Source organism: Bubalus kerabau, chromosome 22 (assembly GCF_029407905.1).
Source record: "Bubalus kerabau isolate K-KA32 ecotype Philippines breed swamp buffalo chromosome 22, PCC_UOA_SB_1v2, whole genome shotgun sequence".
In the NCBI taxonomy this organism is placed as follows: domain Eukaryota; kingdom Metazoa; phylum Chordata; class Mammalia; order Artiodactyla; family Bovidae; genus Bubalus; species Bubalus kerabau.
Window position 1 is genome coordinate 53,739,490 of NC_073645.1, and position 133,982 is coordinate 53,873,471.

The 133,982-nt window shown below is 60.0% G+C and overlaps 4 protein-coding genes and 1 long non-coding RNA gene across 5 annotated transcripts; 4 read left to right on the forward strand and 1 right to left on the reverse strand.

The window, feature by feature from the left end:
• The first annotated feature begins 398 nt into the window (after positions 1-398).
• Positions 399-31,922, forward strand: ADGRA1 (adhesion G protein-coupled receptor A1). Its single transcript, XM_055560337.1, has 9 exons — positions 399-707; positions 2,436-2,536; positions 3,561-3,837; positions 3,900-3,938; positions 5,719-5,846; positions 6,846-6,969; positions 11,212-11,357; positions 29,912-30,010; positions 30,713-31,922. The coding sequence occupies exons 1-9, from the start codon at positions 399-401 to the stop codon at positions 31,920-31,922; spliced, it is 2,433 nt and encodes an 810-aa protein (XP_055416312.1).
• Positions 31,923-49,848: 17,926 nt separating this feature from the next.
• Positions 49,849-101,720, forward strand: KNDC1 (kinase non-catalytic C-lobe domain containing 1). The gene is made up of 30 exons (XM_055560338.1): positions 49,849-49,950; positions 55,108-55,306; positions 55,597-55,655; positions 65,343-65,489; positions 65,799-65,916; positions 67,026-67,693; positions 70,487-70,601; positions 71,214-71,285; positions 71,368-71,429; positions 79,386-79,544; positions 80,032-80,109; positions 80,622-80,715; positions 81,249-81,411; positions 81,480-82,141; positions 82,357-82,501; positions 83,271-83,386; positions 83,948-84,291; positions 88,980-89,073; positions 89,157-89,254; positions 89,393-89,613; positions 91,992-92,105; positions 92,634-92,781; positions 92,850-93,029; positions 93,481-93,684; positions 93,947-94,029; positions 94,243-94,393; positions 98,666-98,788; positions 98,859-98,918; positions 99,585-99,742; positions 101,397-101,720. Exons 1-30 carry the CDS (start codon positions 49,849-49,851, stop codon positions 101,626-101,628), a joined length of 5,169 nt encoding a protein of 1,722 aa, XP_055416313.1. The 3' UTR covers positions 101,629-101,720.
• Positions 101,721-107,760: 6,040 nt separating this feature from the next.
• On the reverse strand, positions 107,761-108,866 carry LOC129636801 (FAU ubiquitin-like and ribosomal protein S30). The gene has a single exon (XM_055560491.1). It carries the CDS (start codon positions 108,185-108,187, stop codon positions 107,771-107,773), a length of 417 nt encoding a protein of 138 aa, XP_055416466.1. The 5' UTR covers positions 108,188-108,866; the 3' UTR covers positions 107,761-107,770.
• A 1,494-nt stretch (positions 108,867-110,360) lies between these two features.
• Positions 110,361-111,699, forward strand: UTF1 (undifferentiated embryonic cell transcription factor 1). The gene is made up of 2 exons (XM_055560492.1): positions 110,361-110,955; positions 111,093-111,699. The coding sequence occupies exons 1-2, from the start codon at positions 110,391-110,393 to the stop codon at positions 111,575-111,577; spliced, it is 1,050 nt and encodes a 349-aa protein (XP_055416467.1). The 5' UTR covers positions 110,361-110,390; the 3' UTR covers positions 111,578-111,699.
• A 735-nt stretch (positions 111,700-112,434) lies between these two features.
• On the forward strand, positions 112,435-114,282 carry LOC129636685 (uncharacterized). Its single transcript, XR_008707075.1, has 3 exons — positions 112,435-112,847; positions 113,623-113,756; positions 113,993-114,282. It is a non-coding gene; the product is annotated as an uncharacterized LOC129636685 (long non-coding RNA).
• The last annotated feature ends 19,700 nt before the right edge of the window (positions 114,283-133,982 follow it).

Genomic DNA, 133,982 nt, shown 5'->3' on the forward strand with positions numbered 1-133,982 from the left:
TCCAGCCACCTGCTCGGCCCTGGCCCCGGCAGTCGGCTGCCCCGACTCCAGGCCCTGAGTGAGGCCATGGCCACGTCTGAACCTTGCTGAGCCCTGAGCATCTTCGGGCAGGCCTGCTGGAGCCGGTGACGCCTCTGAGCAAGCTTCCTGTGCGCCCTCGGGGCTGACACCCTGGGGGCGGGGGTCTGCACCCAACAGCCCGGCCTCCTCGGGCCAAGCCGGGTCCCATCGACCGCCCTCGGGGCCCTGACCCCCGTCCCGAGGCTAACAGCGTCCACCTGCACCGCTGCTGCTGCGATGGCCCCGTCCACACTCCCCTTCGAGCAGCCCCATGATTCTCACCGAAACCACAGAGAACGAGGTCTCCCAGGGAACACAGTGACAGGTCTGGAAGGAGAATGAAAGCTGTCCTGGCCGGGTGCTCTGTCCTTCCTGCGCACGGCGTCCGGCAGTCCCGCAGGCGTGGCTCGCTGGCCACACCTGTCGCCAGGGACTGGCTAGGCGGCAGGACTAGAACGTGTGCTTTCCACAGCCTCGTGGCCTCGAGCGTGGCCCGGAGGGTGAGCTCACTGACCCTGGGGCCCGAGCACCTCGGGGACCCGCTCAGCGGCGGCACCTGGCCTGGCCTGGCCCAAGGAGAGCCCAGTGGAGCCCCACTGGCTCTGAGCAGGGTTGACCTTTGCTGGGTCCCGCGGGGCCGGGACAGGGTGAGAGGCCCCCCAAGGCCAGACCCTGCGCGGGGGCCCCGGTCCACACAGGAGCACCGACGTTCCCCCGAGAAGGATGGAAGTAAAACCCCAGAAAGACCAGCAGGGCAGGGGCCAAGAAGCCGGAGCCGAGGGGCAGCGGGAGATAGGGGGCCCGCAGGGCATCCAGGGGCTCCACCCGGGCCGGGGGGACCCGGCCAGACCTGAGGGGCTCGGGCCCTGGCTCAGCTGACCCGCCCGCCACGCCTGCAGCTCCCTGGAGCACCAGCGGGCCCCTCCCACCTGCCACGTCCCCTTCGGGCCAGTATTTCACCTTGCAACAGCCTAGGCACTTGCCTGCATCTCTCAGAGTGTGTCCCCCTGCTGCTTCCCCTTGGTGGGGACCGTTTCACGCACGTGACCCTTGGTCCGGAAGGAAGCCCGTGGTAGTTCTCAGTGTATTTTCTTCCGAGTTCCTCGTCGTGCAGCCAGCCCGCATACCCTCAAAAGCTGACGCCGCACACCCCTCAGCATCCCCCCGTCAAGATGGCACGTGCCCCGAATGGGCAGACTCCTGCCCTTATGCGCCTGCCCTCCCGGACTCCTTGGGGAGGAGGGACAGGTCGGCAGACGAGGGGCCCCAGGGCCCACGGGAGTGTCTGGGTCGGGACGACCCCGGGCGGAAGGGCCTGTCCTGTCTGCCTCCAGCTGCCCACGGGCCCAGCCTAGATGTCTGAGTGCACAGGATGGACGCCCAGAGACAGTCCGACCCACAGCCTGGAGAGGCCACTTCGCCTCATGTGATCAGACAGGCGACGCCTGACCTGACGGCTTCCTCCTGTGTTTTTGTCTTTCTCCACATCCTGATGTGTGTGATCACAGAACGTAACAGAGAGGACACATCCAAGAAAATCACAATAAGACGTAAATGAAAGGGAAATGCAAGCCAGACCGCAGGCACAGCTGCCCCGGGACCACCGCTCAGAGCCTGTGGGTGCCACGGGGCAGCGGAGCCCAGGTGCTCAGGACAAGACACACCCCGCGTGGCCTTGACACACCCGCTGAGGCCTGTACACACCCCGCCGTGGCCTCAACACACCCCGCTGTGGCCTCGACACACCCCGCCGTGGCCTCGACACACCCCCGTGGCCTCTACACACCCCTGTAGCCTCAACACACCCCGCCGTGGCCTCTACACACCCCACTGAGGCCTCTACACACCCCGCCGTGGCCTCGACACACCCCACCAAGGCCTGTACATACCCTCCCGTTGCCTCAACACACCCCACCGTGGCCTCGACACACCCCACCGTGGCCTCGACACGCCCCCATGGCCTCTACACACCCTGACGAGGCCTGTACACACCCCCATGGCCTTCACACACCCCGCCTTTGCCTCAACACACCCCACTGTGACCTCAACACACCCCACCAAGGCCTGTACATACCCCGCCGTGGCCTCTACACACCCTTCTGTGGCCTCGACACACCCCTCTGTGGCCTCGACACACCCCACCGTGGCCTCTACACACCCCCGTGTCCTCTACACACTCTGCCGTGGCCTCTATACATCCCGCCGTGGCCTCTACACACACCACTGTGGTCTCGACTGGCCATCCTGTGGGTGAAGACGTGAGCGGGATCATTAGCCCTGGTCCTGGAGCTGGGGTAGGCCCACGGCTCTCAGCAGTTGGTGGGCTGCCTCATCCGCGAGAAGGCCAGGGTTGCTTCACCTCCCTTCCTCCCTAGGTTCTCCGGATGCCTCTCGGCCCAGAGGCCCACACTCCATCTGCGGTCACTGGTCCCAGCACATGGCTGGCCCCACAGCCTCCACGGGCCTTACCCATCGGGTACCATCTGACCAGATACTGGACTGTCATAAGGGTTTTGCTGGTGGAATGCTTGCAGAGTGGATTCTTCCGAGAGGCACTTGTACATGTGTGAACTTTAAAATATAAAATGCATCGCCGTTTGCATTACCTAGTTTGAATTTTAAATGTCACCTCTAAAAATGTAGAAAGCGCTGTTGACAAGTCTGATTTGGAGAAGGAAACGGAAACAGGAGGCTGAGCGGAATCCAATCTCTGTCTCTCCCGAAGCATATACTGTGGGTGCTGCTGCTGGCGGTCAAAGACCCCACACCACCACACGAAGCCTCAAAACTGGGCCCACGGATGGAAAGGAGGGGGTGCAAAGGTGGGTGACCCCACGCGCTCCAAGGCCGCGTGGGCATTGTGCCCAGGAAACGCCTTTGTGTCCAGAACCGACACTCTCAGCTGGGTTCCTGCTGCAGGAGACACACTCCTGGCTCTTCCTACGCGCAGCAGAAAGGGGTCTCCCCGTGTGGACAGAACCTGGCAGCTCACGCGCGCTGGAGGGGAGCTCTCCACCACGGGTCCAAGCCCTGCACAGGCTCCCCTGTCACAGCCCAACTAGGCCAGCGTTCCACAGACGCAGTCATCAGGCCGCCCCGCGGACGCTGCACCCGGAAGCACACACTTGCTTTGCTCAACCGCCCCCGCCCCCACGTCCCTGCCTCCCCAGACAAGAGTTGGAGGTCTGACCTGTCTTGAGGGGTAGTGACGGTGCCCGGAGAAGGTGGGGAATGGACTGTGAGCCCCCGGGGAGGCTGGCCCCACCTGGGCCCTTCAGCTCCGGGCGAGACGTGAGGGTGTGGGTCCCGACTGGGTCCCTGGGAGAACGGGCTGGGCCGGACCTGCGGCAGCTCTCACGTGCGGATGTGAAACCAGAAACAGAGGCCCCAGCGTGCCTCCGTGGTGAGGCAGGCAGCCTCAGCCTGTGAGAATGTCATGGAGGGGCAAACTGTCGTCTCCCGTGAGAGGAGCCTCATGCACAGGCCCGGGATGCCCCCAGAGCCCCATCAGACCTGAGTCCAGACCATCACAGCCAAGGACTCCGGGAAGAAAAGGCCCTTTGGTACCAGGACTCGACCGAGAAGACCTGTCTCTTCTCGACGTTCGCGGTGAGCTGTGTCTGGCAGGAAGCCAGTGCCCGTGGAGCCTGGCAGGTGCAGAAACGCCGCAGGACTCCTGGGCACCAGGCCCCTTCCCACCCTGGCCCGGCGGAGACACTCAGAGTTCGGGATGCACAGGGCCCCGAGGGTGGGCTATGGGAGCCCAACACCCTGAAAGTGAGACCCCAGCGCTGGCATCTGCCCCGCCACCCCCTCATGAGACATCCGCTCTCCACCAGGAGCCCGTCCTGCCCTTGTCGGGAGGCCCCGTCACTGGGGTACAGACTCCTAGGCGCAGGACAGGCCCAATGGCCTCCATGCATGCAGAAGCGGCTCCTCGGGGTGCGACACGAGTCCTGCCGGGGTCTAACCGCAGTCCCTCGGGGCACCACCTTCCCGGTGCTGGAGTGGGTCCCCGGAACACACAGCCAGCTCCCCCGTCATCCTGAGGCCCGTGTCCCCTGCCTGACTCTCTCCCGAGCCTGGCCCACGTCCTGCTGAGACCGTGCACGTCAGACAGGGGCCTTCGGGGCCTGTGGATGGTCAGGACTGGGGCTGGTGGACAGCGCATGTCCAGCCTGGGGTCTGCAAGCAGCATGGTGCCTTCCTTGGCCGCCCACTCACTCTGGGATGGGCACTGTTCCTGCCTCACTCGTCCACTGGGCCCCTGGGCAGCCAGACGCCGAGGTCCCCTTGGTGTCCAGGTCATGCAGTGCCTATTCCCAGGGGACTGAATTCCATCCACTGTTGCCACGGCGACAGACACCTTCTCACCCAAGTCTGCATCAGAGCAAAGTCAGGGAGCAGGGGCCAGGCTGGGCCTGGAGTGGCATCTCTGAGCTCGCCCTTGGCAGGCCAGGCCTCGTGTCCTCTGGGCTGAGAAACGTCCATCAGGAGACAAGCAGCCTGAGCCCGAGGACAGCAGTTTCCTGCCTCCCGCTGTGGACAGGCCCAGGCCTTCTCGGGGTGCCCCTCCATCCCCCACCACTGCAGCCTGGAGACACCATCAGCTGCCTCTGCTGCCGCTCGGCCAGGGGCAGGCGCCTCAGCACGGACTCTCTGTGGTCTGGGGAGCAGAGCAGAGCCCAACCCTGAGCACCAGCCTTGCGGGCACAGCCAGGGCAACTCAGGCGGTCTCACGGGGCCACTGGGCCGCACTCCACAGGCCCAGCCTGGCCCCCAGCATGCCCTCCAGAGCCCAGCGCATCCCCTGGGGCTGCGCCAGCAGAACAGCGGGTTCAGAGCATGGAGCACAGATCCCGCCCTTGACCTGGGTAGTGGGCACCAGAGCGCCCGCTCCACAGGCAGAGGCTATCCCCGGGCGGCTGTGGCAAAGCCCCAAGAGCAGGAGGCTCAAACCACAGCCCAGGAGGCTGGCGTCCCGGGGCCGGTCCCTGCCGTGTAGACGCCCCCCACATGCTGCTGTGGCCTATCCTGCTGTCCTCCTTCTCACAAAGGCTCTGGCCCCTTCGGGTCAGGGCCGCCCCGGGACAGTGTCTGACCTGAGCCGGGTCTCTGAAGCCCAGAGCCCCTGGACTGTGGGGACGCCGCCTGCAGCAGGGCTCTCGTGTGATGTGCAGTGGAGGCGGGACGCCGCAGGGGTCTGGGGTGGCTTCACACCCGGCAGGACCACCGAGACTGGGCACAGACTCTCCTGGGAGACCTTCCCAGCAGCGCGTCACTGGGTGTGCGGCCACAGAGGGACCTGGGGGCAACCCGACAGGAGCCTCCCGGGGCACACAGGCGCCTCTGACGGCAGTGGGCTCCGGGCGACCCACGCCCCCGGGATGGAGGGAGGCTGGCAGGCCGACCCCCAGCCCAGCAGGGCGCTGCCCCTGGGGAGGCGGCCGTCAGAGCCCACAGGGACACCCGCGGCTGGGCCGAGTGCTGGGCACCTCTGCCTTGAGCGCTCCCCGCGTTGGGGGCCCTGCCCCTGCCCCAGGCGTTCCCAGCAAGTCTCCTGGTGCAGGAATGGCCTCCGGGAGCTTGCGGGGTGGACGCTGGTCCTGGGAGAGCCCGGCCACGCTGGTCATGCGGTGCGCTCCATGTCCTTTCCAGGATCTGAGGACTGTCCTCTCCCTGCCCCCGCCCCCAGGGGAGCTCCTGCACCCCGTGGTGTACGCCTGCACGGCCGTGATGCTGCTGTGTCTGCTGGCCTCCGCCGCCACCTACATTGTCCACCAGAGGTGAGCCCCTCCCTGTGCTCGTGTAGAAAGGAGTCCCTGGCAGGCGCCTCGCAGGCCTGGGTGGCCCTGGCGGCCGCGGGTGGCTGAGTGCTGGGGGACAGACATCCCAGGCCCTCAAGTTCTCATCCTGTCGGTGACACGTGCTCTTCCTCCAAGGGCCCCCACAGCCCACGCCCCAAAGAGGTCAGAGTAGCCGCACAAGCCTCAGAGCAGCCCTGCCCTGGGCCGGCCAGCCACAGGGGAGTCCAGTGGGTTCTCTACGTCCCTCAAAGATGACCCGGGAAAAGTGAGGAGGGGTCCTGGCCACCATCAGGGTCCAGACCATGGGCAGAGCCATGGGCAGAGCCTAGACCACGGTCATAGCTGTGGTCAGGGGAGAAGCTTGGGCACATCGCGGGCCGGGGCCCAGGCAGAGGCCTGAGTGTGGCGAGGCCGCAGGGAAGCTGTGCCCGCAGTCACAGCTGCAGGCACGGGCTGAGGGGCCTAGCGTGAGCACTGCCGGGCTGGCCCTGGCGTGGGCCCCACCCCAAGCAGCGTCCCCTGCGGCAGGCATGGCTGTGCGGTCGTCAGTCAGCCACAGCCTTCTCCCAAGGTACAGACTCGATCAGATGCGAAGAACCCTGCCTGGGGAATGAGGAAGCCAGACCGGCTTCCCCCTCGACCTTCCCCCGTGACCTTGGACAAGTCGTGAGGTCCCAGGGCCCCTAGGTTCTCGTTTGCCTGACGACCGGAGATGTCCAGGCCCAGCATCCCAGGGTGACTTTACACCAAGCACCTGAGGCCACAAGCTACAGTGGACGGCAAGTCCGTCCATCCACCCCCGGCCTGGTCTCCCTGGTGTGCTGTTCCCAGCCTGTCCCCGTCCACCCGAGGCCTCCAGCCCAGTCCTGGCAGGACAGAGCGCAGCCTCTGCAGCTGAGGCCGCCCCGCGCCCCGCGCCCCGCCTCGCGCGCGCCCTGGCCGGGGAGACGGCTGCTAACCGTGGTCTCAACCCCACAGCGCCATCCGGATCAGCCGCCCGGGCCGGCACACCCTCCTGAACTTCTGTCTCCACGCGGCCCTGACCTTCTCTGCCTTCGCGGGTGGCATCAACCGCACCAGGTCCCCGACCCTGTGCCAGGCGGTGAGTGCTGTCTTCATTTGCTGCCAGGTCTGAAGTGTTTATCGACTCTCCGGCCAAGGGGGAGATTTGTGATGATCGTCCCGAGTGTGAAATAACACGCGAGCATCTGTGCAGGGGTTTCTCATGACAGGGACTCTTTAGCACCCAGTACATTTGTATCACAGTTTCTCCCCTGTGTGAGTCTGACCGATCTGCTCAGCGCCTGATTACGTTATTTAGTTTATTTTCCAGTTGGACCAGTTTTTTCCAAGCCCCTGGTGACATGTTAATGAGACAATTTCCAACAAACTGGCTGATCACAGTAGGGACTCGACCTGCCTCTCCTGCAAATAGGTGGGCAGGAGTTCAGGGGCGGGGCCTGCTCCCTCGGCCCAGGTAGGAGTCCCGGCCTCATCAGGGAGACAGCGCCCTCACCGTTGGGTCACCAGGGGTTGGGGGCGCCCACCCCCACGTGGCACCCAGTGCTCTCACACGGACTGGAAGGTCTGGCCCTCTTGGGTGAGCAGGGGCCTTTGGGAGAAGTCTTGGGGGGGTCTTCTTCCCACCCCATGGCCCCGCCTGGCCTTTCTTAGAAGGAGGGGAAAGGGGTTTCCTTGGTGGTCCAGTGGGTGAGACTCCAAAGCTTCCACTGCAGAGGTTGTGCGTTTGATCCCTGGTTGGGAAATGATCCCACAAACCTTGCAGCGAAGCCAAAAAAGAAAGGGGGGGCGTATGAAGTACCCCCTGGTCCTGACAGAGCCAGAGAGGCCCCTCCGTCAGCCACGAGTCAAGGACAAAGGCCCAGGGTCCATGCAGCTGGACACTGAGGGCCCTCTGCTCTCTCCCCCCAGCCTCTCAACAGCCCACCTACATGTGGCCTCGGCTCAGCCTGGCGGACAGTCCCCTCCTGGTGGGCAGATACCTCCAGGGGCACAGTCCCCTCTAGGTGGACATTCACCTCCAAGTGGACAGTCCCCTCTAGGTGGACAGTCCCCTCCCAGTGGGCAGACACCTCCAGGGGGACAGTCCCCTCCTGGCGGGCAGACCCTCTAGGTGGACAGTCCCCTCTAGGTGGACAGTACCTGCCAGGTGGACAGTCCCCTCCTGGCGGGCAGACACCTCCAGCACTGATCAGGGGCCAGGTGGGGGCTTCCCCATGGACCACAGGCATCTCACCAAGGACTCATTTGGTGGGTGTCCATCTGTCGGGACCACATGGAGAAAGTGTCCTGGCCAGCACCCACCACGACCTCACAGGCTCCCCTTGTGGCCCTGGTTGTGTGAATTCAACAAGAGTATGTTGACAGCCAGGGGGGCTGCTTCAGCCCAATTCCCTGGCTCCCGTGTGTGCCCGCTGACCTCAGCTCCTCTGTCCACACGAACTGACCTGTCCTTCTGCACCAACGGCAGCTGCTGGCAACTCCTGGGCGTCAGAGGGCAAGAGTCTGCTCCCACTGGGCAGGGGTGCCTCGGAGAACTGGCTGTGAGCTCCTGCCCCCACCCGCTCCCCCTGCAAACAAGGTGCCAGGCCTGTGTGGCAGGATGTTAAGGGCTCGGTTTCCAGTGCCCCCAGGCTTCTAAGCACAGAAGAGAGGTCAGCTTTCCACAAAAGCGTGTGGATGCCAACGGTCCCACCGGGAGGCCGACTCTGGCAGAAAAGTCACCAGCACATCCCTGCACCACACGCGGGGCAGACACGCTCCTGGAGGTCTCTCGATAGCGCAGAAACACCCCCGGGGGAGCCCCGGGAAATCCAATTTGCCATCCGCCTCTGAACACCTGCTGAGACGCAGAGCCGTCTGGAAGCAGTAAAATGGACTGTTACCTTTATGTCCACATTTGCACTGGCGCCCCGTGTGTGGGGACCCTGCGCGGGGAGCCCTGGGACCTGGGGCCGTGGCCCCTCAGCACCTCCGGTCATCACGACCCCTACAGCCCCGGGAGCCCGGCCAGGAGCCCCCAACCCGGGAACTGTCCCCAAGCCTCCTGCCCAGACAGAGGCTCAGGGGCCAGGCGTCCCTGTGGCAGCCAAGACCAGGCCAGGCCAGCAGGCTGGACCCCTGAGTGTGTCATGGGCGGGGGCAGACAAGCCTGGAGGGCCTCAGAAGTCCTGCTGGTCACCTCGTGGTGACAACGTCCCCTCAGCTCTGAGTCCACCCTTCCAGAAGGAGCTGCAGCTTCACTCGCTCACTTGAAGACAAGCATCGGCCCGGGCGTGGGGCAGAGAGGACAAGATTCCAGCAGAGGGCCCCTGGCACACAGGCCAGGCTCACCGGGAGGAACAGTCAGGAGAGAGAGCAGGTGCGGGGCCAGGAGGCCATGACCATGGACCCCACACTTGCTGGAGGAGAGGGACCCCAGGGCACAGCTCAAAGCCGGGTTGGTTGGAAGGTGTGAAGCTCACTGTCCAGTGTCAAGCTGACCGGCCCTGGTGCCCAGACATTGTCATACATCCTTCTAGGGCATCTGTTAGGGTGCTTCTGAGTGATATGAATGTTCAAGCGGTGGCCCAAGGAGAGCGGACTGTCCTCCCAATGTCGGCCTTGTCCATCCCCGAGAGCCTGCACCGGACGGACAGACGTCTGGTCTGCACAGGGAGAGCCCTGAGTGTCCTGGGCGGGGACTTCCTGCCTCTGGACCCGCTCAGACTGAACCCGCACAGCTGGCCGTCCTGCCGGCTGCAGACTCCGGGCACCCCACCGCCCCCATCACAGGGGACGATTCGTCAGCGCCAGTACGGTTTTGCCCTGGCCAGCAGCCAGACTGGCCCACTGTGCCCAACCCCTGCGCCCCACCACCTGGGCTCAACAGCGGTGCCCACAGCCAGCAGCTCCCCCATCCCGGTGGGCGTCACAGGGAAACGCGCCCTAGGGCCGTGATGGGCGCTCGGGTCCAGAGCTGGGGGCTGGAGAGGAGAGGTGGTCGTTATGGGACCAGAGCCTGGCGCTGCGCGGAGCCTGCGGCACCACGCACACCAGCGGCCCCACGGCCCCGCGGAAGCCCGGCTCGGCAGGGGCGGCTCAAGGGCCGTGTGGACGCCAGCGTGACGGCCCTGCGGCGACCTCTGCACGTGTCCACCTGAGGCTGGCGTCGGGGGGTCCTGCTTCCCGTCACCCACAGGCTAGCACGGTCCGGCGCTCGGGGAAGACGGGCGGGGGCGGGGCCAGGGCCGGCCAAGGCCCCACCCCGAGGACGCGTCTCCCGTCCACCCCCTTCTCTCGGCCAGGCCGCGGGGGTCACAGGCTCCAGGCTCCCAGGCACGAGGCCCAGACCGGGCACAGAGAAGGCCTGGACGCTCCCCTCCGCGCAGGCAGCGACTGAAACAGCCCAGCGTTCTCACAACAGTCCCACCTGTCCTTACGGGGCTTTCTCACAAGTTGAAGCTGAACTCTGCATGTGATAAATCCTTACAATGGTGCGATGTTACCTTTGTTTAGGGAATCTCTGTATTCCTTAAACACTGGCGTCCTTACAATCACAACCATATTTTACCTGTCATCGCAAAACGTCAGGTCATTACTTCAAAGGTAGCCTCATTCTACAGAATTGGATGGCGATGATGGGGTGTGGAATGAACGCTCAATTAGCTAAAGCGGAGCCGCCACGGGCATGGGGCTGTTTCCATAGTAACGAGAGACTCGGCCAGGCAAGGAGTGACAGGCAAGGAGTGAACTTCAGCTTATGATCCCCGAGGCACAGCATCCCGGAGACCCCCGCGCCTCCGCGCCTCCCTTCTGGCTGGCTCCGCGGGAGCTGAGCCAAGCTGACCACACCGCGCGCCCCGGTGCAAGAGGAGTCTCCCGGCTAGGACGGGGTGGGGCGGGGCCAGGAGGAGGGGGCGTGCCCACAGCTCCCTGCAGGAGGCCGAGCTGGCTCAGGGTCCCGGCCACCCACGCATCTTCCCTGAGCTCTGAGTCCCTGTGAAGGGTGGTGTCTGCCCCGAGGACCCCAGGGCCCCTGCCAGGCCCACTTCCTGTCGCTGTTGAGCTGTTTCCTGAGGATGTGGGAGGGGGTAGCAGGACGAGGTGCAGGGCTCAGACTCGGGGAAGGGGCTCTGGAGGGACGGGGAGGGGCGCTGGGGAGACGGGGAGGGGCGCTGGGGGACGAGGAGGGGCTCAGACCAGGGGCAGGGGTTCTGGCAGGGGAGACGGGAGGGGGCTCAGACTCGGGGAAGGGGCGCTGGGGGAGAGGGTGAAGGTCAGGGCTCAGACTCAGGGCGGGGGCGCTGGCAGGCGGGCGGGCTCTCACTGGCTCTTCCCCCAGGTGGGCATCGTGCTGCACTACTCCACACTCTCTACTTTGCTGTGGATCGGGGTGACCGCCAGGAACATCTACAAGCAGGTGACCAAGAAGGCCCCTCTGTGCCCAGGGGCAGGCCAGCCGCCGTACCCCAAGCAGCCCCTGCTCAGGTACCGAGCGCGTCTGACCCCCAGCCCTGGGCTTCCTGGGGGTTCTCAGCAAGCTGGCCATGGGGAAGCCTGGGCCCAGGGGTGATCGAAGGCCCAGGTGGCCGGGGCTGGGGGGCCGGGGCAGGGCGGGGCTGGGACAGGGTCGACGCCCAGGTGTGGGGTTCGTGCCCTCTGGTGCCGCTGAGTCAGTGCGGGGAGGCCCCCGGTGCCCGCCGTGGGTGGGCAGGCGTGGACATGGCTCTGTGCTGGGCCAGGGTCCTGGTCTCGGCTTTGGTTTATTCACGGGTCTCAGTGAGCAGAGAGGGAACCTAACCTCAAGGTGACCATGCGGCCTGGAAGTGGATTTGAATGGGGCTCCTTCTCCAGCTGGTCGTCCCCGTTTCCTCCTCAGACCGGGAGGGTTCGGGGTGGACGTGGTGGGACCAGGCCTGGGGCCAGTGGGACCCCCAGACATCCTCCCAGAATGCGGCTGGGACACCCTGGAAGCATCTGTCTGGGCTGCAGCAGGAGTGCCTCTCAGGAGACGCCATGGCATGGTCTCAGCTCTTTAAGGAAAGGATGGGCCCACCCGCCCCTAGGTAGCTGTCCACGGCAATCCGTGTTTTGCTGGCCTATGCCCTCCGATTTCCCGAACCAAGACTGAATCCAAATCGGCTGTTGGCACGAGCCAGGCCCAGATCGGCCTGCGTGGCCGGAGCCTGGGTGCCTGCTGCCCAGCGCCGTCACCTGGCCGGTCTCCAGGCCATCGCCTGAGCTCAGAGAGCCTTGGAAGCCCTGGTGACCACCGTGAGGCACTCAGCCACCAGGGGCTGCCTGAGCTCCTGAGCAGGACGGTGCTGGGTGTCTGGGGCCCTGGCCTGGGATCCCGGGCACAGCCATGCCCAAGTGGTCCCGTAAGGGGCAGCAGCTCCTGGGGTCGTGGCCCGGGCGGGGCAGGGGCGGCGGGTGCTTGGGGCCCACCCCCCCTGGAGCGGGCTCCGCACCTGAGGGGCCGCTGGCCTATCCTCGTGAGTGCCTGCCCCACAGAGGCGTCCAGTGAAGCGGATAAAAATGCTGTTGTTTAAGTGAGTATCGTGACCCAGCCCCCACCCCCGTTCCCAACACTGTCTGGTTTTCACGTGGAGCAGACACGTTGCCACGTGGCAACCAGGGCTGGTGGCTTCTGCTGCAGCTTGGGCCAGGGAGGCGAGATTTCTTCCTCTTATCTCCTGCCAGGGAAGCCGCCGGGTTTAAAAATCACTCTCAAAATGTGTTTCCGTTTCCGGAGCTGAAACTGATTGCAGAACTGCCTGGTGGCTGCCTGGTGATGGAGCAAGCTGTGGTTTTACACGGTGGCTTCTGAATGCACATAACCCAGCTGGCCCTGTGGGTCTGTGTCCTGGGGGCAGGGCCCCAGCCCAGCTGCACGGTCATACCCACAGCTCACTCCCCCTAGTGCCTCCTGGGGGACCACTGCCACCCACCCGCCTGCGTCTGCTGCCCCTGGGACAAGAAGCCTGGGGCTGAAGGCCACCCACCCAGTGCAGTGGCCCCAAGGGTCCCTTGGTCACCGGCACACACCCCCACGGGTGTGGCTGTCAGAGAGGGGGCGTCTGCTTCTGACTTGCCTCCCCCCTGCCCAGCTGCTCTCTCTGGCCCAGCCTGGCCTGGGGCTGGCAGCAGGTGCGATGGGCCTGGACCTTCTCCAGAGAACAGAGGCTGATGACGGGGACCCCAGAGACCAGGAGGAACTGGAGACGTTCCCTCCAGGGCCGCTGGGGCTTGAACTCTGCCCTGGAGCCTCCACCCTCCTCTCCTCCACCCAGAAGCATCCTTGTCAGGGGGCTTTCCCGCCGGGCCGCCAGGGGCATTGCTTCACTACATCCTGAGCCCCCAGGATGGGAAAGTCACCTGTGTTTCACCAACTGCAGCAAGGCTTTAGCTCCTGGGACCTCCCAGGAGGAGCATGCTGCGAGGCCCCTTGCAGACAGAGCACACCACATCCTGCTGGGCCTCAGGGAAGGCCCCGTGGCTGGGCAGAGCCCCGAGTCCTCCCAACTCAGTTCCGCGGCTTTCTGATGAGAACTAAAAACATTTGTGAAATCCCACACTAACCTTATGCTTCCCTGGTGGCTCAGACGGTAAAGCGTCTGCCTGCAGTGCGGGAGACCTGGGTTCGATTCCTAGGTTAGGAAGACCCCCTGGAGAAGGAAATAGCTACCCACTTCAGTATTCTGGCCTGGAAAATTCCATGGACAGAGGAGCCTGGGGGGCTACAGTCCATGGGATCGCAAAGAGTCAGACACGACTGAGCAACTTCACTGGTTCACACTAACATTAAAATAGTTTTCTCCATTTTTGCATGAACGGCCATTGGACTTTGGGTAGAGATTGCGCTGAATCTGGAGAGCACGTTAAGAAGCGTTAGCATTTTAACATTATTCAGTTCAGTTTAGTCACTCAGTTGTATCCAACTCTTTGTGACCCCATGGACTGCAGCACACCAGGCCTCCCTGTCCATCACCAGCTCCCAGAGTTTACTCAAATTCATGGCCATCGAGTCGCTGATGCCATCCAACCATCTCATCCTCTGTCATCCCCTTCCCCTCCCACCTTCAATCTTTCCCAGCATCAGGGTCTTTTCCAATGAGTCAGTTCTTCACATCAGGTAGACAAAGGATTAGAGCTTCAGCTTCAGCATCAATCCTTCCAATGAATATTCAGGACTAGTTTCCTTTAGGATGGACTGGTTGGATCTCCTCACAGTCCAAGGGACTCTCAAGAGTCTTCTTCAACACCACAGTTCAAAAGCATCAATTCTTTGGCACTCAGCTTTCTTTATAGTCTAACTCTCACATCCATACATGACTACTGGAAAAACCATAGCCTTGACTAGATGGACCTTTGTTGGCAAAGTACTGTTTCTGCTTTTGAATGTGCTGTGTAGGTTGGTCATAGATTTTCTTCCAAGGAGCAAGCATCTTTGAATTTCATGGCTGCAATCACCATCTGCAGTGCTTTTGGAGCCCCCCAAAATAAAGTCTGTCACTGTTTCCATTGTTTCCCCATCTATTTGCCATGAAGTGATGGGACCAGATGCCATGATCTTAGTTTTCTGAATGTTGAGCTTTAAGTCAGATTTTTTCACTCTCTTCTTTCACTTTCATCAACAGGCTCTTTAGTTCTTCTTCACTTTCTGCCCTTAGGGTGGTATCATCTGCGTATCTGAGGTTATTGATATTTCTTCCAGCAATCTTAATTCCAGATTGTGCTTCATTCAACCCAACATTTCGCATGATGTACTCTGCATATAAGTTAAATAAGCAGGTAACAATATACAGTCTTGAGATAGTCCTTTCCCTATTTGGAACCAGTCTGTTGTTCCATGTCCAGTTCTAACTGTTGCTTCTTGACCTGCATACAGATTTCTCGGGAGGCAGGTCAGGTGGTCTGGTATTCCCATCTCTGGAAGAATTTTCCACAGTTTGTTGTGATCTACACAGTCCAAAGCTTTGGCATAGTCAATAAAGCAGAAGTGGATTTTTTCTGGAATTCTTTAGCTTTTTCTGTGACCCAGCGGAATTTAACGTTACTGATGGTCTTCAGTCCATGAGCGCAGGGTGTGGCTGCGCTCGCGACGGCCTTTCGCTCCTCCTGGGAGAGTTTACAGCTGTCAGTGCGCACATCTCGTGCTTCGTGGTTAAACTATTTCCTTAGTATTCTTATGCTGTTGTAAACGGGATTGTTTCTTTAATCTTGCATTCAGGCTGTTCATTGCTTATGTATGTGCACCAGCCACTCAGTCGTGTCCGACTCTTCACGACCCCATGGACTGCAGTCCAGCAGGCTCCTCTGTCCATGGGATTCTCCAGGCAAGAACAGTGGAGTGGGTTGCCATGCCCTCCTCCAGGGGATCTTCCTGACCAGGGATTGAACCTGGGTCTCCTGCACTACAGAAAGATTGTTTTACCATCTGAGCCCCCAGGGAAGCCCCCTTGTGTACAGAAACACAGCTGAGCTTGTTTGCTGGTGTGTGTCCTGCGAGGCGGCTCACGTTGCTTGCTAGCCCCAGGGACTCTCAGCAGGCCCTTTGGGATCACACGCACGGTTTCGTCTCCACGTTGGGAGTTTTACTGCTTCGTGTTCAGTCTGGACGTTCTTCTTTCTCTTCTTGCCTCGATGCCCTGGCGAGGGTTTGCAGGACTGCGTTAGCCCTTCTCTTTTTCTCTTAGTCTGGCCAACAGTTGCCCAATTGTGTTAAGCTTTGTAAAGGACTAACTTTGATTTCATTGACTTTCTCTGTTTTTTTTTTCTTCTTTGAAATCAGGGACTTGATTGAGCACATACTCTGTCAGGCTCTCTGCCCAGGGGCCGGTATGGGCTTTACAGTTATTTGGCAGTTTGTTTAGAACAGAAAATGTGTCTGACGTAAAGTAAGTTTAATAAGATCTCATAGTTTACAAAGTGCTTTCACACACTTCAGAGGGAAGATGACTTTCCGTTTTACAAAATAAGGACACGGGGGCACAAAGAGATTTCAGGGCTGTCCCGGTGCGTCGTCAGCTGCTAACTAATGATCGCCTCGTTGCATTTATCTCTGCCATAGTCTCTATTAGTCCCTTCCTTCTGCTGATCTGAATTCAGTCCGCTCTTTTTTCCCCCGGTTCTTTACAGAATCAAGTCAGATTCCCAACTGGAGATCTGTCTGTTCTGACTGTAGAGCCCACGGCGTGACTTTCCCCCGGGCGCTGCTGCTGCTGACCCAGAGGTCTGCGTGCTGAGGGCTTGCTTCATTCATCGCGAGGCCTTTTCTTCCACCCGCTTATCATTTATGATCATGCTGTTTCCCCCAGATCATCAGGCTTTCGGCAGGAGGCGGTGGAGGGAGGGGATGTCTGCTCTAGAGCCGTGCTGAGAACCGTAGAGACGGGGAAGCTCCGCCTGAGTGGAGGGCCACGTGGCTGAGGGTGAGACCCTGATCCCAGGGGTGGGAATGAGCCACTTCATCCCTCCCATGTTTAGAAAGCTCCGAGGGCAAGGCCGGGGCTCGGCAAGGGTCCGGGCCGGGGCAGGCGGCCCCGCAGGCTCTGCTGTGGGCGCAGGACCGAGTCAGCATCTGCTTTCTCTGTGGCGGACAGGGCAGCAGAGTGGGTGGGCATGGCCCCGGGGGGCCTCCAGGAAGCATCTCAATTCGGGCCCCAGGCCTCCCAGGGGTCACCAGGCAGAGTCGAGGCCTTCGTGGGTCCCAGACGGCTGTGAACTGAGTCTGAGTTGGGTTCCTGGCCCGTCAGTCCCAGCCCAGGGCTTTCTTTTGGGGCATCACTACCTGGGATGAAGAGGTGCCGCCCCTCAGCCTTCCCTCTGGGAAGTTGGGCCTTCCCTCTGCTCCTGCAGGAGGGGCTCCCTGCTCTCCCACCCGGGGGACACTGTCAGCAGCCTCCGCAGCTCATCCAAGGAAGGCTTCGCTGCGTCCTCCCGTGGGACCTGGGGGGCTGCCCTGCCCGTGTCCTCAGACCTGGGCTCACAGCTCCTTCTCATTAAATGTGGAAACCACGATCGAGAGGTGATGGCAAGTCAGTAAATAGTTTAATTGGGCCTGGAGTGCACAACGTCCACGCTGATCTGAGCTGCTGTTGGCGGAAAGCAGGCTGACTCTGTGTTCTGACGTGAGGCCCAGAGGCTGAGCCGTCATCTCGGGCCCCCCGGGCCACCCCATCCGCCCCACTGCTCAGCATAGAGGCGGTAGTTGTATGGCTGTGGACCCCAGGCTCAGCTGTTGTCACAGGACCCCAGGGTCCCCCCCATCCCAGTGCTCAGCGCGGAGGTGGTGGCTGGCTCTGCAGGAGGACCTCTGGGGGCCGCAGGGGGAGGAGACCCTCAGGCTGAGTCTGGGACAGTCTGTGCAGGCTCGCAAGGAGGGGAAGGGGTCCCAGGAGTGCAGATGCTGCCGGGTGAGTGGTCGGCACAGCCCGGGAGGAAATGCAGACGCACTCACAAGGGGGCCGTGCGGGCCGCACGTGGGGGGCCTGGCAGGGCAGGGGCGCACTCAAGGGCATCGCACAGGGACCTTTGGAAACTAGATCTGAGAGCAACCGAGCAGTGGGAACCAGCTGCAGACGAGGCGGGACCGGCCTCCTGGGCCTCAAGGCCCATCTCTGGCTGTGTTCTCACACAGCACAGGGGCGAGGAGGCTCTCCGCGATCTCTGGAAAAGCGCTTCCGGAGGGCTCCACCCTACAACCAAGACCTCCTCCCGAGACCGCCATCTCGGCGGGGGGAGCGTTTGACAGGGGATCCCGGGCCCAGGGCCTCCACCGAAACCTCAGCATCAGATACCTTCTGGCTGGGGCCGCTGGCGTTCTGGACTGATTCAGCTGCGTGCAGCCACGTCCTGACTCTGCAGCCTGCCCTGCCTCCCGATACAGCGCCCCCAAGTAGTTTTCTGTCTCAAGGTCTGAAAAGCCCACTTGGTGGTGCCCACAGCCTGGTTCATCCATGGTCCGCAGGCAGTCGGCCCAGACTCTGGATGGCCCTGCCCAGGGGAGGGAGGGGTCCCTGGGGCTCCCGCTGCCCGGGACCCCTTCTCAGGGCAGAGGCTGAAGCCGGCTGGGAGCTTGGGACGTGCTTGACCCAGCGCCGGGCCAGGTGGAGCCACACAGCCCCGTGTGCGGCCTTGGGAGCAGAGGACTCTGGGCTCAGAGCCGAGCAGGACCCTGTGAGGCCGCACCTGGGACCCCGGCCCGGCTCACAGGCCTGGCCCAGGAACACGGGGGCTTTTGTCAGCTAAACGCGAGCGGACAGCCTTGCGTGCTGGGACCTACCCCCAAGAATCAGGACACGCCAGGCTGCTGGGTTTCCGTGCCTCCTGGTCTCCATAGGAGACCACTCTGGTGTTCACACTGCAGTGTTCACACTCCGGTGTTCTTGCCTGGGAAGTCCCACGGACAGAGGAGCCTGGCAGACTGCGCTCCCAAGAGTCATTCGGACACAACTGAGCGACTAAGTCAGTACCACGTTCTGAACAGGAGCCTGTCCTGGAGCACCTTCACGGCATGGTCGGGGCTCGGGCAGGCGTCCTCCGCGCCTCACATGGCCCCAGGCCTTCATCCACCAGCTCTTCTCCAGGCGTCAAGTTCCTGAGGGTTTCACCCTCCTCTGCCCACCGCCGGTCAATGCGAGCTGGACGTGAGGATCTGCATCTCAGAGGCAACGTCGGTGGCTCTCAAAGCCGCACCCTCGGGCGCTGTACATGGGTGGCTCTTTCATCCGCGCTGAAATCACTGACTTGATCTCTCGGGTTTCGAAGTCCTGACCGACACCAGGAGCGCTAACTGGACCTGGAGGGGGGTGCCCCTCCGACAGACTCTGGGCTGAAGGCCTGCGCCCGGGCGCTCATCCTCATCTGGACTCCAGCTGCTGCCCACTGCCCTGGGCTGCTCCAGGTCTCCAGCCCACCCCTCCTCTAAGTGCACCCCCCTTCCTCGAGGATATGGGGGGCCCAGGAGCAGTGACCCCTCTGTTCATGTCAGCGGATCTCATCCACAGAGACCCAGGACCCACAAGGGCATGGGCCAGCCGGTGCCTCAGCTGGTGGCAGCTCCTCGGGGGGCCTGGGGGCGGCCTGCCCCTGTACAGTGCACGGAGCGGCCGGCAGGCCCTCGGGCCTTCCTCACGGCCTGACGCGGCTGCTCCTCCCTCGTCCTTGCTGCGGGCCTCTTCCCCTGCTGGTCCCTTCCGGTCGCTGGGCCGTGGCGGGAGAATCTGGCCTCTGCAGTCCTCTGTCCTCTCCAGTCTTCTGTCCTCTCCTGCGGCCCCTCGGACACTCAGGGAAGCGTGGGCCCCGTGACCTGGAAAGAGGGCCTGCCTGGCTCAGCTGACGGAAGATAAGCACCGGGGGCGGTTGCTGGGATTTACAAGTCAGGTTTCCCAGGGCCCCTAAACTCAGGACGCGGGGTCGGTAAACAGACGCCCCACTTGAACACTGAAGCTGGAGCAGAAGGGGTCCGTGGGTCAGAGTCAGAAAACTCCAGCACGCTGAGGTCACTGTCTGCCAAACAGTCGCTGGAGCCCCTCTGCAAGGCCTCCAGGGCAGCTGGGGCTCGTGGAGCCAGCCAGACTCCCCAGCGGGCACCACGCGTGCCCACACAGGGCCCATGGGCCTCAGCAGGGACAACACCCTTCACCTGGGCCTTGCGCCCACCAACCAGGGCTCCCTGTCCTGGGAATGGTGTACTCTGACTGCACGTGGGCTCCAGTCAGCAGCCAGGGGAGTGTGCAAAACAGGTCCCAGGCCCTGAAGACAGGACAGAGGACGGGCAAGTGCCTGGGTGGGTGGGCAGGCAGCAGGGTCAGCCGGGGTCAGAGCTGCCGGAACCTTCACCCTCCAGCTCGGAGGCACCCCAGGCTCTGGGGGGAGGGCTGGTCCTTCCTCTTTTTTAAAAAACTTTTTTTTTTTTTTAAGAAATAGAACATTTATACCCCCAAAAAGCCTAAAACATCAATGCAGGTTTATGAAACAGTCCTGTGCCCTTCAAAGGAAGAAACAGGAGCCTCCTCTGCAGGAAACTCGGCCATGCCCCACCCCCATCCTGACTCATGACTTTTATCGCCTTTTTTTATAGTTTTACCACCCAAATTTGTCTGCACTGATTTTGAGCTGTATACACATGGACTCGCTCATTTTATATTTTTACCAGGTTTATTTCACTGCCCAGCGTGCTTTCCAGACCCGTGTCTGAAACTGTGTCACCATCTGGCCGCGAGATGCGGATGAGTGGCCAGCCTCTGTAGTCACGCTGCTCCTGGTGGAGGGGGGGTGTCTGTGAGCCCACCATCCCCCCAGGTTTTGCTCATCTTTCCTGGGAGCGGGGGCTCTGGGGTCCCATCTGCACTCCCTGCTGAGCACCCAGCCTCCTCCCGTCCCCCTCTGGGCCGTCTGTCCATCCGTCCATCCTTCCGCTGCTGTAGGACTAGGTAGGCACGTCCCCCGCATCTGTCACCGGTGTCTTTCCGACTCCCCCAGCCGGAAGCAGGAGCCTGGGCACCAACGCTGCACCCCCTTACAAACCCACCCTTCTCGGTGACAGGCCTCGCAGGTTCAGCTCTGCGATTCACTTACAGTTCTGTGCTTTCTGCTGGGATGTGACTTTCTGGGTAGTGTGAGCTTGGGGACCAGGTTAGTTTCCTGCTCCTATTGGAATAAATTAAAACTACATGAATTTATCGTCGGGGCTTCCCAGGTGGTGCTGGTGGTTAAGAACTCCCCCTACCAACACAGGAGAAGAGACTCGGGTTTGACCCCTGCTCAGGAAGATGCCCTGGAGGAGGGCATGGCAGTATTCTTGCCTGGAGAATCCCGTGGACAGAGGAGCCTGGCGGGCTGCTGTCGGTGGGCTCGCAAAGAGTCAGACACGACGGAGCAACTTAGCAGCAAGCAAATTTATCATACACAGTCCTGGCGCTGGAATCCGAAACCAGGCCGCGGGCTAACCCAGGCGCGCGGGGCGGGCCCTTCCGGAGCCCCCAGGGTTGACCGGGGCTTCCACGCTCCCGCTTCTTGCAGCGGCCGCCTCGGCACTGGGGTCACGACCTCACTGGAGCGGCCGTGGCGGGGGTCCGCTGCGGGTGGGAGCTGACGCTGAGCAGGAGGGTCCACGGGGGCGGCGGGGGCCGGGCAGGGCTCTGGACGGCCTCGCACGGGCCCGGTCGCCCTGCGGCTGCCGCGCAGACAGCGCCCCGGGCCTCCAGCGCCCTCTGCCGGCCGCGGTCCCGCAGGTGCTGGACGCGGAGCCGAACGGCCGGAGGAGGGCGAGGCTCCCCGCAGAGGGGGAGGCGGCGGGCTGCAGGGGCCCGACCAGGCGCGGCGGAGAGGCCGTCAGAGCCCACCTACAGGACTCCAGGGCGAGGGCACAGTCTGGCCCAGGCGGCAGCCCCTCCCAGGGGGCTGGGGGGACTGTCCGCCTTGGGGGAAGCGGGGGCTGAGCCCACCCAGCGCTCCGGACCCCCGCTGGGTTGGGTCTCCTCCTGGGCGGGCTGGGGGACCCATCTGGACCCATGGGCAGTGCCGGGGAAAGAAAAGGAGGGGTCACCGACCTGCCCAGGGTGAGGCCGGCAGCAGGATCTCCTGGTGAGCTGTCCCTGGGTGGCTGGGTGCCTCTGAGGGGCTCTGGGTCCTGCGCCCGCCGCGGGTTGCAGACTTGAGCAGAGGCCCCTTGCCCGCTTGCCACGCCACCTCACCACGTGCTGAAGGAGCCTCTTGATCGAAGCCCAGGGCTTCTCTCTTTGGACCTGTCAGCGTGGTGGGCCCAGTGTGGCATCGGGGGGCGTAGCGGGGGGCATGGGAGGGGGTGGGGGTCCAGGACGCGGGTCCCCTTGCTGTGAGCCCAGAGCAGAACTGGCTCCCGAGGTCTCCCCATGCCCTGAGGCCGCCCACCCGTTGTCCCTGGAGCTCCGTCTGGCCTGGCGTGGCCTCTGTGGGTGCCGAGCTGGAGCCCTGGAGGCTGTTCGCTGTACCCGAGGGGTCTGCAGAGGCCCCTCCTTTGCGCAGCCCCACCCATTCGCCTGGGCCCTGGTGGCCTGCAGCAAATCCTGCGAATCCAGCCTGTTCAGGGCCCGTCGCTGCCTTTCCCTTCCCTCCAGGCTGGTCTCATGGCCCGTGCTCACACCCAGGGCCCCAGAGGAAGCCCTCGGAGCTCATGGCCGGAGGAGCTTGGGCCAGAGTGGGCCCTGCCCCACCGCGGCACCTTCACCTGCAGATGGCACACAGTCGTGCCAGGCAGGCAGCGGTTTGGGGGGCACCACGCGATGGTGAGGCAGGTACTGAGCTACAGCGGGAAGGGGTGAGGCTGAACCTGGAGCTGCAGGCAACAGAGCAACGGGAGGGCCCATGCTCGGGAGAGGAACAGGGGGACGTCCACGTGGGAGCAGGCCCGGAGGGGCTATAGGCAACAATGGGGGGCCCAGTCCAGGCCGGGGCTGGGGGGCTCATCTCCCGTCACTGCTTGTCACCAGGCCGAAAGTGCTGCCTCCACAGGCCCCTGCCAGGTGGTCTGTCTTCTCATAAGGAGCCCCAGCCTCGCCCCAGGAAGGGAGGCTCCCAGCAGAGGGGCTGCGCTCAACTGCTGTCTCCACGGGAGACCCCTCGCCAGCCTGATGGGGCGGAGCTGAGCAGCCCTGCCTGCTGTCAGCCTTCCCTCCCGGCCCGATGCTGGGCATCAGGGTCCGTCCCTGCAGTCGGGGGCGTGGTACACTGCCTGCTTTTCAGATAGCCCAGGCCCTTAATGTTTCCATATAAGTTATTTTTAAAATTTATTTATTTTTTATTTTATCGTATTTTTGGCTCCAGTGGGTCTTCACCACTGTGCACACAGCCTTTCCCTAGCTGTGGCGGGCGGGCAGGTGCAGTGACCTCTTGTTGCGGGGTGTGGGCTCCAGGCGGGCAGGCTCAGCCGCCGTGTGGGGGCTTCTTTGCTCTGCAGCACACGGGATCGTCCAGACCAGGTACTGAACACATGTCCCCTGCATTGACAGGCAGACTCTTACCCACTAGACCACCAGGGAAGCCCCCATATAAATTTTCAATTTAGAAAAAAGGGCCTCCAGGGTTTTGACCTGATGTCACTGCAAACAGCACTTTTGTCTCCGCGTGCTTTCCCCGTGCAGTGTATGAAGCGTGACTGTGATAAGCTAGTGACTGATCTCTGCGATAAGCTGGTGACTGATCTCTGTGATAAGCTGGTAGCTGATCTCTGCGATAAGCTGGTGACTGATCTCTGTGATAAGCTGGTGACTGATCTCTGTGATAAGCTGGTGACTGATCTCTGTGATAAGCTGGTGACTGATCTCTGTGATAAGCTGGTGACTGATCTCTGTGATAAGCTGGTGACTGATCTCTGTGATAAGCTGGTGACTGATCTCTGTGATAAGCTGGTGACTGATCTCTGCGATAAGCTGGTAGCTGATCTCTGTGATAAGCAGGTAGCTGATCTCTGCGATAAGCTGGTGACTGATCTCTGCGATAAGCTGGTGACTGATCTCTGCGATAAGCTGGTAGCTGATCTCTGCGATAAGCTGGTGACTGATCTCTGTGATAAGCTGGTGACTGATCTCTGCGATAAGCTGGTAGCTGATCTCTGCGATAAGCTGGTGACTGATCTCTGTGATAAGCTGGTAGCTGATCTCTGCGATAAGCTGGTGACTGATCTCTGTGATAAGCTGGTAGCTGATCTCTGTGCGATAAGCTGCCAGCCATCTAGACCCGCCCCTTATTCCCAGCAGAAGTCTTGGAGCCGCCACAGCGTTTTTCAGGGAACTGGTCGGGGCGCCTGCAGACGGAAGGGCATCGACTCCATTCTCACTGGTACCTTTGCTTCTCTGCTGCCTCGTCACGGTGCCGGCATCCAGGAGATGCTCAGAGGGACCAGAGGCACGGTCACCTTGCCCCTGCCTGAACCTGGGGGGCCTTCCCCACCTCACCATCCGGGGACACACGGGCTTCTTGTTGTTCAGTCACTCAGTCACGTCTGACTCTGCGACCCCATGGACTGTAGCCCGCCAGGCTCCTCTGTCCATGGGATTCTCCAGGCAAGAATACAGGAGTGGGTAGTCATGCCCTTCTCCAGGGGATCTTCCTGACCCAGGGATCGAAGCTGGGTCTCCCTCATTGCAGACAGATTCTTTACATCTGAGCCACCAGGAAAGCCCAGAGTTTGCTCAAACTCATGTCCATTGTCTGAGCAAACTCCAGGAGATAGTGAAGGACAGGTAAGCCTGGAATGCAGCAGTCCAAGAGGTTGCAAAGAGTCAGACAGGACTGAGTGACTGAACAGCAATGTGTCCATTGAGTCGGTGATGCCATCCAACCATCTCATCCTCTGTCGCCCTCTTCTCCTCCCGCCTTCAATCTTTCCCAGCATCAGGGTCTTTTCCAGTGAGTCAGTTCTTTGCATCAGGTAGACAAAGGATTAGAGCTTCTTCAGCATCAGTCCTTCCAATGAATATTCAGGACTGATTTCCTTTAGGATTGACTGGTTTGATCTCCGTGCAGTCCAAGGGATTCTCAAGAGTATTCTCCAACACCACAGTTGGGACCAGATGCCATGATCTTAGTTTTTTGTATTGAGTTTTAAGCCAACTTGTTCACCCTCTTCTTTCACCCTCATCAAGAGGCTCTTTAGTGCCTCTTCACTTTCTGCCATTAGAGTGGTGCCGTCCGCGTATCTCAGGCTGTCAATGTTTCTCCCTGCAGTACTGATTCCAGCTTGTGCTTCCTCCAGCCCAGCGTTTTGCATAGCATGTGCTGCATGTAATTAAATCAGCAGGTGATAATGTGGAGCTTTGACACCCTGTTTTCCAGATTTTGAACTAGTGCTTTGTTCCCTGTCCAGTTCTAACTGTTGTTTCTTGACCTGCATACAGGTTCATTTTCTAAATCCAGCTTGTACATCAGAAAGTTCTCAGTTCATATACTGTTGAAGCCTAGCTTGAAGGATTTTGAGCGTAATCTTGCTAACATATGGAATGAGTGCAATTGTACAGTAGTTTGAATGTCCTTTTGGAGAAGGAAATGACAACTCACTCCAGTACTCTTGCCTAGAAAATTTCATGGATGGAGGAGCCTCATAGGCTACAGTCCATGGGGTTGCAAAGAGTCAGACACGACTGAGCGACTTCACTTTCACTTTGAACATTTTTTGGCATTGCCTTTGTTTGGGACTGGGATGAAAACACCTTTTCCAGTCCTGTGGCCACTGCTGAGTTTTTCAAATTTGCTGGCATATTGAGTGCAGCACTTTAACTGCAGCATCTTTTAGGATTTGAAATAGCTCAACTGGAATTCCATCACTTCCACTAGCTTTGTTTATAGTGATGCTTCCTAAGGCCCACTTGACTTCACATTCCAGGATGTCTGGCTCTAGGTGAGTGGTCACACCATTGCAGTTATCCGGGTCATTAAGACCTTTCTTGAACAGTTCTTTGCTGTATTCTGGCCACCTCTTCTTAGTATTTTCTGCTTCTGTTAGGTCCACACCATTTCTGTCCTTTATTGAGCCCATCTTTGCATGAAATGTTCCCTTGGTATCTCTAATTTTCTTGAAGATATCTCTAGTCTTTCCCATTCTACTGTTTTCCTCTATTTCTTTGCATTGTTCACGTAAGAAGGCTTTCTTGTCTCTCCTTGCTATTCTCTGGAACTCTGCGTGCAGTTTCCCTTTCTCCCTTGCCTTTCGCTTCTCTTCTTTTCTCAGGCATGTGTAAGGTCTCCTCAGACAACCACTTACCTTCTTGAATTTCTTTTTCTTTGGGGTGGTCTTGGTCACCGTCTGCTACACAATTTCACAAACCTGTGTCCATAGTTCTTCAGGCACGTTGTCTACACAGATCTAATCCCTGAACCTATTTGTCACCTTCACTGTATAAGCATGTATAATCATAAGGGATTTGATTTAGGTCATACCTGAATGGTCTAGTGGTTTTCCCTACTTTCTTCAATATAAGTCTGACTTTGGCAATAAGGAATTCATGATCTCAGCCACAGTCAGCTCCCAGTCTTGTTTCTACTGTTTCTAATGACTGTATAGAGCTTTTCCATCTTCAGCTGCAAAGAATATAATCAATCTGATTTCGGTGTTGACCATCTGGTGATGTCCATGTGTAGAGTCTTCTCTTGTGTTGTTGGAAGAGGGTGTTTGCTATGACCAGTGCATTCTCTCGGCAAAACTCTCTTAGCCTTTGCCCTGCTTCATTCTGTACTCCAAGGCCAAACTTGCCTGTTACTTCCTACTTTTGCATTCCAACCTCCTATGATGAAAATTACATCTTTGTGGGTTTTTTTTTGGTGTTAGCTCTAGAAGGTCTTGTAGGTCTTCACAGAACCGTTCAACTGCAGCTTCTTCTGCGTTAGTGGTTGAGGCATAGACTTGGATCACTGTGATGCTGAATGGTTTGCCTTGGAAACGAACAGAGATCATTCTGTTGTTTTTGAGATTGCACTGAAGTATTGTATTTTGGACCCTTTTGTTGACTATGAGGGCTATTCCATTTCTTCTAAGGGATTCTTGCCCACAGAGAGTGCTAAGTCACTTCAGTGTGTCCGACTCTTTGTGACCCTATGGACTGTAGCCCCTAGGTTCCTCTGGCCATGAGATTCTGCAGGCAAGAATACTAGAGTGGGTTGCCATTTCCTACTCCAGAAGGTCTTCCCCACCCAGGGATCAAACCCACATCTCTTGCATCTCCTGCTTTGACAGGCAGGTTCCTTACCACTAGCGCCGCCTGGGAAGCCCCTCGAGAGTGGTCATCTGAATTAAATTCACCCATTCTCATCCATTTTAGTTCACTGATTCCTAAAAGGCCGATATTCACTCGTGCCATCTCCTGCTTGACCACGTCCAGCTGACCTTGATTTTTGACACTGTCTGCACACACACGTATCCATCCTCCCCCAAACTCCTCTCCCACCCAGGCTGCCACACCACACTGAGCAGCTTCCTGTGCTATGCAGGAGGTTCTTGTTGGACTTTTTTTTTTCTTTTTTCATTTATTTCTGCCCCTGTTTTTGTCATCTCCTTCCTCCTGGTTACTCTGAGTTCACTTTGCTGTTTTATTTTTCTGCCCTGTTGAGGTGGAATCTTTGGTCATTGAACTTTAAACCTTTCTTTTTTTCTCATGGAAGTACACAGCTACGAGTGTCCCTCTAAGCCCAGCTTTAGCTGCATCCCAGAAATATTATACTGAATTTTCTTTCTCACTTTGGTTAAAATATTTTCCAGATTTCCTTATAATTTCTTCTTTCATCCATGAATTATTTAGCAGTATATCATTTCATTTTTCAGATATGTGTGGTTTTCCTAATTATCTTATTGCTATTAATTTCTAATTTAGTCTCATTTTGATCTCAGAGAATATACTCTGTATGATTTAAATGCTTTTAAACTTATCAGCACTTGTTTTATGAAGCACTTGTTTTATCATCTGCAATGATTAATAGATCGTGTGCACTTGAAAAGAATTCGTGCTGTGCAATTATTGGGTGTGATTTTCTAGAAAGAACATTAGGGAAACATGACTAATGTTATTGTTCAGATCTTCTGTTTATTAACTTTTTGCCTGCTTATCCCATCAGTTGCTAAGAGAGGGGAGTTCAAAACACCAGCTGTGATTTTGGAATTATTTCTCCCTTTAATTATTTCTGTCCATTTTTGCTTCACGTATTTTGAATCTTCCCTCTGGCCCCCTCACATTTACAGTTTAAATGTCTTCCCACGAACTAACATGGATATCATTACGAAATGCCCTTCTTTCTCTCTTTTCTTAAAGTTTATTTTGTCCTGTATTAATGCAGCCACTCTGGCCTCTTAGACTCAGTTCATGTGGATAGCTTTATCCATCCATTAATTTTAAACCACTGTATATCTTTTTATTTAAAATGTTTTCTCCTATTGTATACAGCATAAAACAGGGTCTTGCTTTTTTGCTGTTATTGATGTATTCTGATGATCTCTGCCTTTGATCTGAAATGCTTAATCCATTAAAATTTAGTGGCATTTTGATTTTGTCTCCATTTCTCTGTTTTCTGTTTTTACTTTTTTCTCCTTGTTTTCTTCTATTCCTCCTTTCCTTTTTTATTTTCTTCTTTTGAGTTATTTTAATATTTCTTTTTAATTTATCTATTAGTTTTTTGCTTATTACTTTTCATGGCTGCTTTAGGGATTAAAATCCACAACCTTTTCACATCTCTTTAGTTTGAAAGTCACACTATTCCATGTAAAAACCATTAGAATTAGAAACGTTGCGACCCTGTGCCCCCTCTCTCTTTCCACTACAGACGTCAATGTTGCCCCATATATATTATAAATTCCACAAGTGAAAGTGAAGTTGCTCAGTCGTGACCAACTCTTTGCCATCCCATGGACTGTAGCTGCCAGGCTTCTCTGTTCATGGGATTTTCCAGGCAAGAATACTTGGGTTGCCATTTCCTCCTCCAAGGGATCTTCCCCACCTAGGGATTGAACCCTGGTCTCCAGCATTGTAGGCAGATGCTTTACCATCTGAGCCATCAGAGAAGTCCTGCAAACTCCATAGGGCAGTGTTAAATTCTTTCTTTAATCAGTAATATATATTGTAAAGAAACTAAGAGGAAACAGAATGTTTTCTCTTTACCCAAATATTCAGGGCTTCTTATGGTCTTCATTCCTCCGAGTTTCTATTTGTGCAGTACACCTTCAGCCTGAAAGCTTTCATCTGGCATTTCCTGAAGCGTAGGTCAGCTGACAAGGACCCTTCCGGGCTTCATCTTTGTCTGGGACGTGTTTTCCTTTGACCTTCCTTCTGGTAGACTTTTGGGGGCGCAGAGGCCCCGGCCGTCACTGGGGTAACTGCGTGCAGGTCTCCCGGCTCTTCCCCGTGGACCTGGAATCGTTCCTGTCACTGGGGGCCTGGCGCCGTCGAAGTGATGTGGTTGCTTGTGGCATCCTGAGAATGACATCTTCCTGTGGGGGTCGTCCCGTGCTGGCCCCCCGGAATCCCCCAAGGCTGCCGCCTCCGCATGTGTGACAGTCACGTGCTTGTGGCCAGGCGCCCACGCTCACACCCCCAGGATCCCACGTGGGGCAGCACCCTTGGGTGGAGCTGTTGGCCAAGGCCCGCAGACGGGAGAGTCAGCTCCGTCTGGGGGTCGAGCCGATCCCACCCGGATGAGTCCCTGCCTCCAGGAGGGTCACACGCCAGAACCTGCCCCAGGCCGCGGAAAACTCGGCTGCCAGGCTCAAGGAACTGCAGCTCCGAGCGCTTCCCCCACCCAGGCGTCCGGCCTGCGCAGGCACCGGTTGGTCACTGACACCGCCAACAGGTGTGGCCTGGGCCCCCTGAGGGCGACTCGGCGGGCACCTGCTGAGAGCCTCCAGCGCCGCCCAGCAACACCTGCGCCCGAGGCGGGGCGGCTGAGCAGGCACCCACCGCAGCGCCAGGCTGTCCCCTGGGGGTGCGCGGCCCCGCCCCGTCCACAGCGGGCCCCGCCCCACCCACCGCGGCCCACCCCCGCCCAGGGCCTTCACCTCCTTCTGTTATTGCTGAACCAAGGCGCCTCCCGCCCCCAGACACACGCGCTGGGCCCGGCCAGGGTCATCTCTGTGCAGGCAGAGAGGCGAGGGGAGGACACGTGGACGGGGTGTGTGGGAAAAGCGGGGGCACGGGGGAGGGGATATGGGGGACATGGGGGACATGGGGGAGGGGCGTGGGGTGGGGGAGGGGCGTGGGGGCATGGGGAACGTGGGGGGGGCGTGGGGAGGGGACATGGGGGACATGGGGAGGGGCATGGGGTGGGGGAGGGACATGGGGGAGGGGCGTGGGGGAGGGGGCATGGGGAACCTGGGGTGGGGATGTAGGGGCTGGGGCGCGGGGGAGGCCAGGTCCGGCAGGACACCGGCAGCGCTCTTCAGTCAGGTCGGGCTGCTGCGCATGGGCAGCGGACAGCAGGGCCTCCCCCTGCCTTGCCCGCGGGCGGAGCAGGGAGCGGGGCTACGGGGCTGCGCTGGGGTGCGGGGGCCCCGAGGGCAGTGAGCGCCCCCTCCCCTGCAGGTTCTACCTCGTCGGCGGCGGGGCCCCTCTGGTCATCTGCGGCGTCACGGCCGCCACGAACATCAGGAACTACGGGATGGAGGCCGAGGATGCGGCGTAGTGAGTACCGGGCGCCCCCAGTCCCCCGCGCGCCTCGCAGGGGCCCAGAGCCGCCTTCCCCAGCTCGGGCGCCCCCACAACCCCGCCCGCGCTACGGACTGGTTTGGCCGCACAGGGAGGGCCTGGAGGGGCGCAAAGGACGGCCCAGGACGGCTGAGCGGTCCCAGCCGCGTTCCGGGCCCAGACGGCCGACAGAGCTGCCCTCCGCGCCGGCTCTCTGCCCCTCCCCCACTCCCGCCCCCTCCAGCGCCCCCGGCCCGCCCGAGGCTCCTCTGGCCGGCGGGCGGGGTGGGGCCCTTCGCCTCGGTGGCCTTGCACTGTGGGGCCGCCTGTCAGCTCCACCCGGCGGTGACCTCTGTGGGTCGAAGGCTGTGGGGCTGGTCCCCTGGGCTGCCCCAGCAGTCCCTCCGCTCTCCTCAGCAGAGCCTCCTGGGGAGCCAGCACGCCCCAGACCCCCGACCCCCGTGCTCCTCCCACAGCTGCCCTGGGAGGCGAAGCCCCAAGTCCTGCTCTCGGGGCCCAGCGCCTCCTGGGACCTCCCTGGGGCCCCACTCTGTCCTGCCTGCGCCCCCCGCCCCAGCCCAGCCATGCTGTCTCAGGTCAGGCGTCTCCTTATCACGTGACCCCAGGGAGGCAGTGAGCCCTACTCAACCCAGCAGGCTGCCCGGAGCGACCCCTTGCTGATCCCCCTCTCCCCTGCAGCTGCTGGATGGCCTGGGAGCCCAGCCTGGGCGCCTTCTATGGGCCGGTGGCCTTCATCGCCCTGGTCACCTGCGTGTACTTCCTTGGCACCTACATCCAGCTCCGGCGCCACCCGGAGCGCAGGTACGAGCTCAGGGAGCGGACGGAGGAGCAGCAGCGGCTGGCGGGCCCAGAGGGCGGCCCTGGGACCCCGGGGGGCACACCACCCGCCCCCGACGGCCTGGCCGCCTCGCTGCTGCAGAACGAGCACTCGTTCAAGGCCCAGCTGCGGGCGGCTGCCTTCACGCTCCTCCTGTTCGTGGCCACGTGGGCCTTCGGGGCGCTGGCTGTGTCTCAGGGCCACGTCTTGGACATGGTCTTCAGCTGCCTGTACGGCGCCTTCTGCGTGACCCTGGGGCTGTTCGTGCTCATCCACCACTGTGCCAAGCGCGACGACGTGTGGCACTGCTGGTGGTCTTGCTGCCCTGCCCGCCGGGACCCCCACCCTGCGAAGCTCAGCGCCCGCCCCGCCCTCGATGCCAACGGGGACGCGCTGGGCCAGGTGGCCTGCCTGCAGGACTCACCATGTCCTGGTAAGGCGTTGGGCTTCGGCCACCCATCCGCCAGCCACTGCAAGATGACCAACCTGCAGGCCACCCAAGGCCACGTCAGCTGCCTGTCACCAGCCACGCCCTGCTGTGCCCAGATGCACTGCGAGCAGCTCATGGAGGATGCAGCCCACGTGCACGAGGGGGACGCCTTCGAGCACGACACACACCTGCACACGTGCGTCCAGGGCAGAACTAAGCCGCACTACTTCAGCCGGCACCGGGCAGCTGCGGCCGAGCAGGAGTACGCCTACCACATCCCGTCCAGCCTGGATGGCAGCCCACACAGCTCGCGCTCGGAAAGCCCGCCCAGCTCGCTCGAGGGCCCCGTGGGCCCTCACGCGCTGGCCTGCTGTGCCCAGGGCGACCCCTTCCCCCTGGTCAGCCAGCCCGAGGGCAGCGCCCCCAGCCCCGTGCTCTACAGCTGTCCGCCAAGGCCCAGCAGGGAGGCGGCCCGCGGCCCGGCGCGCCTGGAGATGCTCCGCCGGACACAGTCGCTGCCCTTTGGTGGCCCTGGCCAGAACGGGCTGCTCAAGGGCGACGTGCGGGATGCCGCCCCCTTCGGCTCAGACAGCACAGGCAACATCCGCACGGGACCCTGGAGGAACGAGACAACGGTGTAGTGGCCGGGACTACCCCAAAGCAGAGCCCTCTGCCCCTGGGGTGGGTGGGGGTCGCCTCTCAACCCAGCCTTGGCAGACACACCACTCACCCCTGCCCAGGAAGGACGTGAGAGGGAAGGTGCTCTGGGACACGGTTGCCTCCACGGAGCCCACGCTCAGGAGCAAGACCTGCCCACAGTCATCTGCTTCAAACCCACAGCGCCCCGTCCCCGGCAGCCAGGTGGAGGACCCGCCCTGCGTGCCCGCGTGCACCCATCTGATCCCTGCCGCCTCGATGGCCCTGGCTGCGGCAGGAGGCACCACCAACGTCTCCCAGTGGCTCACGTGTGCATTCTGTTAAGGTTTGTTCTTAGAGGCGGGCAGCCTGCCTGTCGGTCTGGAGCATCAGAGGACTCAGCCCACCCCTCGGCCCAGGTCGGCTCTCTGTTCACCCCGAGCCGGAGAGCATCACAGGCCCCCGGGCAGCTGCCTCATTCTGGGGACCCTCAGCCTCCCCCAGGGCCGGCAGGGTCTCTGAGGGGTCAGTGCCCTGGAAACTCCCACCACACATCCTCTAATGTCCACTCGGCTTCTGAGGCCGGGCACCGTTGGGACCGGGGCCTGCCCACCATGGCGTTTGGGAACAATAAAGTCCCTGCCACAAAGAGAGAGGGTCTGGCATTTCCATGAACATGTGGGCGCAAAGCCCCAACTCAGAGGACAGGCGTCAATGACCGAAGTCCTTCTGCGATGGCAGCTGCGTGTCCCACGGGAGGGGCTCTGGGTCCCTGCAGAGGCAGAAGCCCAGACAGCCCGAGGGGAGAGTGTGTGCGCCTCTGCAGCCTGGATCCCTCCCCCTGGGTCTGTGCATGTGTGAACCCACACCCACACCCACACGTGTGTGTTGGTGCACGTGCCATACATGTGTGCACTGCCACATGCACACGCCACACGTGTGCACAGTACACCATGGGCACACACATGCAGTGTGCATGTCACATGAACTGCACACAGCATATGTCACATACACCACCACCCATGTGCACATCTTCCTGCACAGCCACGCACACGTGTGTTTTCCAGCCCCCTGAGCGCCAGGCTTTCCTTGCCCTGCGCAGCCTCATCACCAGGCCTTGTCAGCTTCTGCATGGGGGCGGGGGGCTCCAAGAGGACCAGATCTTTCCAGATCTTTCCCCACACCTGCTGGGGTAGGGGGGCGGGCATGCCCAGGGTCCCAGGCACGTTGCCCAGTATCTCAGCACAGGATCCTCGATTCCCGGGGTTCTTGTAAACCTAACAGTGACCTTGTAATAGACCATGGTGTCCAGTACCTGCATCCTCACAAGATAACCAGACAAGCTACCAATGACCGCCGCGGGGTGGCTCTCGTCTCCACCCCCCAGCCTGCTGCCTGCCCGTGGCCCCCGTGACCAGCACCCTGGGGCAGCACTGAGCACTCACTGTGGACGCAGAGCTGTGGACGAAGCTCTGTGCCACCCTCAGTGCTTTGTGAGGCTGGTTCATAGATCTGCGAGCCTCTCTGTCCCTCGAGGGGCAGGCCCCTCGGTGCCCAGCTCAGGGCAGGCCAGGGAGCCATGAGGCTGCCCCCAGCCTCTCCAGAAGGCGTCCCCCACCTTCCTGCCCCGCCGCCCCTGGCAGAGCAGAGAGCAGCTCATCCCTGAGACCAAAGAGACTGGATGGGAGCCAGTGAACCTCGTGGGTCCCGGGGCTGCGCCAGCCTCCTGAGCCCACTGGGCAGTGTGGTGGCACAGTCCACAGTGATGTTCTCCAGGAATAAAAATCCATGACATGACCACATCCGGGGGAGGGTGCGAGGTCGGAGGTCAAAGCTGCAGACTGCTGTCTGAGGTCTAGCCCTGGGTTGCCACTTGGTGCTGTGTGAGGGCACAGGCAGGGGTGGAGCCGGAGCGTGCCTCCTGCATGCGTGTGAGAGCACGCAGGAGTGTGGCCGTGTGCTGAGTGCATCTGTGCATCATCTGTTCGAACTGGTGTGTGCACACGTGAGTCTGTACATGTCACATGTAAGTCTGTCACGTGTGTGTACACTGTGAGAATACATGCTTCTGAATGTGCTGTTGAGAGTTGGGTGGGTGTGTGCATGTCTGAGTGTGTAGTGTATGCGTGAGAGCACAATAGTGAATGTGTGCAGATATGCGTGAGTGAATGTGTGTGCATGTGTGTGCATGTGTGTGAATCATGTGACTATACATGGGGGGTGTCTGTGTTGTACATGTGAGTGCAGAAGAGTACACGTGTGTACGTGGGAGTGTGTGTGCAAGTACATGCCCGTCACACAGGGCGTGTGCAGCACCGTTGCCCTGGCCTGGCCGCTGTCTAACTGCCCCTCAGGGCAGCTCTGACAGCGTCAGCCAGCTGGGGCCTCAGGGTGCCTCAGCCGCCCTCTCCCCAGCGTCGCAGTCCACCCCCATCAAGGTCCATCCCCAGCGTGAAGGTCTGTCCCGAGTGTCCGCTGTTGGGGAACCTGCTGCCGGGGGCCTGGGAAGCATTCACCCTCAGGCATGGCCAGCCCTGCCATCTGCAGGGAGTGCTGGCGCTCAGTAAGAGATCCCTGCTGACCCTCCGACTTCTCCAGAAGCCCCTGAGCCACCTCTGAACGTTCCAGCCCCAGGAGCCCCTCGGGGTCTGCTGGCGTCGGCACAGCCAGGCCCGCAGGAGGGGCGGGGCCGGGATATGGGCTGCCAGGCTCTATGAGACAGACTGTCAAGGGGAGTCTTGGGCCCCAGGACCCCCAGCCTAGGACAGAGTCAGCTCAGAGGACAGAGTGCCAGCTGTTAGGTGGCAGGGGAACCCAGGAGTGGCCTCGGGGGTCGGGTCATGGGGCCTGGGTCGAGTCTGCAACGGCAGCCGTCAGGCTGGGCCATCGCACCAGGCTCCAGTGGGGCAGCGGGGGCAGCGGCAGGGACCGCAGCTTCGGGAGGCCTGTCCTCTGCCAGGCCAGGCGCCCCCAGTACCCGGGGCCCTGGGCAGGGGCACAGCCAGCTGCGGGAAGGGGACAATAGCACCTGGAGAGAACCCAGAGCCCCGGAGCCTCGCCACTGGCCCCAGACCTTCGGGGTTCCGGGCGAGGAGGGGACACTGGCCGGCCTCGGGGATCAGGGACTCCAGCAGCCGGACGCGGGCCAACCGGCCAAGACCCGCCTGAGTCTCGGCCAGGCGGTGCGGGTGCTCCCCGGCCTGCTGGCCACACCCGGCCTGCACGCCTGGTTCTTCTCTGGGCCGAGGCTTCAGCCCCCGGCCTGCTGGCCGCACCCAGCCTGCACGCCCGGTTCTTCTCTGGGCCGAGGCTTCAGCCCCCGGCCTGCTGGCCGCACCCAGCCTGCACGCCCGGTTCTTCTCTGGGCCGAGGCTTCAGCCCCCGGCCTGCTGGCCGCACCCAGCCTGCACGCCCGGTTCTTCTCTGGGCCGAGGCTTCAGCCCCCGGCCTGCTGGCCGCACCCAGCCTGCACGCCCGGTTCTTCTCTGGGCCGAGGCTTCAGCCCCCGGCCTGCTGGCCGCACCCAGCCTGCACGCCCGGTTCTTCTCTGGGCCGAGGCTTCAGCCCCCGGCCTGCTGGCCGCACCCAGCCTGCACGCCCGGTTCTTCTCTGGGCCGAGGCTTCAGCCCCCGGCCTGCTGGCCGCACCCAGCCTGCACGCCCGGTTCTTCTCTGGGCCGAGGCTTCAGCCCCCGGCCTGCTGGCCGCACCCAGCCTGCACGCCCGGTTCTTCTCTGGGCCGAGGCTTCAGCCGCCGGCCTGCTGGCCGCACCCAGCCTGCACGCCCGGTTCTTCTCTGGGCCGAGGCTTCAGCCCCCGGCCTGCTGGCCGCACCCAGCCTGCACGCCCGGTTCTTCTCTGGGCCGAGGCTTCAGCCCCCGGCCTGCTGGCCGCAACCAGCCTGCACGCCTGGTTCTTCTCTGGGCCGAGGCTTCAGCAGCAGCTTTCCCCACGAGTGATCATCAGGTGCCTGGGGATGTAAAGTGGCCTGTCGGATCCACCTGCTGAGAGTGATCTGGGGTCTGCTGGCTGGGGAAGGGCGCTTGCCAGAGGCCAGGTCTGTGGCCCCAGAAGCTGGGATAGGAGGTGGTGAGAGAACATGGACGCTCACGCCAGCGCGGGGAGGACGGCACGGCCCGGGGGCACAGGGAGGCCGGGGGTGCAGAAAGGCCACACGTGGGCGGCCACGTTGCTGAGAGGCAGCTGCACCCACAGCTGCTACACCAGACAGCCCGGGCCAAGGTCTGCACACACGGGCGTGGAGGTGCTGCTCACACCCCCAGGAGGCCCGGTGTGGCTGGGACTTGGCTGCGGAGCAGTGGGCTCCGTGTGGCCTGTCTACACGGTCACCGCTGGATCCTGGACGAGCACTGGGGGCCTGCAAAGGCAGGAGGACCCACACGGCTGGTCAGACGCCGAGACCTCCTCCGGGGAGCACGTGGGAACGTCAGTAGGGGGTGGGGAGGCCTGGGGACCAAAGCAGAGGGCACAGGGCTTGAGGGGCCAGTGGGGCCAGGAGCCCAGAGCCCCGGGGGCGAGATGGGGGGCTGAGAGGGTGGGGCCAGTGAGGAGCACAGGCCAGAGCAGCCAGCTCCTGGGGGGCTGGGTGAGCAGATGCTCAACGCAAGATTTCAGAGGCCCCCAAACTCAGTAATCAAGACGAGTAAGATTGTGATACAATGTTTCAAAAAAAAAAAGATGGAAAAATTCATGATGACTAGCATCAAAATCTTAAAGGGAGCCAGAATTGGTGTTGCTGGTGGGCCCCGGGGGCCCCATTGTGGGTGTCGGGGAAGCCTTGCTGACATGCAGCTCAAAGGACAGTCCACGCCGTCATCCACCAGGGCCTCCCCAGAGAGTGGCCGGAGCCGACAGAGACAGAACCACCCGGAACCGAGAGAGACAGAACCACTGGGAACCGACAGAGACAGAACCACCCAGAGCCGACAGAGAGACAGAACCACCCGGAGCCGACAGAGACAGAACCACCCGGAACCAAGAGAGACAGAACCACCCGGAACCAAGAGAGACAGAACCACCTGGAGTGGACAGAGACAGAACAACCCGGAACCAAGAGAGACAGAACCACCCGGAGCCGACAGAGACAGAACAACCCGGAACCGACAGAGAGACAGAATCACCCAGAGCCGACAGAGAGACAGAACCACCCGGAGCTGACAGAGACAGAACCACCCAGAACCGAGAGTGACAGAACCACCCAGAGCCGACAGAGACAGAACCACCTGGAACCAACAGAGAGACAGAACAACCCAGAGCTGACAGAGACAGAACCACCCGGAACCAAGAGAGACAGAACCACCCAGAGCCGACAGAGACAGAACCACCCGGAACCAACAGAGAGACAGAACCACCTGGAGCCGACAGAGACAGAACCACCCGGAGCCGACAGAGACAGAACCACCCGGAACCAACAGAGAGACAGAACCACCCAGAACCGACAGAGACAGAACCACCCGGAACCAACAGAGAGACAGAACCACTGGAGCCGACAGAGACAGAACCACCCGGAACTGACAGAGAGATGACCCAAGCCAGGCGCAGCGGACAGAGTATGGACGGACATGCCAGAATCAACCTGCAGAGCAGAGGCAGCCCATGGCTGGGCGAGGGGCCAGAGTGTGCACTGCACTCCACAGTTTACAAAGGGCAGGGGGCACCTTGGGGGAGGAAGGGGCCCACGCGGGTGTGCAGCCCCTTCCAGCCCCTCAGCTCGGGGCCCCAGCAACCCCTGTGCGTGCAGGAGGCATGGAGTTCACAGAGGACAATGGCCCTCCCACCCCGCCCTCAGGACAGATCAGGGACTCCCTTTCCTCCTTTCGTCCTCCCCTGCCTCCACTCAGGACCCACCGGAGGAAGTGCGCCCCCAGGGTTCACACGGGACCACTTCCCACCTCCTCCAGGGCCCACCCCGTCTCCACCCACAGACTCCACGCCCCGCCTGTCCACCCTGCTCTGCCAAACCCAACACGTGGGCCAGGAGCCCTTCACATGTCAGCTGTCAAATGCCCGCATCAAGCCCAGGGAACAGGCTCAGAGAAGTCAAGCGACTTCCTGCATCACACAGCATCTGCCACCCACTCTCCTGGAGGCCCCAGGGCATCAGCTCAGACATCATGCTTGCGCGACCCCACCTGCGGGGCCGGGGTGGTCGATCCACCAGAGACCCTCTGTCTTCACACGGCAAGCCCACGGCAGGCTTGGCTCACTGTCTGCAGCCCACAGTCCACGGCTCTTTCCTGCTTGGTCCATGTCCTCAGAGCTCCAGAGCGGGTGGGGGGCTCTGGGACCCCAGTGATCTCCGCATGGGCTGGGAACCAGGGGGGCAGGAGAGGGGCCTGGGGGCCACGTTCGCAGGAGGGTGTCACAGGGAGCCTCCTGGACCAGGGAAGTGGCATCGATGGATGGGTGGGGATTTCCAAGTGAGGACTTCTTCAAGGCCTCGGACGGAGCTCCTGGGATGAAGCCGACAGGCAGGAAGCAATCCTCTCGTTTCCTACAAAGGTTCCAGAAACTGAGGCAGTGAGTACAAATGCCTGGAAGGTGCACCTTCTGGAATGTTCACTAACATGTGGAATTCTCTCCACGAGCTGCAAGGAAACATCCTGCACAGAAAGTGTCGGGCCTCGGGTTCCGGGCGGTGGGGGGGGTGGCCACCCACCAGAGACGCATCACAAGAGGAGGGTCACAGCCAGCAGGCCGAGCGAGCCCCACCTGGGGAGGACCCGACCAGGGTTTGAGTGAAAATGATGGAACTGAACCCCCGGGAAAAAGGGAAAAGCCAGTCCATGAGCTGGATGGCGGGAAGCACTGACCAGTGGCAGGGACCCTGAGATGGCCCGGGAGCCCGGCCCAGGTCCCCGGGTGCGTGGGAGCCTCCACAGCCACGCCCTGCGGAGACACTGGGGAGGGGAAGCTGAGAGCAGACAGGGCAGCCCCGAAAGGCAGGAACTTGGGTGGAGTTTGGAGCGAAGGGGAGACAGACCCCAGGCGATTCCTGTGCCCTGCTTCCCACCATGCCTGAGGGCCGTTGGGTTCAGTATGTGCAGAAATAGACAAAAGAGGAAAAACATAACTGTGTATCAGAGTCTCAACTATTATTTTTTTTTTTTTTTGAGAAATGTACCACATTGAAGTGAATGAAATGGAGCCTCTGCTATTTTTCAAGAAACGTGAGACATCAGCATCCATCCAGGAAAGACGGTGGTATTCCAGCATCTTGCTCACGGGGACCCATGGCACAAAGTCAGTTCTGCGTCTCGCATGGGGAAAATAGCCAACAAGCTCCGTGTCTTGGCAGCGTCTTGTTTAAACTGGGTTTAACTGAGTAATTTTGTTTTTAATGATCAACATTTGCTTATGATGGATCAGTGTTAGTCTACGGGCGAAGAAAGTCTCAGCTGGACCTGCCCGTGGAGCCTGTGGGATGAAGGAACCCTCTTCCTGTTATTAATACAAAGGGGTTAGGCTTAGGTAAAGAAGCAGAAAGCCTGCAGAGAATCCAGAGCACTGCAGGGTGGGGATGGGGGGATGGGAGGGTGGAGTGGGAAGATGCCCCACCCACGGGTGGCAGGCTGACTCTTGAAGGGTCCCGGTTCCGGCCAGCGAGAGGCCCCGGGCCACTGGCCACTGGCCAGCAGGGAAGCAGCAGAACCCAACCCTGAGCGCCAGGCCTCTGCTGTCCTCGGCAGGAGCCACTCACGGACAGCCTGAAAGGAGGCACAGCAGGTCCCAGTCATTCAACCCTCAGTCAGGGCAGCAGGCGCCCAGCGTGGGGAGGGCTTGCAGGAAGGCAGGCTGGAGGCCCGCACACCCGGGCCTGTCCCGTGAACCAGCAGGAAGATCCACCTGGCCACCCGGTGAGGACACCATCTCTGTCTGGCAGTGGCACAATCAGGACCCTCGCGAGGCCCCAGCCTGGGAGCACAGATGTCCCTGGGGCCAGGCCCTGCAGCGGGTGGTCACAACAGGGGGAAGGCTGCTTTCCGCAGCAGCGCCAACCGAAACAGACACGCGGCCCGCTCAGCGGTCAAGAAGGCTGCACGTCAGGCAAGGCCTTGTCATTAGATCTTAAAAGTCCTCCCCAAAAGCTGTAACTATGTGAGGTGATAGACTTACTGTGGTGATCATTTTGCAACATTCAAATATAAAATAACCATGCTGCACGCCCGAAACTCACATGATGTTATAGGTAATTACCTCAGTTAAAATAGGTTGAACCTTGTCTTGCTAAAACTGTGTTTAGAAAAAACTTATAGCTTTAAATAAATTATAGAAGAGAAAAAAGCTGACTTCCTGGTGGCGCAGTGGGGAAGAATCCACCTGCCAGTGCAGGAGACACAGGTTTGCTCCCTGGTCCGGGAAGCTAGGCCCGGGCACCACAGCCACTGAGCCTGCGCTCTAGAGCCTGGAGCCCCAACTCCGGAAGCCCGTGTGCCCTAGAGCCCGTGCTCCGAAACAAGCCCATGCTCCCTCCCCGCAGGGAGAACCCCTGGCACAACCACAGAGCAGCCCCCACTCACCGCAATAGAGGAAGCCCAGGCGGCAACAAAGACCCCAACAGCCAAAATAAATACGATTTTTTAAAAAGCATAGGAAAAGGTTGAAAATCGGTGAGTTACACATCCATCGCAAGAATTTTGAAAAATAATAGTAATTAGAACTTTGCCCCAAGTAAATTAAATGAAATAATGAAGATAAAAAATGTTGATTAAATATACATTCTTTAATAAACTTAGTATGATCAGCACTGCCCTGGCAAATCTAATCAAGACAAAATGAAGCAACAAACGTCGGGAATTGAGGGAGGCATCATGACAGATGCCAGAGACACTAGAAAGATAAAGAGGAGACCACACAACGTGATGCCAGTGAGTGAGACACTGGATGAGACAGACAGAGCCCTAGGAAAGCACCGCTTAACAAGACTGACCTATGAAAGTGCAGACACAGCTTTAAGACTTGTATAACCATTAAAGAAAAAGAAATTCAAAGAAATGCAAAAAAGCAAAATGACTGTCAGAGGAGGCCTTACAAATAGCTGTGAAAAGAAGAGAAGCGAAAAGCAAAGGACAAAAGGAAAGATATACTCATCTGAATGCAGAGTTCCAAAGAATAGTTCCAAAGTACAGATAAGAAAGCCATCCTCAGCGATCAGTGCAAAGAAATAGAAGAAAACATAGAATGGGAAAGACTAGAGATCTCTTCAAGAAAATTAGAGTACCAAGGGAACATTTCATGCCAAGATGGGCACAATAACGGACAGTAATGGTATGGACCTAATGAAGCAGAAGATATTAAGAAGCAGTGGCAAAAAATACACAGAAGAACTATACAAAAAAGATCTTAAAGACCCAGATAACCACGATGGTGTGATCACTCACCTAGAGCCGGATATCTTGGAATGCGAAGTCAAGTGGTCCTTAGGAAGCATCACTATGAACAAAGCTAGTGGAGGTGATGGAATTCCAGTTGAGCTACTTCAAATCCTGAAAGATGATGCTGTGAAAGTGCTGCACTCAATATGCCAGCAAATTTGGAAACCTCAGCAGTGGCCACAGGACTGGAAAAGGTCAGTGTTCATTCCAATCCCCCAAAAATGCAATGCCAAAGAATGCTCAGACTACCACACAATTGCACTCGTCTCACACGTTAGTAAATTAATGCTCAAAATCATCCAAGCCAGGCTTCAACAAAACGTGAACCGTGAACTTTCAGATGGACAAGCTGGATTTAGAAAAAGCAGAGGAACCAGAGATCAAATTGCCAACATCTGCTGGATCATGGGAAAAGCAAGAGAGTTCCAGGAAAACATGTATTTCTGCTTTATTGACCATGCCAAAGCCTTTGACTGTGTGGATCACAATAAACTGTGGAAAATTATGAAAGAGATGGGAATACCAGACCACCTGACCTGCCTCTTGAGAAACGTGTATGCAGGTCAGGAAGCAACAGTTAGAACTGGACATGGAACAACAGACTGGTTCCAAATAGGGAAAGGAGTAATGTCAAGGCTGTATATTGTCACCCTGCTTATTTAACTTATATGTAGAGTACATCATGAGAAACGCTGGGGTGGATGAAGCACAATCTGGAATCAAGATTGCCAGGAGAAATACCAATAACCTCAGATAAGCACATAACAGCACCCTTATGGCAGAAAGTGAAGAACTAAAGAGCCTCTTGATGAAAGTGAAAGAGGAGAGTGAAAAAGTTGGCTTAAAGCTCAACATTCAGAAAACTAAGATCATGGCATCTGGTCCCATCACTTCATGGCAAATAGATGGGGAAACAGTGGCAGACTTTATTTTGGGGGGCACCAAAATCACTGCACATGGTGACTGCAGCCATGAAATTAAAAGACGCTTACTCCTTGGAAGAAAATTATGACCAAACTAGATAGCATATTCAAAAGCAGAGACACTTTGCCAACAAAGGTCCATCTAGTTGAGGCCACGGTTTTTCCAGTGGTCGTGTATGGATGTGAGAGTTGGACTATAAAGAAAGCTGAGTGCCAAAGAATTGATGCTTTTGAACTGTGGTGTTGGAGAAGACTTGAGAGTCCGTTGGACTGCCAGGAGATCCAACCAGTCCATCCTAAAGGAGATCAGTCCTGGGTGTTCATTGGAAGGACTAATGTTGAAGCTGAAACTCCAATATTTTGGCCATCTGATGCGGAGAGCTGACTCATTTGGAAAGACCCTGATGCTGGGAAAGATTGAAGGCAGGAGGAGAAGGGGACGACAGAGGATGAGATGGTTGGATGGCATCACCGACTCAATGGACATGAGTCTGAGTGAACCCCGGGAGTTGGTGATGGACAAGGAGGCCTGGCATGCTGCAGTTCATGGGGTCCCAGAGAGTCAGACACGACTGAGTGACTAAACTGAACTGAACTGAACCATTAAAGAATTGAATCTATCATTTAAAACTTTCCCATTAAAGAAAAGCCTCAGGTCCAGACGGTCAGATGGCTTCACAGAGAATTCCACTAAACATTTAAGGAAGAAATCGTGTGAATTTTACAAAAACCTTCCAGAAAATAGAAAAAGAAGAAACACATCCCAATTGTTTCGTGAGGTGAAAAATCTAACCTTGCTGTAAGGGCATCATGGGAAAAACAAATCTATGGCCAGTGAAAATAAATGCAAAAATCCCCACAGAAAATATCAGCCACGGAGATGAAGGACATCTGCAAGACAGGGTGTGTCAGAGGTGGGTAGGTCTGCTCCCAGGCACAGAGCTAGTCTGACTGAGACACGAGCACAGTAACAGAATAAAGGGGGTCAAACCCCGTTTATTCACAGACGCAGAAAACACATTCGATAAAATTCAACATCCGTTTGTGATTTTAAAAGATTTGGCAGGGACTTGCCTGATGGTCTAGTGGTTAGGAATCCAGCTTCTAATGCAGGGGATGTGGGTTCAGTCCCTGGTGAGGGAACTAAGATCCCACCTGCTGCCAGACAACTAAGTCCCGTGCTGCAACGAGAGGCCCACCCACGCAGTGAAGACTCAACCCAGCCAAAAAATGATTTTCTTTAAAAAAAAAAAAATAATAATAAGTGTGTCTGTTAAGTCGCTTCAGTCATATCTGACTCTTTGCAGCCCCATGGACTATAGCCCACCAAGCTCCTCTGTCTGTGGGATTCTCTAGGCAGGAATACTGGAGCAGGTTGCCATACCCTCCTCCAGGGATCTCCCAGGCCCAGGGATCAAACCCGCATCTCTTTCATCTCCTGCATTGGCAGGAGGGTTCTTTAGCACTAGGGCCACCTTGGAAGCCCCTTTTAAACAAACAAACAAAAAAGAGCCTTTGCCAAATTAGCAATAAAAGCGAACTTCATTAACCTATAAAAATCCACAGCAAAATCATCCTTGACTGTGATGAAGCGAAGCCCAACTTGAAGTGAAGTGAAGTTCACCTTGGGAACTCAGCCCAGAGGACCATCTCGCTAAGTCTGCTCGATGCTGTGCTACGTCCCATGGTCCTAGGGTGGATGGTGTGGTGAGGATGAGAAACTGAGAAGCTGAGCTGACTCCCAGGGAGTGTGATCACCACAGGAAGCCCAGGTCGGTCCCGATCAGAACTACTCAGTAGGATTAGCACACTGCTGGACACAAAGCCATGGGCAAGAGCCAATCTGACCCCTGTAGGCCAGCGCTAAACAGGAAACAAAATTTTTACAAAGATAACAATTTACAGCAGTACCAGAATACATCTGACATTCATGATAAATCCAGTAGAACAAACGCAAGTCCTCCCACTGAAAACTACAAAATATAAATGAGAGACGAGAAGGGAGCCTGATTCTACAGGGAGGTGCCCACATCAGGGGCTGGGACACCTGCTGCCCCTCACGCCTGGGGGCGTGCAGACTGCAGCCAGACCCCACCAGGATGGCTCGGCTGGGAGCCACTCTCAGGGGCCAAGACGCTGAGATGCTCAGGAGGAAAAGGAGGGGTGGGGGCGGAGTCAGAGCGTGGGGACTTCCCACGGGTGCTTCTGCCAGGCTGACCACAGACCGCTGGACACAGACTCACACACGTGCACGCTCAGAGTCTTTCCCGCAGACGGAGGCTGGGCACGTGCACGGACTCAGCGTCATCGCTGACCCGGCCAGAATGCGTGCACGTTGCTTGCACAGTTCAAGCAGCGTGTGTCCCAGCTGATACCCCAGACCTAGGACGGCCCAGACGTCCATCAGCGGTGGTTTCATGTACTTAATTCAGTAACAATGAGCTTCCTGCTCCCAGAATAACTCTAAGGGAGAGAATCCAGACAAAAAAAGAAAATGTTCACAGTGTGATTCCACTTATACAAATTACCAAAAAAGAAAAAAAATGAGCAAAACTAAATTATGTGTTTAACAACATATGCTTAGTGGTGAAACTCTATGAAAAAAGAGCGCAGGAGACACCTCTGCAAGGCGGGACGGTGGCTGCCATCGGAGCTCTGGGGTGGACGGGGGTGAGGGGCGTCGCTGCTGTTCCTCCTGATACATCGCGGGAGACCCCTCAGTCCATGAACATCGGGATTTACCGTTGACCGTAAGTTTTCCTGCAGCCCCTTCTCCAGCGCCCCCAGGACGTGCCCTCCACGGGCTGTGGCTCCCTCTCGCCCGGGACCTGCTCCCCCACAGCATGCTGGCCGCTTCGTCTGTGTCCCAGTAGAAGGCAGGCTCACTGCCGACACCTGGTGAGGGCAGGCGTCCACGCCAGAACCAAGGGGCTCCAAGGTGGGCACTCAGCGCTCCAGCTCAGCTCTGAGCTCTGGGGCCAAGACTTCCCCTGGATGTTCATGGGAGCAGCAAAGACCCACAGCGGGAGGGGCAGGGGACATCTATGGTCAGAGTTAAAGGGACGGCTGATTTAGTGTCAGAAGCGCACAGCTTTCAGGAGGTAAGAGTGTTAGAGACATGGTTTTCTGACCAGGGTCCCTGTCAGTCTGCCCACCTCTAGCAGGTGTCCTGCCGGCTCCATCCATGAGAGGACCCCAGGCTCCCGCAAGCTCTCCAGCTGTGAGAAATCGCATCTGGGGTCTTCGAATGCTCCCCATCAGGAATGTTCCAGCTTGGCTCAGCTAGACGGAGGACCTTTGTGGACACAGACCTCACCCTGTCCACCAGCACCGGCACATGGCCTCTGGGAAGGCAAGGCGCTCGGCTGCAGGGCGTGGGCAGCATGTGCCCTGAGGGGCGAGCCCTCGAGCCTGGCCACGCCGTCTCCTGGGAAGTGTGATGCACACTGTGTGACTGCTAGGACATACGCCGCCCACGAGCGAAAGGAAGTGGCTGGGTCCCTGCGGGGTCCCCCACACCGGTCACGTCAACAGGGTGCACGTGCGGGGAACAGGGCTGGAAGGAGCCAGGCACAGGTCCCCGCGGACAGAATCTGCAGGAGGGGCTTCCCCGCTGAGGGGCGGGGGAGCGCAGACCTCTGAGGAGGGCGCCGTGGGGCTGGAGTCCTGGGGGAGCTGGAATCAGGACCAGCCCTGCCCCAGGGAAGAGCAGAAGAGGGGGCCTCCTCCTGCTCGCCAGGCCCTCACCTGCCCCACGGAGGCCAGCAGCACAGAGAGAAAGCGACAGGCACGGAGTGACGGCCACCGAGCGACGACCCAGCTCAGGCTCCCCGAGCAGAGTCGGTCAGCCGTCTAGGTCCTTGTGTGCGCGTCTCTATCTCGGGAGAAGTGTGGTCAGAATTTTGATACCATAAAATGAGTCTTATAGTCACTGAAAACAAAAATGTTTAAAAATTTTTTATCTAAGAAGTATTCAACTTATCAAAACTTACATGTATTTTGTTGCAAAGTATTATGAAGAATCTACAGAAATTTTTAAGCATAAAAATACACCACAGTACGATAAAATTTGGCCAAAGTCAGATGAGTGTAATGAGTTTGAGGAAAATGTCATGGTGGAGATGCCTGACTATTGAAGAAAAACATGTTTGTGTGGTTCTTTACGTTTTTTTTTTTCTAACTGATTGATAGTGGGTATCAAAACCACTTTGGTTTTTAGCTTCTTGGGTACATTTACAGGAATGACTAACAGCCTTATTGCAAAATGTCAATATTTATACCACAACAGAAATTACATTCTTTGCAATGATTTACATTTATTTTTTCCAAGCCATGGATGTCAATTTCAAATGTACAGGCGGTGTGACAGCGTTTCAAGATTCTTTCTGGGAAAACAGGAGCCAAGGCTTTGAAAACCCACCCTCAGTGCCCCCTCCCAACCCCACCCCTGCACTCAGAGGAACTGCACTCGGAAGCCAGGAGAGACAGGCTCTGAAGAACAGGTGGGGTCCACGGGTGACAAGGGCCAAGCCTCGCGTGGAGCACGGCCCCCCTGGTCACTGAGCTGGAGGGAGCCGGGGGAGGCCCGAGGCTGGGCGCCCAGGGAGGGCGCTCAGTCCAGGGCCTGCTTGGAGGCTAACGGAGGGTCTTGGAGGAGATGGGCGTGCAGCAGAGGGAGTCGGGGGGTCAGACAGATGAGGAGGCAGGACCCTCTGGGTCGTGGCCTCAGCTGTGGAAGCCTCTGCAGGATTCTGGTGGCACCAAGGGCCCCCAGGAAGCGGGCTAGCTCACCAGGTGAGTCCGGAGACGCCTCGGCCAGGGCGAAGTGGCCCTTCCTGCAGTCTGCTCGTGAGGGCTCGGGCCTGTCTGGGGCTGACATTAACTCTGCGTGGGCCCAGCTCTGCCTGGAGGTCCTTGTCCCCCCTGTGCCGTCCCACCGGCTCTGGGGAGGCCGAGAGGCCCAACCTGGAAGCCCTCTTTCTCAAGAGCAACGTCACGGTCACGTACCACACTGACAAGCACCCACCACGCCAGGACACGGGGGCCACACCCTTCCTGGGAGCAAAGCCTGCCGTAAGCACGGGCAAGTGTGCACACACACCATGAGCCTCGCAGAGCACCCCGCACAAGCGTCTGCTCACTGCACTGAGCAACAGAGACTGGTGACCACACGCCTCCAGGAGAAGAGGAAAGGGCAGTGCGGCCCCTACCCCGCACAAGCGTCTGCTCACTCCACTGAGCCACAAAGACTGGTGACCACACGCCTCCAGAAGAGGAAAGGGCAGTGTGGCCCCTGCCAAGAGCACCTGGCCCAGGTCCCCGGTCCCCTCCCCACTGGCCCAGGGCCCTGGTTCCCACCTGACCAAGGAGATGGGTGATGCCCACTGAGCAGCTGTACGCTGCAACAGAGCTGACTCAGCCAGCATCTACAGCCCGTGTGCTCCGTATTTTACCCAAACTGGATGCCCCTCTTCCCAAAGCAGACAATGCCATTAGACCCAGAAGCACCCACAATGAGATGGCTCCTTCAGCTAGGGGGTGATCTTTGCCCCCAGACCCTGGGCCTGGCAGCCCGGAGACCCAAGAACCAGGTGACAGAGTCGGCACACAGCCCGAGGCCCCCAGAGGGCGCGGAGGCCGGCTGGCGAGCCAGAGCGTCAAGGCCCCATACCGACTTTAGCAGTGCTTTGACCCCGGCCCTGGACAGGGAGGCGGCAGCCCCCAGCCACGCAGCACGGGGACCCTGCAGCCAGGGCGCCCAGCTCTGGACACGGTCCAGGCCAGGGTGCAGCTGGAGCCCTGGAGCAGGGCTCCTCCTTCTGAGACACCAGGCAGTGCCCACCCACAGCCCAGACACACCGAGTCTGAGACCCCAACTCTCAGCGCCCAAACAGCCGGAGCCCTTTCTGCTTTAGGTGCCACGGGTGCGCTGCACAAGGTGAGGCTGCCTGGAGCCCTGGCCACCAGCCTGAGGCCTCACTGTCCCTGGTCTCTCCCCTGACCTCAGTGCTCCCCTGGGGTCACATCACAGGCCCTGAGGCCCCGAGCCCTGAGCCAGGATGGAATCGGTCCCCTGCATCCTGGGACTCTGCAGGGCTTACCACAAGTCCACTTCTTCACGCAGCAGTGTTTACAGAGTGACTGCTGTGTGCCCGGCCAGGCTGTGAGGGTGTGGCTGGCAGCCTGGCCGCAGTGCCCACTCTCCCGTGGGAGCTCTGGCCCAGTGCTCCACCTGGGGGGGGAGGGGAACCAGCCATGCCCACACAGGCTGGTGAGACCACCATGCCCCCTCCTGTGGAAAAGAGGGTGCTGTGCTGTCTGAATCTCTGCGGGGCAGGGGTGGGGGGTTGGTGGATCTTCACTCCCCAGGGAGAGGAGAGCCCTGGATCTTTGCTGGGCTGGGGTCGGGGTGTCCTGCTCTTTGCCCAGCCACAGGTCCCAGCTTGGGGCAAGGCTGGCCCTGGTGCGGAGGAAACTGGCCAACAGAGCCTAAGCGGCGGTGAAGGGTCAGCCCTGAAGCCAACAAAATTGAAGGAGGGGTTGTCTGGTCCGGTTTCCTTTCCACAGCCGGTGGGCAAGGTTGGGATGGAGCGCTAAGTGCTGGTCCTACGTGTCACCCGCGGACTAACTGAAGAAGCCGGCGGGCCAGAGCGCAGCTGCTCACACGGGTCCCCTCCCGGTCTCCCCCCGACCCGCGCTCCAGCCGTCCCCCCCGGCGCCCCTCTCCCCGGGCTCCCCCCACCCACCTGGGAGCATCTGCAGCCGCCAACCCACCCCCCGCGGGAACTGCGGCAGCCCCTCCCTCGGCCGGTGGGGGCAGGAGAGGGGTACCGGCGGAAGGTGGGATACCCGCTTGCCAGCCTCCTTGGGGTGTACCACGGCCCCGCTCCGTGTGCCCAGACCCCGCAGCAGCCTGCGACGCACCGCGCAGGAACACCCGCCCCGCCCCCGAACGGCGCTCGCCGCGCACAGACCTCCAGCGCCCCCAGCACAGCCCCCGGAAACGGCCAACATCCCCGAGGGACAAAATCCCCAGAAGGCCCCTAGAGGCTCAGGCGCCCCCAGCTGCCCGCCAAAGTGAGTGCGGCCCTCCGAGTGCCCTAGTCGGCGCCCAGGTGTCCCCACCCCCCGCCCTGCTCGGGAGACACTGCGGCAGCGCGCGGGCGGGGCGCCGGGGGCGGCGGGGCGGGGGCGCTGGGGGGACGCGGGCGGGGGGGTGGGGGGGGCGGCGCGGGCGCGTTGCCATGGCGGCCCGGCGCGCGTAGCCGGCCCCGGAGCGCTGAGCCAGCCCCGGAGCGCGGAGCTGGCCGAGAGCGCGGAGCCGGCACCGGAGCGCGGAGCTGGCCGAGAGCGCGGAGCCGGCCCGGAGCGCGGAGCTGGCCGAGAGCGCGGAGCCGGCCCGGAGCGCAGGGCCAGCCCCGGGGCGGACAACCAGTCCCCGAGCAGAACCAGCCCGGCGCGCTGAACCGGCCCGGCGCGCGGATCCAGCCCCGGAGCAGAGCCGGCTGCAGGGGAACCGGGGCCGCGGGCGGCGAGGCCAGGCTGGTAGGGGCGCCGGCCGCGCGGACCTCGGTCGGCGAGGACGCGGCGGCTCCGGCGGCGGCGCGCCCAAGGATGCAGACCATGGACCGGGCCGCGGCGGCTTTTTATGAGGAGGACGGCAAGGACCTGGACTTCTATGACTTCGAGCCGCTCCCCACTCTGCCAGAAGACGAGGTGAGCCCCCGCCCCACGGTGGGACCCCCACCACCCCCACCGAGGGGTTCGCAGAGAGACCCCCAGGTCCCCGGCCCCCGCGGGCCAGGTCCCTGCCGCAGGGGACCCGGCAGCTGTTCTCACCGCCCCCTCCCCACAGGACGGCAGCTGTGGGCCGTCGGTGCGGATGTCGGCGCCCTGCAAGAGGGGGCCGGGGGCCTCGGGGCAGAGAGCCCAGTCAGGCCTGTTCCGGAGCTGGTGGTGTGGGGGCTGGGGGCCCTGTGACTAATGACCGACTCGGGGCCTTCAGTCAGGAGCCCCAAGTCCTGAGCCCCCAGCTGGGGTCCCCGGGCCGGAGGCTCTGTCTTGTGGGGCTTCTGGCCACTAACCCGGCCAAGCACCTCTAGAGCCGGTTTGCCTGCAACCCCGTCGGAGAAGCTGCCCCTGGGCCTGGGTTCGTCAGATAGCTCTGTAGGTTGGGGTCGAATGGAGACCCTGTGGCCCTTGAACAGGCCAGTCCCAGCCACAGGCGAGGTGGCTGCTGGATGGCTCAGCTGCTCCCCGGGCTTTGAGGTCTTTGCAGAGCCCCTGTCCCAGCACACGCCCGTCTGTGGGGTCTACAGACAGACCCACCTGCCCTCCTGAACTGGAGGGTCACAGAAACCATCTCTGCAGGCCCTGGGGCCCTTGCCCCCAGCTGGCCCCTGCCCACATCCTTAGCTGAGCTGGTTCTAAGGACAGAGGGGCTCATGCCCTAGAAACAGTCCTTCAGAGTCTGTCAAGGGGGCAGTGCCCGGGGAGGAGTGCTGCCTCCCCACCCCATCCCCACCCGCCATGGCCTGGATTTGGTGCGAGAGAGGGCTGCAGAGGGAACCGCAAGGGAATAAATAATTCTGTGGGTATCTCCACGGCTTTATGCGGAGTGAAGGGCGTTCCCAGCACACAGCCTGCAGATGCTCCCGGAGGGCAGGTTCCTAAAGCATCTGCTGGAAACCTCACGTCCCCCGAACCACGCTCCAAGGCAGACGCAGAACGTGGTTCTCCACACGGCCTCTCTGCACTGAACGCCCCACGCCTCCAGGGTCTCCTCTGTGCCCGAGACACCGAGCTGTGACGGGTGCCCAGTAAACAGGGCAGGCAGAGCAGGGTTTGGACCCGAAGCCTCCACCCCGAGCCTGCTGTCTGTCCCACTGCGGAGCCCTGATGCGCTCTGGTAGCAGTCGCAGCGTCCTGGGGATGGAGTAGCCCCCGCTGAGCCCAGTGCGTGGGTCCGGGGCCCCCGCAGTCTGTGGCCGTGACCTCCAGGTGTCGTGGGAGGCTGCGGTGGTGGTCTGTCCAGCAAGGAAGTCTGGACAACTGGCCCCTCTCGCCGCAGCCTCTCCTGATGCGAAGCACTGCCCTGGGTGTGTTCTGAACCCGGAGGTCTGTCCCTGGGGCTCCCGCCGAGGTCCTGTCCCTGCTCCAGATTCTGGTGCCTGCACACAGTGGGTGTGGTCAGTGGTAAAGGCTTTAAGTCCCCGCTGGGGACATGGGACTGCCCGCGACAGCACTTTGCCATCAGATTGATTCCCCAAGGCCGTCCCGTGAGAGAGGACGGAGGGCCGGGCTGCGGGAGCCCCAGGCTGCGGGAGCCCCAGGGGGAACCGCGGGCGGGGACCGTACACTGCGCGGGAGACGCGGGTGTTCGCTGCTTACACAGCTCACTGTATCAGCTGAGTCCTGTGAGCTGGAGACTCCAGCAGGAGCCTCTGGACGGTCCCTCCCCCACTATGACCGCGGACAAAATTCAAATTGCTGGTGACCATGTGAGAAAACGTTCACCTTCATCACACTCAGGGAGCACAAGATACAGCGCCCTGACGACCTTCCCGCCGGCGCCAGGCTGGCGCGAACCAGGCCGCCCTCCCTGCGGGGTGGGGTGCGTGGAGCAGACTGACCTCTTTGGAAAACAGTTAGGGGTCCGGTAGTGATGTGTGGGTGCCCCTCCCCCTGTCCCAGCAACTTCACTCTGGGCACCTGCCCTGGGGACACATGGGCGACAGATGGGCATGAGAACTCAGGGCCGGCACCACCCAGCAAGGTCCTGGCCCCCTGGCCCCTGGCCAGCAGCAGGCAGCACCCCTACTCTGGCACTCGCAAAGGCCGGAGCAGAGAGGCAGAGTCGTCCACCAGGCGGCAGGCGGCCCTGGTCTTCAGGGGCCTTTGGGGGGCGGAGTCTCCCAGTCCCAAAGCTCCCCTGAGGGAGTATTCTTACTGCCCCCAAGACCAGCGGGACATCTGTCTCCCTGGCGCCTGTGGGCCGGGAGCTGGGCTGGGCCGGGGAGTCTGCAGGCAGAGAGGCAGCATTTGAAACGCACAGAATGGCCCGTGGAGGGGTCCCGTGGCCCAGGCAGCCTGGCCCGCGGCCCGCCCCAGCAGGATAGACGCTCCCGCTGGCCAGCACCTCGCTGTGACCGGCCAATGGTAGGAGACCCCCATCTGGGACCCAGTGTGGCAACAGGGGGCTGCCCGGGGAGGCTGCATCCCCCACCTCCCCTGCTCTTCTCCCAGCCGGGACAGACACTGAGCCTCTGCCCACACGCCTGCCAGGGGGTCTGCTCTAACTGCCCCAGGAGGCCCACCCACAGACGTAGCCCATGGTCCACTGGGCAGCGTCCTGCTGGGCAGTGCTGAGGGGTGGGGCGCAGGCCCCGGCTGGGTTCTGGAGAACCTTCTGGACCTGCCCAGAGGCTGGGTCTATACCCAGGATTTGGAGCCAGTGACTGCTGGCCGTGGTGTCTGGGTTCGGCCACGTGGGCCGTGGCAGGACGGAAGTGCCCCCGCCTGCCACAGCCCTGGTGGGTCCTGGGCGCCCGGAGGCGGGGGGGACACAGCCGTCCGCCGGAGCCGCACCGGCTTGTTTGTTCCTAACATGTCACTCACTGCCCCCCACCACCACCCACAAACGTCGGCCTCCACCGTGAAGCCCCTGCCAGCCTCCAAGCCCTGTCGCCTTGGGTGTGGACGGGGCCTGCTTGGCACAAGGCTCGGGGTCCCGAGCTGCCCCTCGAGGAAGAGCCCGGCTCCAGCCCAGCAGGCGGGAGTTCAGGCAGGGCCGGTGGCCTGAAGACCCTGCACAGCCAGCATGCGGCCCGGCCCCTCGGGCCTTGTCTGGACCCACTGGCCAAGTCTGCCTGGCATCTGCCTGGCCTCCCTGAGCCCTGGATCCAGGCAAGGAATGGTCCCTCCTCCTGCCTGGGCCCGAGCAGGGAGGACCAGAGGGGCAGGTCCCAGAGGGAGGTGACCGTGGGCCCAGGGTCCGTCGTCATGTGGCAGGACCTTCCTTGGGTGTGCTGGAAACTGCTTCAGCTGAATCCCGCCTCCTGCTTCAGTAGTAGGGTTTCAGGGGGTCTGAGACCATCCCACCTGGTGGAGCGGGCTCTGCTGAATGGAAGAACTGACTAGGGGCCTGTGGGCATCACCCCACAGAGCCACACAGAGACCCCACAGGGGCTCCCCCGTCTGTGGGTGCAGGGCTCTGGCTTCCCTGAGGGTCTCCCCCAACCAGAGCATCATCCACTGGGCAGGGCAGCAGAGGCCTGGCCCTGGGCCAGAAGCCATGGGCCTGCCCTGGGCGCCTTATCCTGGCAGCAAGCCTGTCTGAGTAAGCAGGCGGGCCTGGTGCCCACGTGGCCACGGCCGGTGAGAGTCAGCGAGGCCCCTGCAGTGGCACCAGCTTAGACGTGTCCTCCTTACAGCCAAGCCCGCGGGGTCCTCGGGCTGTGGACTGTGCGTGTCTGCGTGCGTGTGCATGGGCCTCTTGGTGTGCAGGCATGCATCCCCGTGCACACAGGGCCCGGCACCTCTCTAACCAGGCCTCACGGCACCCTGGGCACCTCGGGCTCTGAGTCCTCAGGGTCCTGGGGGACAGACAGGCCCTGCACGAGGTGGACGTGGACAACCTCTTACAGGAGAACCGAACGCAGCCGGTGGGTTCGGGTTACTGTCTGCTGCCCCATCTGACCGCGTGCTCCGCTCTTTGCTCAGGATTCTCCTTTTAAGACGCCCGTCCACCCTCTGCAGGGTCCGCACACTGCCGGAGTTTGGCGCGGCCACCCCCCCCCCCCAACAGGCTCTACAAGCCACGAGCCCTGAGGCTGCCTTATCCTCACCCATCTTAATGCCACGCCCAACAGAGAGAGCAGGGCAGGCCCAGGAGGGTGGCACCGAGGCCCTCCCTGAGCGGAGAAGGACGTGGACTATGGGGGAAACCAAGTCACCCGAGCAGACCTGCCCCGTCCGCCTCCGTCCCCCAGCACCACACACACACACCACCTCCCAACCTGCTGTCCCTCCCTTTAAACTCTTCACCTCCTCAGCCATGGCTCTGGGGACCTGTGCAGGGAAGGGGAGAAGTTTACAGGTGGAGGCTCCTTTCAGGACCTGAGCTCGGCTAAACCTGAGAATACCCTGCATGCTGGGGGTGGGGGCAGTGGAGGCTGGAGGCAGAAGCTTGGTAGGGACAGGAAGCTGGGGACTTCTCTTCTGTACCACCCCGCTCACCCCTACTCTCCAACCCTGCTCACCCCCCTCACCCCTACTCTCCAACCCTGCTCACCCCGCTCACCCCTACTCTCCAAGCCCGCTCACCCCTCTCACCCCTATTCTCCAACCCCGGTCAGCCCATTCTCCACTCCCACTCCGAGGCTGGGTGTCCAGGCCCTTTCCTGACCACTGCCCGCATGCTTCCCCCTCAGCTCCCAGTCTGGCTCCCTCTGTGCCCTGTCCCCTCTTTAGGTGGGTGGTGTGTGAACACACAGACACACAGGGCTGACCAGGGCATCAAACAATGGCCTGGAAAAGGGCGGTGAGGTACAGGGTGTCTGACGTGTGTGCGCCTGTGATGAATGTGCTCGTGCAGGTGTGACTTGCGTGGACACGTGGGCACAAGTGTGTGGATGTGCAGGTTTTGCGTGCCTGTGCCTCTGATAACTGAGTAAATGTGTGAGAGTTGTGTGCGTGTATGGGGACAGCAGGTGGGTGACAGTGTGTTAGTGTGTGGTGTGCACACACAAGTGCGTGTGGGTGGCAGGACCACAGCTGAGTCAGTTCCAGATGCGGGGGTGGCCGCGGGGTCTCGTGCCCAGGCCCCCTGCCCCTCCACAGGCGCCCAGGGCTCAGCCCAGGCTGTCTCGGCAGGAGAACGTGTCCCTGGCCGACATCCTCTCCCTGCGGGACAGCGGCCTGAGCGAGCAGGAGGCCTGGGCTGTGTGCCTGGAGTGCAGCCTGGCAATGCGCAGCGTCGCCCACTCGGCCATCTTCCAGACCCTGTGCATCACGCCCGACACGCTGGCCTTCAACACCAGCGGGAACGTGTGCTTCATGGAGCAGCTCAGCGGTGAGGCCCGCGCGGCGCGTGTGAGCATAGGCGCCCGCGAGGGCACAGCCCCGCCCCGGACCCACAAGGGCGCGGCCCCGCCCCCGGCGCCGTGGTCTGGAGCCGGGTTTCCACGGCAACCTGCCTGGGCCTGGGTGAGGGGAGGCCGGGGGCCGGACCCCGCTGGTGGGTGGTCCTGGCTGGGCCTCAGGTGCACGTAGCCCCCCATCCGGGAAGAGCCTGGCAGCCTGTCTCACCTGACGTGTGTTGGGGGGTCACCGTGTGAATGGCATCTTCTCTTCTCTCCCCAGATGACCCTGAGGGAGCTTTTGTGCCCCCAGAGTTTGATGTGACGGGGAACACCTTTGAGGTAAGTGGCAGCAAGGAGGCCAGCAGCTGGCCCCCTGCGCGAGTGCGGGGTGCCCCCCAGGGGCTGCGTGGGGCACTCTCACCCCTGCTGCTGGGCTCCGGCAACAGCGTATGTCTGGCTGCCGGCTCCTCACTGTGCGCCTGGCATGTTGTCTGAGTGTGACTATATTTAAGATGTTAAAAGCGCCTAAAATTACCAGTGGTGGCTGGCGGGAGTCACAGCTCCTCTGAAGGACTGGCGGGGCCGCTCGTGGGAGGCTTGTGGCCCAGAGAGTCCCCTTCGAGTGTGAGCCGCGGCCGGCCATGCCAAGGACACTTGGCCCAAGGTCACTGAGGCCGCCAGGCCCTGCCCCAGCAAGTGAACCCCTGAGTGGAGACCTAGAGAGGGGAGGGCCCACCTGTGCCAGTTCAGCTTCCTGAAAAGAGCCTCCCGCTGCATCTCAGCCCCTGGAACTGCCTTTTCTGCACTGGGCATCACATCCTTCGTTGGGCGGGGGGGCAGGACTGCTGGGGTCGGCGCTGCTCTGTGCGGCCTCGGAGTGTCCAGCACGAGCTCCCAGCCCAGTCACTGCAGAGCCGGGAGGGCCCAGGGGCACGCTCCCCCCGCTTGGAGAGACCAGCATCTCCACAGGCCTGCCTCCCTGGGGTGGCCCCGGACGATGGTCCTGTAGGTGGGGTGGGGCCTGGCAGGCCCATCTCTCTCCAGTTGTTCCACTTTTCTCCCCGTATTTTCCTCCATTTTGTCACGGTTGCAGATGTTGTGTTCACTGTGGAATGTGAGGTCTCACCTCCCTGAGGCAGCAGTTCTCAAACTCTTTGGTTCTTGGAACCCTTATACTCCTGGAAGCCAAGTGTCCAAAGAGCTCTGTGTGAGTCACACCTGCCAGTACTCACTGTGTTACAGATAAAATGGAGAAATGCAGAAAAAGTCCACCTACTAACTCATTTAATAGTAACGATCATAAACCCATTCCATGTTAACACGTATAACATGTGTTCATGATAAGTGACGGTGTTCTCCCCCAGAAAAACAGTGAGGACAGTGGCATTGTTTTCCGTGTTTGTAAACCTCCCGAAGGCCCAGCTCGGCGGAGGCCCGGCTCTCACCACGGCGTCTGTGGTTAGTCTGCGGTGCCCGCGCCCAGCCCACGGCCCGGGGAGCCCCCGCAGCCTTCCACTATGAAGCTGTGTGGCCTCTGGAACCATGCTTTGAGAAAAGCTGCCTGAAGGCATCCTCTGATGAAAAAAAAGTTTATCAGTCCTCCTTTTTTAGAAGCTTTTTTCTGGATTGGTTAATTAATCGCGCAAGTCTTCGTTGCTTTGTGTGGGCTTTCTCTAGGTGCGCGGGCTTCTCACTGCAGTGGCTTCTCTTGCTGCTGCTCACAGGCTCCGGGCGCGCAGGCTCAGTCGCCGTGGCTCACGGGCCCTGCGGGGTGCGGGCTCAGTCGCTGTGGCTCGTGGGCCCGGGGGAGTGCAGGCTCAGTCGCTGCGGCTGGCAGGCCCTGCGGGGTGCGGGCTCAGTCGCTGTGGCTCGTGGGCCCGGGGGAGTGCAGGCTCAGTGGCTCTGGCTGGCAGGCCCTGTGGAGTGCGGGCTCAGTCGCCACGGCTCGTGGGCCTGGGGGAGTGCAGGCTCAGTGGCTCTGGCTGGCGGGCCCGGGGGAGTGCAGGCTCAGCTCGAGCTCAGTAGTGGCGGTGCACGGGCTTAGTCGCTCTTCGGCACATGGAGTCTTCCCAGCCCAGTGGTCAAACCCATGTCCCCTGCATTGCCAAGTGGATTCTTAGCCACTGTACCACCAAGGGAGCCCTGTCATTTATAAAACAGTCAAATTATTGGGGTTGTTGACTTAAAAAAATGCACAATGTGAGAGTTGCAAGTTAAGTTTTATTTGGGGCAAAATGAGACAATAGCCCAGGAGACAGCATTTCAGACATGTCTGAGAAACTGCTCCAGGGGGCGGGGGAGGTCAGGACATACGTGATGTGGTGAAGGGGACCTGGCGTGGGTGCATGCTCAATTGCTCAGTCGTGTCCAACTCTGTGACCCCGTGGACCAGGGCCCCCAGGCTCCTCTGTCCGTGGGATTCTCCAGGCAGGAGTACCGGAGCGGGTAGTCATTTCCTCCTTCAAGGGATCTTCCCGACCCAAGGATGGAACCCGTGTCTCGTGCGTTTCCTGGCAGGCAGATTCTTTACCGCTGCGCCACCTATGTGCAGTCAAGCTCCTATTCTTTTTTTTTTTTTTTCATTTTTTAGATGTTATTACTTATTTATCTTCATCGGCTGTGTGGGCTTTTCACTAGTTGTGGCCAGCAGGAGCTGCTCTCTTGTTGCAGTCTGCGGGCTCCTCGCTGCTGGGTCTTCTCTTCTGTGGCGTGGGCTCTAGGGCAGTGGGCTAAGCAGTTGCAGCCCCGGCTCCGGTGCACAGGCCCCGTCGTCATGGCTGACGGGCCTCGTTGCTGCACCGCCTGTGCGCTCTTGAACCGGGGCTTGAGTTTGTGTCTCCTGCCTCAGCAGGCAGGTCTTCACCACTGAGCCTCCAGGGGAGCCCAGCCACATGCCCTGCAGAAGGCCTGCGAGTCACAGGGGCCAGGTGTCACCACGAAGGACTTCAGTCTTTTCTAAAAATGAGGAGATGCAGAAACTGGGCTCATACAATTGGGTCCTGCTGGCATCTGTCTGAAGACCTGTCCCATCACCTTCCCCAGAGCAGGGGGCCTCATTCCTGCTCTTCACCCCGAGCTCCTTTCAGGAGTGTTGAAGGTCGGCAGCTGCAGCAGCACCTGATTTAACCCTTGCAGAGGTGGATGGAGAAGGCAATGGCACCCCACTCCAGCACTCTTGCCTGGAGAATCCCAGGGACGGGGGAGCCTGGTGGGCTGCCGTCTATGGGGTCGCACAGAGTCCGACACGACTGAAGTGACTTAGCAGCAGCACCAGCAGCAGAGGTGGCCGGCAGGGTCGGATACGACTGAAGCAACTTAGAAGCAGGAGCAGAGGTGGACGGCAGGGTTGGACACGACTGAAGCAACTTAGAAGCAGGAGCAGAGGTGGACGGCAGGGTCGGACACGACTGAAGCGACTCAGCAGCAGCAGCAGCAGAGGTGGCCAGCAGGGTCGGACACGACTGAAGCAACTTAGAAGCAGCAGCAGAGGAGGACAGCAGGGTCGGACACGACTGAAGCGACTCGGCAGCAGCAGCAGCAGAGATGGACGGCAGGGTCGGACACAACTGAAGCGACTCGGCAGCAGCAGCAGCAGAGGAGGACAGCAGGGTCGGACACAACTGAAGCGACTCGGCAGCAGCAGCAGCAGAGATGGACGGCAGGGTCGGACACAACTGAAGCGACTCGGCGGCAGCAGCAGCAGAGGAGGACGGCAGGGTCGGACACGACTGAAGCGACTCGGCGGCAGCAGCAGCAGAGGTGGACGGCAGGCCCATTTGCAGGTGACAATGTTTTCCTCACCGTTAGTGGTTTGTTTGGTTTTTTGCCTTAAGAAACCTTCCCAACCTCAAGGTCCAACAGATACTTGGCATTTTCTGCCAAGAGTTTTAAAGGTTTTGTTGTTCACATTTAATCCACCAGAGGTAGATTTTTTTATGTAATGTGCGGCAAGGATCCAAGTTCATCCTTCTCTGTATAGAAAAGGGTTTTTCCAGCTGTTTATTGGCTTGCCCTGGGCATACTCCAGCGAAGCCACACACACCCCCATCCAGACAAAAGTGGGTCCACTTCCCAGACGTCTGCTCTAGTCCAAGGGTGTCTGCACCCTGCATTTATCAGCAATCCCAGCTCCACAAGGAGCCCAGTGTCTCCCAGGGAAAGGGCTCGCTCCCTGTTCCTTTCAGAAGCATCCTGGCTGTTGTGAAGTCTTTCTTCTTCCACGGAAGGCTTGGATTTAGTGTCAAGTTCCATGAAAAGCTCTGTCGGCATTTTGACTAGAATGGCTCTGAATCTGTACCTCAGTTTGGGGAGCACTCACACCCTTATCGCATGTGGTCTCCTCTAGAAACACATTATCCCTCTTCGTTTATTTAGCTCTTATTTACTGTCTTGGTAACAGTTTAAAAGCTCTCCTGTGTTTTACTTGAATGTCCTTTACTAGGTTGTTCTCAGGCACGGGATGCGTTTGACTCTGTAAATGGATGGTCATCTTTGGAATCACATTTTCCTGCTTTTCATGTCAAATCTACAGAAATGCAGTTCACTTTAACATCTTAATCTTGCATTAGCCCTTGTGGTAAATTATTTGATTATTTCTGATAACTTTCTGTTTAACTGATCAAAGTGTTAGTCGCTCAGTCGTGTCCGACTCTTTGCGACCCCGTGGACTGCAGCACACCAGGCTCCTCTCTCCATGAGATTCTCCAGGCAAGAATACTGGAATGGGTAGCCATTCCCTTCTCCAGGGGATCTTCCTGGTCCAGGTATCGAACCTGTGTCTCTTGCATTACAGGTAGATTCTTTACAGTCTTAGTCACCAGGGAAGCTTCCCAGGTGGCTCAGTGGTAAAAAACCTGCCTGCAGCTGATCAAGTCACCAGCAGAAGGTGGCAGGCTGTGTTGCCGTCCAAAGCTTTGGTGCCACGTCTGCCGCGCGATGTGTTCCGGGTGGGCTGGAGCAGGGGTGAGCAGGTCAGAGATTCTTCGCCATCCTGAGAGCTCCTCCCACCTTCCCAGCAGGACGACTTCTGCCTGAGGCCCCTGCTGTAGAGAGGCCTCATGTTCTATTGTGCAATACTTCTGCAGCTTTTGAAGTGATTATTAAGATGTCAGTATCTCCCAATTGTTTTCTAACGTTAAGTCAACCTTTCTTACTTAGAAATACCTAAACGGGCAGCGTCCTGTGTTTTCTTTACGCCTTTGCGTTTGATCGGCTGGTGCCTGCTTCACATCTCTGCGTGTTTTCATGAGTGGCTGGTGGGTTTCCATTCTGTTGATGTTTCTGACTGTGTTGCCATCAGGAGTATCTTTGTCGTGTGCAGACGCCCCTGCCTCCTTTTCCATGTTACAACTTAGACAAGAATGGAATAGTCTGGCCAGACTGACTCAGGCAGCCGTCTGTTTCCTTGGAGCAAAGAGCTTTAATTGCTGCTCTATTTTTAATAATTATAGGACTTACCTGTTTTGAATTTCTTATTGACTCAGCTTTTGATAAACCACATATTTCTAAAAATTTACCCATTTTTACCTGTGTTTTTAAAGTTGAAGGGGACATCCTTTCTTAATCAATGCCTTTATTGTGGGTGCCCCCTTCCCCTCCTTGGATGGTTTATTTGTGCCGTCTCTTGCTGGTCTTGCGGGAAGGAGCACATCCCTTCAATGCCTTTATTTTGTTGGTTTTGTCAACAGAAATAATAATCCATAGTAGAAATGCAAAGACTGCTATTTGAGCCAGACAGAGGCCTGCAGCCTGAAAGACTCAGAGTCAAGAAGCACTTGTGTCGTGTCCCCAGAATCCAAAATGTGAGGGTTTTAAAGGCAAACCCCACAAAAGTGCTTAAGTGTCTGTCAAGAATTAGGGTTGGAGCTGCAAGAAGAAAGGGTGCTGGTTAAGCAGGATTTGTTGGGGTCTGAAATGGCTGCATAGTCACAGGGGGAGGCTTGAGACCTAGGGTTGCAGGTGGCAGCTGCTGGCGGATACTGTTCTGAGAATGGCTGGTGGTGTCCCTGAGTCTGAGAGCAGCATCCCAAAATCCAAGTTCTCAGGGATGCAGGAACGTGTCTGAACCCTCCCCACCTGGATCCTCCCTGGATGCCTGAACCGCAGCGACTCCATTCTGATTTTTAAAGGCATCCTCTTCTCTACTGGTTAAAGCAGTCATATGATGTGTGTTCAGCAGGCCATAAATCGAGCTGCATAGATGAATGGATAACGAAGAAGCAGGGATGTCCCTATGGTCCAGCGGTTAGGACTCAGCACTTCCACTGCTGTGGCCTGGGTTCGTCCCTGGTTTGGGAACTGAGACCCTGCAAGCCTCGTGGCAAGGCCAAAAAAGAGAAGAAAGCGATGTGTCGCGTATGTACACCAGAACACTACTCAATGTGCTGTGTATATACACCAGAACACTACTCAGTCGTGAAAAAGGATGAAATAACGTCCTTTGCAGGAACACGAATGGACCCAGAGATGATCATCAGAGTGAAGTGAGTCAGACAGAGAAAGACAAATACCATATGGTAGCATGTGCACGTGGGGTATAACATGTGACACAAATGAGCTCATCTACCAAACGGGAACAGACTCACAGCTACGCAGCTCAGACTTGTGGCCACCAAAAGGGGGGAAAGAGCGGCAGTTTGGGGTTAGTGGATGCAAATGTTACATGTAAGATGGGGAACAGCAAGGTCCGCCGCCCGGCACAGGGTACCGCATTCAGTATCCTGTGATAAACCACAAGGAAAAGGATTCTTAAAGTATATATTTATATATAAATGAGTCACCTTGCTGTACAGCAGAAGTTAACACATTATTGATCAACTGTACTTTAATGAAATAAAATAGTTTAAAAACACAGGCTTCTCGGGTCAGCACAAAGTTCGAGCCAAATCATGTGTGAGCCAGAGCGACTGCCCCCGCGTGGACGCTTCTCCCGTCAGCTTTGCAGAGAGCCCGCCTGGTGTCCTGTGCTGTGTCCTGCCCTGGATGCTCCCCCATCAAGTCTGCGCTTCCGTTTCAGTCTCTTTCTTCCTGTGCTTGTTTCAAGTTAATGAGTCTTCCTGACTTCAGTCGGACACTCAGCTCATTAGTCTGAGCTTTTCTTCTTTCCTAACATTAGGGTCAACGCGTAAAGCTAAGACTTTCCATCCAAACCTATGAGTTTTGCCTCATAGCATTTTTCAGTATCATTCACTTCTAAGTGTTATGGCCAGGGATCAAACCCACGTCCCTTACATCACAGGCAGATTCTTTAACCACTGCACCATCAGGGAAGCTCCTGATTGTCTTATTTCTTTTTTAGATATTTCATTGTTAATGTATAAAAATGTAACTGATTTACGTATGCTGATTTTGTATCCTGAAATTTTACTGCATTTGTTGGTTAGTTCTAGAAGTTTTTTGATGGAATCTAAGATTTTCCGCATGTAAGCTCACATCATGCACAGAGACAATTTTATCTCTTCCCTTCTAGTTTGGATGCCTTTTATTTCATTTTCTTGCCTAATTGTCCTGGCTATCAACAACTTCCAGTGTGTTGAAAAGGAATTGTGAGAATGGGCATCCTTGTCTTGTTCTAAACTTAGAGATCAGCATTTCACCATTGGGTATGATGTTAGCTTGTAATATGTGGCCTTTATTATGTTGAAGTGCATCCTTTCCATACCCAGCTTATTGCAAGCTCTTGTCATGAAAAGATGCTGAATTTTTCCAAATGCTTTTTCTGCTTTTATTGAGGTGATCATATTAACTTTTATTCTATTAATATGGTGAATTATATTTATTGATTTGCCTATGTTGAACCATCTTTGCATCCCCCGGGGACAAATTCCAGTTGCCCATGGCATATGATCTTTTAATGTACTTTTGAATTTAGTTTGCTAATATTTTGTTAAGGATTTTTACATCTGTATTCATCAGGGATGTTGCTCTGTAGTTTTCTTGTATTGCCTTATCTAACTTTGATGCCAGGGTAATGCTGGCCTCATAAAATGAGCTTGGGAGTGTTCCCTCTCATTTGATTTTTTGGAAGAATTTGAGAAGGACTGGCATTAATTCTTCTCTAAATATGTGTTTGGTAAAAAGTCACCAGTGAAGTCATCTGGTCCTGGGCTTTTCTTTGTTGTGAGGTTTTTGATTTCTGGTTCGATCTCCTTATTAGCAACAGTTCAGTTTGTTTCTCATGACTCCGTCTTAGTGCACTGCGTGTTTCTAGGGATGTATCCATTTTTCTCTAGGTTAACCAGTTTGGTGCATACATAGTGGTCTCTTATGACCCTTTGTTTCTGTGGCATCAGGTGTAACATCTCCTCTCTCATTTCTGATTTTACTTGAGACCTCTCTTGTTTCCCTAGTCAATCTAGCTAAGGGGTCCACAACCAAGCCAGAGGCATGTCTGCCTCTCACCTGATGAACAGGTGGGTACGACCCCTGCCAGGTCCCTTGGCAAATGTTGCTGGATCCCACAGCTCTCACAGGGGAACTTTTGTCCACAGATGGATCAAAGTGCTGCTGACGGTACAATCTAGAGACAGCCATCCTGCCCGTATCCCAGGGTTTTATCTCGTGTGACGGTGGTCCTCCCAAATTCTGCAGCATCAGCGCTGTTACACGAAAATCCCAACCATTCTGGCTTTTTTTTTAATGGGAATGGTGGAACTTTACATCTAAACTTGACGAATGTGAAAATAATCTACCTGGGGGGCGGGGGGAGATGGAGAGCAATCTGTCCTCCAGGTGTGGAGTGCACTCTGAAGCTACTGTGATTAAAAGAGCGCAGTCTGGACAGAGGGAGAGCCAGAGTGAGAGGAGGGGAGGCCAGAGTGCAGGCCCTGGGGGGAGAGGACGTGGGACGAGGCTCAGGCCGGCAGACGGTGGGCTCCTCTTCAGCTGCTCAGGGTGGCTCTCCACCAGGAGACAAGCCCCCATCCCTGCAGTGCCCAGCAAAAAGACATATCCCAGACGGGTCAGAGCTCGATGCTTCACAACTACAAAAGTACTGGAAAAACACAGAAGCAAGCAGTTTTTATTGTGCTGGGCTAGGGAAGGCCCTCCAAGGAAGCCAATAAAAAAGAATGATCTCACTCATGAGCCAAGCTCCTTAGCAGCTGGCCATGACCCCGAGCGGCAGCCCCACTGGCGGGGCCTGAGCCTTCGCGAACGTGGCGTGGTTGCATGAAGACGCCACGTGAGGATGGTCACTGCAGCGCTGGTCACAGCAGCAGATTCACCAGTGAAACAGTAGAACTTTTTAATGTCAGAGACACATGAACAAAGTTAAAAGATCAGTGACGGAACATACATGTGACACTGAGACCAAGATCAGCCCCTTCGCCTGAAAAGGGCGTGTTCCTCAGTGTGGTCTGACTCTCTGCGACCCAGTGGACCATAGCCCGCCAGGCTCCTCTGTCCATGGGATTCTCCAGGCAAGAATACTGGAGTGGGTTGCCATGCCTTTCACCAGGGAGTCTTCCTGACCCAGGGGGCAAACACGCGTCTTTTGTGTCTCCTGCACTGGGAGCCACCAGGAATGCACCCAAAACAGGCAACAGCTCAGCAGAGAATTAGCAAAGTCCATGAGTGGGCATAAAGAGGAACAGTTAGGGCAGGAATAGAGGTGTCTTGGGGGTGGGGGATGAGGCGGGGAGCTACCCTGGAAAGATCAGGGGTGCTCCTGGCCCGGAAGAGCAACACCAGGAGCGACCGGTGGCTGTGCGCGGGCCTGCACGATGCCGACCACATGGCCCCGGCCCCACGGCCCCGCCCCCAACGGCCTCACGGCCACGGCTGCGCCCCACCACGGCCCCGCCCCAAGGGCCAGCCCCAGGTCCCCCCCCACCCCCACCCCCCGTGGCCACGGCCCCACGGCTCTGCCCACAGCCACACCCATGGCCCCGCCCCCGCGGCCCCGCCTATGGCCCACATGGCCCCGCCCCCACGGCCCCGCCCATGGCCCACATGGCCCCGCCCCACGGCCCCGCCCATGGCCCACATGGCCCCACCCCCGGCCCCAGCGGGTCTTTGATGCTGCAGGCTCACATCTACTCTCTGGGGGCCACGCTGAAGGCAGCCCTCGACTACGTGCCAGAGCCTGACCCCCAGCCCAGGCTGAGCCAGGAACTGGAGGCGCTGCTGGGCCAGATGCAGGCGGAGGACCCCGGGGACCGGCCCAACCTCCAGGTAAACTTGCAGGCCTGCCCCGCTTCACCCCAGGAGATACCCTGAACCCTGCGCGACCCCGGCCCGCGCTCGCACACCCAGTAAGCACGCGGGGCCCCCACCACCTGGTCATCCGGGCTTCTGACTTTTATACTCTGCACTTCGGCGATGAAGGGTGCGCCTTGTAATGGTCACGGGCGGGACAGAATCTGCGGGTTTCCGTAAGCACCCCCAGTCCCGGCCCGTGACCCCAGAGCCTGGAAGGCTTAGTGGGCGGGGGTGGGGGCCGCCCCGGGGCGGGGGCGCGGGCTGAGCACCGGCCCGCCGCAGAGCATCATCGCGCTGTGCGAGGAGAAGATGCAGCTCACGTCGTCCTGCCGCCTGTGCCGGAGCCTGTCGGCCGCCGGGAGGAGAGTGCTCTCCATCGAGTCCTTTGGGGCGTTCCAAGGTAAGCACACCCTCCAGCGGGCCAGCACGCGTGCGCAGGCACTACCGCGCGTGCAGCTGTGCACGTGTGGGTGTGCACGTCAGCACCAGCGTCCTCACACACTGCGGAAGCACCCACACTTACATGCCCCCGTATCCAAACAGATCACATGTGCCCCCCCCAGCACACACAGAAACATACATGTATGTGCAAACTCGGACACACCTATTTAGACCACTCACAGCAGGCACACATGCAGCGCACGCCCACAGCTCACCCACGCACACATACGCACACCCAATCAGAGGTGAGAGGCAGGTCATCTGGGAAGTGGGTGCTCAGGACCCCTCACCTCTGTCCTGCTCTGTGGGCCTTGGGGCTGTGGACCCAGTGCCGTCCTCTGGCAGCCACCTAGTTCCTGCCACACACGCTGTTGCTGAAGCATATGGGACTTCCGCGGCCCTGGGGTGTACTCTCGAGTGGCACTTTGAACTAGTGCCAGCGTCTGCTCTGAGCTGTGCTCGAAGCGCGGAGCCCGGGAGGGCCCTGGGGGAGGCAGAGCCTCTGGGGGCGGCAGGGCCCCTCTCCCAGCCAAGCAGCAGCTTTTACCGCCAAGTCGGCGTTTGTGGCGCTGCAGTGGCACCGGGCCCGCCGGCGGTTCTAACAGTGGGGAGGCTCTGGGGTGGGGCCTGCAGTCCCCCAGGAGTAGGAGGGCAAGCGTCTCTAGAGCGGTTCACACAGACGCCTGTGCGCGGAAGGTTTTGCGTCAAGACCAGGCGGGACTGCAACCAGATTTAATTTATTCCTTTGGGGAGGATCGCTTCTGTAATTGTAATAGCAAAACGACGTGCTTTTTGGATGAGGTGATTAGACAGGCCTTAGGAAATGTTTCCCCCGCGGGAAGCTCATCCCCGGTGGAGGGTGCGGGCACCAGAGCCTTGGAGACTCATTAATTAGCCAGGATGGTGCAATTAAGGAGGCAGGCCAGGGCGTCTCTGGGCCAGTACGGGGTGGGGGGTGGCCAGGGGCCCTGCAGCAGTGCGTTCACTGGTGCCCGTGGGCAGGGGAGGCAGGGAGAGGCCCACCCAGGCTGCCGCCCTCCGCAGTGACCATGCCCTGCTCTCCTCCAGATGTCAGCGACATCACCTGGAGGGGGCGACTGGCTCCTAGAGGTGCGGGGCCCAAAAGGCAGCTGGAGGACCGTTCTGCTGACCCCGAGGCCCTGCCTGCCCCGGAGGGCTGGCCCCCGAGCCCCACCAGAGAAGGCCTGGAGCACCCCGGGACCCCACCTTCCAAGGCTCTGCTGTCTTCCCCTGTGAAGAATGGAGAGAGCCCGGGTCAGGAGGGGCTGGCCTGCCTCCTCCTGGACGCCCAGCGGCCTCTGGCTGACCAGGACAGAGGCTTCCTGGACAAGAGCCGCCTGAGAAAGGTGCGGACGCTCCCCCGGCTCCCGCCCGACGGCCCCGAGTCCAGCGCCCTCTGCCTGTCGCTGACCAGCGTGAAAACCCCGCTGCCTGCATCGGAATTCTTCCCTCCAGACCCCAAGAAGGCCTTTCCAGAGGGGAAACATGGCCTGTCCAGCTTCCAGGCACAGCCTGGATCCAGACTGTGGCCGGAGCGAGAGCTCGAGCTCCGTCGCCGAGGGGACAAGAGGGTGGGCGGCGTCAGCCCTGCTCGGGAAAGCCCCCCGCCTGGTTCCGAGGGCCCTCGAGGTGCGGGTGGAGACCCAGGGACTCTGGAGCCTGACGAGGGGACTGCGGACGGAGCTGGGGAGCCGGACAGGGCAGCTGCCGAGCAGGTGGGTGACTGGGTCCCGCACGCTGGGTGGGTCCTGTGCACGCTCACGGGCGCCCTCCGAGTGCTGGGCATTTACCCCAAGGAAGGAGGGCAGCCTCAGCTTCACTTCGGCTCAGTTTCCAAGCTTTAAGACGGGGAGCCAGGCACGCCTTTGCTGGGTTAGTTTTTCTCTCAAAGAGGCGCAGGGAGCAGCCTTTCCAGGAGGAGGCCCAAAGGCTGTCTCCGCTCTGCTTCGCCAGCCCTGGCGCTCAGGGGCGTCTTTAAGTTAGAAATTAATTAAGAATGTGGGTTGAGGTTGCTTACCTGTCAAGCTTGGTTGGAAAGGTGATAGTCGCTCAGTCGTGTCCGACTCTGTGCGACTCTATGGACTGTAGCCCACCAGGCTTCTCTGTCCATGGGATTCTCCAGGCAAGAATACTGGAGTGGGTTGCCATGCCCTCCTCCAGGGAATCTTCCTGACCCAAGGATCGAACCCTGGTTTCCTGCATTGCAGACGGGTTTTCTACTATAGGAGCCTGAGCAGCATTCTCCTCGTACTGGGTTCTGAGCAGCCGCCGTGACCGGGGGTGGGGTCTCCCCAAGGAGGTGGGGTCTCCCCAAGGAGGTGGGGGCTTCTGGGTGGAGGGTGGGGCCTTCCTGGGGCCGCGTGTTGCAGGTGGGGCGGCGATCTTCCACACCCGGCGTGCGTCCCTTCAGCCGTGTCCGAGTCATTGCGACCCTACGAACGTAGCCCACCAGGCTCCTCTGTCCTGGCAGTCTCTTTGTAAGCTGGGAAGGACAGAGGACGCCTTTAGAGCCAGTGTCCGGGAGGTCTGTGTGTTTTTAGCCTGACCGCGGCTGATCTGAGTGGCATGCAGCAGCCCTCAGCCCTCTTGTGGGCGGAAGTCTTGGCCCCAGCAAGTTGCTCCCCCAAGGTGGGTCCCCGTGAGCATCTTGCGACAAAGCCGCCTGGGGGTCTGTGGCCCAAATACGTGTGAATGTGGGGCAGTGCTGTTCCCCAGCCTCATCCCACCACCTCTGCTGACCCAGGGCTTCCCTGGTGGCTGACACGGTGAGAGGCTGCCTGCAGTGTGGAGACCCGGGTTCGATCCCTGGGTCAGGAAGATCTCCTGGAGAAGGAAATGGCAACCCACTCCAGTATTCTGGCCTGGAAAATCCCATGGACCGAGGAGCCTGGCAGGCTACAGTCCATGGGGTCCCAAAGAGTCAGATACGGCTGAGCAACTTCACTGCTGACCCAGAGGTTCAAGGGGAGGGCCGACTGAGTTACACTTTTATTCATATTCTGACAAGCACCTGAGGGTAATTTACATGAAAAATATGGTTCCTTTAAAATGGAAATCCCTCCTGGAGACTCCAGCAGGCACTGACACATGCCCAAGGCCCACACGCTGTCCACTCCACCCACACTGTCCCACCGCCTGCCCCACCGTGTCCGCCCACACAGCCGCACTTGTGTACCCGGAGCCAGGCTCCGGGGTGAAAACCTCAGGCCTGAGCCAGGGGCCCCACTCACCTTCAAATGCCCGGCAGCCTCACGACAGCCGACGTCCCAGATGGGTAAACTGAGGCTTGGGACCACTGTGCAGAGGGTGGGTGGTGTCCAGGGGCAGAGCTCATGGGGCGTCTCAGCCACCAGCTTTCCTGCCCCAAAGGCCTCCGGTGACTAGGCCCCCACACAGGCCACAGCTCATCAGATGTCAGAGACCCAGATCTCTGGAGAGCACGTCCTGGTTGCAAAGCTGGCTGCTCCAGTCCCACATACAGCGGGAGACTTGGGGAGTCCTGTGCCCCTGAACCCAGGCCGCTGGCCAGGCACAGCCTGGGTGAGACAGGCGGGGAAGCCACAGGACCAGGGCGGCTGCACCCTGGTGTAGAGTGGAGTCCGGGAGTGGTGAAGCCACCACCTCCGGAACCTTCCTGTAAACACGCCCGTCTGTGTCCGAGGGTGGCGGGTCCACCTAGCTTCTCCTGTGTCCCCAAAGCAGAGAACGCCCTCCGAGCTGAACTCAGTCTTCTGATTCTGGGACTTTTATGGGGTTGGGGTCTCAAGGAAAGGGGACACGTAACATGAAATCACAGTCTTAACCATTTCAAGGGTGCAGGTCGGTGGCATTAGGTATTTACACTGCTGTGCGAATATCACCACCACCACCTCTAGAACTTTCTCATCTTCCCAAACTGAAACTCTGCCCGCTGTGAGCATGGACCCCTCCTCCCCTCCCCCAGCCCTGATACCCTCCCCTCTGCTTCCTGCCTCTGGCTGTGACCCCTCAAGTCTGTGATGTGTGAGGAATCAACGTCCCTCTGTGGCTGGCGTGTCACTGACCAGGCTTTATCTGCGTTGTTGCTGTGTCAGAATTCCCTTCCTCGTTAGGGCTCAGTGATGTCCCTCGAGTAGATGGACCAATCATGCTTGTCCATCCATCGCCCGAAGGTACTTGGGCTCTTCCACGTCTCTGCTCTTGTGAGTCATGCTGTTTTGAACATGGGTGTGCAACCACATCTTCAAGACCCCACTTTTAAGCTGGCTTGCTGGAGCAGATGGTGATTGCGCGTCTGCTTCTCTGAGGGGCCACCGTGCGGTGTCCACAGTTGTGCGTGTTTTGTGTTTCCGCTGGCCATGAACAGGGATCTGGACTGTCCACTCGCCCCCATACCTGTTGTGCGGATGCGGGGACTCCCCCGGCCTGTCATGCGGGGGAAGGGGCGCACACACCGTGTTGGAGGCGGTCTTTGCCCTGTAAGCCCCTCCCAGGTGCCTGCACCCTGAATGTGACTCCCCCACCCCCAGGGCGTCTCCCTGCAGGACCTCCTGACCAAGCTGGGCCGGCCCTTCAAGGAGTACGAGCTCTGGGCTCTGTCCCACGCATGCCTCAGCACCCTGCGGACGCTCGGCCAGCACCCAGGTGACCCCCCTCCGCGGGTCCTCCCCCAGCACGTCTGGCCCGGGACCTGGGGGCTGAGTGGCCTCCCATGCCCGTGTGCTATGCACACAGTCTGGGGCCAGGCGGCTGTGTCCACCCTGTGAGCCAGGGGCAGCCTGGGGTGTCGGCTCTGGTCTCAGGACCAAGGAGGTCAGAGCGCAGCTTAAAATGTGTGGGCCTTAGAGCGGGGACCCTGCAGCAAAGCCGGAGCTGCATGGGGGGCTCAGCCCACGCCCTCTCAGCAGGGGAGACGCTGTCCCCACGGGCTGGTGGGGGTGGTCTTGGATGCTGTGATGCTGTGTGGCCCCCAAAGCTCCGCCCTGCCAGGCAGAGAGACGGTCTCTGGCCCCACCGTGGTTCTGGCACATGACAGACGGGGCAGACACTGCGGTCCAGCCGCCCTCGGGACCCGTGAGCCTCGGCTGCGCGTACAGAGGGCCGGCCTCCCCCGAGGCCCCTCCACGGGCAGCACTCGGGGCGGGCCCCGTTCCTCTGCCCCCCTCCTCCTGCACCGCCTGCGCCCCAGCAGCCGCCCTGCCCTGCCCGCCGCTAGGCCGGCCCTCGGGGGGCCCTGACCTGCGCCTCCGCCCGCAGCCTGCCTGTGTCTGGACTCCGTGCTGGTTGCCGAAGATGGAGCCGTGCTTTTCGGGCCGCCTCCTGCCAACGGTGCGTGAGCGAGCTTGCCTGGGGGCTGCGGCAGCACCCGTGGCCGCACTGAGGCTCAGCGGTTTGGGGTCTCCTCTCCCAGGCGCTTACAACGCGTTCTTCCTGGCTCCCGAGGTCGCGGAGCAGAAGCTGATGACTGAAAAGGTACCAGGGCTCTTCCACCCCTTCCCACCCCTCCCGGGGCGCCCGCAGCCCCTTCCTGTGTCCTCCCGCACCCCTCCCCTGACCTCCTGCACCCCCTCCCCGGGGCACCTGCAGTCCCCTTCCAGGGGTACCTGCAGTCCCCTTCCTGTGTCCTCCCTCACCCTCTTCCCACCCCTCCTTGGGGCTCCCACAGCCCCCTCCCCAGAGTGCCCACAGCCCCCTTCCTGTGCCCTCCCGCGCCCGCTCCCCACCTCTTCCCGCCCCTCCCGGGATGCCCGCAGCCGCTTCCTGTGCCCTCCCGCACCCCCCCATGGCCTCCCGCACCCCCTCCCCTGACCTCACGCACCCCCCCGGCCTCCTGCACCCCCTCCCCTGACCTCACACATCCCCTCCCCTGACCTCCCGCACCCCCTCCCCTGACCTCCCGCACCCACCTCCCCATGGTGCCCACACCTCGTCCAGAGAGCCTGGTGGGAAAAGGGCAGAGGACGGGCCCAGTGTGAGGACCACCGGGCTCTGAGGCAGCCCTGCTAGTGCAGCCCCCGGGTCGGGAAGCGCTGCAGGGCCCGGGAAACATCCGCCTGGTCGCTGCCTCCCGGAAGGTGATAGGGTCACCCAGCTTGCGCTTCTCCATGGATGGCTCCAGGCCGTGTGTGTGGACCCCAGGACCCCATGGGTTTGCAAGGCACTTGTCAAACATACCCATTATTAAAAATTAATTTGTACAAACTTATAATCAAGTAAATTACATTCAAAACCAAGGTAGAACTTCTGCTTCTGGGAGCATGGGGGAGGGGTTAGTTCCTGCTCCCCCACCCTAAGCACACGGTTCCTAAAGCGGGAGTAGATGGCAGGCAGGTGGGGAGCAGAAGCTGCCCCGGGTAGGGGGGTGCGCCTTGGCCGGGAGCGGTGGTCCCAAGAGCCCAGGAGCACCTGCCTCACACGTGGAGGATGAAGGGCATCTGGGAAACCCCAGCGGGCATAGCTCAAGCCCAGGGGAAGCCCATACTCTGGAGCTGGAGCGGCAGGAAAGGGGAAGGCAGCCCGCCCCTCTGGGTGCTGGTGGAGAAGGCTGAGCAGCCAGCCTGTGACCCCGACCTCCTGGCAGCGAGAAGTGCCTCCCCCAGAAGGGGCAGTGCCCAAGGAGGCCTCAGGAAGAGTTGGGACTTTGCCATTGTCCACTTCCCCTCCAATAATCACTAAAAAATGAAATAGTTGTAAGTCTAACAAAGCATGTACAGGACTTGTATGCTGAAAACCTGAAAAGAAGTGAAGTCTCAAGGCAGTAATCTAAGCTCGCAGCTCAAGCACCCGGAAATGAAGAGTGAAACAGACCCAAAGCACAAAGAAGGAAACGGAAGTTGAGAGCAGAAGTCAATGAAGTGAAAACGGAAAAACAGTCAAGGAAACCAACAAGAAACGGATCGGTTCTTGGAAAAGACCAATAAAACTAACTTACTGAGGAGCAAAAAGTGAAGGGAGGCACAGACTACCAACATCAGGAATGACTCGGGGGCGCCCGCAGACCCTGCAGGCACCAGAAGGGTGATGGAACACCACCGGCGGCCCCGCACACGTGCAGCGACTCAGATGGAAGGACCAGTGCTTCAGAGACATCACGTACCTCCACTCACCGTGATGAAATAGACCTTGAGTAGCCCCGTAACCGTTGAGGTGGTTGAATTTGCAATTTTTAAACTCTCTGAATCTCCAGGCCCAGATGGTTTTGCCTGGGAGCTCTGCTGAACGTTTGAAGAGGAACTAATGCCAGTTCTACACAGTCTGCTCCAGAATACAGAAGTGAACACGTCCCAAACCATTTTATGAAGCTGTTTTTACCCTGATGCCAGCACCAAAGACAGTGCAACAAACGTGCCCATAGGTCAGCGTTCCTCACGAGCATAAAGGCAAAACCCTTAACAAAACATACGCAGGCAGGATTCACTGATGTGTAAAAGCAGTTATACACCATAACCAAGTAGGGGTCTTTCCAGGGATGTAAGTTCAGGGATATATGGTTCAGTATTTGGAAACCAATCAGTGCAGTCCAACATACTAGCCAGCTAAAGAAGAAAAATCCCATGATCACATTGATGCATAAAAAGCATTTGGCAAAATTTAACATCCATTTATTTAAAAAAAAAAAAAGAAACCGAAAAACAGGAATAGAAGAAACTTCCTCAAAGAGCGTCTACCAAGAGAACCACGCAGTCAGCACCACTGAGCGGAAACGCTACGGTCCAAAACAAAGTGAGGGTGCCCTCGGACTGCACCCCACCCAACGCTGCGCTGGGAGTTCCGGCCAGTATGGCGATGCAGGAAAAGCGTAAACCCAGGAAGGGAGGAATGACACAGTCTGCAGACGACATGACTGTGCACATAGAAAATTCAAAGGCATTCCAAAGGATCTACAAAAAAGGAAAAAAAAGCCTCCCAGAACTCAGAAGTGAGTTCTGAAAGGTTACAGCATATAAGATAAACATTCAAAAATCAATTGTACTATTTCTATGTACTAGCAATGAACGTATGTGGACACTAAAATTAAAAACATAATACATTATTAATCACTCAAAAAAGTGAAATACTTAGATGTAAATGAAACAGAGAATGTATAGACTTTGTATGCTGAAGGCCACAAAATGCTGATTAAAAAAAAAGAAAATTTTGGGTGGAGGGCGGGCTAGGAAGAGCTGTTAGACTTGACACTAAAAGCGCTGTCCATGAATTTTTCCACAGAAGGAGAAATGGGTGAATTGAACTTTTCATCAAAATTTAAAATTGGCAAAATGACATTTACTCCATGTGTGGAAGGCTGACTGAACAACTGAAAATCAACGTAATGCATCACATAAACTAAAGAAGAAAAATTCGTATCAGTAGATACTAAGCTTTTGACAGAATTCAACACTCATTCATAATAAAAATTCCTAGCAAACTAGGAATAGAAGGAAATTTCCTCAACTTGATAAAGAATATCTACAAAAATAGCCAACAGATAATTAACAGTGAGAGGCTAGAAAATTTACCCCTAAGACTGGGGAAAAGGCAAGAATGTTCCTTCTCATCATTCCTGTTCAATGTGATACATTGATTTTAGCCTTTCTACTGAGTGTGTGGCGGTAACTCACTTTTAATTTGCATCCCCGAATGCCATATGAAGGAGAACATCCTTCACGTGCATGGATGTGGATATCTACACATGTGTAGATTTGTATTCGCTCAGGTAATGCAGCAGTAAGACAAGAAAAGGAAATAAAACGTATGTTGATTGAGAAAGAAGAAAGAAGACTGTCTTTGTTTACAGCTGAGATGATTGAAATCATGTCAGAAAGTCCCAGAGAATTAACAGAAATCTGGAGTAGAGCAGTTACAGGAAGAGTGCAGGCTAGAAGAGGAATGACACAGATGTCGCCTGCTTTCCTGTTCACCAGCAACGACCAATTAGGGTTTGAAATTTAAAAAACAATGCCATCTATGCTAGCACCAAAAAAATCACTTATGTGTAAATATAACAAGACGTGTGTGAGCAGGGCTTCCCAGGCGGCACTAGCAGTAAAGACCTTGCCCGCCGACGCAGGAGACGGGAAAGACACGGGTTCAATCGCTGGGGGAACCCCTGGAGGACGGCACGGCAGCCCACTCCAGTATTCTTACCCAGAGAGGGCCCTGGAGGGCTCAGTCCATGGGACTGCAAAGAGTCAGACATGACTGAAGTGACTTAGTGTGCACGCCTGTGTATAAGATACCTGTAGGGAAAACTAATAAAACTGATATGAAAGAAACCAAAAAGCTAAAAAAATGGAAAGGTCATCCATGTTCATACACTGAAAGACTCAACGTTAGCACCATGTCAGTTCTTCCCAATTTGATCTATAGATTCAGTGCAATTCCAGTGAAAGTTCCAGCAAGTTGTTTTGTGGCTACTGATGGGCTGATTCTAAGGTTTATGTGAAGAGGCAGGAGACTCAGACTAGCAGGCACAACATGGAAGAACAAAGTCAGAGGCCTGACGCGACCCAGTTCTAAAACTGATTGTAAGCGACAGTAATCAAGTGTGGCTTTGGCAAAAGGAAAGGCAAATAATAATGGAACAAATAAAAGGAACAAGACTGCCCAGAAACACCCACACAAACACAGTCAGCGGGTCTTCGGCAAAGCAGCAAAGGCAATCCCGGGAGAAACGACGGTCTTCTCGACAGGCGGACCTGGCACAACAGGACAAAGTAAAGAACCTTCACACCGACCTTGCACTTTTCATAAAAATTAACTCAAAATGGATCAGAGGCCTCAAAGCTATAAAACTTCTAGAAGATAATGTAGGAGAAAATCTAGACAAAATTTTAGACAAAATCTATGCAAAATTTAGATACAAAGCCAAAAGCATGATCTATGAAACAAACAATAGATGTTAGACTTCTTTAAAATTAGATGCTTCTGCTCCATAAAAGATACAGTTAAGAGAATGAGAAGTCAGGCCACAGATGGGAGCAAAACCCATATCTGACAAAGGACTTGTATCCCAAATATGCCAAGAACTCTTAAAAGTCAACAACAGAGTGCCTTAAGAACTATGGATGGAGGTTCGTAAAATTGTACAGAAGGCAGTGATCCAAACAATCCCCAAGAAAAAGAAATGCAAAAAGGCAAAATGGTTGTCTGAGGAGGCCTTACAAATAGCTGAGAAAAGAAGAGAAGCGAAAGACAAAGGAGAAAAGGAAGGATATACCCATTTGAATGCAGAGTTCCACAGAATAGCAAGGAGAGAGAAGAAAGCCTTCCTCAGTGATCAGTGCAAAGAAATAGAGGAAAACAATAGAATGGCAAAGACTAGAGATCTCTTCAAGAAAATTAGAGATACCAAGGGAACATGTCATGCAAAGATTGGCACAATAAAGGACAGAAATGGTATGGACCTAACAGAAGCACAAGATATTAAGAGGTGGCAAGAATACACAGAAGAACTGTACAAAAATGGTTTTAATGACCCAGATAACCACAATGGTGTGATCGCTCACCTAGATTCAGACATCCTGGAGTGCAGCGTCAACTGGGCCTAAGGAAGCATCACTACAAACAAAGCTAGTGGAGGTAATGGAATTCCAGTTGAGCTATTTCAAATCCTAAAAGATGATGCTGTTAAAGTGCTGCACTCAATATGCCAGCAAATTTAGAAAACTCAGCAGTGGCCACAGGACTGGAAAGGATCAGTTTTCATTCCAGTCCCAAAGAAAGGCAATGCCAAAGAATGTTCAAACTACCGCACAATTGCACTCATCTCACATTTCTAGCAAGGACATGCTCAAAATCTCCAAGCTAGGCTTCAACAGTATGTGAACCAAGAACTTCCAGATGTACAAGCTGGATTTAGAAAAGGCAGAGGAACCAGAGATCAAATTGCCAACAACCACTGGATCGTAGAAAAAGCAAGACAATTCCAGAAAAACATCTACTTCTGTTTCACTGACTACGCTAATGCCTTTGATTATGTGACTGTGTGGATCACAACAAACCATGGAAAATTCTTAAAAGAGATGGGGATACCAGACCACCTTACCTGCTTCTTGAGAAACCTGTATAGGGGTCAAGAAGCAACAGTTAGAACTTGACATGAAACAACAGACTGGCTCCAAAATGGGAAAGGAGTACATCAAGGCTGTACATTGTCACAATAATTTTGAACAGACACGTCACCAAAGAAGATATCGTGTGGCAAGTAAGCACGTGAAAGATGTCCCACTGCGTCTAGCACTTGGGAATGCAAAGTAGAGCAGTGAGTTCCCACCACACACTCAGCAGACAGGCTAAAATCAAACACTGACAACAGCAAAGGCCGACAAGGGTGAGGAGCAACAGGAACTCTCATCCGTTGCTACGGGGACCCAGACAACCCAGACGTTTTTCTTAGAGGAATGAAGCTTGTGTTCACAGGAAGTCCTGCACACGACTGTTCACAGCTTTGTTGGCCGCAGCCCCAGCCTGGAGGCCTTTCGGCTCAGATGTCTTCAGCGGGCGCAGGGCGGCCCACAGGGTGGCAGCGGTGATGGAGCCGAGAGAGAAGCGTCCGCCCCGGAGGCTGCATAGCGTGAGATCCCGTCACGCGAAATGACGAAGTGAAGAAATGGAGAACAGGTGAATCGTTGCAGCAACTAAGGCTGGAGGGGACAGGTCGGATCCTGCTGACGGCAGAGCCCCCATCTCACGGGGTCCACATCAGGGGCCTGGCTGTGACATGCACCCAGCCTGGCAGGGCGTCCCCGCTGGGGCTGGGAGAGGGCACCTGGGCCTCTCTGGGTCATCCCCTACAGCTACCTCAAAATTAGAAGAAAATTGATAAATACTCAAAACTAACAACTTCCTAGTGACCTGAACTAAATTAGGAACTAAAGAGCCTCTTGAGGAGGGTGAAGCAGAGTGGGAAAGCTGGCTTAAAACTCAACATCCAAAACACTAGCATCAGGGCATCCGGTCATGGCAAACACATGGGGAAAAGGGCACGAGGTGACAGACTTTATTTTTCTGGGCTCCAAAATCACTGCAGACGGTGACTGCAGCCATGACTTTAAAAGATGCTTGCTCCTTGGAAGAAAAGCTATGACCAACCTAGACAGCATATTCAAAAGCAGAGACATTACTTTGCCAACAAAGGTCCATCTAGTCAAAGCTATGGTTTTTCCAGTGGTCATGTATGGATGTAAGAGTTGGACTATAAAGAAAAATGAGCACTGAAGAATTGATGCTTTTGAACTGTGGTGTTGGAGAAGACTCTTGAGAGTCCCTTGGGCTCCAAGGAGATCCAACCAGTCCATCCTAAAGGAAATCAGCTCTGAATATTCATTGGAAGGACTAATGTTGAAGCTGAAACTCCAGTACTTTGGCCACCTGATGCCAAGAGCTGACTCATTGGAAAAGACCCCGATGCTGGGAAAGATTGGGGGCAGGAGGAGAAGGGCACGACAGAGGATGGGACGGTTGGATGGCATCACCGACTCGATGGACATGAGTTTGAGTGAACTCCGGGAGTTGGCGATGGACAGGGAGGCCTGGCGTGTTGCAGTCTATGGGGTTGCAAAGAGTCAGACACGACTGAGCGACTGGACAATGACTTGGTATAGTCGGCTGTGTCTGTGCTTCCGGGCGGGAGCCCCGTAGGAAGGTCCCCCCGTGTCCTCCAACCCCGGGCTCCACTGCACCAATGGCTGGGAGCCGGCCACGTGCAAGTCTTCACACCATGGAAATCCACCAGCGCTGAACTCAGGGCTTGATTCCTCGTCTTGTCAGTTGGCTAGACTTAATGACAGCCGTGGTGGACAAATATGACAAGATTGAACCGAGGAGTGCATCAGGTCTGGGAGCAACCCTGCGGGGTTTGGCCACAGTCACGTGACTCAGCACAGAAGTGCACTGTGTCTCTGGTTTCGCTTTCACTTTTTGAGAGAAACAAAGGTATTGGCCCCATGCAGGTCGGAAGCTCGCGTTGGTCACAGGTCGGCTGCAGATACAAGAGTCAGATAAAATCAGGGGGAGCCCTCGGAGAGAAGTGGCCAACTCCACAAGCTTACAGAAAGGAGCATTGGCCCTTCCGTGACGCTCTCAAGCGTGTGTGACACACCCTTTGTATCAGCACATTCTAAAACAGACCTCTGTGGGCACCGGGGGGCCATGTTCTGTTCAGGGAGCCTGTTGTCAGCGTTTAGCAGCACGGTAGGGTTTCAGGGAACTCTGGGCCTCGGGCCCCCGCAGGGCCACCTTCCCCTCGTGGAGAGCAAGCTGGAAGGTGTGGCTGGGGCCCAGGTCCTCCTGCTCACGCTGAGGCTCTGATGCCTGTGGGTACTGGTCAGAGCCCCAAGCCAGAGCCTGGCCTGCAGCTTGGGGTCTGTGGTGGGGCCTCCAGGCTCTGAGGACGCCCCCTGCTTGTGGGCAGTTCTGAGCCCCCGGCCCGCCCCTCTGCCCACCCAGGCCTCCGTATACTGTGTGGCTGCAGTCCTGTGGACGGCCGCCAAGTTCAGTGTCCCTCGAGACCGCAAGCTGGCCCTGCCACGCAGACTCAAGACGCTCCTCCTGCACATGGCCAGACGCAGCGCCCAGGAGCGGCCTTCTGCCGCGGAGGCCATCGAGGTACCTGCACTGCAGGGGGCCGGACAGGCTCTCATCTCTGGGGCAGGTCGCGGTTGGACAGGGAGCGCATGGGTTCATTTGTGGATGGGCGGCCAGGGGCCTCTGCTGCTCATCTCACGACCTTCCCCCAGCCTCTCCTGGTCTCCAGTGCATCCACCAGCCGGGTGGATGGGGGTAGCCTGGGCCCGAGCACGGACCCCTGACCGCCTACAGACCCCCACATGCCCGACTTCCCCATATTCCTCCACGGGTCCGCCAGGCTGGGTGTAGCCCCTCGATCTGTGGAGTCCCAGCTGACCATGGCCAGGACAGCCAGGGACTTTGAATCGCAGCCCAGCCCCCAGGCTCTCCCCATGAAGGGGTGCTGTGGGGTCCTCCTGCCGAGAAGCCCCCAGGCCTCCGGCTGCCACCGCACACTCCGACCAGCTTCACCCCTGGCGTGCACCCGTGGCCGTGTGTCTGGACGCTGGGCTGTGCTTGCTTTCAGACCTGCAGTGGTTACCTCCTGCAGCGGGGCATGGACAGCCGCGAGATCCTGGCCCACCTGAGGGCGCTGACCTGCCGGGTAAGCCGGGTGCGGCAGGCCCTGCAGACCCTCTGTGCTACGCCGGGCTGTGGGGGGAGGCTCCTGCTCTTCCTGCTCAGGGAGGAGGAGACCCCGGGCCAGGGCGGCAGGTCACTCCCCATCCGCTGGCCTGACTGTGCCGCTGTTGGGGGGCCAGGCCCCCACCCTGGTCTCTGCTGAACCCCTGGCACATCCTGGGGGTTGCAGAGTGACCCTCAGCTTCTGGGCGTGCTGACTGGGCGGGGCCGTGTCAGGTGGCGACACTGTCCCTTGGGTGCAACACGCACTCGCTTCCTTCGTCCACATGAGGCCTGGCTGTCCCAGGCCTGACCGGCCCCCACCCAAGGGACCAGTGGAACCCGCTGCCCCCAGAAGCCCATGTGCCCCGGGGGCTCCCGCTCCAGAGAGGCAGAAGCCAGGCCTGTCAGCCCTGGGGGCTTCAGGCTTCGGAGGCCATGCCTCTGGGGCCTCACGTTCATCCCCGCGGAGCTGGCCGCGTCCTTCTGCCCCAGGTTTACCAGGAAGAGGAGACCATTGGTCTGCAGCGCGCTTTCTCGGTGGTTGAGCTGGACCCCAGCCTGGCAGCCGCACCCAGGCCTAACTCAGGTGGGCCTTGGGACTGGCCCTCCCTGCCTCCCCTGCCTCGGGCCCGTCATTGCCCCCGTTTCCAGGAGTCCAGCCCCGCATGGATGCTGGATGTGGCCAAGGACCCCAGATGGCATGTCCAGAGCTGGCCCCCAGCCACCCTGCCTCACTCCCCCCAGCTCCTCTGACCCTGCATTCAGGCCTCCCTGTGTCCAGTGGCCAGAGCAGGCGACTCACCTCTGCCTCGTGGCCCATGTCTCCCAGTGCAACCCCCCACCACACGACCCACAGAGCCTCCCGTCTGCGGCTGGGTCACTGGCCTCTTCCGGCCTTCCAGCCACTCAGCCAAGTACCGCGCCCTCCCTGCCAGCTCGGGGCAGCCCTGGATGCACCTCCCTCAGCCTCTCTCCTCAGACTGTCCCTCGCAGCGGCCCTGGGCTTGCTGGGCCTGTCCAGGCAGCGCCCACTAAGGCCACACTCGCTATGGCCCGCACTCCCGATAGCCGGCCCCCACAAAGGCCCTCGCCCACCCTGGTCACCCTGTTTGTCCCCAGACCTCGTGCGGGCCGCTGGCGACAGCAGGCTTGCGGCCGTGCAGGGGCCAGTGCCCAGTCAGCCCTGTGGCCTCCGAGGGGCCGCGCTGCTGCCCGAGGCACTCACCTCTCCAGACGCTCACTGCAGGCCCATCGTCCTGACTGCGGACGCAGGTGTCTCTAGGTGAGTGCCGCTCCTGGGGGCTGGCGGGCTCCCAGGCGCCCCTTGAGTGTCGTCTGCTCCACTCACAGGGACAGGCCCGCCCTGACCTCAGGGCCAGCGGAGAGCCCAGAAGCCACAGGAGGCCAGCTGGACCCACAGGGCGATGGGAAGCAGGCTGTCACGGCCCCCTGCCCAGAGACAGCTGTGCAGCCGGTGCCCAGCCCCCCAGGGCCCCTCAGGGAGTCAGCGCCAAGAGGCTCAGCCCAGGGGTGCTCCTGGACCCCTGCCAGCCCACCAGAGGGGCCGTCAATGCCAACGCCACAATCTCCGGCCCCACGCCCGCCCCTGGAGACACAGGAGTCCTCCGAGGATCGAGGGGCAGAGGAGCTCACCCCAATTCGAGCATCTTCTGCTGGGCTCGGGCCCCCCACAGCGCCCCCCAGCCCTCGCCCCCCAGCTGAGCCTCCTAGAAGCAGGACCACCCAGGAGGCAGGCCAGGAGCCTGAGAGCCCCCCATTAGCCGCACAGGGCCCCTCCCCGGCCACAGGGAATCCAGACAGCCCCGGGGCTGCCCCAGGAGGCCAGCCTGAGGCGCCCCAGCCAGCAGACCGCAAGCTCTGTCCGTCCAGCTTGGACGCCCCGCCCCTCCCGGAGGTGGCCTGCCCGGCACTGCAGGAGGCCACGCGCCTCATCCAAGAGGAGTTTGCCTCCGACGGCTACCTGGACCGCGGGCTGGAGGCTCTAATCATGGGTACCAGGGGTCACAGGGCCCAGGAGCAGGGGCGGGCACGCGGGTATGGGGGAGGTCACCACGGAGCCCGCCGCAGTGATGCGGCCCAGCATGGACGGAGCAGGAGGAGGGTCCCAGACCCGCCTGCCCCTCCCCTGGCTGTGCGCCCTGCCACGCCAGCCCCCGGGACCGGCAAACTGCTCACCGCATCCTGACTCCTCCCTCCACCAACGCAGGGGAGTACATTTACGCCCTGAAAGACCTCACCTATGCCACGTTCTGCGGGGCCATATCGGAAAAGTTCTGCGACCTCTACTGGGGCGAGAAGCTGCTGCAGAGCCTCTTCAACGTGGTGAACGGACGGACGTCGCCCTCGGGGAAGTAAGACCCCTCCTGGCGCGGACCCCCGGCTCCTCCACCTGGGCCCCCACCCCCGCCTGCCCCAGGGGCTCGCCTCCCGCCCGAGTCCAGCTGGGCGCCCTCCCCAGAGCAGCCACCATGGTCCCGCTTCTGGCCGGAGTTCTCCCTGCGCAACCGCTCCTCCGGCGGGAAGGGGGCGCCTCCCCTCCCTGGGCCGGCACCCTGGGGTGTGGGCGGGTGCCCCTGCAGGGACATGTCCCCCCGCCCCGCTGCCCAGCTCCCGCTGGGGTCGGAGGTGAGGCGGCAGCTGCAGGAGTCAGGGCCGGTGGGCTTCCCTCCCCAGCGCTCCTGGCCCCCACCCTTCACAGGACAGTCCTGGTGCCTGTGGCCCAACCCCTCCTGGGGGACTGCAGAGGGCGATGTGGGCAGGAGACCCGGCAGGCCTGTGCCTGGAAGGGCCAGGCGCACTGACTCCCAGGCCAGCCCAAGCCCCGTCTCAGCCCCAGTCCTCCCGGGCCCCCAGCACCCCACACCGAGGGCTGCGCACACCTGCCTTCCACCCCAGCCGAGCCCTGTTTCCACAGCACTGCGGGAGGGGCCTCGAGGGGAGACAGGTGCCCAGAAGGCCCTTTGTCCAAGGGCCCGTGTCCATCACGCCTGTGGCCAGGCTGTCCCAGAGGTGTGGACAGGGCCTCCGCCCGGAGCCCCCCACCTTCCACCTGGGGGCACCTCTGGTCAGCCTGGGGAGGGGTCCCGGGGGCTCCTGCAGGGTCCTCCGTTCTGATGACAGAGCTTCCGACGACACGGGGTCGCAGCCTGAGGGCAGCAGGACCCGTGCTCCCAGCAGCTGCTCACCATCCAGCAGGAGGGCCTCACGTCTTGGGCCGGGCGAGACAGGGCTCTGGGGTGAGGCCCTCCTCCAGGGGGTCTGTTCTGTGGGAGCAGGGTGGGGGGAGTGCTCCCCAGACCCACAGTGGCCTGCAAGGGCGAGGGCTGGGCCAGCAGTGTGGTGATGGGGTGCCAATGGCATCCTTGCTGGACACTAGCCATTTAAGACCCCGGGGTCCTTAAAGACTCCTAGCTGCTCCTGCAGCTGGAGCCCCAGGCTCCTGATGACTGAAGTCTCGGTCACGTCCCCAAAGCCCGTCTGACGGGTCGCAGCCCTAGAGGCCAGGCAGTGCGGCCGCGCTCACGCGCAGGGTGGCCGCCAGACCGCACGCATGCTTGGGCACCGTGCGCCAGTGGAGGTGCCCGAGAACAGCCCGCTGCTCGCGGGGACCCCGGGTTAGGCGGAGGTTCCCTGGGATCTCCGCCCTGACTCCGCCCCGCGCGGCGGCCCACTTGGAAGGGGACCCCGAGGACCCTCCCAGCCCCTCCTTGGGACCTGATGCTTCTCCCAGCAGTCAGGGCTGGACTGTCTCCCGGAACCCACATCGTCACGTGTGACCCCCCCTTTTCTCTGTCCAGGGAAGGAGAAGCCGGGTGTGGACTCAGACGAGCTCTCTCAGGGCAACTTCGAAGTGGGGTTCCGGCCTCAGCAGTCTGTCAAAGCTGGGAGGGAGCGGCAGCCGGAGGCCCAGCTGCAGGGCGGGGGCCTGGCCGGGGGTGCCGAGGCTGAGTCCCGGCCCCCCGGGGCCCCCGAGCGTGGCCCAGCAGTGAGCCCCGCCCCGCTGGGCGCCCCGAGCTGCAGCCCAGGCTGGTGCAGTGCCTTCTACGAGGCCGACTGCTTTGGCGCCGACGTGCACAGCTACGTGCAGGAGCTGGCCGAGCAGAAGGCCCCCGGGGACCCTGCGGCCGACACCCAGTGTCCGGTGAGCCCTGCACCTGTCTCGGCTGGGGGGAGGGTGCTCGGCCCCGCGCTTGTCTTGGCTTGGGGGGGACGGTGCTCAGCCCCGCGCTTGTCTCAGCTGGGGGGAGGGCGCTCGGCCCGCGCTTGTCTCGGCTGGGGGGACGGTGCTCGGCCCCGCGCTTGTCTCGGCTGGGGGGACAGTGCTCGGCCCGCGCTTATCTCTGCTGGGGGGACGGTGCTCGGCCCTGCTTGTCTTGGCTTGAGGGGGGAAGGGTGCTCAGCCCTGCACTTGCCCTCGGCTTGTGGGGGTGGGGTGGTGCTCGGCCCCAGCGCACTGCGGGCCAGGAGGACGTGTTTGAGCCAGGGCTCCCAGGTCCCACCTGTTCCCGCGGCCACCATGCTGGGCGGGGCCCCCACCGTGTGTCTTCCGGGGGGGGTGTGCTCATGTGCGTGCACGCCCCACCTCGGGGGCAGGAATCGGCTTCTCTCTTTTGGGCTCTTGGCCACCAGGGGCTGGCTGGCAGGAGGTCACCTTGCCCTGGGGACCACAGCTGGGTTTGGGTAGCAGGGTCAGCATGACGAGGTGAGAACCTCCTGGGCCGTGGCAGTCAGCTCGGCCAGGCCCCAGGGTCGTTTCTCTGGTGGGCAGCACACTCTGTGTGCCCCTCCAGGTCAGCAGGGTGACGGAAGGCCCTGGATGGGAGTGTCCAGGCCTGGCCAGCCCACGTGCAGGGCAGCCCCACAGAGCTCCAAACCCCAGGTCTCTGCCTGGCCACTGGGGGTCTGCGCCTTCATGACCAGGAGCCCTGACCTGGACTGCAGCCCCCTTCCTGAGTGACCAGGGCTCCCACCTGGGCCACAGCCACACAGGGCAGGCCCCGGGGGACAGACAGGAGGGAGCGGTCAGTGGCCGGCTGCCCCACTCCCGTCCCCACCACCCCCTGCAGCCCCACGCCGTGAGCCTCAGCACCGTCCAGCCACACCTTCCTGGGTGTCCTCATCTGGCTACTCAGTCCCAGGAGAGAAAGAGCCCGGGAGGCCTCAGTCCTGGAGAGCCAGCAGCCTCCTGTGCTCTTGGCAGCCATGCATCGTGTGCGTGCTCAGTCGTGCCCGGCTCTGCGACCCCAGGGACTGTGGCCCGCCAGGCCCCTCTGTCCATGGGACTCTCCAGGCAGGAACACTGGAGTGGGCCGCCACGCCCTCCCCCAGGGATCTTCCCACCCAGGGACTGAACCCGCGTCGCCGTCTTGTGCAGCGGCGGGCAGGCTCTTTGCCACTGCGCCACCTGGGAAACTCCACTGTAACTGAATCTAATAGAGAAGAGACCCTGGGGTGGGGGTCCCCGAGCCCTGCGGGCTTCCGTGGCACGCCTCAGCTCCGAGCCCAGGCACCCGCAGCGCCCCACCATGGCCTCAGCTGGACCAAGAGGTGGGGCCCCAGACGAGGGCCACTGGGCAGTGGGGCCAGGAGGACGTGGCCCGGGCAGAGGCGGCTCCACGCGGACCTGCCGGCAGCCCCCGCTCGACGGTGCTGGGCAGGGCGGCGGGCTGGCCCGGGGGCCTCTGATGGCACAGGCCACACGCGCCAGTGACACGTCACGACCTCTGGCACCACAGGTCACGTCCTCGGATGTCACAGGTCATGACCTCTGTATCACAGATCACATCCTCATACATTACGTGTCATGACCTCTGACACCACAGGTCACAACCTTGATTGTCACAGGTCACGATCGCTGGTGGCATTCTGTCAGTGTGGGCCCCTGAGGACAGGCAACCCGTTTCCAGACCGCGCTGTGCTCAGGGCTGGGGAGAGTGCTGCCTGTGGCCTCCTGGGCAGGTGCCTGGTGGGGTCCGCGGGGCCCTTGTCCTCAATCCCAGGCTCTCCTGGCATGGCAGCTCCTGGAGGGCGACTGGACCATGGCTGAGCCCAGCTGCCCCCTGTGTCCCATGAGGGTGGTCCTTAAAGGTGGACGGGAGACCAGCTCGGATCTCAGACGCGCTGGGCCGCTGTCTGTGGCTTGCTCGCAACCGCATGGCCAGGAGGAGGCTCCCACACCGGGTCCCACAGCGGTTCTGCGGGCGGCACACTCGGGGGACGGTCCCAAGGGGCACGGTGGGCTGGGAAACGCCGGGAGGGAGGCCGGTGACCGTCTCGCCCTTCTTCCTGCCCCCAGAAGGCGAGTCCCCTGGAACCTGAGTGCAGGCAGGTGAGTGCCTGTGCACTTCTGCTCTTGACCCGGGTGACCCTGACCCCAGCTCCACACTCGGAGACCCACCGTGTCTGTTACAGACAGGGGCCTTGGGAAAACACAAAAGGCATAAAAAACCCGTGGACACATTTCACATCTGCTCCCAGAAGGCGCGCGTGTGTGAGGCCTGGGTGGGCGGAGCCGCCAGAGGGCGCACGGTCACCTCCTGCCACTGACCACGCGGGGGCGCCGTTCCCCCGGCCGCCGCGGCCTGTGGTCCCGCGTGTCTGCTCAGCTTGCTGTCCTAACAAGGCTTTGCTCGGAGCGCTTAGGTGGGAGGCACTAATTGACATTCACCTCCATCTTCTCTTTGTCCACACTTTCTGGGTTTTCCAACTTGTGAGTCCAGTTTTATCTATAGTCTACCTCAGATCAGATCAGATCAGATCAGTTGCTCAGTCGTGTCTGACTCTTTGCGACCCCATGAATCGCAGCACGCCAGGCCTCCCTGTCCATCACCAACTCCCGGAGTTCACTCAGACTCACGTCCATCGAGTCAGTGATGCCATCCAGCCATCTCATCCTCTGTCGTCCCCTTCTCCTCCTGCCCCCAATCCCTCCCAGCATCAGAGTCTTTTCCAATGAGTCAACTCTTCGCATGAGGTGGCCAAAGTACTGGAGTTTCAGCTTAAGCATCATTCCTACCAAAGAAATCCCAGGGCTGATCTTCAGAATGGACTGGTTGGATCTCCTTGCAGTCCAAGGGACTCTCAAGAGTCTTCTCCAACACCACACTTCAAAAGCATCAATTCTTCGGCACTCAGCTTTCTTTATAGTCCAACTCTCACATCCATACGTGACCACAGGAAAAACCATAGCCTTGACTAGACGGACCTTTGTTGGCAAAGTAAGGTCTCTGCTTTTGAATATGCTATCTAGGTTGCTCATAACTTTCCTTCCAAGGAGTAAGCACCTTTTAATTTCATGGCTGCAGTCACCATCTGTAGTGATTTTGCAGCCCAGAAAAAGTCTGCCACTGTTTCCACTGTTTCCCCATCTTATTTCCCATGAAGTGATGGGACCAGATGCCATGATCGCTTTCTGAATGTTGAGCTTTAAGCCAACTTTTTCACTCTCCACTTTCACTTTCATCAAGAGGCTTTTTAGTTCCTCTTCACTTTCTGCCATAAGGGTGGTGTCATCTGCATATCTGAGGTGATTGATATTTCTCCCGGCAATCTTGATTCCAGCTTGTGCTTCTTCCAGTCCAGCGTTTCTCATGATGTACTCTGTGTGTAAGTTAAATAAGCAGGGTGACAATATACAGCCTTGATGAACTCCTTTTCCTGTTTGGAACCAGTCTGTTGTTCCATAGTCTACCTCAGGTCCACGTAAATCCAGTGGCCAGTGGGCCTAAACTGTGCCTCGGGTCATCCCCGTTTATTGGTCTAATGAATGGATGCCCCTTTAACTCTATGAGAACCCTTGGTCGGGTTAGGGCAGGAGGAAATAACCTGTGTTTCATGTGGACCCACCACCCGAGCCCGCCTGGGGCCGACCCGCCGGTGTGCCTGCCAGGCTGCGCCCACGGGGCTGACGCCCGCTCTCACCAGCCACGCTGCGAATCTTCGTTCACGCATTTATGCTTAAGGTCTTGGCCTGGCTGACGCCCCTGCTGCCCGGGGCTCTGCACAGAAGCCCAGTGCTGGGCTCGCGGGGGCTGCACGTGGCTCCAGGGCAGGACTGGCTTGGGCTCCAGGGGGCTGCACGGGGCTCCAGGGCAGGACTGGCTTGGTGGGCTCGCGGGGCTGCACGGGGCTCCAGGGCAGGACTGGCTCGGTGGGCTCGCGGGGCTGCACGGGGCTCCAGGGCAGGACTGGCTCGGTGGGCTCGCGGGGCTGCACGGGGCTCCAGGGCAGGACTGGCTCGGTGGGCTCGCGGGGCTGCACTGCTGCCTGCGTCCAAGCTTCGTGGCCAAAGCGAGGCTGCTGAGCACGAGGGCGGTGCCCAGCCCACATCGCACGGGGTCCTCGGGCGGCACGCGTTGGGTGGGCCTCAGTGGATGGGTCTGGGGCCACAGAGGGGCCTCATGGAACCACAGGTGGCCGTGGACCCTCACTCACAGCCGATCCCCGAGACCGAGGAAACCACGAGAGGCGTGGGCCCGGGTCCCCCCAGCTGGGGACGTGGCGCCTGGAGTTCTCTCCAGAAGGTAACCCCTCTGACCAGAGGGCACTGGACGCGCCCATCCCACTCTGCCCGCCTTTCCTCCTGGGCGGCTGCGGGGAGGCCGGGCTGCCTGGTGGGGAGAGCCGGTGGTCACCGACACCACACACATTTGGCTGCCTTGTTTTGAGCGAGTCCATCAAATCTGGTTCTTTCCACTCTACCGAGATGTCTCCCAGTTCCACTGAGCAGACGTGGACGTTCCTAAGGCCCACCTCAGCCCTGTGGGCCAGCCTGCCTCCCCTGAACCCCTGAGGGCGGGCACTGGGGGCTCATGGCGCTTTCCTCTCCAGGAGCTGGAGCAGCAGCTCATGATCGAGAAGAGGAACTTCCGAAAGACCCTGAAGTTCTACCAGAAGCTCCTACAGAAGGAGAAGAGGAACAAAGGTAGCCTCGCTGGGCCAGGGCTGGGCTGGGGGCAGGCATCCCGAGAGGGTCGGGCGCCTTGTGCTGACCGCGTCCACCCCCAGGCTCTGAGGTGAAGACCATGCTGTCCAAACTGAAGGGGCAGCTGGAGGAGATGCGGTCCAAGGTGCAGTTCCTCGGGCTGGCCAAGAAGTACCTCCAGGCAAGGCCCCTGCTCCCCCTCCAGAGGCTCCTCCTGCCAAACCCCCGGAAACACGCCCGCCTCTGAGCGGCCACCCCAGGCTCAGGCACGGGATGAGCGGGCGGCCGGGCAGGCAGACAGCGCTGACTCGCGCCCCAGGTCGTGTACGCGGAGCAGTGGGGCCTGGAGCCCTACGCGCTGCCCGTGATCGTGAACATCGCGGCCGCCCACTGCGACACGCTGGACTTCAGCCCCCTGGACGAGTCCTCGTCCCTCATCTTCTACAACGTCAGCAAGCACCCACGAGGCGGCCGGCAGCCCAAGGCGCGCGTCCTGCAGGCTGGCACCCCGCTGGGGCTCATGGCCTACCTGTACTCCAGGTGCAGCCCGGGGGGGACGCTGGGACCCCTGTGCCCCCCAGGCTCCCAGAGACCAGGGGGGGACAGGCCCAGGGTGGGGTGGAGGAGGTGGGCATCTCCCTGCGCTCCCAAGGCGGGGCTGCACGCTTCTATGTAGAATTTCCATCAGAAATCTGTTTGTCCGTGTCGGCGCCCACTGGCCTCCTTGGCCAGGCTCCTGGCTGAGGGGCCCAGACTCACACGCATGGGTCTGGGGGTCTTGGTCAGGTGTGCAGGGGGCACTTTGAAGGAGACCCCTGGAACCCTGCCGCCATGACTGACAGCCTGCTGGGCTCCTGACTCCACACAGCCGGGACCCCCCCGAGGCACCAGGACCGCGCCCAGCTTCCTAGGTCGGATGCCCCTTAACTAACACGGGGCTCCAGAGCTGCGGGCAGCTTGCACCCAGCCAGCTCCACAGCGCTGCTGGGCGTGAGCAGGGTTAGCTCACGTGCATGCGTGCTAAGTTACTTGAGTTGCAACAACTCTACGTGACCCCAGGGACTGTAGCCCACTGGGCTCCTCTGTCCATGGGATTCTTCAGGCAAGAAGACTGGAGTGGGTTGCCATGCCCTCCTCCGGGGATCCTCCTGACCCAGGGATTGAACCCAGATCTCCTGTGGTTCCTGCACTGCAGGGAGGTTCTTTACTGCTGAGCCACCGGGGAAGCCCCTTAGGCTCATGGGACCCCCAACTAATAACACGGGCACAAGGGCTCGCCTGCAGCAGGGAGGGGCCAGGCCGCTCACTCCCGGGGCCCCCAGGCACCCCTGACCCCCCCCCATCCCTTGGTGCACCCACGAGCCCCTCATGGGGCTCAGGCTCTGGGCAGCCTCCTTAAGGGCCCATCCCTCAGCCCCAACCAGGCTGGACACAGACCTCCTCCCACGCGATGGTGGGAGCGTTACCCCAGGGTGGCTTCTAGGGACTCAGCACACCGCTCCGAAGCCCCTGGGGTCTTCTCTGGGCTGCAGGCTGTTGACAGCCAGTAGAGGACAGGGCCCTCCGGGTGCAGCTGTCTCTGCCCCCCTAAGTCGCCCTCCCCAGGTGGGCTGCTGGGGGCCTCCTGCCGGGGGGCACCCCGGGCTGCCCCTCAGACTCAGGCCTCCTCCTCCGCCTGCCCTGCGGGATGGGGTGTCACTCAGCACCACAGCCCTCCGAACTATTCCAGGAGACATCGTGTGTGTGTCACAGGGCATGCGTGTTATGCGTGAGCACAGCACCCCCAAGGCGTCCCCTCTGCGGGGAGCCAGACCCCAGCTGCCCAGTCCCACCTGCGCCTGGCTGGGTCCGGCAGGGGACCAGCAGGCCCCAGGGCCTCACTCCTGGACCCCCACCTCCTTTCCGCTCTCCTGGTGCTGGGGGCACCCCGAGGGGGCCCTGCCTGAGGCCAAGGACCCATAAGCACCCCCTGCCTCTTTCCTGACAGTGATTTGCAGCTGGGGAAGGGCCCCTGCACCTGCTTAGCTTTCTGAATTAGCAGTTTCTACAAGGAGACAGGGAGAGCCTGAAAAACTGAGATTAAGAAAGTGTTCAGGGACCTCCCTGGCGTCCAGTGGTGGAGACCCCAAGTTTCCAATGTAGGGGGCGCAGGGCTCGCTCCCTGCTCAGGGTACTAGGTCCCACATGCCGCATAGCACAGGCAAAAAAAACCTTTAAAAAAATAAAATTAAAAAAAGTCTTCAGACTGAAAATGTTGAGGGATTTCTAATGTGATCAGTACCCCACACCCCCAGCTCAATGGTTCTGAGTGGTGGTCCAGCCAGTGCCTCCAGCACAGGGCTCTCATGTTCACATGTAAGCACTGAAACACCCCCACACAAAGTGCACACAGCTGCACACTCACACTAACACCCGCACAAATACAGCCGCATACCTACCTGTGCACACCTGCACTCATACATGCACACCCAGACTCACAAGTGCACACACTTGCACACGCACACACACAGACCTGCACTCATGCACACAACTGCACACTCACACCCATACACACACCCACACGTGCACTCATCTGCGCACACACCCCTGCACACCTCTACACACACCCACACGTGCACTCACATTCATACACACACCCATACGTGCACTCACACTCATACACACACCCACACATGCACTCATCTGCGCACACACCCCTGCTCACACATCTGCGCACACCCACACCTGCACTCACACGCATATGCTCACACCTGCACACACAGTGCACATGGCTGCAGTCACCTGCACACACACCTGCACACTCACACCCACACCTGTGCATTCATCTGTGCACACACCCCTGCACACGCTCACACCCACACACACACCAGGCCCGGGTGCTGGCCGGCCTGCACTGACCGCCTCCCCACCCCCCACAGCGGCGCCTTCCTGGAGGGCTACGTCCAGCAGTTCCTGTACACCTTCCGCTACTTCTGCAGCCCCCACGACTTCCTGCACTTCCTGCTGGACCGCATCAGCAGCACCCTGTCCAGGTATCCCAGGGTCCAGGGCAAGGACAGCGGTGGAGAGAGGGGTGCAGATGGGCCAGGAGCGGCTACTGATGCCCACGGTGGGGAGAAGCAGGGTGGGGCAAAGAAGGTGGGGCCCCCATGGACTAGGGGATGTACGAGGGATCCCAAGGGCCTCAGCCGGCAGGCAGGCTCAGCACAGGAGGGCGTGGTGGGCAGTGCTGGACGTGCTCTCGCCCTCTCTGAGCTGGCCTGTCCTTGCCCCCAGACTCCCGCACAAGCTTAGGCTGGGCGCCCTGGGAGGGGACTCACAGAGGCCCTGCCCCCGTCTCCTCCACCCGCACAGCCCACCCCACCGCTCTGGACGCCTTCCCAACCTCGGGGCAGGCTGGAGGGGGCGGTGGCTGCAACGGCCCCTCTCCTGCCCAGGCGGGCGGGCGGCGTGGGGCGAGGCTTAGGTGCCCCCTAAAGACAGAGCCACGCTCCCCCACCCCATCCCGTCTGGGGATGGCACAGGGGGCCCTTCCCGGCTCAAGCCTCGTCTGCCTCCAGGGCCCACCAAGAGCCCACCTCCACCTTCACCAAGATCTACAGGCGGAGCGTCTGCCTCCTGCAGGCCTGGCTGGAGGACTGCTACACCGTGGACTTCGTGAGGAACGCCGGGCTCCTGGGGAGGCTCCAGGATTACCTCTCCTCCCAGGTGAGGCGGGGGGCGGGGGGGACGCACCCCCCGGGAGGTGGTAGGTGACCCCACGTGCTTCTGCCCAGATCCTGCCCCTGGACAGCTCCGTGGAGCACCTGCTGGGCCTGCTGGAGGTGGGCAGCGAGCGGTGGGCTGAGGGCACCCTACGTGGTACAGACCTGGAGGACCCCAAGGAGGTGGAGGAGGACGCCAAGCCCCTCAACGCCCTGTGTAAGAGGCTCTCAGAGGACGCCGTCTCCCGGAAGGTGCGGCCTCTCCCGGGAAGATGGGCAGCAGTCCCGCGCCCGTCGCGGGGACACTCACAGACGCATGTGCATGCCTCTATACAAGCAGACGGGCAGAGGTGGGCGCGCACACTCCACCGTGCAGCTCCGGGGCAGCAGCCCTGTGAGGCGGGCACTGCCTGCCACAGCCCTGGACAACAGAGGGCGGGCCAGGGGCTCAGACCACCCCTCCGCCCTGACCCTCGGGCCAAGGGCAGGCTGAGATGTGGCCGGGAACGGGGCAGGGTCTCGGGGGGCCTCACCATGACGCAGGTAGCACCAAACCGCACAGCTCTGTCTGCGGGGGAACCGCTGAAATCCTGGGGTCAGTGCGGCCGCGGGCGGGAGGCAGGGCTCTGCCCCGCGGCTCTTGCTGAGCCAGGCTGGGGGTCCTGGCCGCCAGCTGCCCTGACCGGAGGGACCCGCCCTGCAGAGCTTCCCCTGGCGACTCTCCCGGGGCAACGGGCTGGCACTGCCCCACAAGGAGCGCCAGTACAGCATCGCGTCGGCCCTGCCCAAGCCCTGCTTCCTGGAGGACTTCTACGGGCCCTACACCAAGGCCGGCGAGAAGGGGCCCTACTTCCTGACGGAGTACAGCACCCAGCAGCTCTTCAGCCAGCTGACGCTGCTCCAGCAGGTGGGGATGCCAGGCCCACACGGCCTGCGGGGGGCGCCCTGCCCCGCACAGGGCCCTTCCTGCTAGAACCGGGCAGGCGGTCAGCCCCCAGGTGCCGTTCCCAGCCCCTGCCAACCCGGGCCCCGTCACCCGGCAGGCGACGGCAGGGACAGGGACCCAGCGGCCGCCCACCCCCGCCGCTGCTGGGTGGGCGTGGAGAGCCCCTCCCAGAGCCCCAGCCCCGAGACAGGGCGCTGCTTCCCTGTGTCCTCGTCCCCGGCAGGAGCTGTTTCAGAAGTGCCACCCTGTCCACTTCTTAAACTCGCGGGCCCTGGGCGTCACGGACAAGAGTGCAGCGGTCCCCAGGTGAGTGTCCGCGGAGCTGGGGGCGCTGGGGTGGCCGAGGGGCTTGAGGGCTCCACCTGGCTATTTCCGCCAGGTGGAAATGCCTTTCTGGACACTATGGCTGACGGGCAATGCCTTGGGGTTCCGAGCTGGACACCAACCCCCTCCTCGGGGTCCCAAGCACTGCTGTGTCCTGGCTGGGACATGCTGGACCCGTGCCTGTGTCTCTTGTAGGGCCAGCTCCTCTGAGTCTCTGTCAGCCAAACCCTGCAGCTTATTTCTGCCCAACTACGTCCAGGACAAATACCTGTTACAGCTTTTAAGAAGTGCAGACGACGTCAGCACCTGGGTGGCCGCCGAGATCGTGACCAGCCACACCTCCAAGGTCGGTGTCCAAGGCTCTGGCCCCAGCACAGGGTCGGGGGTGCCAGCGGTGAGGGCACCTCCTTGGGCGAGCCCCTCTGCTGGGGGCGCACAGAGGCGTCCCAAGCTGAAGCCCCTGGAGCAGGCAAGCACGAGGGGCACTCAAGGCAGGGCCCCCGCGGTTCCCCGGCCTCCACCCCCCACTGATGAAGCCCCCAGGCCTACAAACATGCCCAGAGTTCCCCAGTCTTTCCCCTTTCAGGGAGGATCTTCCAACTTCAGAGGTTTATTAGCTGACAGACTGACCCCTCCTCACTTGTGCCAGGATGTGGGCACCGGGAGCCTGTCCTCGCCCCCATCTGCTCCAATCCTCGATGTCCTCCTGAGCGACAGCAACCTGCAACTTTCCGCTCACCCCGTCAGAGGCGTCACACGGGCCTCCAAGCGCTTTGGGGGGACGTGGGGGGATCGGTGCCCCGGGCGCAGGCCAGAGCGGTCTCCAGCCCCACCTGGGGCGGCCAGGGGTGGTGCCAATGTTGCTGTGAGCGGAGGATGCGGGGGGGGCTGTTCGAGGGGCGGTGTGACGTCTGCAGGGACAGCATGGGGTGGGGACAAGGGAGAGCACGCCCTGGGCGGACGTGCTGATCGAGCCTGAAACACACGCGGTCACCGAGCTGCGTGTGGCTCGCTGGCCATCAGAACCACCGGAGACGGACTTCGACATGTAAACTCTGCTCTCAGAAAACGGTCAGAACTCAAAAGCGGAGCCAGAGGATGTCACAGGAAGACTCTACACACGGACCTCACCAGATGGTCAACACTGAAATCAGATTGATTATGTTCTTTGCAACCAAAGATGGAGAAGCTCTATACAGTCAGCAAAAACAAGACTGGGAGCTGACTTGGCTCGGACCATGAACTCCTTATTGCCAAATTCAGACTTAAATTGAAGAAAGTAGGGAAAACCTCTAGATCATTCAGGTATGACCTAAATCAAATCCCTTATGATCATACAGTGGAAGTGAGAAATAGATTTAAGGGACTAGATCTGATAGATGGAGTGCCTTATGAACTATGGACAGAGGTTCATGACATTGTACAGGAGGCGCTGATCAAAACCATCCTCAAGAAATGCAAAATGGCTGTCTGAGGAGATCTTACAAATAGCTGTGAAAAGAAGAGAAGCGAAAAGCAAAGGAAAAAAGGAAAGATATATCCATCTGAATGCAGAGTTCCAAAGAAGAGCAAGGAGAGATAAGAAAGCCTTCCTCAGTGATCAGTGCAAAGAAATAGAGGAAAACAATAGAATGGCAAAGACTAGAGATCTCTTCAAGAAAATTAGAGATACCAAGGGAACATTTCATGCAAAGATGGGCACAATAAAGGACAGAAATGGTATGGACCTAACAGAAGCAGAAGATATTAAGAGGTGGCAAGAATACACAGAACTACACACACACAAAAGATCTTCATGACCCAGATAATCAGGATGGTGTGGTCACTGACCTAGAGCCAGACATCCTGGAATGTGAAGTCAAGTGAGCCTTAGGAAGCATCACTACGAACAAAGCTAGTGGAGGTGATGGAATTCCAGTTGAGCTATTTCAAATCCTAAAAGATGATGCTATGAAAGTGCTGCACTCAATATGCCAGCAAATTTGGAAAACTCAGCAGTGGCCACAGGACTGGAAAAGGTCAGTGTTCATTCCAATCTCGAAGGCAATGCCAAAGAATGCTCAAACTACTACACAATTGGACTCATCACACACTAGCAAAGGAGTGCTCAAAATTCTCCAAGCCAGCCTTCAACAGTATGTGAACTGTGAACTTCCAGATGTTCAAGCTGGATTTAGTAAAGGCAGAGGAACCAGAGATCAAATTTCCAACATCCAATGAATCATCAAAAACGCAAGAGAGTTCCAGAAAAACATCTATTTCTGCCTTATTGACTATGCCAAAGCCTTTGACTGTGTGTATCACAAGAAACTGTGGAAAATTCTGAAAGAGATGGGAATACCAGACCACCTGATCTGCCTCTTGAGAAATTCGTATGCAGGTCAGGAAGCAACAGTTAGAACTGGACATGGAACAACAGACTGGTTCCAAATAGGAAAAGGAGTACATCAAGGCTGTATATTGTCACCCTGCTTATTTAACTTATATGCAGAGTACATCACGAGAAATGCTGGGCTGGAGGAAGCACAAGCTGGAATCCAGATTGCCGGGAGAAATATCAATAACCTCAGATATGCAGATGATAACCGCCCTTATGACAGAAAGCGAAGAGGAACTAAAAAGCCTCTTGATGAAAGTGAGAGGGGAGTGAAAAAGTTGGCTTAAAGCTCAACATTCAGAAAACTAAGATCATGGCATCTGGTCCCATCACTTCATGGGAAATAGATGGGGAAACAGTGTCAGACTTTATTTTTTGGGGTCCAAAATCACTGCAGATTGTGATTGCAGCCATGAAATTAAAAGACGCTTACTCCTTGGAAGGAAAGTTATGACTAACCTACACAATATTTTAAAAAGCAGAGACATTACTTTGTCAACAAAGTTCCATCTAGTCAAGGCTATGGTTTTTCCAGCAGTCATATATGGATGTGAGATTTGGACTCTAAAGAAAGCTGAGCGCTGAAGAATTGATGTTTTTGAACTGTGGTGTTGGAGAAGACTCTTAGATCCAAGCAGTCTATCCTACAGGAGATCCATCCTGTTCATTGTGTGTTCATTGGTGTTCATTGGTAGGACAGATGCTGAAGCTGAAACTCCAATCCTTTGGCCACCTGATGCAAAGAGCTGACTCACTGGAAAAGACCCTGATGCTGGGAAGGACAGGGGGCAGGAGGAGAAGGGGACGACAGAGGATGAGATGGCTGGATGGCATCACCGCCTCGATGGACATGAGTTTGTGCAAGCTTCAGGAGTTGGTGATGGACATGGAGGCCTGGTATGCTGTGGTCCATGGGGTCACAAAGAGGACACGACTGAGCGACTGAACTGAACTGAACAATAGCCCTCAGAGGTGGCAGCGCATCCCGTTCAGATCCCATCCCTGGGGACGCGGGAACACAGAGGCACAGAGAAAGGGAAGCAGCGTGGCGCGTCTGACAATGGGAGCCGCTCAGTCGCGTCTGCCTCTCTGCGACCCCGGGGGCTGCACAGTCCATGGAATCCTCCAGGCCAGAATACTGGAGTGGGCAGCCTTTCCCTTCTCCAGGGGATCTTCGCAACCCAGGAACTGAGCCCAGGTCTCCTGCATCGCAGGCAGATTCTTCACCAGCAGAGCCACCAGGGAAGCCCTTGTTTTAGACGAGTAACGGTAGGAACAGAGGGAAATGAGGCTTCTGGCTTCAGCAGTGGGGTGGGGGGCAGTGCTGGGGGTTCCCAGCTGACCCAATGCTCTGCCCTGCGGACCAGCAACCCTGTGGAAGCAGGCAGAGGACACAACAGCTGAGATGAGGAGGCCGCCGCATGTCCACCAACGGCGAATGGAGCAACCGTGCAACCCACCGCCCATGCCGGGGCGTGTCACTCAGCCCCGCGTCGGGACAGCTGGGGACACAGGCCACAGTGCTGAGCCTGGGGGCGGGAGAGAGGCCGGCCGCCCGAGGAGAACGCCACGAGACCCCAGCGTCCGAGGCCGGCCCCCGTGTGGGGCAGCTCTGCCGGCACTGGCTGGGGAGCTCCTGCTTTGCGTCTGTCCAGACCTGTGAAGAAAAAAAGATGTCAACGGGAGAAGCAGGCGTGTAACTGTTCCCACGCCAGGCAGGGGGCGGCCACGTGCTGAGTGACCCCCGGGCCGTCCCGGGACCCAGGCGCCGGCCGAGCGCAGCAGCAGGGTGTGTGGTGGGGTCGCAGGCGGTGTCCCCCCTGGAAGGACGGCGCTGGCTGCGGCACCTCTGAAATGAGGGGTCACCAGAATCGTGTGAAACCCAGGCACTGACTGAGGGGCCGTGCACTGGGCCGTGGGCAGAGACTCCCTCGGGGGTGGGGGGCGGTGCTGGGGGTTCCCAGCCAACCCCGCGCTCTGCCCTGCAGACCAGCGACCCCGTGGAAGCAGGCACCACAACCCCATCCCGCCTGCCGGGGTGGCTCCCTGTGGGCCCCCCTCCCAGACGGGCATGCCCTGCTGTCCCCATCTGTCCTGAGCTGAGGTTTGTCCAGGGGACAGTGAGCACTGGCCTGCCTCTGTGCCCGTCCCTCTGGGCCGCCCGCTTCGCCCACCCCGACGCCTACCCTGCCCTGCGACCCTTGGAGCTCAGGATGCAAGTGTCTCGTTCTCCAATTTCAGCTGCAGGTGAACCTGCTCTCCAAGTTTCTGCTGATCGCGAAGTCTTGCTACGAGCAGAGGAACTTCGCCACGGCCATGCAGATCCTGGGCGGCCTGGAGCACGCGGCCGTACGCCAGTGCGCGGTGCGTGCCCCGCGCGGCTGGGCAGGGGGCCCCCACGGGGCCAGGGGTTTCACCTGCGCTTTTACTCTAGGCCTGGAGAATTCTGCCCGCGAAGATAGCGGAGGTGATGGAGGAGCTGAAAGCTGTGGAGGTACCGGTGTGCGTGAGCTCCCAGGAGCTCGCGTCCCCCCAGGGGCGGTGGTTGACAGGTGGCAGGATGGGTTGCCTGGCCGTCTGCCTTACGGCCCCCCAGGACCGGGCACAGCCTCCCCGTCCCCCGGGCAGAGGAGGCAGGGGCAGGCACTCCAGGAGCCCTGCCTGCCGACTGTGCCTCGTGGGTCTGACTCCCGCTGGGGGTGCAGGTGTCTGAAGCCCACCTCCTCCTGGCTGCCCCTTGAGAGACGGTCGGCGAGGACACAGCCTCTGGCTGGCGGGCCGAGGTGCCAGGGGCAGCCTGCGTCCAGCCCAGGCCCAGCTCTGCCAGTGGCAGGGCTCCCATGTGTCCTCGGCTGACCGCAGACCCGGGGGCTTGCCGCTGGCCAGCCGGCGCTCAGTCTGATTAGGGTGGGGTCCCTCGGCGCGCTTCTGGAACCAGCACCTCAGCAGCAGGAAGCGCATGTCTTTCTGGGGGGTCAGTGTTCCTCCTGTGCCCACACGCTGCAGAGCCTGGACCCCCAGCCAGGGAGCCAAGGGGTACTTTGAATTGGATGGCAAATTGGGGTGTGGCGCCCCAGGCACTGACTGGCACTGGCCGGCCCTGCTATGCACCAGGGATGCCCCCTCGCCTCTGCTCAGCCCACGCCCGTCTGGGTCCCAGGTCTTCCTGAAGAGCGACAGCCTGTGTCTGATGGAAGGACGGCGCCTCAGGGCCCAGCCCACCCTGCCCTCAGCCCACCTGCTGGCCATGCACATACAGCAGCTGGAGACGGGAGGCTTCACCATGACCAACGGGGCCCACAGGTGGAGCAAGCTCAGGTGAGGGGCCCACAGGTGAGCAAGCAGGTGAGCAAGCAGGTGAGAGGCCCACAGGCAAGCCAGCCAGGTGAGGGGTCTCCCCATCCCTCCTATTCCTCTGAGGCCTGGACCAGATGCCCCCACCCAGCCCAGGCTGCCACAAGCTCCCTCCAGGTGACCTCCAGCTGCCTCCTTCTCCACAAACGCGGGGTAAACATTTCCCACACTGCTGGCATCCATGGCCCCAAACACCGCCCCGAGGTCGAAGGTTGCGACCTTCCTTCCTGTTGGGAGAGCAGGCACACCCTGAACCCCACCTCTGTGCAGCCGCCCCCCGGCCCCCTGAAGCCGCCTCTTCCCTCTGTTCCGCCTCTGCTCTCCTGTTGGACCCCCACCCTGGGGCTAACCTAGGAGGACCCCTGGTCAGGCCCCCGCCCCTTCAGCTGCCAGCACCCCTGGGGACCCACCAGGAGGCACGGACTGGGCACTGTCTGCAACCACCTTCACCGTGACCCCACCAGTGACTCAGACACCCCCAAAGAGGGTCACTGCCCACTTCAGCGTGTGTGGCACCGGTCCCCTCAGCACCCAGGCCCAGGCCAGCCTCTACAGGGGCTCCCGGCCACATCCGCCCCTCCGCAGCGCCCCAGGCCCACGCTGCCTCCAGCTCAGGGCCAGCCCGTCTGCCAGGAGCACCCCCACCCACAAGTCCGTCCTCCCCACCCCGCCCAGCCTGCACCGTCACGCTGCAGTCAGGTGGAGGCTGGTCCAGCCTCCTCGGGGTCAAGGACAGCAGCCTCGCTTTGTGAGCAGGGCCCAGGGGGCACAGAGCCCACCGTTGCCAGCTGTGCCTGTGAGACCGCTTCAGTCACTGAAAACAGGAGTTTAGAGATGACACTGTTTCCACAAGGCACACTTACTGCCAGAGGCCCATGGCGATCAAAGGGGAAGCGGGCAGTGAGGGAAGGCCACGGTCCAGAAAGGGCCTGGCCAGGCTCCGCTCGCGTGCGCTCCTCCTGACGCGGTTCACGGGTGCGTGTGTTTGCACACCTGTCTCCTCGTTAACAACGGAGGCATTCACATGGAACACACCGCGTCTTCACACAAAGCCAGGGTGGGCACATGTGTCTGGGGAGTCCACAGCCTCCCCAGGCAGAACCGAGGCCCGCAGCTCAGAGGCCCCCGTTTTCCGGATGATGCCCCGCGGAGTGCCGGCCGCCACCTGACGCCCAGCTCTGGGAGGCAAAGGCTGGCTCCCCGCGTGGCCGGTTCCCTGGGCGCCACGTCAGTGAACGGGGCTGGGGCAAAGCGCAGAGCACCGAACCCACCCAGATGGACTAACCCGCGTGCACTCGTCTGCCGCCTTGGGCTGCCTCACGCTTCCTTATCGTGGGGATTTCAGCACTGACTGGGCCTCACACAGCACATCTCCAGTCAGCGTTTGTGGAATGAAAGGTGGATGGACGGACAGAGGGAGGGAAGGATGGACAGACGCAGGGCAGGTGGATGAACACGCCTGGGCCCTGAAACGAGGTCTGGCCTGTGACTGAACAGCAGACTGGCCCCTCGCGGTCTGAACTCTGACGCGGTCGGGCTGGGACTGGCCAGTGCCCACCAGCTGCAACACCGCCCCCGAGACGCGTGCAAACTCATGTCCCATTTCTTCCCGACACAGAAACATCGCCAAGGTGGCAAGCCAGGTCCACGCGTTCCAGGAGAACCCCTACACGTTCGCCCCCGACCCCAAGCTGCAGTCCCAGCTCAAGCAGAGAATCGCTCGCTTCAGCGGGGCCGACATCGCTGTGCTGGCGGCGGACAGCGGGGCGGGCCCCCGGCAGGCAGCCAGCGAGAAGCACTCCCGGAAGATCCAGGACAAGCTGCGGAGGATGAGGGCCACGTTCCAGTAGCGGAGGCGGCAGGCCGGGGGGTGGACGGGGGCCCCCCGCAGCGCAGGAGGGTCGGACGGGAGCGCGGGCTCAGACACGGACCCGGAGACGGCACCAGGAGGCTGACTGTAAAATTTAAAGATGTAAGATGTAAACCAGACTGGGGCGAGTAGGCTCCCAGGAGCCGAACCCCCGAACGCTCATTATGTTTCTCAGAGACGAACAGCTTCTGCCCAGCCTGCCCCCAGAGCCCCGCACCCCTCGGCCTGTAACCCGGGTGCCCCCGAGCAAAGTCTGCGTGAGTCTGCCTGTGTCTGCCACGACGGACCCCTGGTCCCCCTGCGAACAACAGATTCCAAGGGTTCTGGAACCTTCCATGTGAAGCCCTGAGGCTTCCGGGGGCCGCAGCCCAGCCCTGGGCTCACAGTTCCCCCGCTAGGCATCCCGCCCTCTGCCCTGAGCACTGGCTGCTCGCCCTGCCCTGGGGGTGGGGGTGCCCGAGCCTCACAGCCTTCATCCTGGCCAGCCTCCTGCTGCCCGCCAGTGCCTCGCAGCTCCCCCCGGCCGCTCCCCGTGCCCCATGGCCCCGGTGCCCGCCGCCCACCGCCCGCCACTGAGAGCACTGCCCTGTGGGGGGGGGTTCCCCTGTGCCGAGGCCCCGCATCCAAGGGCACAGGACTCAGACGGCAGCTCCAAAGCCAAGACAGCCTCAGCGGCCCCTCCGCGACCATGCTGGGTAGGGGGGCGCCTGGGGGGTGGTCCCAGACGCCTTCAGCATCCATGCATGCGACACACACACCCGTGCCCGCCTCCCACGGCTGGCTGCCACTGCGCTTTGAGGAGAGGCGCCTGCCGCCTCGGGGGCACTGAGCACCCCTCAGGGCTGTTTCCACCAGCCTGCTGGTGCCGCCTTGCCCAGCGTGGGCAGGACGCACTCGCCGGCGGCTTGGGGACCAGGCGAGGCCTCACACACCCGCAGCAGGGAGGCCAGTGCCCCGGACCGTCCCAGGCACCCGCATCCTTTCGTTGCAAATCGCCGCGAGACCTGCAATTCTTCTTCTGAGTTTTAGGATTAGTGATTCTTTGGCGCAACCAGCTAGTGGTATTTCAAGGAAACCATTACTTGATAAAACGCTGAATTTCTAACGTCAGGGTGTTTTCCCACATATATTCATTCCCAACACCTAGCTCCTGCGTACGTGAAATACGAGAGGCGTGCGGCACGCCTGGCCCTAACGAAGCTTTCATGTGAGAATTCGGTTCTGCAGATGAACTCCTGGGTTTTCAGCACTGAACTCAGCAAGCTCAGAGGCCGCGTGAACACACACTCCAGCCAGACCGGCTCTGCCCCGGGAGCGGCCGCCTCAGCCCACACGCACCCGTCTGCATGTCGCTCTCGTGCACTCCAGTTTCTAATAAAGCCGTTTCTACCAAGACGGCTGCCCACGGCTCCCGCACTTTGTCCGCCCTACAGGTCACGGGGGGCTCCCCACAGCCACGATGACGTCTCCGGGGCTGCTCGTGAGGGCGGGCGGCAATGATCCTGGGTGACAAGCCGGGGGCAAGGCGGCCCCAGGACTGATCCCCATACCCCGGGGCCTGCGAGCTGCCTCGGGAGGAGATGGCCGGCCTCCCACAGTCGCCGCCCGCAGAGGCCTCCGGGCACCACAGCCCCAGCCTTCCCACCACAAACCCTGCCACCATCCCAGGGCCCGGCCACCCAGACCTCGCCCACAGCCCACAGGTCGGACGGCCAGCTCGTCCTCGTGGGGGGACTGAGGGGTGCCCCGGGCCTGTCACCACCAGGAAGGGTCCTGCTGCTGCGGTTCAGGGCTGGCAGGCACCGCAGGGTGAGGGTCTCTCTGCTGTGGGGCCGCCAGAGCCTAGGGGTCTTCTTGGTGTCTCTGGGCTCCGCCCTCCAGATGCCAGCAGCATCGCCGCCGACCCCCCCCAGCAGCTGCGGCAACCCACAACTCTCCAGACGTCACCAAACGTCTCCTGGGCAGCAGAAATGCCCCCAAACCACAGCCCCTAAAGCACTGACACCCCAAATCTTCCAGACAACATTCAGGTCTGCAAAAAAAAAAAAAGGAAACAGCTGAATGGCTGATTCCAGGGCTGGGGTGGGGAAAGTATAGCAGATGAGTCAGGAGCTAAAGGGGGGAAGGGGATAGAGGTAGATCACGTCAAAAGGACACAGGACAAGAGCGAAAGAGCTGCTCCCACAGCCAGAGCCGACCATGTGCGCCCCACGTGGGACAGTGACGGGCTGTGGGCCAGGAGGAGGGTCAAAGTCTGAGTCCTTACCGACGTCAGGGGACAGCTGAATGAGTAACAGGAATAACCAAGGGGAACCTGCCCCGGGAGGTGCAGCTGGCCACCCTTTGAGTGTTGGGGGCACCTGGCGACTGGCCTCCTGTGGGGCAGGACAGGAGGAGGGTGCCCTCACAGTGGGGAGACGCAGGCTTCACCCTAACTGCAGAGGAGGGTCACACTAAGCAGATGGCACATCACTTCTGGGGTCTCATCCCAGGCCCCCGAGCCCTGGTCTAATCATGAGAAGACACCAGACAAACCCAAACTGAGGGGCAAGCCTCAAAATACCCACCAGTCTCAAAGTGGCAAGTACGTGGGGAAAAAGATCTAGAGAGGACCACGGGGGCAGACTGAGAGCACAGGCTAACTAAACGCAGCTGGAGCACACGAGGGGTGTGAGCAGACAGCCTGCCGCGCTGCAGTGTCGTCAGCGGGATTGTGCAACCACCGACTCCTCAGCTTTGCCAAAGTCCCACAGGCAAGGAAGATTCCAGGCACTCTGCGCCGTCTGTATAACCTGGGTGCAGACTTAGAATTATCCCACACCAAGGAGTCTAAGAAAGGCAATGCCAAAGAATGCTCAAACTACTGCACAATTGCACTCATCTCACACGCTAGTAAAGTAATGCTCAAAATTCTCCAAGCCAGGCTTCAGCAATACATGAACCATGAACTTCCAGATGTTCACGCTGGTTTTAGAAAAGGCAGAGAAACCAGAGATCAAATTGCCAACATCTGCTGGATCATCAAAAAAGCAAGAGTTCGAGAAAAACATCTATTTCTGCTTTATTGACTATGCCAAAGCCTTTGATGTGTGGATCACAAGAAACTGTGGAAAATTCTGAAAGAGATGGGAATACCAGACCACCTCACCTGCCTCTTGAGAAACCGATATGCAGGTCAGGAAGCAACAGTTAGAACTGGACATGGAACAACAGACTGGTTCCAAATAGGAAAAGGAGTACATCAAGGCTGTATATTGTCACCCTTCTTATTTAACTTATATGCAGAGTACATCATGCGAAACACTGGGCTGGAAGAAGCACAAGCTGGAATCAAGATTGCTGAGAGAAATATCAATAACCTCAGATATGCATATGACACCACCCTTCGGCAGAAATTGAAGAGGAACTAAAAAGCCTCTTGATGAAAGTGAAAGAGGAGAGTGAAAAAGTTGGCTTAAAGCTCAACATTCAGAAAACTAAGATCATGGCATCTGGACCCATCACTTCATGGCAGATAGATGGGGAAACAGTGTCAGACTTTGTTTTTTTGGGGTCCAAAATCACTGCAGATGGTGATTGCAGCCATTAAATTAAAAGATGCTTACTCCTTGGAAGGAAAATTATGACCAACCTTGATAGCGTACTGAGAAGCAGAGATAGTACTTTGCCAACAAAGGTCCGTCTAGTCAAGGCTATGGTTTTTCCTGTGGTCATGTATGGATGTGAGAGTTGGACTGTGAAGAAAGCTGAGCACTGAAGAATTGATGCTTTTGAAGTGTGGTGTTGGAGAAGACTCTTGAGAGTCCCTTGGACTGCAAGGAGATCCAACCAGTCCATTCTAAAGGAGATCAGTGCTGGGTGTTCTTTGGAAGGAATGGTGCTAAAGCTGAAACTCCAGTACTTTGGCCACCTCATGCTAAGGGTTGACTGACTGGAAAAGACCCTGATGCTGGGAGGGATTGGGGGCAGGAGGAGAAGGGGACGACAGAGGATGAGATGGCTGGATGGCATCACCGACTCAATGGACATGAGTCTGAGTGAACTCCGGGAGTTGGTGATGGACAGGGAGTCCTGGCGTGCTGCGATTCATGGGGTCGCAAAGAGTCGGACACGACTGAGCGACTGAACTGGACTGAACTGAAGGAGTCTAAGAATCAAAATGGACACCAAAGGGAGAATTTAATTCAGACGACCATTATATGTACTGTGAGAAGAATCCCTTAGAAGAACTGGAATAGCCCTCAGAGTCAATTAATAGTCCAAAATGCAGTGCTCAGGGGCAGTCTCAAAAACGACAGAATGATCTCGGTTTGTTTCCAAGGCAAACCATTCAATATCACAGTAATCCCAGTGTATGCCCCGACCACTAATGCAGAAGAAGCTGAAGTCAAACAGTTCTATGAAGACCTATAAGACCTTCTAGAACTAACACCAAACAAAAATGTCCTTTCCACCCTAGGGGATTAGAGTCAAAAGCAGTAAGTCAAAAGGTATCTGCAATAACAGGCACGTTTAGCCTTGGAGTACGAAATGAAGCAGGCAATAGAGTTTTACCAGAATACATGATCACGGCGAACACCCTCTTTCAACAACATTAGATGCGATGCTATGCATGGACATCTCCAGATGGTCAGCACTGAAATCAGATTGATGCTGTTCTTTGCAGCTGAAGATGGAGAAGCTCAGCAAAAACAAGATTTGGAGCTGACTGTGGCTCAGATCAGGAGCTGTTTATTGCAAAATTCAGGTTTAAATTGAAGAAAGTAGGGGAAACTACCAGACCATTTAGCTGTGACCTAAATCAAATCCCTTATGATTATACAGTGGAGGTGACAAATAGATTCAAGGGATTAGGTCTGGTGTAGACAAAGTGCCTGAAGAACTATGGACAGAGATTCAAAACATTGTACAGAAGGCGGTGACCAAAACCACTCCCAAGAAAAAGAAATGCAAGAAGGCAAAGTGGTTGTCTGAGGAGGCTTTACAAACAGCTGAGAAAAGAGAAGTGAAAGGCAAAGAAGAAAGGGAAAGATATATCCAACTGAATGCAGAGTTCCAGAGAATAGCAAGGAGAGGTAAGAAAGCCTTCTTCAGTGATCAATGCAAAGAAATACAGGAAAACAAAAGAATGGGAACGAATGGCACCCCACTCCAGTACTCTTGCCTGGAGAATCCCATGGACGGAGGAGCCTGGTGGGCTGCAGTCCAAGGGGTCGCTCAGAGTTGGACACGACCAAGTGACTTCCTACTTTCACTTTACACTTTCATGCATTGGAGAAGGAAATGGCAACCCACTCCAGTGTTCTTGCCTGGAGAATCCCAGGGAAGGGGGAGCCTGGTGGGCTGCCATCTATGGGGTCGCAGAGTTGGACATGACTGAAGCGACTTAGCAGCAGCAGCAGCAGCAGCAGAGATCTCTTCAACAAAATTGAGGATACCAAGGGAACATTTCATGCAAAGATGGGCTCAATAAAGGACAGAAACAGCAAGGACCTAACAGAAGCAGAGGATACTAAGAAGACGTGGCAAGAATACACCAAAAATCTGTACAAGAAAGGTCTTAATGACCCGATAACCGCGATGGTGTGATCACTCATCTAGAGCAAGGCATCTTGGGAGTGTGAAAGTCAAGTGGGCCCTAGGAAACATCACTACAAACAAAGCTAATGGAGGTGATGGAATTCGAGCTGAGCTATTGCAAATTCTAAAAGATGATGCTGTTAAAGTGCTGCCCTCAATATGCCAGCAAATTTGGAAAACTCAGCAATGGCCACAGGACTGGAAAGGGTCACTTTTCATTCCAACCCCAAAGAAGGGCAATGCCAAAGAATGTTCAAACTACTGTACAATTGCAGTCCTTTCACATGCTAGCAAGGTAATGCTCAAAATCCTTCAAGGTAGGCTTCAAAAGAACATGAACTAGGAACTTCCAGATGTACAAGCTGGGCAGAGAAAAGGCAGAGAAACCAGAGATCAAAAAGCCAACATCCACCAGATCAAAGAAAAAGCAAGAGAATTTCTGAAAAATATCTACTTCTGCCTCATTGACTACCCAAAAGCCTTTGTGTGGATCACAACAAACTGTGGAAATTTTATTTTTTGGATTGGGCTAAGCAGCTTTATTAGAGACAGTCAAGATTACAAAGGACTGAAGAGTTGGCATTGGGGCCCTTCTTTTTGCCAAAGGTGGGCACAACACTGGCAAAGCGCTGGTTGTACAGCATGTGCCTCTCGATCCGGCCTGTCTTCTTTTTCTCCTGTTTGGCCACCTCGGAAGTCTGACCTCTGGCTTTCCTAGCATGGGCCCGGGAACCATGGGCTTTACCTCCAAGCATGCAGCCAACTTCTTCCGGAGTGCTCAGAGCCTCCACCCCAAACTGGCCCGGGGTAGTCTCATCCTCTGGGGGTGTGCCTGCCACGAGCAGAGCTTGATTTTCTGGAGGGATGCCCTCCAACGAGGCTACCTGAGCCGTGATCTGGGCAACGGTCTCCTGGTCGGTCACCTTGAGTGTGTAGCTCCTGGGCGCAAAGAGCTGCATGTTGGCAACTAGATCACAGACACCACTGCCGTTACTGCGAAGATGGAGTCAAGAAAGAGCTGGAAAATTCTTAAAGAGATGGGAATACTAGACTACTCTGCCTCCTGAGAAACCTGTATGCAGGTCAAGAAGCAACAGTTAGAACCAGACATAGGACAATGGACTGGTTCCAGATTGGGAAAGAAGTACATCAAGGCTGTATACTCATGTCACCCTGCTTATTGAACTTCTATGCAGAACACATCATGGGAAATGCCAAGCTGGATGAATCACAAGCTGGAATCAAGATTGCTGGGAGAATATCGATGTTGGATATGCAGATGATACCAGTTTAATGGCAGAAAGCGAAGAGGAACTAAAGAGCCTCTTGAGGGTGAAAGAGGAGAGTGAAAAAGCTGGTTTAAATCTCAACATTTAAAAAAACTAAGATCACAGCATCCGGTCCCATCACTTCATGGTTAATAGATGGGGGAAAAGTGGAAACAGTTGCAGCTTTTAATTTCTTGGGCTCCAAAATCACTGCAGATGGTGAGTGCAGCCATGAAATTTAAAAATGCTTGTTCCTTGGGAGAAAAGCTTTGACAAACCTAGACAGCATATTAAAAAGCAGAGACATCACATTGCCAACAAAGGTTTGTCTAGTCAAAGCTATCGATTTTCCAGTAGTCAGCTATGGATGTTAGAGTTGGACCATAAAGAAGGCTGAGCGCCTAACAACTGATGCTTTCAAACTGTGGTACTGGAGAAGCCTTGAGAGTCCCGTGGATGGCAAAGAGATCAAACCAGTCAATCTGAAAGGAAATCAATCCTAAATATTCATTGGAAGGACTAATGCTGAAGGTGAAGCCGCAATACTTTGGCCACCTGATGTGAAGCACCAACTCACTGGAAAAGACCGTGACGCTGGGAAAGACTGAGGGCAGGAGGAGAAGGGGAGGACGGAGGATGAGATGTTGGAGGCATCATGGACTCAATGGACGGGAGTTTGAGCAAGATCCGGGAGATAGTGAAGAACAGGGAGGCCTGGTGTATTGCAGTGCATGGGGTCTCAAAGAGTGGCACAAGACTTAGCAACTGAACAACAGGAGTTTTATAAAACTACTGTGGTTAGTATACAGAAATACAATTCACTTTTGTTCATTTTTGTATTCGATGACCTTGCAAAGCTCATTACTTCTGACTGTGCCTGTCGATTTTGCACTTTGCACGTGTACCACCATATTATGTGCAAGGAGCACTGCATCACTTCTTCCTTGGCTATCTCCATACTTCCCAAGCCTTTTTGTTGGTTTATTCTCTGGCTAGGACTTCTAGACGGCTGAGCAGAAGCTGTAACTTTGGGCACCTTTCTCCTACCCTTAGTATCTCAGGGGGTCAGGTTTAACACTAGTAAACACAATGTCGGCGGTGGCCATTCTGCATCAGAATAAGAAAGTCCCTTCATGTGCAGTGTATGTAAATTACGACACTAAGTTTGACCAATGGCCTAGCTCTCCATCAGGTCCAGCAGACAGCGATGAACAGTATCGCCTCCACAAACTAAAACCGTAGAGGGGTTGGGGGGGTCTGGGTGGCTGGTAGAACCAGAACATGATTACATTTAGGAATAGCTAGGGTGCACCAAGAGAAGGAAATGGCAACCCACTCCAGTGTTCTTGCCTGGAGAATCCCAGGGACGGGGGAGCCTGGTGGGCTGCAGTCTATGGGGTCGCACAGAGTCGGACACGACTGAAGCGATTTAGCAAGCAAGCAAGCAAGAGTGCACCAAAGGAAAAAGGAGCCTTTGGAAGCAGAATGTGCCACGGCTTCCTCTACACAGCGGTGAAAGGGCACCGCACATGCGTAAACACGTACGGAACCTTGCGCGCCCGACACACGTTGCCATGTTCGTTTGGACTTGATCCAGCGGTTTAAGAAGTACAGACAAGGAGGTTGGGCGGGCGCTTTCGCGGTAGGCGGGCGGGGGCAGAGCTTTACTCTACGAGCTCGAGACCCAGGAGCCCAAAGACTGGCCCGGAGACCAGGCGTTGCCGCGGTCGGGTTGAACTTGGCGCGCGGGGCGGGGCGGGGCGGGGCAGGGGGAGGGCCGCGTAGACCCGGCGGGGCTTCCGCGCCGGCTTCGAGCAGGGCGGGCGTGCAGGGTCTTCCGAGCGCGAACTGGCGGCTTCTCCTGGGCCTCGGCCTCGACCCCGCTGGCCCCGGGATGCTGCTGCGGCCGCGGCGGCCGCCCCCGCCCGAGCCTCCATCGCCCGCCAGCCCGGACCCCGAGCCGCGGCTGGCGGGGGGCGCCCCGGAGACCCCGCCCCGGAGGTCCGCCTCGCCCGGCGCGCTGGCGGCTCCCGCAACCCCCGCACCCCCCGGCTCGCCCGCGTCCCCCGGCTCGCCCGTGTCCCCGGGCTCGGCTCAGCGCACGCCCTGGAGTGCGCACGAGACGGAGCTGCTGTTGGGCACGCTGCTGCAGCCCGCCGTGTGGCGCGCGCTCCTGCTGGACCGCCGCCAGGCGCTGCCCACCTACCGCCGCGTGTCGGCCGCGCTGGCCCGCCAGCAGGTGCGGCGCACCCCCGCGCAGTGCCGCCGCCGCTACAAGTTCCTCAAGGACAAGGTCCGCGACGCGCACGGCCAGCCGCCCGGGCCCTTCGACGCGCAGATCCGCCAGCTTATGGGCCTCCTGGGCGACAACGGGCGCAGGCGCGGACGCCGCCGCTCCCCCGGGCCCGGACGACCCCCGCGCGGCCGCCGGCCGGCCTCCGCCGCGCCCGCCGAGCCGGGTAGGTGGGCTGGGGTGGGGGAGGGCGCGCCCCAGACGGAAGAGCGCGGGGAGCGGGCTGTGGGGAGAGCCCCTCAGACGGAGGAGCGGGGGTGGGGTGCGGGCGCGCCCCCGGCAACCGGCGGCTCCGCGTTCCAGGCGCCCCGCCGCTGCCCGTGTCCCGAGAGCTCGACTCGGATCCCGCGTGGACACTCAGGTTCAGCCCGTCCCCGCCCAAGTCTGCGGACGCGCCCAACGCGCCCGGCTCCCCGACGGCCCCCAGCACCTTCACGCCCGCGCCTGTCCGCCCCGGAGAGCCCGAGTCCTTCCGTGCCCCCGGCTCCCCGCCACCGCAGTCCCCAGGCCCCGCCCGGGAAGACCCCGACTCGCCGCCCGCCCGCCCGGAGGAGCACGCGCCGCAGCAGCCCGCGCCGCCGTCTCTGAACGCCGCCCTCCTGCAGACCCTGGGGCACCTCGGCGACATCGTGTCCATCCTGGGCCCGCTGCGTGACCAGCTGCTGACCCTGAACCAGCACGTGGAGCAGCTGCGCGGCTCCTTCGACCAGACCGTGTCCCTAGCAGTAGGCTTCATCCTGGGCAGCGCCGCGGCCGAGCGAGGTGTCCTAGCCGACCCGCGCCCGTGAGCCTGTCCCTCCGCGGTCCCCGCGCCGGAGGGCCGCCCCTTCAGCCCTGACCCTCCCTGCTGCCCCCCTCCCCCAACCAAACCTAAGTATGTTCAATAAAAAGATTGCTTTTTCTGACTCAATCCTGTGTGCAGGTTGCGCACTGGGTAGGAACGTAGGGCTGGAGATAACCGGGAGGTTAAAATGGCCTCGGGACCCCTGGGAGGGGCCCAGTTGGGATTCTGCCCAGCCCCACTAGGCCTAGGAGGCCCGTCTCCCGTCGGGGGAGGGCTGTGGGCACGTGGAACCCGAGCTCGGGGCCCGCATCGCATACCAGCCTTCTCCAGGTCTCCAGACCCTGCTTGCCAGGACTTCCCACCAGCGCAGACCGGCCGCGGTGGGCGAGCCCCTGCGAGCAGGGAGGAGGCCGGGCGCCACGGGGAGGGCCCCGGGAACCGGCGGGGGCCGGGTCCAGCCGGAACCGGTGGGGGAGGTGTAAGCGGTCTCAGGCCGCCCCCCGCGGGCGGCCCAGGGAAGAGTCCGCGGCCTTGGGCCGAGCAGCGTCCAGGAAGGAGGTTCCCAGGATAACGTGCCCCCGGGGAGGGGTCCCCTCCTGTCCACGGAGGTGCGTGGGCTGGGTGGGCCCGGGGCAGGAAGCTCGGCGGGTTTGAGCTTTTCCACCTTGGCGGAGGCCAGGGTTCGTGCAGCTTGAAAAGGACTTTATCGAAATTGCCCCAGGAGCATTTTCCAAGTCTTGACTGAGGGCCCCACCCTGCGCTGGGGGCTCAGACCCGGCGGGGACTGGGCGGGGCCGGACGTGCTCCCAGCCGGGGTGGGAGGAGGAAGCAGCCAGAGGCGCGGGCCCGCATAACAATACACCTTCGGGCTGAATGCCCGGCGGCTTTTCAGCAGCTAGGGGATCATTCAGAGACTTAAGTGGTTGCTCTGGTCGGCGTGGTAAACGGGAAGCCTGTCTCCAAGCGCCCTGCAGTCCTCACCCTCCGGAGGCTCCAGGCGGCCAAGCACTCAGCCCCTCCCCCAGCCCTTTTCTGGAAATGTCTTCTAAGAGGCCCCGGTTGGGCCCCCAGCCGCAGGGACCCGGCAGGACAAGGGTGCACCCACCGTTCGGCAGGACGGGGGGCTGTGTATGAAAGGTCCCGAATCCTCGAGGACACGCTGGCCTCTGCTGTGAGAGACGGTGCCTGCCCCCTTCCAGTCCACCCGAGGGCAGAAACCTGCAGGGGGACCCTTGGCGTTTGTAAACACCCGCACACCCTACACATTTCCAAAGGTAAGAGCCAAGGTGGGAGGTGGGGGGTCTGAGACAGCCTTGGGCCGCTTCCCAGCAAATCCCGAAGCCGCCGGGGGCAGGGGGTGATGTCACCGGGACTCTGCTCGGAGAAAGGGCTGTTTGGGGGCTTGAGATCCATGTAAGCCTCCGAGTCTTTGGGGACCAAGGTTTGGGGTGCACCAAGAAGAACCTGTCTGCCTTACGCCCCATGTTGCCTGGCGGTCTGGGGGCACGTCCAGAGCCTTCTCCTCAGGGCCTGATGACCCTGCACACCCCATCCCCAGCCTCGCCAAGGTCTTCCAGTCTGGGGAGGGGCGAGCCTGTCTCACTCCAGCGCCTCGGCTAGGGGTTTATTTGTGACTTAAGCCATTCCTGACGCGTGGAAACGCTCAGATCCCGGCTCCCCGGCCTGCCCGTGACCCGCCTCAGCTGTAGTTGTGGGGGTGGCGGCTGGGGCTGTGGGGTGAGGTGGGTCTTACGCCGGCCATCCTGGGTTTGACTCAGCATGTGTGCAGCGCACCTTCCAGTAGGGATGGCGTCCTGCTGTGAGCACACCTTTTCCTGTGCCTGTGTGGGCATCAACCCAGCCGGCCTCCAGGGCCATCCTCAGGGGTCATCAGGGGCCCCTCGGCCAGCAGGCTCACCCCTTCTCTTTCACTCTGGTGAAATACGTGGAGCACAAAGTCTCCCGTCTTACCTGTTTCAAGTGTGCAGGGATGTTCACATTGTGCAGTGGTCATCCCCGTCAGCTCCAGAACTTGCTCTTCCTAAACAGAATCATTGGACACTCACTCTGCAGCCCCCTCTCCCACCCCCGGCAGGATGCTCTTGTTGTGTGTGTTATGCCTGACCCTTTCTGACCCCATGAACTGCAGCCCGCCAGGCTCCTCTGTCCGTGGGATTCTCCAGGTGAGGATACTGGAGTAGGTTGCCGTGCCCTCTTCCCAACCCAGGGATCTAACCCAGGTCTCCCGCAGGTCTCCCACGTCTCAGGCAGATTCTTTACCATCTGAGCCACTAGGGACCTCAAAACTGGGATCACACAGTATTTGTCTTTTTGTATCTGGTTTATATCACCCAGAATAATGTTCTCCAAGCTGTGAATAACACACACAGCATACTTCGGGTTTTCTTTCTTTTTAAAGATGGAATGATAGCCCACTGCATGGATGGACCACATTTTGCTTGTCCGTTGACTCGGTGGACATTTGGGCTGCTTCCACATTTCAGCTTTGTGAATAATGCTGACGCGAACATGGATGTGCGAATATTTTTCAAGACCCTGTGTTCAGTTCTTTGGGGTGTGTAAGTGGAATGGATCATGTGGTAATTCCATTTTTAATTTTTTGAGGAACCTCCATACCGTCTTCCAGCCGCTGCCCCATTTTATATTCCCACCGACACTGAACAAGGGTTCGTTTCCCCACATCCTCAACCACACTTGTGTTACTGTTTTTTAACCTCAGCCGTCCTAGGGAGCGTGAGGTTCGTACCTTTAAGCGCTGGTGTTGCAGTGCGTGGTCAGCAGCGTGGCCGGTGCCCTGCCGCCCCGGCGCTCAGGACCTATCCAGCTGCCGCTTGTCTGCACGCGTGAGCTCACCGGCACACCTGCGGCGCTGAGACCGTGCACAGTGGCCTGGACGATCAAGAGCCATGAGCTCGGGCCTTGCCCCGCCCCACCCCGGCAGCTGCAGGGCTCTGGGGCTGGCTTTGCTCTTCCCCTTCACCCCACAGCCGGCTGGTGCTCCTATTGTGTGTGTGGAGGACTGCCCTGGGCCCTTAGCCTCATCCACCTTGTAAGGCAGGGCTGCACCCAGCTGGCTGCATCAGCTCGCCCCTGGGCCCGGTTGGTTTCCGTGTCGGCCAGGGGCTGGAAGCCAGCTCCCACCTAATTCAGCACCCTCGGCCTCCCACGCCAGTTCCCTTCCCTCCGGGCCTGGGGCCAGAGAGAGCAGTTATACAGCAAATTCACCCATCAACGTCAGTGCTGTTGAGCCCTGGAAGAACATCTATTCCAGTGACATGGGACCACTCAAACAGGATGCATTTTCCCCAAAGAGGCATTTGACCCTCTCAGTCCAGGGGCTCCCGCACCCCTGGATAGGGCTCCATTCCACCTGATTAGCTCTGCCTGCGCTCCCTTGGTGTCCATATGGTCCCTGAATTTAACTGAAGGGAGCTTCCTGTACACCTCGTGTTTCAGAAGTGCCTGTCCTGAGTCTCACTGCTCATCTTCCAGACCCTGTCTCGTCTACACCTGCTCCAATAACCACACCGTCGGTACTGAGCTCTGCCGTGCACAGCGGGCCGTGTGAACAGTCTCCTCCCCGGGGACTTGAGGGGCGCGTGGACTCGGGCAGGCTGTGAGCCTGCACCTTTCCAGGTCATGCGGATGGGGCCCGTGGGCAGACGTGTTCGTGCTCTCAGGTCAGCACGGCTGCCTCCGGCATCTCCTCCACGCCCTCACCAGAGCCCCCAGGTCCGTGCGGTTTGCCGCTGTCTTCACAACCCCCGCCACGTCTGCAGTCTCTCCCCCACGTTGTGGGGGCGCAGAGCAGGAGGGGGTGTGCCAAGAGGCACAGTAGCGCTGCCTTCCTCCCTCCCCTGTTCTGCACTAGACCAATTTGTCTGCCAGAAACCACAGCGCTGAGTGTTACGGAGCGAACGTGTCCCCCTGATTCCATGTTGAGATCCCAAGCCCAGGGTGGTGCAGTCAGGAGGGCTCCTGGGAGGTGACAGGCCATGAGGGCGAGGCCTCGTAGTTGGGCTTAGCGTCCCTGACTCCGCTCCCCGCTCAGGAGGCCACGGCAAGGAAGCAGCCGGCATCCGCCCCGCAGGCCCCGGCCTGGTGTCCCTGCAGCAAGACTGACAGGACCCTGAGCTGGTGCCGGCCTCTCCCAGAGCTGTGGTCGCTGAGGATCGGGAGCAGCTACACAGGCATGCGGCTCACCCCGCTCACGTGGCCCAGCCCCAGGACCTGCTGAGTCCCTGGCGTGGACCCTGAGGGTGGCCAGTTCAGGTCCGCTTCCTGAATTTCACAGTGGGCGCAGCCCCACCCGCCCTCCACAGCCGGTCAGCGGGAGTGTCCGGGTCCCATCGCCTTTGGCCATTTATCTGCGTGAGTGCCTCTGTGCATTTCGGTCGGGTTTCTCTGCTCCTCGGGGGTCTCATCTGTTTCCTTCACCTTCGGGACACCTGCGCGCACTCCCTCTTCGTTTTCTGAGTTTTGGGCGCTGACCTAATCCTACAAGGACTCTCCTGACCTGCAGAAGGCCCCTTCATGAAGACCTCAGGGGCCATTGTCCCATCATGTTCATGAGGAGGTGCTTATCTGGCTTCACTTTGTTCATTGTTTCTAATGACAGCACCAAGCAAAAGCACTCTGGAGTGACAAGAACGTTCTAGAATGTCCAACCCGGCCGCCACCAGCCACACCTGCCTGTGCGACTGAGACACTGAATATCTCAGTTAACTTCATGCGCTCAGAGCCCCACATTCAGTCCTTACATAAACTGTTCTAGTGCTGTTGATTTCAGCTTCCCAGCTTCAGAGCCGTATTCACCAAAGACCGGGGCCTGGACTTAGACCTTCATCAAGTTCCCTCCAGGGTCACCCGGGGCCCCTTTTGGAGTCCCTCAGACTGATGGGGCACCCACCCCCACATCACTCTGGTTCTGTCTCAGGGAGACCGCTGCAAGGCCGCAGGGCCTGGCTGTGGGTGATGGCTTCCAGTCTGTCCATCTGTGGGCCTCACAAGGCACCTCAGCCTGGCGCAGCCCCTCCAACCAGAGATCTTCACGAGGTTGGAGGGCGGCGGAGCCCCCACCTGCCAAGGAGATGTCGTGGGGGTCCCTAGGCATGGGACTCACCTCTGAGCTGCTGATTGGAGCAGGGACGGTGAGTCCTGGCCGGTGGGGGAAGGGGGGAGGCGGGGGGCCTGCAGCTTGGATGGGAGGCAGGGGTCTGCCCCCCCTGCCTGTCCACTCGGCCTGCCCTGCTGCCTCCTCTGCGGGTGGGACGGAGGGGCCAGGCCAGGACTGAGGCCCCTCGCACAGCAGCAGGAAGCTCTCCGACCTGACTCCCTAGGAAAGAAGGGGCCTGGGGGAGGCGCCCACCCAGCTGACACGGAGGCCCAGACAGACGTGAGCCAGTCCTCATGGGCAGCCCATTCCCTGACTCCACACCTGCAGTCTGGGAACTGACGGCACCCCCAGACCACCGCCCTGTTCGGGTGGGACATGACCACCGCGCCCCGAGGCGCGCACCTCTGTTCTCCCCACCAGAAGCACAGATTCACCCTCTTGGCTCCAACGAGGGGGGCGAGGGGCGTGGTGGCCGAAGCCCCGACTCTGAGCACCGTGGAGCATGGGAGAGCCGGGACTGGGGGGCAGCGTCGGAGCCACATGGGACCTCCCGGCCTCTCGGGGGGCGTGGGCAGGGGAGGGGGCCTCACTCACCTGCACTAGTCATGGCCTGATGGTGGTGGTGAGGGCCCAGGGGGTCCAAGAATTCAGACAGCTGGGCTGCTGTGGGGGAAGTTGACTGGTCGCGGGCTGAGTCGCAGCCTCAGGGCCCCGGAGTGTAGACGCTGCGGATTGCGGGCAAGCAGCCCGCGCTCGCCCCACCAGCCCCTGCCAGTGCGGAGGGAGGTCAGCGGCCACCTGGGTTTGGAGGCCAGCGACCCAGAGCCACCGCCACACCTGTGCCCGATCACCTGGACCCGGAGGAGGTGTGAGGAAGCGGAGGCCCCACGGGGCGACGCTGTCACGGAGCAGCCCGTGGTAGACGGAGAGGTGGGGAGACCCCAGGGAACAAAAGCCAGGTGAGGAGAGTCTACACACACCAGCTGGAGGGAGGGGCCGTCTGACCTGCGAGGGGAGGTCACCTTGGGATCAAGAAGGGGAGGTCGGGGTAGGGGCCGCGAAGTCGAGGTCGGGTGGCCGTGAGAGGTGGGTCCCCTAAGAGAAGGGGTCACCCAGCAGACCTGGGGTGGGGTTGCAGCGGATGCTGCCTGTGTGGGGCCAAAAGGCCAATGGACTGGCCCTGAAAGATCAGAAGGAAGGAGATGCTAAAACTGGGTTTTGAAAGGCGAGGTACATGTTAATGCCTGACATTTCATAAAGTACTGCTTTTAGCACTCAATGCAGTAATTCTCACCAAACGTTCCCCTTCATCTAAGCCAGTGATCCCCAACCTTTTTGGACCAGGAACCAGTTCCGGGGAAGACAGGTTTTGCACAGAGGAGGCTGTGTTTCCGGCGGTACCGTGAGGGATGGGGAACGGCTGAGCCCGCGTCCAGCCGCTGCTCATCTGCTGTACCACCCAGTTCTAACAGGCGGCACCGGTACTGGCCCAGAGGCTGGGCGTTGAGGCCCTATGACCTAGAGGGTGCCTGTCCCGCGTGTTCTGTGTGCCTGGAGCAGTCAGGGGCTGCGGCTCACTCCCTTGACCAGGCTGGGGAGGCACCGTGGCCGGCCCAGGGGCTCCGAGCACCCGCAGCTCGGCCACTGTCATGGTGGCGGGACACCCACGTCCACCTGCCCACGAGCATCCTGGGGGCACTCCAGGCACACGCAACTCACAGGACATCCTGCAGTCATCTCAGGAGACACCTCACCTGACATGGCTAGGGATTTAAATTCCAACCCTCACCCCACCAGGTCAAGGACAATGCCAGGCCGGCCTCTGCTCCCTGCTGAGCCCAAGAGTGCTCAAGGGCGGGATTGGGGTGTTAATCTTGAAGCGAGGCAGCCAGGCGGGCCGGCGTGGGGGTGGGGGGCGGCCTCGGTTCCCAGCCCAGGCCGGTGCCCCCAGAAGCCTAGGCTGCAGACTCACCCTGTCCATTTCAAAGCCTTCAGGGCTGGGGACTGGATCCAGCTGCCAGCGGGGCCTTGTCTGCCTGAGGGCGCGGCTCCTGTGATGGGTCCCTGCAGCAGTGCCCTGCGGGTCGTCTAGGACACGCCACATATCTGTCTGCAGATGGCGTGGAGGGGGAAGACGCAGGCCGGCCAGGGTTGGGGGAGAGAGAGGGCCGGCTGACTGGCAGCCTCCCCACGGAGCACCGGCCCCATCTCGCCACCCACTTCCCTGAGGGCAGCTTCGCACCAGGGACGCGGCCACATGAGGGAAGCGCTAGAGGCACCGGGACGAGGACCGGGGGACTGTAGACCAGCCCCTGCACCCGCCTGGCTACCCGGGGGATCTGGGGGGGGTGGGGTGGGCGCCGGGCAGCGGCCCAGCAGAGCAGCTCAGGAGACCCTGTCCTTCCTCTCAGCTCCTGGGAAGGGCCGGGCACAGACGTGTCCTTGCCCTGAGCCAGCAGACCCCCTTCCTTCCTGCCACTCAAATCTGAGGGCAGTTCCTGCGACCAGAGTGAACCCCTGCAGAGCGTGTGGGCGGACCAGCCCCTCCCCACCCTGCCTAGCTCCTCGCGACCTGCGTTCCTGCTGAGCAGGACAGCCTGCTGCACAGACTGGCTGAGCCCACCTGTCCCGGGAGTGACTGCGGACCCCGGACTCCCTCGGGTGGGCAGACCCCCGTGCAGGTTGAACAGCGGGTGATGAGGGGAGGGGCCGCCCTCACCCTCCAGCAGCCCTGGCCAGCGCAGGGGCAGCAGAGACCACGTTGCAAGTCCTCAGTTGCCCGCCTCTGCCTTCTTGGCCGTAGCCCCTTCCCTCCCTCAGACCTCGAAGAGCTGGAGGAGGTGCAAATGGCCTCCTTTGTGCCTCTGAATTGAAGGCAATTAGGTGCCGTTTATCTGGGGAGGGGGGATTTGGGTCGTCCAGGTAAACCCACCTCCTAAGCTTGTATGTGCAGCCCAGCCCTGCCGAACCCTGTGCTCGGCCGGCCCCACCCAGCTAGCTAGACCCAGTTGCCAGCCCCACCGTCTCTCCGGAGCCCGGTTGTGAGTGGGGCTGCCTCCCGCCTCCACCCTTTGCGGCAGCTTTGGCCCGGTGGACTGGCTCTCCCAGAGCAGCTGCGCGGGGCGAGCAGGTAGAGCCAGGCCCGCCGAGGTCTCCAGGTGTAGGGTGGGGGAGCCCCCCCAGACCGTGGGCACGGGGACCCTGAAGTCCCCAGGAGTGTGTGCCCCGGGGCTGCCCACACCTGGTGTGTGTGCAGGGGGCCCTCCTTCCCCAGGCTGGGTTGGGAGTTGGGGCGGGTCCGGGAGTAGAGTCACCCATCCGTGTACTCCTGTTGCACGTGGGGCGTTCCTCCCAGGCCTGGGGCTTCCCTCTGATAGGGGTCTTCCCTGCTCAGGCCCTTGGGACTCCTCCCTCCCGACAGGAGCTGCCCCCACCCTCCAAATGAGCCGCAGTCGGATGCTTGGTGCCCACGGCACCAAGTCCTCGGAACCCACTTCTGCAAGAGGGTCAAAAGTTAGCCCGTCTTGCGCCTCACGAAGCCCGCTCAGTTTGGCGAGGTCACCGGGGCCACTCCGCAGTGCTGTGCGCCTTCTTTCGGCCTCCAGACGGCTAGCTCGCCGGCCACCTGGCGTCCGGCAGGTTCGCCCAGGGCCGGCTGCAGCACGGTGCCATTTGGATTCTGTTCCCGTGAACATCCCGTGGCTTCCGAACCCCGAGGACCCTCTGTCCGCAGCTGTTGTTGACTGTGTATTTCCATTTTTAAAAAGTTTAAATAAAGAATGTGGAGACGCGTTCACCTCACGGAGGAGCTCGGTGCTGCCCCGTCGCCTCCCTACAAATCAGGACCGACCCTCCGGATACACAGCTGCGGTCATGAAGCCGGGGCGCCCGAGGACCCGGCGGGGGGCGGGCTTGGCCTGGGTGGGCTCCGGGCCCCGTGGCACCCGCCCCGTGGGTCAGAGCTCCTCGTCTACCGGTGACAGAAACTGCTTCTGGAAGGGGGTGCCTGCGTGTTTTGGGCAGTGGGAGAGCGGCCGCGTCCTCTGTCCTCCCCCTGGCGTCCGCGCTCCGGAGGCCGGCAGAGGGCCCGGGGGTGGGGGGGCGGGCGGCTTTCCCAAGGCCCTGGCCTCTCCAGAGCTTCCACTGGGCGGCGCTTCGGCCGCGCGGACGTGGTGCCCCGCGTCCTCCAGCGGGGCCGGAGCGGGAGGCTGAGGGCGCAGGGAGGGGGCGCCCCGGAGCGCTCCTCTGCCCGGGCCCGCGGGGGAAGGGCGGGGCGGCCGTCCTCTCCTTCCTCCCTGAAAACAGCCAAAGGGTTGCGTAGGAGGGGACGGTCAGCAAGCCACCAAAGGCCAAGGAGGACGGGGCTGTGCTGGGCCGTCACAATCAGGGACAGCTTATCCGACAGAAGGTGCTGGGAGCTGGCCTTCCAGTCGGAGTAGATAAAGGCGGATTCTTGTGCTGGGTGCTCCGAGCTTTGTGCACAAATGTGAAAACCAACAGGATTAGGAGGAAGTGAAGGTGTTTGTCACCCTGGGTTTGAATCCACCTTAACAGTGAGCTCAGAGCTGGACACCAGAAAGGCCTAGAGGTGCCTGCCCTGCTGCGGTGGGGGCGGAGCCTCCGGGGGCTGTGTGCTCCGACCCTGCTCCCCCATCATTGGGAAAGGCTTGGGAGCCAGGACCCATGCCTGCCCGCCCCGCCCCCCACCCGGCTGTCCTTGCCTGCAGGATAGGAGACAGGTAGCAGGCTGCCCGAAGGAAGGCCCACAGGCACGGCCGTTGTGCAGGATTCTGACTGGCATCAAGTCCAAGTGATCGCCCTACCCACCCCCTGCCAGCCCATTCCCAGTCTCCTTCCCATTCTCACCCCAGGCTGTGACCCCGGCTGTGGGTCAGGGATGGGCATGCCCAGCCAGGCTACCGCCACGTCAAGTAGAAAGAATGGGTCTGCAGAGCACAGGCAGCCCCACCAAGCCCCCCTGGGGTGTGGGGGTGCCCCCAGCCCAGCCCTGCTCTGCAGTGATGGAAAGGCCATGACGCAGATTCTCCGTCCTCCAGTTTCAGCGACACCTGGCGGCAGAGGACCTGCCGTACCCGGCCATCGTTACCCAGGGCTCGGCCCCAGGGCTGCATGGCCTCCGGGGCTCCTGGCCTCTGCAGCTGGAGGTGTGCCTGTCACCGCCTCCGCAGGCTGGTGAGACCCACATTCCCGGCCCTGGCGGTGACTGCAAGTGGCCAGGCGGCAGGTAGAGGGAAACCTCCCCAGGGAAGCCACGCTGAGGTTTATGAGGGAGGGTCATTCCCCCACCCCACCTTTTACAGGACAAAGCCCCCCACGACTGACAGCCTGTCTGGCGTCACCTGGCTTTCCCGAAGGCCTCCCAGCCCCAGGCCTGGCCCTGGCTGCCTCTCCATGCTCCTCTGCTGGACTCAGCTGATACAGGACACGCTGGCCTGCTCTGCTCCACCTCCAGGTGGACACTCCCAGGTCTGTGTTCTTGCCCGGGGAGCTGCCCACGAGGGATGCCTCCCCTGCAGCTGGGACAAGTCCAGAACCCAGGGGGAGGGCATGCCTGGCGGGTCGTGGTGACTCTGAGGGATTTCCCTCCCTGTGCCCAGGAGCCGTTGCCTGCAGCTGCTGACTGGACGGTAACGGTGCAGAACAAGGCAGAGCCGCTGACGGCCTGGACCGAGCCTGCCTGCAGCCCCGCCCTCTCCCCAGCACGGGACACAGGTGTCTGGCTCAGGGCCGCGGTCACTCGTGCACCGAGGGTGTGGCGCTGCCGTCCTCGACACTCGGGGTCCAGGGGAGCTGAGCCCCCCATTCCCCTGGTGAGGACGAACAGAAGGGAGCACACGCTGGGGGCGGGCGTCTGCCTGAGCCCGGGGGCCTCCAGGAGCTGTGGCCTGTCCCCTTCTCCCACCCCCCGCGGGACCGCCCTACAGCTGAGCCTGGGACGACGGCTGATGAAGGGCATCTGTGAGCTGTGCTTGCCGGGTCAATCAGCCAATAAGCCCGACAGTCATTGCTTACACCCCCCCTTCATTGGACCCCCTCGGCCCCTTTTCCAGGCGCCCTCGCCAGGGAGCTCCCGCCGCCCGGCAGGCACCCCGGGCAGTGCTGGGGTGGACTGTCTCCCTGCAGCCTTGGGAGTCCTGGCCCGCCCGCCCCACCACTTGGGAGGGCCATGTCCCCGTGACCCTGGTTATCAGAAAGGTCCTCAGAAAGCTCCCCACCCGCCGCCCTCCCCACTGACATGTCTAGGAGTCCTCTCACTCCCTCGTGTTTTTCTTGTTTTTAATAAGTTCCCCCAAGACCACTCTTACTGATGTGCCCCCCCACCCCCCGCCACCAGCTTGGATGAGAAAAAAACCACACGATGAGGGAGCTTTGTTATAAGCGCACCGTATCAACTCTCTTCACACTGAACTTTACATGATGTTATCTTTATTTGCATTACACTCATCACAACGCAATGAGGGTGGAGAAGCAGTCCCATGGCCAACCCCGCTGACGCCCCCCACCTCTGGGCGCGTCAGGCCCCGCGTGGCTCCAGGCAGGCCGTCCCACTCCTGTTCCTGCACCTTCTGTCCCCAGGGCTGCACCCCCACCACGCTCCTGGGTGCAGACCAGGGACGATGCTTGGACCACATCCGTGGAAGTGAAGGTCGCCCCATCCCGTTCCACGACCCGTGACCCCCCCCCCCTCCGCCTCAACCCAAAGTGGAGGTCAGAAGCCCCAACCCGGCGTGCGGGGTGTGGAGGTCTCGAGGCGGGTGCCCGGCGGGCAGCAGGCTCTGGCGCAGGGGAACCTCGGGGCCCCATTTTCCCATGCCCTACACCTCTTTAGGCCAGACCCTCAAAGAAGTATATGCATAGGAAAAAGGAACAGCGAGTGGCATGGCTGCAGGTCCGGGGTCCGTGCCGGCTCGGGTCAGTCTGAACGAGCTCCGGTCGCCGCTGCAGGGCTCCAGGTGCGAGCAAGCTGGGCAGCAGGCGGGCTGTGGGAGAGACCGGGAGGCCTGCGGGCCTTACCTGGTCGCGGTCAGGCTCGGTCTGGGGTCCCGGCGGCAGGCGAGCAGGGCAGCGTGGCGGAGAGCTGCGTGAGGACCGCGGCTCTGCGGCTTTGGCCGCCCGGCACCCTTTTATGCCAGGCGGAGACCTTGGCGGGGTGGCCGGCAGCAGCCGTCACATGCAGTCATGGGCCACGCTGTGCCAAGGACCCCGGCCGCCCCCGCACCTGGGAGATTGGGGCACAAAGACCTGCTCTGAGCAGAGCGCCCAGCCCTGGCGGGCGGGCCCCCGCGGACCTGGGACAGGGCCAGCCCTGGCCCGCAGCCTCCTCCGGGCCTTATCTCCCTGCGCGCGGCCTGCGTCACGGCCCGGAACACGCACGCGGGGGCAACCTTCAGGAGCGGCATCTCCCCTCCTGCCTGGGCACTGAGCCCCGGACCCACCCCCAGAGCCCAGAGGACCCGCAGGCCACCCCGTGCTCAGCTCTTCCCCCAGGACCCCAGGGGTCTGAAGAAGGGCAGGGCCCCTGCAGTCTTGGGGGGACACGCGGGGACAGGTGAGGGAGTCCTGGGATGGCTGACCGAAGACCCCCGGCCACCTGCTCACAATGCACTCCCTGCCCCCAGGCCCAGGGCCCAGGAGGGCTCAGCTCCTGACCATGCACGGGGCTGCCAGTCAGTACCCTCTGGTGGGGGCACAGCTGGTCTATGTGGATGGATGCCCACCGCCCTGTTCACAGACGTTTCCCCCCCGTGGGGGATGACAGAGGGGTGATCTGAGTCTGAAATGGACCGGCTGTCAGGTGTCCCCACCCGTCCCCTGTCCTGAGTCCCAGGGTCCTGCCGTGCAGCCCTCACACCCTCTGCCCCCTCGGCCCTGGGGTAGCCTGCGCCCCCCGGACCCAGGATGACCCCCGCCCTGCCCTGCCCTGCCTTTGCGCTGAGGTGGCTCTGGTGTGCATGTGTGCGCCTGTGTGTGTGCCTCTGTGCCTGTGTCTGTGTGCCTTTGTGTCTGTGTGTGCCTGGTGTGCATGTGTTTGTGTGTGTGCCTGGTGTGGGTGTGGGTGTGTGCCTAGTGTCTGTGTGTGCCTGGTGTGTGTGTGAGCCTGGTGTGTGTGTGTGAGCCTGGTGTGTGTGTGTGAGCCTGGTGTGTGTGTGTGTGTGTGCCTGGTGTGTGTGTGAGCTGGGTGTGTGTGAGCTGGGTGTGTGTGTGTGAGCCCGCTGTGTGTGTGTGTGTGTGTGAGCCTGCTCTGTGTGTGTATGTGAGCCTGCTGTGTGTGTGTGTGTGTGAGCGAGCCTGGTGTGTGTGTGTGTCTGTGTACCTGGTGTGTGTGTGTGTCTGTGTGCCTGCTGTGTGTGTGTGTGTGCAGCAGCCCCTCACACTCCCCCGACCAGTGGGCCTGGGGGCTGAGGGCCGGGCTCCTGGATGCAAAGGCAAGCCAAGGGTACAGGTGGCCGTGCAAGGGAGGCCGGGTGTGTGAGCACCCACCGTGAGCGTGCCAGGGCTTCTGCCATCCTGACCCAGACCTCGCTGACACCCCAACCAGGGCCTGGACCCCTCGGGGCCAGGAGTGTAGCTGAGAATCTGCAGACGCTGGGCTGGATAGAGGGTCCAGAGCCCTCGCCAGGAGCCTGTCCGCAGCCCCACTCAAGGGTCTCTGAGGGCCGTGAAGCCTGGCAGGGGGTGCAGGGGCCTGCAGACGCCAGTGGGCGGTCAGCTGCTCAGGGGTCTCCCGGGCCATTGGGAGGGGCCAGTCTCTGGGCTAGAGGGGGCCACAGAGTGGGTGTCAGACCCCTGCCTCTGCTGGGGAGGGGGGACCTTTGGTGGAAGAGGAGACGCCCCTCCCAGGGAGCTCAGAGGCTCAAGGGGGCCACCTGCTGAGTGCCAGGCTGAGGGGTGGAGCCCCGACTCAGGCGGCAGCCCTGGGGCCATCTCCGTGGGTCCCCCATTCTCCGTAACCACTCGGGGGTCCCCCCACCCCTGGGGCCTCCCCGCCCTGAGCCCCCACTGCCATCAGCCCTCCCCTTCACAGCTGCCTCCTTCGACTTTTGGGAGACACTCCTGCTCCTGCTCCTGCCCCTGGCTCCTCAGGCGGGCAGCAGGCCTGCGGGAGGGAGACGGCAGGAGGCAGGCAGACAGGCAGGGAGTCCAGGGTGCGAGGCCCGCGCCCCAGAGCCCTCCAAGGCCCTCACGGTCGTCCTGCTGACCTGATTGTAACATCAGTGCCTGCTGATTATAAACCACGCAGGGAACCAGAGAGGCTCGGAGAGGAGATGGGCAGGGGCAGCGGCTCCAGGCCTCGGGTGTGTGGACCCTGCTGGCCCTGTTCGGACGCCGGGGTGGCTGGCCCCCTACCAGCGGGAGCCTGGGGAGCCTGGTGGGCGGCCGGTGGGGAGCAGGGGGCCAGGCCCATGGTCTGTGTCTTCCCCCCAAGGCCCCTGGGAGGCAGGTGCTGACCCGGCAGAGTCTGTGTGCGGAAGCCTTCCTTGGGCTGCCAGGTAGAGCTAGTCCGAGGGAGAAGGAGGCTGCAGGCTGGGCCTCCCACCAGGAGCTTAGTCCCAGCCAGCCCACCTGGCTGTGGCCCCCGGAGCCCCCAGCCCCTGAGTCTCAGCCCCTGGAAGGCTTGCTCTGTGGACTCGGGACGAAGGGATGGACGCAGGGCCGGCTTCCACCTGGAGTGGCCGCAGGCAGGAAGGCCAGCCAGGGGACGCTAGGGCGGCTCCCTGCCTGATGGATGCACCCAAGCACCACTCTGCTGCCAGGCGCTGCGTGGCCTCTCGGGGCCTGGAGTGGACCCCAAGCTCAGGGCGGGACCCCGGCCCCTCCCCACACTCTGGCCGCGCAGCCTGCTCCCAGCGTCCCGGCACCGTCAGACTTTAACAGGAGCTGAGTGGAGCGGGCATCGCCGCCTCAAGCCCCCCTCCCCAGGCAGTAAGGATGATCCCAAGGGGCAGACACAGCGGCTGGCTTCCAGGGAGGCCAGCCGGGGACTGGGCTCAGCTCAGACGGGGTCCTGCCCTGCAGTCCTGCGGCCACCAGCAGGTGCCCAGGGCAGGACACTCCACGCTCCCTGACTCTGTGGTGTCCACACAGGCCCACACAGGGTCCTGGGCCCTGTTGCTGTGGGCGGGGCCCCCATGAGTGGCCCCCGGAATGCAGAATGTGCTGGGCTGGGCTCTCCCTCTGCCCACAGGACAGAAAGTATCTCTGCCGGCCCTGAAGGACGTGCTTGGCACACAGCGGGCCCACGATAAGGGGTGTCCTTCAGGGCCGCTCACTCCCTCCCTGCGTGCACTCCCGGCGGGGCGCTGTCCCCACAGCTGTCTGCTCAGCTCCGGCAGCTCCCAGCCCCGGAGGCGGCTGCATCAACCCCTGGCGGGTTCCCAGACAGTGCGGCCGCGCCCTCTCCCAGCTGGCCCTGCACCCCAACCCGTGGTTCCCCGGCTTAGTAACTGCCACCCTGAGGCCAGGTCGGGGCCCTGGCCCCTGAGTGGGTGGTGGCCTCCACCCCCTGGTTCAGCTTCCCGCCGTCAGGGAGACACTGAACTCGGCGAAGCTCTCGGGAACAGCAGACTGAAGGCTGTCTGCCCGCGAGGTCTGTCCACCTGAGAGGAGCTGCCCCAGACAGAGCGGACCATCCTCAGACTGGAGACCCCCCCGAGGGCCCTTGAAGAGCGGGGAGTGGGAGGCCCGCGGCCCGAGGTCCACAGGGTGGAGCACGCGGGAGCCAGGGGTATGCGGCCGCAGTGAACGCATGCGGCTGCTCTGATCCTGGCCTTCGCCTGGCCATCAGGATTTGTTGCTAAAGCGGGGGTCCCCACACCTGTCAGAGGACAGGGGCCTGGAGGGCTGACGGGAAACCGTCTGGGCCAAGCCCCCGGCGGCTCCCGGGGCCTCCTGGGCTGGGGGTGTCCAGCCGTAAGCCTGACCCAGACTGTGGGCAGTGTGAGTGTGGTGAGTGGCCCCCGTGGCCTGGGGCGCCCATGGGCGGCACCTGTGGGCGCTGGGTCCCTGGGCAGGACCTGCATGTGGGCCAGGCAGGGAGACAAGGGGTTAAGGCTGGGCCCGGAGCCCCCCTGCCTCCGCGGCAGGGTTTCAAGGCTGAGTCTGTGTGACTCCTTTGCTGGAAGATAATCCTCTCCCTCCCGGGCAGATTGGGACGCTAGCCGGGCCATGGGAACTTCCCTCCACTCAAGGCCACAGCGCGGGCGGCCTCCCAGGGCACCTTGGCCTTCCTAATCCCCAGCCAGAGGGAGAATGTGGCCCCTTTGTCCGCAGGGCTGACCCGGCAGCCCCCACCCCGGCCACGGGGAGCCCCTCTGAGCACCTGGACCACTGGGCCTGCACACAGGTGTGCACACACCACACACCTGTGCACACAGGGCTGGCCCCGGCAATCGCTGTTGTCCGTAACCCAGAAGCCGGGGTCTCTTTCTCACTGAGGGGCTGGGCCTCCAGGTTTTGGGAAGGATCTGTCACCTTTAGGCCTCCCCCCTCAGCAGCTACAGCCTCTATGGCCCTGGGCCTCCCCGGGCCCTCGGCCTCTACAGCCCCTGGGCCTCCCCTGACCCCCGGCCTCTGCTCTACAGCCCCTGAGCCTCCCCCGGGCCCCCGGCCTCTATGGCCATGAGCTTCCCCAGGTCTTCGGCCTCTACAGACTTGAGCCTCCCCGGGGCCCCGACCTCTACGGTCCCTGGGCGTCCCCTGGGTCCTTGGCTGCTATGGTCCTTTGAGCCTCCCCCACCTCCCCTGCCTCTACAACCCCTGAGCCTCCCCCGGGCCCCCGGCCTCTATGGCCATGAGCTTCCCCAGGTCTTCGGCCTCTACAGCCTTGAGCCTCCCAGGGCCCCCGGCCTCTACAGTCCCTGGGCATCCCCTGGGTCCTTGGCCGCTATGGTCCTTTGAGCCTCCCCCGCCTCCCCTGCCTCTACAGCCCCTGAGCCTCCCTTGGCCCCTAGCCTCTATGGCCATGAGCCTCCCCAGGTCTTCGGCCTCTACGGCCCCTGGGCCTCCCCTGCCCCCTGGCCTCTGCTCTACAGCCCCTGAGCCTCCCCCGGGCCCCCAGCCTCTACGGCCATGAGCCTCCCCAGGTCTTCGGCCTCTACAGCCTTGAGCCTCCCCAGGCCCCTGGCCTCTACAGCCCCTGGGCCTCCCCAGGGTCCTTGGCCGACTAATCCACAGGCAGATGCCCCTCCTGAAGTTCAGTGTCCCTGATCCGAGGCCCCTTGGGGCCCCCACAAACACCAAGAGCCCCTTTGTAGAAGCTTGGGGGTCAGTTAGGTGCTGGGGACGCCGGGGGTGGGCACAGAGCCCGAGACGGGTCCCGCCTGCCTCCACCAGGAGTGGCCACCACTGTGTGGAGGAGGAAGCAGGCCCAGAGCGGCAGGTGACCAACCTCCTCCTGGCCCCAGGCATTTCCCAAGGAACCCTCCCCATTCCCTGGTGGACAGAGAAGCCCCTGGCCTGGCTGGTCGGGCAGGGGCACGGGGTGGGGGTGCTATCCCCCTGGGAGCGCCCCTTGACTGCTTGTCCCAGACCCAGGTAGGGGCTGGGAGGACCTTGGATCCAGGAAAGGGGCTGGGCTGGGAACACGGCAGGAGTCCTGAGACCCTGCTGCAGGCAGCCTCAGGTCACCGGGAAGAAGGCCTGCTGGAGCCCTGAACGCCCAGTCCAGCGGGTCAGAGCCAGGGCCCACAGGTGGTAGGAACAAAGGGGAGGCCTGGGGGCTGAATGTGAGCACATGTGCACGTGTGTGAGGACCTGTGACCTTGCAGTGGTGAAGGGGGTCTGAGGGGCAAGCAAGGAATGCTTGGTCTCTCCTGGGGTCTGGCCTGGTGGGTGGGCTTTCCTCTTGGTGCCCAGAAAAGGCTTAGCACCCACCAGCCAGCTGCCCAGCATGGCTGCGTGCGGGGAGCTGGGTGGGCAGCACAGTGCCCCCAGGCTGGGGGGCTGGGGGCCGTTGGTCCAGGTGACTGCCGCTGTGGGGGCGTCCAGACATGCCACCCCCCACCCCCAGCCTTGCATTGCCCCTGCCCACCTCCTCGGCCTCTGCGTCTGCCCTCTGCCTGGATGGCCACTCAGCTGACTTGAGGGTGGAGTCGGGGGCGTTTCACCCCGTGTGGCCTGTTACACTGTGGGAACTGAGATCCCACAGAACATGTGGTGGGGGCAGGGGGCGCTGCGCCTGGGGTCCTCTCGCCTCCCCTGGGGTGAGGCCAGGGATGCTCAGGCCCTCTGCGTCCCCACAGCACCCCGCTGGACACCCCGAGGCTCTGCTTTCCCTGAAAGGCGAGAGGTGGATCGTGCCTTCAGCTGCCACGTTGGCTGGTTCTCTGAGGGAGGGTCTCTCTTTGAACAAGGAGGGACGTGACAGATGTCCAGTGTGTGCGTGACCCAGAAGCAGGACTGCCTCTCAGGTGAGCTTGCCAGAAGCATTGTTCTCACTGTTTCTTGATTGTAGAACACACTGCTCCGATGGGAACTGTCAGCAACGCGGAAGTAACCGTTCTCCCACCCAAGAGCCATCGCTGTGAACTGATGGGCTTCTGCCAGCCGGTTCTCCAGGCAGCTCTCCACCACTTTCGGCAAGTCAGCATGTCGGCAGTGGTGGGCCCCTGGAGGGGATGGAGCTGCCCCCTGGGGCACCAAGGGCCCGACCCGCCTTGGGACAGCAGCCAGTTGCTGTTCTTTCCTGTCTTTTCTCTGGGTTTTCATTTCTAATCTCCGTCAATTGCTGCTGCTGCTGCTGCTACTGCTAAGTCGCTTCAGTCGTGTCCGACTCTGTGCGACCCCACAGATGGCAGCCCACCAGGCTCCCCCGCCCCTAGGATTCTCCAGGCAAGATTACTGGAGTGGGTTGCCATTTCTTTCTCCAATCCATGAAAGAGAAAAGTGAAAGTGAAGTTGCCCAGTCGTGTCCGACTCTTAGCGACCCCATGGACTGCAGCCTACCAGGCTCCTCCATCCATGGGATTTTCCAGGCAAGAGTACTGGAGTGGGATGCCATTGAATCTGCACTAATTTACTACCTAAATTTAATCAAAGCTTTGAGCTAAACAGGACTTCCCTGGTGGCTCAGACAGTAAAGAATCTGCCTGCAATGCAGGAGACTCAGGTTTGATCCCTGGATCTAGAAGATCCCTGAAGAAAGGAATGGCAACACACTCTAGTATCCTCACCTAGAGAATTCCATGGACAGAGGAGCCTGGCGGGCTACAGTCCATGAGGTTTCGAAGAGTAGGACTGAGTGACTAACACTTTCACTTTTTGAGCTAAACAAACTTTATGTTCTGGTGAACCTCTAGGTCAGTTTTTTAATACACTTTTTATTTGGAGAATAATCACTTTACAATCTGCGATGGTTTCATGGAAGCTGTCACTAGTTCACTTCTCACACATTTTGTGCAGCTAGGGTGTTTTTCCTCTGGAAAGGTGTTTCTCACGTGTCAGAGAACACTTAATACATCCACATCACCAGGCCAGCTGTTGCACCTTCCGGAGCAGAAACGCGACCTGGCTCGCTCTCAGCCTTGAAGCCCGGGAGCAGGAAGCCCGGGGTCCACCTCCACCCCACCCTCCAGGATGGCCCTATGGCCCTGTGGTCAAGCACCCGCGCCCCTGCCTTCTGGAGCCCTAGCCGTGAGGCATCAGCAACGCCCAGGAGCTCGGGCCACCTCAGAGGCGCCGCAGCCCCGATCAGCCTCAGCCTCGCACCCACCCACCCCGCCCCCCGACGCCTCTGAGCTGCAGCCCCCGGCTTTCTTCACGCTTTTGCTCAGAAGTCAGCCTTGCTGGGCTCCCAAGGCCCCTCCTCCCACACGTCCGCCTGTTCTCATCCCCCATCCCGGCTCTGTTTCAGGGGGCGGTCCGCCCCTCGCCCCAGGCCCCACTTCCCGCTGGACTGCGGCGTGCCACGTGGGCAGGGCGGGGCTTCCGGGAAGGTCGCAGCCCCAGCACCGCCCACCCCGTCGGGAGGACCTTCCTCTGTAGCAGCCCCGTGGGCGCCCCCCGCCCCCAGCCGCGTCCACAGCAGCACGTCCAGCTCGCCATGGCCAGCATCTCCCCAGCGTCGGTGGCGCTCACTCGAAACCCATCTGGGAAGGAAAGGCCGGATCAGTTGCTTCAGAAATCACGGAAACAGACGTGGCAAGCTGGGGAGGGCATCATGGGGGCAGCGGGGGGAGGCCAGGAGCTCCCACAGGCCTGGAGGCCACTGGCGTTTCCGTGTACACTGCGGGCTCCGTGGTGCAGTCCACACCGCTCACCTGCGTTCAGGTGGGTGGAGCCCTGGAGGGTTTCTGGCTGACACGGGAATTAGCATACAGCCCTCCAGCCCTCTGCGGGCAGGAAGGTCACCAGGGCTCCAGCCCCGCATCACAGCCTCTTGCCATTTTTAAGGAGGGTCAGTTCAGTCACTCAGTCGTGTCCGACTCTTTGCCACCCCATGAATCGCAGCACACCAGGCCTCCCTGTCCATCACCAACTCGCGGAGTTCACTCAGACTCAGGAGGGCGTGATTCCTGCCCTGGCCACACGGGGCCGTCCTTGGACCAGCCTGGGGGCCTCAGGGGTAGTGAGGGCGTGGCCTCCTCAGCACCTCTACGGCGGCGTTTCGCGGAGGAGACTGGGGAGGCCCAGGGGCAGGCTGCCTCTGCCCACCCTGGGCAGGGGCGTCCCTGTGGGTCTGCAGGCTGTCATTCACACCTCTGCACCTCCAAGGGTCTCCCCTTAAAAATGTTTTTAAAATCATGAAATAACAAGTGCAAAAAGATCTGCCAGATGTCTTGCCAGGCCCCGGGTGTCCACCCACACCCATGGAGGCGGACACCTAACAGGCCCTGGTGTCTGTCCGGGTTGGGGTGGGGGGGGAAGCCTGACTTTAACATCATTAATCCCCAGGGGCTGTCTCTGCACCCACCGTTCAAGGGGAAAGCTGGGGTGAGCTCACAGTGAGTTCACCAGGCCTCTAACAGCAGACAGCTGCCCCTGGCCAGCAGCAGTGAGCGGATGGCACGGGCAGCTCGGGTCAGCGGGTGGCCACAGAGCAGCCTCGCCTCATGTTCTTCCAGGGACAGCCTGCCTCTGCGTCTCCCCAGGGCCCAGGCCTGGCCAGCTCTGCCCATAACCCACTGCCCAGCACACAGCCACCTGGCCACCAGCCAGGCTGAATCAGTGTGCCCTGGCCCGACCCCCACCCTGGCTGCTCCTCTGCGTTCCTGTCCCTGCGGGTGGCACGGAACCTTCAGCTGGCGGGGTGGGGGGCACGGTCCTCCACAGGCCCCCCGGCCTTGTGCCCTGTTAAGCCCGCTCCTGCCCCCGGCTCCGAGACACTTCGAGCTCTGGGCTGCGGAGCCCATCCCCCTCTGCGGCTCCTGGAGCAGTGGGGGCTGCTTGCAGCCTGGATCCCACAGCGGGCAGCCCGGACCTGCCCCCAGACACATCCTGAGGCTCCTCTCCAGGGGCGAGGTTGTGCCCAGGAGAAATCTGAGAGATGGCCCCTCCTGGGCGACCCCCCCAACCAGCCTCCACGGCCCCTCCTGGGGAAGCAGACCCTCCGCCTCAAACCCCGGGTCCCTCCAAGCCTGGGGGCCGGATCCGTGCTGTGGGGTCAGGGCTGCACGTCTGACTCAGGGAGGACGTGGGCTGACTCAGAGCAGCTCTGAAACCGACGGAGGTTTCTGCTCTGACGCTGCTTCCTGAAACCCTGCAGGGGCCCGGGGCGTTTGAGTGCATACCGGCAGAGGGGGCAGTGAGTCAGTTGTTGGGGGCGGGGTGGGCGGGGAGTACCCTGGAGGCTGGAGCAGGAAGGCGCAAGTGCCAGGACACAGGACAGACAGGACACAGCCCCCTGCCCCCAACCTCGGCATCTCAGGACTCCCTGGCCCCCACCCTGACGGCCCCACCCAGGGCCAGGGCCCCACATACACTGGGGGGAGCCCGTCCTGCGGGTCCTGGCTCTGCTCTGACCCCCAAAACCTCCAGAGCAAGGAGGGGTGACTGGCCATGTCGGGTGACCACCGTGAAGTCCCCACAGGCACCCTTCAGGGAGCACAACCTTCCGCGAGCTGTTTCCGCGGGGCCCCCAGGACAGCAGGTTGGCTGACAAGAGACGCTGCCCCCACCCCACCGCCCTCAGCACACAACTGCCCGCAGATGCTCCATGTTCACAGTGACGCCAGGACGCTCAGGGGCTCCAGGGAACCAGACCCATCTTCATGTCCAAACTGGTCTTCTTGGGGGGGAGGAGGCGGGGGGCAGC

What these genes read in the sequence shown, in the direction of transcription:
- ADGRA1 (XM_055560337.1), top strand. Translation starts at nt 399, where the DNA reads ATGAAAGCTGTCCTGGCCGGGTGCTCTGTCCTTCCTGCGCACGGCGTC. An exon ending in ACCTACATTGTCCACCAGAG is followed by an intron (nt 5,847 to 6,845) that starts GTGAGCCCCTCC and finishes TCAACCCCACAG; the next exon opens with CGCCATCCGGATCAGCCGCC. An exon ending in CCCAAGCAGCCCCTGCTCAG is followed by an intron (nt 11,358 to 29,911) that starts GTACCGAGCGCG and finishes CCTCCCCTGCAG; the next exon opens with GTTCTACCTCGTCGGCGGCG.
- KNDC1 (XM_055560338.1), top strand. Translation starts at nt 49,849, where the DNA reads ATGCAGACCATGGACCGGGCCGCGGCGGCTTTTTATGAGGAGGACGGC. An exon ending in TGACCAGCCACACCTCCAAG is followed by an intron (nt 94,394 to 98,665) that starts GTCGGTGTCCAA and finishes CTCCAATTTCAG; the next exon opens with CTGCAGGTGAACCTGCTCTC. An exon ending in CACAGGTGGAGCAAGCTCAG is followed by an intron (nt 99,743 to 101,396) that starts GTGAGGGGCCCA and finishes TTCCCGACACAG; the next exon opens with AAACATCGCCAAGGTGGCAA.
- LOC129636801 (XM_055560491.1), bottom strand. Translation starts at nt 108,187, where the DNA reads ATGCAGCTCTTTGCGCCCAGGAGCTACACACTCAAGGTGACCGACCAG.
- UTF1 (XM_055560492.1), top strand. Translation starts at nt 110,391, where the DNA reads ATGCTGCTGCGGCCGCGGCGGCCGCCCCCGCCCGAGCCTCCATCGCCC. An exon ending in CGCCGCGCCCGCCGAGCCGG is followed by an intron (nt 110,956 to 111,092) that starts GTAGGTGGGCTG and finishes TCCGCGTTCCAG; the next exon opens with GCGCCCCGCCGCTGCCCGTG.